At 44.6% G+C, this 107,663-nt stretch overlaps 3 protein-coding genes across 3 annotated transcripts; all 3 read right to left on the bottom strand.

The window, feature by feature from the left end:
* Positions 1-3,611: 3,611 nt before the first annotated feature.
* Positions 3,612-36,622, bottom strand: bcor (BCL6 corepressor). The gene is given in 15 exon segments (XM_034128544.1): positions 3,612-4,751; positions 4,850-5,003; positions 5,149-5,226; positions 7,377-7,522; positions 8,389-8,555; positions 14,175-14,459; positions 15,649-15,962; positions 17,364-17,648; positions 18,635-18,707; positions 18,709-18,971; positions 20,049-20,208; positions 20,713-20,769; positions 22,256-25,345; positions 25,506-25,587; positions 35,867-36,622. Coding segments are annotated over 14 exon segments (5,406 nt in total). The 5' UTR covers positions 25,509-25,587; positions 35,867-36,622; the 3' UTR covers positions 3,612-4,420.
* An 8,354-nt stretch (positions 36,623-44,976) lies between these two features.
* si:dkey-100n23.5 (cyclic AMP receptor-like protein A) lies at positions 44,977-95,223 on the bottom strand. The gene is made up of 13 exons (XM_034128575.1): positions 95,070-95,223; positions 91,511-91,563; positions 90,384-90,438; positions 89,095-89,151; positions 88,939-88,999; positions 86,027-86,114; positions 82,650-82,739; positions 82,128-82,166; positions 76,747-76,825; positions 73,881-73,928; positions 68,260-68,342; positions 57,164-57,311; positions 44,977-46,681 (listed from the first exon to the last, which is right to left on the bottom strand). Exons 1-13 carry the CDS (start codon positions 95,148-95,150, stop codon positions 46,511-46,513), a joined length of 1,053 nt encoding a protein of 350 aa, XP_033984466.1. The 5' UTR covers positions 95,151-95,223; the 3' UTR covers positions 44,977-46,510.
* A 2,746-nt stretch (positions 95,224-97,969) lies between these two features.
* On the bottom strand, positions 97,970-99,558 carry mid1ip1b (MID1 interacting protein 1b). Its single transcript, XM_034128596.1, has one exon. The coding sequence runs from the start codon at positions 99,329-99,331 to the stop codon at positions 98,837-98,839; it is 495 nt and encodes a 164-aa protein (XP_033984487.1). The 5' UTR covers positions 99,332-99,558; the 3' UTR covers positions 97,970-98,836.
* Between the last annotated feature and the right edge of the window lie 8,105 nt (positions 99,559-107,663).

Genomic DNA, 107,663 nt, shown 5'->3' with positions numbered 1-107,663 from the left:
TATATCTTTTTTTTCAAGTTAGTTTTTATGATTGTATTATTGCATTTTATTTATTTCATTATCATTTTATTTTATTAATTTATTATTATTCTATTTATTTAATTATCATTTTATTTTTATTTTATTTTTTTATTGTTATTATTATTTTATTTTTTATTTTCCATTTTTTTCACGTCCCTCGGAGGTAGGGGGGGGGGTCGTCTACCTGAGGCTGGCCTCCAGTTGTACACTGTACTCTGTACTCTGTACTCGGGTTGACTGCCCTTTACCGCCCTCCCAACTCATGCGATCTTCACCATTCACCCACACACACCATCTTGCCTCAATTATTCCTGTATTTATGCATTCATTTATTTGTACTCGTGTCATGTTCTGTCCGCTATACCTGTGTGCTCGTTGTGTGCATAAAGGTACAAATTCCTTCCAAATCACATCACAGCAAGACCTATAGTCAGGTGTTCATGGTTATCTGTCTAGCAGTCTGACCCGAACCTCAAAAGTCTGGGTTGTTTTTTCAGCTAAAAGGCTCCACATGGCCTCTATACCATCTGCAGACAGACACACTTCAATTCTAGCTGGTAAACAATGGAGGATTTAGCAGCTAAAGGGCCTGATATTACCCTCAGGGGTTGATGGAGACCAAATGTTTTTTTGACGGCTGCCACCCAAAAGGCCAGAAAAAACAGTTTACTGCATGTGTAAGCTTGTGATTATGCTGAGCTCACCTTAACAATGTGTGTTCATTTGTACAGGATCTGGCCTGGCACATTGGTCCAGAGGTCTATGTACTGGTTTTTCATGCAGGTGCTTGAGGTTCAACACCCAGGGGAAGGACATGTGTGACGCCCATGCTGATCACAAACACTTTTTTAAGGTCCACTTGCTAACTTTCTGCTGCATTTTACTGACAATTAGTAGGAAAACAGAGTGGGTGGTAAGCATGCAGTGTAATCCTCACAGAGGCGACTTCTTCACCTAGAGGCTTATGTTCTGAAATTACATCCTGCTGTTCAGTAAAAAGGGATGTCAGTCAGGAGAGGAGCTCTTGAGTGTTTTGAGTGTGGGCCTCCTGCACCTCCTGCCTCAGGATATGACTCTGACTTCAGCGTTCATTCTGAGAGGGTAACTAGGGTCTGCCAGGCTCAACTCTTTGCAGCGTCTCAATTAGCTGTCTGACAGCCTCTTGTCACTCCATAACCTTTACCTGGATATGAGAAACCGGCAAATGTCTCGCTGCCTGGAGACAGCAGCTGAAGCTCAGACTTCACTCCAGTAAGCTGTTGGCCTCAGATAAAACAAGGCGTCTTGGTTTTCAACATTAAAACACATCTTAAGATCGCTTCAGAGCCTGATGATGATTTTAGTCTGCTTTCCCTTTCTTAGAGGATTCCTCCAGGGGTTTATTTTTGCCCCAAGGGGCTGGATTGGCCATGTACCCTCTCTAGAGCTCCATTGTTAGCTTGTGGATCAACTACCTCAGAATTCAGGGCCTTGCTCTTGGCTTCATGCCAGCGTTCTCTTTGCACCAATGCTGCAGAGATAGGGCAGTTCTTTTTGAGTATATCTGCTTTGTATAACTCCCTTTACTTTACCTCATTTGCGCCAGTGTACTTTACTCTACTTCAGCTTAGTTGAAACTTGGCCAGATCGTCATGCTGACACACTTAGCTGCTAATTTAGTGCGTTCCGCAGAGCCTCACAGACTGATGTGTTTCTCTCTGCTGCAGTCCTTTACAGTCACTGAAGCAAAGATCAAACGCTGATCCATACACTCTTAAACAAAGCGTATTCAGGATGTGATGCAGACCATCTCTGAATAAGCCCACTGAGGGGCCTTGGGTCCCCCCCTAAGCTCACGGTCCTCCCACTCTCTGTTCTTTGTGAATGTACCCAGTCACCCTCTTGATATCTGGGGAGCCTGGAGCCCCACATTTCAACCAGTACTCCAGTAAATGTAAAACTACCTGGCCTGAGGTTTATCCTGCTTTTTTTAATCTTGTGGTAATTGTTTTTATAAACTGTTCATATATGTTTGATCTCGTTAAGAATCATAAATGCATCCCTTTTCTTTAAGGCTCTCATCCCAAAAGACAAATTGTTCCTAACAAGAAAAAAAACTTCAAAAAGGTATCAGGAATATATATTTTCTCTAAAAAGAGTCTACATTATGAAAGTTGGACATTGTAATTTTATGAAAAGTTTTATTAGATTTAATTGTGATTTTGTCAGTGCGACTGAGGTTCATTTCTGTGCTTTTGGACAATGATGGAGGTCAATGGCAAAGGGAAATACAATACATCTTGGCTAACAAAAACAGTTCTTGAAATTAAAGGGCCCATGTCATGCTTTTCCGGTTATTACCTGTCCCCTTGTGTGTTATGAAGGTTTTTATGCATGTAAACGGTCTGCTCTCCGCAGACCCATTCTCACAGCGTTATAAACCTTTTTCTTACTCAATATCAAGCCACACTTATTGTTTTTACTTCGGCTGTGAGTCTTTGTGTGTGGTCAGGATGAGTTTGGCTTGTTCTCGCTGTATCGCCGACCCGGAAGCCTGTCCGCTCCTCGCAGCAGATCGCAGCAACGAGCCTCTCAACGTCCCGACCAATCAGAGCACACTGGGCTCACATTTAGGGGGGGGGGGGCAGGAGCTCCAACAAGCCGTTTAGGACAGAGAGTGAATACCGGTGAATACACATAGTGATACTTTACAGAGATGCTGTATGAGAAACCAATGTGAGTTTGGAAAATTGCACAGTATAAATCTATTTTAGTAGACCTCAACAATGGAATTATGATCAGTGGAAATGGCCATGACATGGGCCCTTTAAGAAAAAAACACTATCACTACTCGAATAATTTTTATATTATATTTTGACACACTCATGTGCAATATTCACTCCTGTAATTTACGCTTTATTTTTTTCAATTTGGAAACATTAACAGTTACTTCTATATTTTGATAATGGTCAGTTAAAAAAAAAGAAAAAAAAGAAAAAAAAAAAAAAGAGTACTGCTACTTAAGTTTTGTAAATTATTAATAACATGTGCATAGTTTTTTTTTTATATCGCATGTAATTATACTTTTTACTTTAATCTGCACTGTATTGCTGTTGTAATGCCGTCAATTTCCCTGTTGCAGTTAAAATAGAGGTAATCTAATTCTGATATAAAGTAGGTATTTTCAAATTTAAGTGATCATGCACATTTTTTGTAGAAATGCAATAAATAATTAAATACTTTTACTAATTCAATGTAAAAAAACACCTTCTAAAAGATGTATTTATCATTGAATACCCGTTATGTTTAATATAATAGATGTTGCACACTGGAGGGCGCTGCAAGCCACAGCTTTCCAGCAGAGAGGCAGTAAAGGGACATCGTGAGCGGTTCCGTTATGGCTGCAACAATAAATTGCATGACACCAACAATACACACATATTCCAAGAGATGGCAATGTAGGATTGTGTTGATCACACCTCGGTGACATCCAGGAGTAGAAAACGATAATTAGAGAAGATTCAATTTGACAGAGCAGCCAGTAACACTTTAGTTTTCATAGCCAGTTTTAATTCAACTGTGACTAAATAAAAAGAACGGAACACATGCTTCATCTTGCAGTTTGTATATTTATTTTAAAGCAACTTCTTTGTAAAATATAAATACAAATTATGAGATATTTTAATTACAAAGTTAAAACAAAAATGAACACACAAACAATTACTTTACTGCAGTAGCCTCCCTGTTATATACAAGCTCTGTGCCGAAGGGGTAAATATCAACATTATCTTAAAACTTTATTATACAAACAATTTTGTAGTTTCGCATGTTAAATTACAGACTAACAGGAAGCAATGTGAACATTTAAAAAAAGATACAACCAAATTGCTCCCGAGGCTCAAGCTAACGCTCAAGTCTGAGGAGAAAAAAAAGACAGGACATCATGTGCTTCCGATCAACACAAATACCACATTCAATAGCACAGTCTCAGTACTATCCTGTACAGCTACACACATGCACATGTGCTGCGTGCTCACACACTCCATCCAATCGCTGACAACACAATACACTGTTGTCATACAAAATCTTTCAGAGGAGTTGTGAGCAACATCGGAAAGAAAGAAAAATCTCTTGATATTATATATATATATATATATATTTATTTATTTATACATATATTAATTTATAAAAATAAGACCATTATTATGTCTGTAGAGTCACAAATGTGTTGATTCTCAGTTAACGGAGGGACGCGTTTCAGCAGCCAATCAGCAGCAGGTCAGTCCATCTGTACAGTGCTGGGCCGAAGCGCATGAACTAAAAGTCAGGCTAAGGCAAATCATCAAACCCTCTGGGGGGGGGGGTCTAAAGAGACTGCAGTCGTTTAGGATCAAGGTCCAGGGTGCAGTGGCTCAAGGGGTCAGGAGGAGCCCAACTTTCCATTAGCCTTGATTTTGTCCTTCAGTTTGTCCCCTGGGTGGTCCCAGCGGTCGTCCAGGCACTCCAGGGTGGAGCCGAGCAGCGCCGCCAGCTCCCCGCTGTCCTCCACCAGGTCTAACAGGTCCTTGCTGTCCGCGTGGAAGCCCTCCAGCTCCTCTGGGCAGGAGAACAGCTGCGACAGCGAGGCCTGCCGGTAAAACTCCGCCTCTGCCACCGTCACCACCTCCATGTGTGGGAAAGCCTGTCGGAAACCGCGACCAGACATCCGCAGTCTGCGAAGCACGTCCGACAGAAGCAGCCAGTTTCTGGGCCTGAAAAGAGGGAATCAAGCAATGTTTAGAAATCAAGGCCAACAGAGAGGTTTTTTTTCTTTTTAAAATGGGAGTCTGCTGTTGAGATCAAAGCTTACCCCTGAGAGAGGGACACCTGGATGTTGTAGCAAGGCAGCAGAGGGCGGTCAGAGAACTCAAACTCAAACACCTCCCTTTTATCATCCTCATCCTCGTCCTCTGGGCCCGGGGGGTCAGCCAGGATGTCATAGACACCGCCCTCTTCGCTCAACTCTGAAACACACACAAGAACCCACATGAATAATGTTTACTTAGCATCTACATAATCATAAAAAAACACTCAAAACTAGATGGCATTGAAGATGTTTAAAATGACTTGGTAAGCACTAAAACAAACAGCGTGCTGATCCGTACTCACCACACACAGCGCTGCCATAGAATTCCCAATAAAGCCCCGGGTCGTCATCTGAGCGGCCCTGAAGGTCAGCAAAATAATCTATGGAGAGAAGAAAGGAGCGGAGCCTGTTATTCAAGAGCTGGAGCCTCGGGGACAGGCAGAGAGGCAAAGACAATTGCCCTTTAAGACTACAGCAGAAAAATGGATAAAGAGCACGGTAAAGACGGAGAGGAGGAGGGATGTGTCAAGAGAGAAAAGAGAAATGAACAGAGCCAATGTTCGCGGTGGGGAGGGGGGGGGGGGGTGCTGATGGTCAGGGGCCAGCGGCTGTACCACGGGGGAGGAGAGCGACTGTCTCCGCCGGGTTAGAGCTGGCTCAGCTCAGCGCAGGGCTGCCAGGAATCAAACAAGAACCACACACAGTCGCTGAGTCCACACACACACACACACACACACACACAGGAAACAAACAAGCAGAGGGAGATGGATAAGCACACACAGCGAGAGCAAAGTGTGTATTCAGCACGCGCTCGCACACACACATTCACAGAGTGAGAGCTGGGCTTTGTGCCAGTGCTGAGGCGTGGGGCGTCTGGCGTGTGTTTGGAGGGATTAACGGCCTCCAGATGAGTGGGACCAGGTGGGGGGGGGGGGCAGCAATCGCTCGCTCTCACTAATTTTCTCCGGTGCGGCTCGATCTCCCTCTCTCCCCGCTCCGTCAATCTCGCAGTCATCGATCCGTCCAGCCATGCTCTTTTCAAAATGCAACACCATCTTTCCAAGCATCTACATATAAATCTCCCTTTTGCACTAAACCTGCGCCGACCGTGAACTAACACCTGTTCATTTTCACCCTGATCTACCGTCTTTTCTCCCGCGGCTTGTCTCTTTTAGTAAATCCCCTGCTGAGTCGGAGTCAGATAATCGGTTTTAACTAGCTGCATGTTCATGTAATATTAAGCACCTGGCTGCAGGAGGAAGCGTGTGCCTGTGTATGCTCTCATTTCCTCCTTCTGTACACAAACTCGCCGAGTCTCCACTTTCCTGCAAACATCCAGACGAGCCCTCTGACACTCACGCCCCGAACACAGACCACGTCACACTCATGCGTGGCAGCCTTGTGAAAAGACTCTCACACACACGCACACAAAGGCAGAGTCTCCAGCCAGTGCGAAGCCCATTTCCGCACGTACGCTGAGCAAACACAGTTGGCGTTGCTTAGTAACCAGATAGAGGAGCTCAGAGGCTGTATCACGCACCCCGGCGGGTTGAGACTCCCTGTCTAACAGGTGGTCGAGGGAGGGGGGAGAGGAGCAAGGGGGGAGGGCGCTGGAGGGGAAATGGGATGACAGAGACAGACATGTCTTGTAGCGACGGTTGGGAAGAGGGTTTACAGAAAGAGACTCAACAGGTTGCACAGAGGTCAGCGCTTTGAGAGAACAGCAAACAGTGGATGAGTCAAGATTGGGGCGTTTGGGAACTCTGTTGCAGACTGATCTTTTCCCAAATTAACCCTTCCTCCACCTCCATTTCCAATCTCCTGCTAACTGGAAACCCTCTTATACTTATTAATTCACTGCTTTTTTCCAGCATGAATGATTGATGTGGTCAAAGATAAATTAATATTCAAATTTCCTGGCTTTTGCATTCCACTTTGAATACAGGAGGTATGAAACTTTCAACGACTGCACTCGTTGCAAAACAGTTAACTGCGCTGCCATTATTGGATTTCAGGTAATAAAACCCGTCAAATCCAATCATATTACAAAAGCAAAAATGGGTCATGTCCTCTATTTGTAATTTACAGATTTTAGATGGAACTTCCAGACCATTAAGTATTAAAACGGCAGGCCTGTTTGCAAGCCCTTTTTTCTCAAACTCAACAAAACTAGCTTTATTGCTGCTTCTGATTACTTGGATGTTTATTATCCTAGTTCATGGATTAACATTATTCCTGATTTACAAAGACGTCAAATCCCCTAGTCCTCACTTTTTTTTTTATAGCCAGGAAATTCCATGTCTACTAACTGATCAGACAAGTCCAATCCAGGATCAAACTTTGAATGAAAATGACTGAAGGGGAGAAAAATACTTTCCACAGTAGTTCATTTTGCTTTCATGATTCACAGAGTTTTACTTTGAAGCTTTGAGGTAGGGGAGGATATGGATCACAGCTAGTAACATCAGTGTTTCTATATTCCTGACTAAACCCCGTCTATGAATATAACGTAGAGCCAGCAGGATCTTACCGCTGAGGAAGCGCTGCATGCCGTCACTGTGGGTCATCTTCAGCAGGCCGCGGCCGGAGTATGTGGCCAGGGTGGGGTCAGCGCCATAAGAAAGCAGGACTCGAACAACGTCCAGATGGTCATTCTCCACAGCGTCGTGAATCGGTCTTGACACACAAATGTACAGAGTTTAATATGGTGATGGAGTTTCAAAACAGCATTACAAATATAAACCCCTCTCAGTCATTTTGATACTGTGATAATTGATGGCTTCTTTGTCATTTTTGCAGCAATGTTTCTGGTAGAATTATTTACATGTACGTTTTCTTATTAACCATTTTGTCTGTTAAAATGCTGCTGGTCCTGCATGTCTCTAATATCGCTCAACAAGCATGAAGCAGCATTACGTTTTTGAACTCCAGAAAACTGCATGTTGCAAATCTTTTTTGCTGTTTGTCATTGCCTAAAATAAATTCAAATAATGCAAAGTTATTTTTGTGTTTTTTTAAACCCGTCTTATTCTATTCAAGCTTCACTTTCCATTTGCTTGGCTCTTTATTGAGTTATTGCTGAAATGTGCTTTATTAATAAACGTATCTGCCACTTGCATGTACACAAAGTATATGCAATTTATATATATAGGACACTTTTTTGATTTTAGAAATGGCAGCACCATTGTAACTCTAAAACCACTAACGTTGCAAATCTGGAAATGCTTTATTAAAAGCTGCTACACAATGCACCGTTAAGACTGTGCACAGTGTCCTAGAACAGACCCCCTACTGTACATTTTAATAACACAGCAACAGAATCACTATTCACTCCAATTTAAAACTGCAGCTAATCTCTCAAATCACTGCTCTTGCCAAGCAAATGTCAAATCAATCCCAGAAATGTTGCTATGAGCAAACTCAAATAACTTAATTGATGACTAAGTCTGACTCACCCTATTCGAACAAGCAGAAAGAAAACGGAAAGAAAAGTTTGTTTGTTTATGCCAGTGTGATTTTGTGTGCATATGAATGATGTTTACCTAGTGCCATCCTGTGCGCTGCAATTGATGTCCGCCCCGTAATCCAGCAGGTGTTGGACTATGCTGAGCCAGCCGCGGGCGCACGCCTCGTGCAGAGCGCAGTATCCGGCGTAGTCTCTGTGATTCACCTCACTTACTCGGTTTTCCAGGCAGTACAGCACCACCTCCTAAAGAGAGCCAACACAGAGGGAGAGGAGGGTTTAATGCGTGAGATTGGGAGTGCTTGGATTTATATGTGGCGACAACCCAAGCAACACAAGAGCCACACACGAGTCAGACGGAGCAGACGCAGACGCAAACAGTCCTTTCCTTTACAGTTCCTGTGGGAGAGAAATTAAGGAAAGGAGGAACTGAGTGCGTTCCTGTGCTGGACAAACACACACACTCACAAATGCTCCGTATTACTAGAGCTGGCGCCAAAACACATCGAGGAGACTAAGTGTGACTCAACTGTATTTAGCCTGCCAGACTCTGCTTGTGCATGTGCGAGTGTGTGTGTGCGTGTGTGTGTGCGAGTGTGTGTGTGTGAGTGTGTGAGTGTGTATGGATGTGCGTGCCATGGTTGGGACAGGACGCCGCTGTTGCAGCCAGTTAGGATGGCTGGGCTGTGAACACAGCATAATGGAAGCGGAACAAAGAGATTTGATAGAGGCGCTCAAGAGCTGGAAGCGTTTCCTCTGGTCTCGGGCTGTGACAGTTGGGCATCCAGCACTAAGTAGTCAGACTGGTTTTTATTGGACGTGAGCGGTGTCTGCTGCTACCAAACAGAGACCAGACAGAGAGATATGGAGACGTCCAGCAGTGTGCGGAAATAGGGCCTGTCAAACAAGTGTGTGTTTCAACACTGTGGGAATGTGTTTTTATCTGTGTGGAAACGCAACTTAGTGTGCAACTGGCAGCAGTATTTGCAGACCTTTGGAAAAATAAACAGAAAATGCCTAATTTGAATATATTTAATAATGTATATGTGTGAATGCAAGACTCATACATCCTGACACACTCATACTCCGTCCTGCTAACAGTTCTGTGCCAAGGGGAGGAAAGCTGCTCATCTGAACCTGGGGAACGACTCCAAACTTCCATTTCTATGCTAATTCGAGCCTGCCTTCTAGTCCAAGTATTTATCTCTCTCTCTCTTACTCCCGCTCTCTCTCTTTCAGCACAGGGCGGATGGAGGGAGGAAGAGGGATGGAAAGACAGTCGGCGAAGAGAAAACAGGCTGACAGAGGGATAAGACGAGGGCTGGAGAGAGGACAGAAGAACGGGAGAAAAAGAGAAGCAACACACCAACAGATGACAGATTAATGAATCTGTGGATGAAATCTGCCGGGGCTGTCCTCTGGGCTGCAGCTGATAATAACAAGAGATGAAAGGGTGGTAGTGCAAAGTGGGCTGGGGGGGGGTAGTGATAGGAGCGAACGGAGGAGAGTCAATGAGAAGTGGAAAGTGGGGCCGAGAGAAAAGAAGTGAGCAAGTGTGAGCAAGAAAAAGTGCGAGAGAAAAAGATAAATGGGGGGGGGGAGTGGGACATCGCTCCAACTGGTTTTCACTCGCTGCCAACACTCTGTTTGCCTGCTGGAGAGAGATTCAGGAGCGCTGTGCTGAAGCTCCCCTCTGGGGGATTCCACTCGCTCTCGGTGTGTGTGTGTGTGTGTGTGTGTGTGTGTGTGTGTGTGTGTGTGTGTGTGTGTGTGTGCCGATCTGTACGAGGGAATGAGAGCAAGTGTTGGAGAGACTGACGGGTAGAGAGTGTCGATATGCAGCTTGCCTAAGTGTGTGTATGTGTGTTCGTACGTGTATTTCTGTGCCGCTGACGAGTATGTGTGTGTGCGTGTGGCTGTGGAGGCGTAGCGCTAAACCTCCGAAGCCGTGTTTAATATCGCTGGGAGAGAGCGAGGAGCTTAACACGAGAGCCCCGGCTTCCCGCCACACACACACACACACACACACAGAAACACACAGAAACACACACACTCCTCCGCAGTAAAATGAGACACCACTCCCCCCTCCTCTTTCCCTCCGTCCTCTAATCTCCCTCTCTAGAATGCTTCCCTGCGCTCGCCTGCAATCAATGCATCACTCAGACATTTAACCCCTTATAGCGCTGCCTTGTATGCGCCTATAATACAACAGATGTGTGTGTGTGCGTGTGAGTATTTAAATGCGCATGACATGTGCAGGTAATGCATGAATGGCTCTCCATGTGTGATAAAGAGCCAAACGTCTAAGCAGTGAGTTTGATGCCTGCCTTGACAAGTGCAGCGTGTTGATGTTCGTGTGTTTGTGAATGTGTTTGTGTAAGAGCCAGCCTGCTGTTGAATGACTGCTGGGGTGACAGTGGAAGCCCCATAATATAACCATCGCATATACGGTTAATTCATCTCACACTGACAAAAAAAAGACCGGTTTTCACTTGTAATATTCAGTCAAAATAAATTAATCCAGTCTCAAACAAAATAGCTATATTTAACTGTTCTGGTTATACCATAAAGCATAAGGCGTTGCTAAATTAATTGTAAATATCCTTGCCTATGAGTCTTTGAAAGCTTGGTGATGTAGTGACTTAGGGCTAATTGCCAAACTACTGTGGTTAGCGAAACAACTGCTAGCATGCTATACACTACTGCAGCTAGCACAATGTTAACAAATTAAATAATACCAGTCAGCAAAATAGCTAGCTGGCTAATCGCTTTCTAAAAAACAATCTAATTGTTAGCTAAAAACAGTTAAAAGCTAACTAGCTTGGTTACCAACTAGATAATATGTTTAAATGGGGAATTGAAGATGATTTATTTGCCCACTGTGTCTCGACCAGACCCCTCCGGATTAAAATTGTAGAGTTACATGTATGATATTCGATGGGTTGACACAGCGAGGGATAGTTTTCTGTTTCATGAAAGGTCAATATTCTCAAGACTGTTGTCGCAAATGTGCGAGTCAAAGTTCACTACAGTTACATTTGAAAAGTCAGTGTGGATTTATTTCAGAAGCAAATCCACTAAGTGCCATGAGTCTGGTCCTAGGGGTTGCCATCATAGATGTTGGTCTGACTAAGGCTCTTAAAATGCAATCTAGTTTTCCTCTTTGCCTGGATCATACATGGATTTAAGAGGGAAAATCAGAAGTGATTCATGTGAGGAGAATAAATGACAGATTGCACCTTTATCTGAGCTTTCAATGGGCAGAGCTGAGGGGCCCCGGCACGAGGGGGAGAGGGATGAAGACATCCGCAGAATCTCTCCTCATTACCATTTCAAATGCTCAGAGAGCGAGGCAGACGAGGGAGAGAGAGAGAATAAAAGGGGAGTGAGCGAGGGGAGGAAGAAAGAGAGAGTGGGCTTTCATGTGCAGAGGCACGGATCACAAAACTAAACGAACATGAAATATGCACGGTGTCGGCTGGGCATCGAGAACAGCACAGAGTAGTGCGTGTGTGTGTGTGTTAAATTACATGCATGTGTGCATGAGGTGATTCCACATGTGCAGGTCTGTACAAGAAAAAGGACGCCTGTTCATTTGCTTACAACCGCTGTTTCTCTGTACGAGTGTGTTTGAGTGTGTGTGTAGTGAGCATGTAGGCTGTGTGTGTGCGCAATTCTGAATTTGCATGTGCAGGTCTGTGTGTGTGTGTGGGCGTCAGCAGCGAGTGTGGAGAGTTGTCGCTGTGTGCAGCATATGGAGGGGAACACGTCAGGATGCCTGTGCATGTGCTTATTGGGACATAACGCATTTCTCCGTGCGTATTTGTGTGTGTGCTCGTAATCAGCATGAGCTGTGTGTGTGTGTGTGCCTCTGTCTCTCAGGCCCTCATATCTCTCTGCCTGTGTGTGATAAGCCCAGAGCTCGCGGCGCTAAAACACCAGCGCGAGACAAGCGCTCTGTGCGTCTACAGGCTTGTATGCAAGTGTGTGTGTGGGGCGGTATGCATAAATTGGTGTGTCTCTGCGCACGTCTGAGTGTGCGTGTGGGTATGTGTGTGTGTGAGTGAGCCCCAGGGGTCTGCCCCAGGCTTATCACACACAGGCAGTGAGAGACGAGCTTCCTGAGAGAGAGAGAGAAAGAGAGAGGGAAAGAAAGGAAGGGAGGGAGGGAGGGAGGGAGCGAGGAGGCGGGGGTGTTGTTTGCGCAGCGGTCAGCGCCTTGTTTGTGTAGTCTCAGGTTTTCTCCTCCCTCCTCCCTCTCTCTCTCTCCCTCTCCACACGCGGAGCGCAGGAAGGGAAAAATACGAAGGGGTTCGGAAAAAAAAGAGGAGAGGGAGGGAAAAAAAACGTTCGAGAGACGCATAAATCAGAGAGACGAGCCAGCTTCTCTCCAGCACGGCTGACTGAACCCTGCTGCTGCGCTGCACCCTGTGCGTGTGTGTGTGTGTGTGTGCGTGTGTGTGTGTAAGCAAGGGAGAAAAACAGCCGCCGCCACTGCTAACCACAGTCACCACGGCACATTAGAGGGCCATTAGAACGCGATTATACTCCCAGTGCTTACCTCTCATTCACACTCTTGCTCTCTCACTCTGACTCACACATAATCACAGACACACACACACACACATATACACACACACCTCATCATCATAAATGTGTACAACAAACACACAAAACCATAAAGCAACCGGTTAATGAGCAACAAAAGATACCCACACCTATTTACAGTTCTGTGAAGATACCTCTGCTGGTGATAAAACTGATCACGTGCGCACACACACACACCAACACACACACACACAGAGATAGCATCAGAGGTGAGTGACTGTCGGGTGGACACATCACAATCTGCAGCTCAAGTGGCATAAAAACCATTTGGATCAATAAATCAATTTGTCAAATCTGTCAACAACGAGGGAGACACGCTCAGGCTAATACACAGGAACACAAGGGACGATGCGAGCGAGACAGCGGGCCATCCAACTTTAATTAAAAGCTTTTCCGAGCAATTGGAGTTGTGAGATTCAGGAGAATATTATACACCGGTCTCATTCATTCTTGTATGTGTGGAGAACGAGCGGATCTGGTTTCGGAGCGAACGATCGGAAGCTACACAAAGAAAGAAGAAAAAAACTCCCGATGCTGGAGAGAGGCAGCGAGCATCAGTCTCCGTATAATGATCCCACCGATCCCTCATGCTGTCTGCGCACGCACGCACGCACGCACGCACGCACGCACGCACATGCTCGTGTGTGTGTGTGTGCCTGCGTGTGTGTCACACTTCGCCTCACGGAAAATTAATGAGATGTGAGAGCGGAGCGAGGCAAGAGGAGGGGAGGGTGTGTGTGTGTGTGTGTGTGTGTGTGTGTGTGTGTGTGTGTGTGTGTGTGTCACGGGGAGGAGGAGGAAGAGGGGTGCCAACGACAATCTGAGTCACAAAGAGAGGAAGAGAAAGAGTGCCGAGAGGAAAAAGGGGGGGGGGGGGGGGGGGGGGGGAGAGCAGAAACCTGAGAGAAAGAGAGCGTAGCGGGCAAGAAGAGCAACAACAAAAAAGATGGAGTATGCAGAGAACAAAGCGTGAGTAAGGGGGAAATAGGAGGAAATGATGCAAAAAGCATGAGTTAGCTAGAGAGAGGAAGAATAGGACAGATGCAAGAGAGGAAAAAACTATTTTGAAAAGAAGAGCCAAGTTATGTCTGCCAGAGTCACAGACGGGAACAAAGTAGAGGGAGAAAATGAGCTCAATTTAAGAAGAGAGAGAGGGGGGGGGGGGGGGAAGATTTGCAAGTGACGATGAAGTGTAAGAGTGTAAAATGTGAAGAGCGAAAGAGATGAGGGAGGATGACTATGAGGAAAGCCTATTACCTCGTAGCCGAGCCGCGCAGCTCTCTGGAGCAGAGTCTCTCCGGCGTTCTTGTTCACGATTAGCCGCCGAGCCTCTGGCGGGATGGGACGCACCGCGGGGGGCTCAGCAGGGGGGGTCCGGTGCACTCCCACCAGCTCGGGGGCAGCGCCGCACGCTCTGCCGTTCACCTGGGGCTGCAGGCAGGGCGGACAGAGCGTGGCGGGGGAGCAGGGCTTGACTGGAGAGCAGGGATAATGATTAGGAGAGGCAGCTCCCTTCCTCGGAGCGCCGCGCTGATCACTCAGCTGGGGAGAGAGAGAGAGAGGGAGAGAGAGAGGGGCAGAGAGAGTTAGAGCCACATAGCAGACTGCACACACTCACACATGGACGCTCAAGAGCACATGTTTGAAGTTACACACACATTCACACAGTCGAGATGCGTGTATATTAATTCAAACTCACATAAGTGTATTGATTTTTATAATGAAGCAAATAAAACGTTTTTTATTAAAGTATGACTTGGGTTTACATCCAGAAATAATTATATTTTGTTAAATTAAGCTCAATTTATATTCTCAGCAAAAAGCCAATTCCTCTCTAGTCTTAACATGCTTTCTTTTTATTTTTTAAATTATAAATACTACCAACATATAGCTTAAAATAAAGACACATTTTTCTATTTGGATGATTACTGTATTGAAGACGGTACGCATCATTGAATAACCCACACACATACGGCTTTCACACCAACTGTTCACACCCCAAACGCAGCACTTTTCTTTAACCGCTAAACCAACAGAGCCCTCGCAGCGCAACACAGGAGAGAAGGAGCTGCCTGCCTGTGTGTATGCGAGAGTGTGTGTGTGTGTGTGAGTGAAGTGCGTGCCCTCTCAGTGGAATTCCATGTCGAAGCAGCTGTCAGGCTGAGGAGGAGCAGGGGCGGAGAGCAGCGCGGGCGGAAAACAACTAGCCTTCTTTTTTTTTTTCCCTCTTTTGAACTCCGGCACTTCATACGCTCGACCATGGCTGCCACATTCCTCAGTGTGTGTGTGTGTGTGTGTGTGTATGTATGAGAGGGAGAGTGTGTGTGTGTGTGTGTATAGGCAGCCTTGTGCTCGGCGCTGAGTGCGATGTCTAATTGCTCAGGGGTTTTGTTGTTATGTCAGGAATGCTCTCCAACACACAGACACTCACAGCCTTGGCACGCACTCGCACACAGAACAGCGTCGATGACACACGTTCCACAATTAAGGCCAGAGACAAACATGCATTCATGCAGGCGCTCTGCAGGGAGTCGATAAGGGCACAAGGAGGTCAAAGCTCCAGCAGCCCTCTAAACATTGTAAACATACTTCCTTCCTCTCTCTCTCTCCCTCCCTGCCTCTCTCCCAGCTGCATAATCAGAGGCGCCGACAGGCATACTGAAACAGACTCCGCTGCTGCTGCTAACATCCAGACGGCCGTATCGTGGCCAGACACCCTATCAGCGCTCACCTTGTCATCCTCAGCTGCTCCCAGATCAGCCGCGCAGCGCTGGCCTGGGCTGTTAGGTGTGGCCTCTTTCCGTTTCTCCCGCTCCCGCTCCCTCTGACTGGTGTGTTTGGTTTTGCACGGCCGCTTGCCCTTGGGTTTGTCCGTGTCACTATGGCGACGGGGCTTGATGGGAGGGGGGCCTCCCACGGACGGATCTGGGGCCGGAGAGGGGGGGCCCCTCCTCGGCTCCTTGAGGCCACGGTCACCTGAGAAGGGGCCCTGCGGGTGAGCCCTGTCCTTCAGTTGGCTGGGGGGAAGGGGAGAAGCAGCTACTCCTGGAGGAGAGGGGGGGGGAGAGAGAGAGAGAGAGAGAGAGTGAGCGGCTGATAGTGCGAGATCTCAGTGAAAGGGGGAGGATGGGAAGGTATTGCAAGGCCATCTCTCACCCTCTGTTGGTTTATTAATGAGCGCACAGAGCTGTCTGGGAGCGCAGCATGCCTGCTCGCTCAGGAAGGAAAATAATTTAAAAAATAACACACACTCACACACAAACACCCTCATAGTAACTTGTGCACACTCATTCACTGCAGCAAGGACACTGCTATGAGTAATCTCCTTAAACAAATGTGGCACTGTCTGGTTTCAGCCTCTTATATTACATGTTTACACGGGGAGAAAAACCTGCCCTTGAAACCACAATGTCAAAATGCTGCTAAATAGCCAAATGGAAATACATTTCCTCCTAACGATTATTCCAAAGCATTTCAAACTACTCAAGGAATGTGTTCTAGGTCTGATTTGTGTTGCAACCAAACCTTGAGAATAAACAGTCCATTATATCAGTCCTAGTTTGAGAAACAATGAAGTTAAATTATATATTTGGCTATTGCCTAAACACACAGCCACTGTCGATGTAACCACTGATGCTAAATTGGCCATATATTTCAAATACGAGATCCTTAACAGCGATTAACATGTCTTATCCGATTAGTGAGTTCCTGAAAAAAAAAAATGTAAGAAAAGACAGACCACAGCCCTGACCGACACAAAGTCGACTAACCGCATTCATTGTAAAACATGGCTGTTGCCAGGGTGATATTATCTAGAAAAAGGTGAATTTCACTGTGTGGTTTTGGCAGGAAACATAAAACCAAAATATCCCCTGCTTTATTCACTTCCTTTAATCTCTCTCCTGCTCTTTTATTCTCTCTCTTCGTCTGTGCCTCCCTGTCAGTTTGGGCGCTCGAAAAAGGGAAAGTCCCCGCCCCTCCCCCCCCACCCCACCCCACACACACCCCACACACACCCTCCCTTTCCCTGTGACTTGTCATGAGGGGGGAAAAGAAAGAGAAAAACCATTGATCACACATTAGTCACACCACACCTGCCCACGCATATCTCTACCAGCCACTTCCCTCATTCTCACTTTCATGGTTCTCTCAGAGCCCGCTGACGACCAGCTGAATAAAAAGCCCCAAACCACAGGGGGTTGGGTATTTTTCTCTTTTTTTAGTCCCCAGGACCAGTTTTTCTGATTCCTCAGCTTTTTTTCTGGCAGGAGGAAGTATTCTCTACCTCATTTCCTTTGCCCCCTCCCAGAAGGCTCACGGGAAATCCCCCCCCAAAGTCAGCCCGCTCAACAAGAAAGTGAAATGTGAGCCAAAGATAGATTTCCGTTACCCTAGCTGAACTCGGAGATACAGCAGCGGTTTGCACGGCTGGCGGTTCATTCTTACCATTAAGTAGCTTCTCGCAGCCCCACTTCCTGTTGATCTCGGCTCTGTGCGCCGCGGCTCGGTCCTCCGGCTCCCCGGGCCGAGCTTTGCGTTCCCGTATGCTCTGGGCCGGGGCGATCAATCGTTGCTGGGGCCACAGCCGCTCCTGTTTGATCAGGCAGCCGTCGGGGGAAGCTGCGCCGGCGGCTGGCTTGCTGAGTCGCAGCCCCTTCAGCTCGATGCAGACCTTGAGCTTCCGGACCTCGTCGTCATCATCTTCATCAGGACTGGCCTGCTCGCGCTCATCTGAAGATAAACAAAACACAGAATTTGCTTTCTTCTCTCATATGGAACTATATTGCCTAAAGGTGTCACTGTAAAATGTTGGTATTTTTCAAGTCTTATTATCTAGTTAAAGATTAGATAGAAGACTATTCTCATCCCTCACAACGGTTTTCACTGTTTCGGAAGACGCTACTCTCACCTTGTGCACACAAAACTATTCAATGTACACACCTACTGACCTGCAGACAACCGTGCACACAGAATAGAGACCATTAATCACTAGTTTCTTATGGCTTGTAAAAACCCACATTAGCCTTACATTAAACACAAATGCAGGAAGGCATGGAGAACAGACAGATTGCGGAGAAAAATGGAGGAAGAGAAGGCAAGAATCGGGCGGAGAAACAAAGCAATAAAGACTGAAGAAGCAGAGGGAGGGTTCTCCCCCTTGAAATTCACAGGGGAAGGGTATTTGACTTGTCTGCCAGTGCCGGGGAGAGCAAGCGCAATACGGCATGCCAGGAAGGAAAAAAAGGAAAAGGAAACCCAAACAGATGAGGAGAAAAAAGAAAAGGAGATGAGATGAGATGAGAAGAAAAGAGCAGCTTTGAAGAGGGTGGGTAAGCGCAGCGGAGGAACGGGAGAGCTGAAAGAAGAGAGAGAGAATGGCTGTCCCTCTTCCTCGCTTCTCCCTCGCACTCCGCTCAAAGGCAGGATTAAACACTTTTCTGAGCTGGCTGCCACACAGAGCGAAAGATGGGACAGAGAGGGGTACCGGGGGGAGGAGAGCGGGGGTTGGGAGGGAGCGGGTTTAAGGTGGAATTGATTGGGAAGAAGCAAAAGAAAGAAAGATTTCCTTCAAAAGAACAAGGGATGAGACCCAGCTCAGCAGAACACGGGATGAAGGGGAAAGAACGAGCGGAATTCGAAAGACACGCGGAAAGCAGATGGAAAGAAAGGAGGGAGATGAACATGTGTTTGACGTTGCATGTTGAAGAAAGTCTCACCTGTAGAAATCCTGGCTCTTTTCTCGGGGTGGAAGACCCTTTCTGCTTCCTCCCACTCCGAGTCCTCCCGTTCGGGCCTTGAGGCAGAGCTGGCGTTTCCTGCTGGCTCCGAAGCCGGGGCTATGCTTCTCCTCAGGGAACCCTTTTGCCGGTGTCAGAATGGGGGGCAAACAGTGACCTCCTTCGAGCTCCCTCTTCAACTTCCTGACTCCATCGTTTAGCCCTTCTTGCCCGGCACCCTCTCGGGCCCTATGCCCTGGGGACAAAGGCTCGATCTGGCCCCCACACCTCTGGAGGACTGGAACTCTGTTGTTAGCGTACGCCGGCGACAGGACACCTGAGCAGAGCGAAAGGGACAGACGGATGGAAATATGGGGCAGGGAGGAAGTAGGGGGGAGGGGGGTGTGGGGTGTGGGCAGAGGCAGACATAAGCAAGAGAAGATGAAAGGGGGACATGGGGAGGGAATGCAGACAGACAGACCACAAAGCAGACAGACAGAAAGAGAGCAGGGGGGAGACAGGGTGGGGGGGGGGGGTTGACAGAGGGAGAGTGCCAGTTAAACACCATCCAGCTTTTATTCCACTTCTAAAAGACAGGCAGTAAAACTTTGATGGGGTAAAGACTTTTTAATCTGATGTGAGCCGAGCCAATGGGCTGACTGGAGCGGCAGGAAAACATCCTGTGCACTCGCTGCACACGACGACTCCTATCCCCCCCCCCCCCCCCCTCTTTCTCTGTCCTCCCCCACGGCATGACCGCACCACACCCTTCGCACACTGAGCGTGACTCTTCCCCCCGTCTCCTCGACTCCCTCTCCCTCTCTGTCTCTCTCCATGCCATAATTAGGCTCGCACGTCAGCCGCGGCCTCGCTCCAACACACAGCTGGGCTCCCGGCCAACCTAACTAACCCCCCCCCCACCCTCCTCCCTCTCTCTTTCCGTTGCGCTCTCCCATCCGCTTTCACCCGCTAGCTTCCCCCCCCCCCCCCCCTCTGCTTTCACTCTCTCTCTCACTCACGCAATCTCTGCCCCTCCTTCTCCCCTTGCCCTCCCTCTCGATCGTCTCTCCGCGCAGATAAGCACAAAAGACTTCTTGAAAATAAAACTCCCCCCTCAGTGTCTCTCTCGCTGGCTCCTTCGCTTGCGCTGCTGCTAGCTTGAGTGCACAAATGTGTGTGTGTGTGTGAGAGTGATTTGAGTCTGTGTGTGTGTGTGTGGAAGAGCGTGTCTTTTTTTAGAGTGACCCGGTCTTGCCTCAGCATTTGCTGCAAGTGCACGCGAGTGTGTACGCGCACCTATTGTTTGTGTGTTCCTCTCCGAGTGTTCATTTGCAGAGTGGATGCATGCGTGCGTGTGTGTGTGTGTGTGTGTGTGCATTACGAGTGTGTTTGTGTGTGGTGCTGGGTTACTCACCCTCCCTCTCTTCCCTCCTGGTGGTGTGTTGGCAGTGTTCCAGCACTCGCTCTCTGCGCTGGCCGTCTGCCAGCTCCCGTCCTGCTGCCGAGGCAGACACACACACACCGCCGCCCTCCTTCTCCTTCAGCTCCAGCTCCGAGAACCGCATCATTGCCCGCTGTGCGCACACACACACACAAATGCAGAGAAAACCCATGAAAACCACTCATCTTCTGCCCACGCCGCACACAGACCTCTCTAAGCCTCAATCTGGCCTCAACAGCTACAGAAGCAAATATTGCGTCAGAAATCACATTGTCTTAAATTCAAAGAAAATGCCAAAGAAATTAAACCCACACACACACACACACACACATACACGAACGCACACAGGACACAAAAAAAAAGGTAGACAGATAAATCACAAGCATGGCATCAAGACACAGATTAGACTACTGCAGCCACTGTGAGTCCATGCACTCTGGGCATTAAATCCTGGCATCTCCCTTCCTGAAACATAAACATGGCTAGGAAACATATACATCTAAGCCCTGAGGCAGAGAGAGGAGATGAAAAAGAGGAAAGAAGAGAGTGGGGAAAAAAGAGGTGTGCAGCGATACAGAGTACAAAAGGAGACAGAGCCCATCAGAGGCAGATGTGATAAGAAATGTAAAGAACTGACCTCCCAGTTAGCTGCAGGTTGACTTATATTACTCCCCTCTCGTGATAAGACTTCCATCTAAGCAATTAGAATGGGGGGGCTCAATATATCTGTCCATCATTTCATCTTGTTTTATGAATTTATGTCATGTTTCTCCACAAGTTTCTTTACACACAATAGGCAGCCACAATCCCACAAAATAACACAATCAAATCAAAGTGACTCAACAGGTCAATTAACACTGCATCAAAAGTATCAAATCATTTCTGAACTGCATGAATGACACATTTGCAAAAAAGAGAATCAAAACAATATGATCATTTTTTTAAGCATGATTGATACTGGTAATTCAGTTTTAGCTGTCTCATTGAGTTGTTTTTCAAACAAGACTCCCACATCTCATTTCTTCTTTTTTTTTTTACATGTCCAGAAATAGAGCGTTTGATATTTTTGTGTTGCAGCTGTGCATTGACAAGCATGACACAGACAAAACCACAGTTTTCTAGGGCGCATTCACAACATAGACAGACATGTGCAACCTATTAAGATATCCGCCTCTGAGGCCAGTGGATAATATAGCATAGGGTTTGTTTGTGTTTCTATGCTGAACATTGAGCACATAAGAAACCAGAGATAACCGTCTAAAATATATAGCTGTCTGAAGAGCAGGGGATGAAGGCATGGGACTTTGCTGTAATTGTGCGTTTATAGTCATTTGATGCGTGTTAGGAGAGGGGGTCTTTTAGCCAATCAGGTGAGGAGAATTATGACCTTGGACAGCAACCAGGCAGGGCAACATGGGCCATCAGGGGAAGGGTTAAGGGAGGGGGGAGATCGACTAGCGGGTGGGGGCATGCAGAAAGCCTAAGAGGAACCCCAGACAGGGCAGCTGCTGGATTTGACGCCTACTGCAAGCCCTCCACTGCCCCTAACCTAAGGGTTAAGCATAGCCAAAGGCGGTGTGAACTGTGAGGCTGCCACAGTCATGCTCTGAAACTACAGTATATAGCTCTTATAGCACAGTCAGCACTAACACATGCTTTAGCCCCAAGGCAGTCACACAAGGACAAGCACGTACGTACGGACACACAAAACACGCACGCACAGAAATAACCTTTACAATGAATGCTCGCTAATCAACATACAGAGAAGGCAGCCCTGGTTAACCTTTGAACTGCCCTCCCTGATGGAGGACCTCCACTGGCCTTGCACCAGCTCACTAAGACAATGATAAACTATAAGGGGAGAGTCCAGCCTATGGCCAGGACAGTAGCACGACAGCATTTATATGATTCTGTCCTGTGTTGTAAATGCAGAGTATGCCAATTTCATGCAGGGGTTGTTCTACAGGCAGTTCTAAATATTGCAGCAAGGGAATTCAAAATGGCCCTTTTGGGTTTATTCCTTGGTGGATGTTCGAATTAAAAGCATGTTTGAATGTCTGCATATAAGAAACAATTGGTCATAACGACCTCTTTTCAGCCCACCAACAACTTGAGCCAAATATATCCTGTACTTTATATACGACACACACATACACACACAGAAGAGTTAACGGCCTTACCTGCAGGGCTCTCTGTTCGCGGCTCAGCTTGCTGGAGTCAGCATACAGCTCAGTGGTGACACATTTAATGCGGTCGCCAACGAAGCCTGTGGAGTTAGCGATCCTCTTGGCCAGACTTGATCTACGAGAGCCTCTAGGTGAAGACAGACCATCCTCTTCATCGTCCTCATCCCCTTCTCCGTGAGACTCCCCGAGGTCAACAATACTGTCTTCCTTTTCAGTCTCCCCTTCATACACTCTCTCTTCCTTCACCACATCTATGAAGTGTTGAGACGAGTGACGAGCCCGGATGTCTCTGTCCCCTTTGTGTTTACCAGAGCTGCGCTCCCCAGATGTGCGGGCACAGCGCAAGGTGCTCTGGTCTTGGTCTTCAACATCTGGGCTTGGGCTCCGTTCCTCTGAGCTCTCCTCTCCTCGGGTGAACTGCCCTGGAGAATTTGGCAACATGCTAGATATTCCCCCAGGACAGCCCGTCTCCTGGAAAACGTTTGGTTTCCCAAAGGGCGTTTCTGGGTGTCTATCGGAGTGATTGGGCTTCAGGGTTGGGCTTTGTCCCGAGTGGATTGGATAAGGATGGGAAAGGTGGGGTTGGTGTTTTAGCTCATAGTCAGTCTTTGTCAGATTTTGGTTACTATGACAACATTCATTTTGGTTAACCTTGCTGCTGGTCTCAGCGGAGGGCTGTTTGTGGACTGTTGGGGTAGACTCAATATCTGTGTCTGAATGTACAAGGTCGATGCAGACAATCTTTTCTCTGAATGTTGAAGAGGATGTTTTGCTATGATTGCGACTCGGTCCTTCCTTATCAGACTTTATTTGGCTTCCTTCACTCATCTCTTTCCCAATGTTGTGATCTCTGTGGACCCTGCCTTCTTCGACAGCTCCCCGGGATTTTTCCTGTCCCCGGTGCTTCAAAGTTGCCTCTCCTCTTTCTGCCAGCTTTTCTGAGGGAGTGTGCATCAGGGGATGGGCCATCTCCTGTGTGTTATACGTGAGGTATTCCCCTCCTGGACCAGCTGGGAGGTTGTGGTAGGGTAAAGGGTGTTTTGCTAAGTGGGGTGGGTAAAGGCTGTTGCTGCCCAGCAATACTGGGTGAGGGTAGACTGGTCCTTTCCCTGGAATCGGCAGGGAGTGTAGTGCCATGCCATCAGGGATGGGGTAGTGCAGGTATCGGTTGGCATAAGCCAAACTGTGGTTCAGGTAAGCGTCACTTTGAGGAAGGTAAAGGTGGCCAGGAGGGTGACCATTCTCTAAACAGGGCCTCTTGTAGGAAGACAGCTCTGGAGTCGTTCCTTCTCTCTTCTGTGAGGGCTTTTCAATCCCCTCTCTGTGGTGGCCCGGATGTTCTGAATGGCTAGGGCTGTGATTGACCCACTCACCATTGGGTTTGGGAGATATAGCCCTGGAGCTGACATGAGAGGAGTGTTGAGTGGAGGGAACATTATGGTTTGGCTCTCCTATCCTTGGACAGGATGAGCTACGTTGCTGAGGGAGTACCCTCTCCAGACCCTTTTGTTTGATGACAGAGGGTGAGGAGCCTTTGGCTTGTGAAAGGCCCAGGTCTCCGTTAGGCCTTGGAGAGGGGGGCAGGCCGGGTGTGTGCTGAGTACGGGAAGGGGAAGGGCTAGGTACAACCCAGGAGGAGTGTAAAGTGCTGATCATTTCTGGCCTCTCAGGGACCTTTGAAGAAGTGCTGCTGACCACAGAGTGGGGGTGGGAGGAAGGAGAGAGAGACAGGTTTTCTTTTAGAAGCTCCCGATTAGGAGGCAATCCATATCGTGCGCTTGATGGTATAGCGTCCATTTTAACTGGGAAACCATTGGGAGCCAACCCAAACTCAAGCATTCTTCCAGACAAATCCAAGGGCTTCTCTGGCAAGTCTTTGGTTGCTTTGTGTTGGTGAGCTGGCTTCTCACAATTGGCTTTTGAAGGGGACCTGCTATGTCTCCTCTCAACCCCTGCACTTCTTTGTTCCCCGTCTCTTGGCCTAGATTTGTGGGGGCTAGGTCGGGCAGGAGAAGGCTGCTCTGCTGCCATGCTGCTTACAGAGAATGGGTGAGGAATGGACTGTGTGGATGAGGATGATACTGATGCAGCTGATGAGGTGGCTGGGTGTCCTATCCTAGAGACTGCTCTTTGTAAATCCAGTGAATTGTCAATGAGTGTGGGAGGAGGGGGGGGTTGGGGTTGGCGGGAAGACGCATGAGGAGAAGAATCAGTAGGCAGACTATTATTATTCCCACCATTGGAGCCACTAGTGCTACTGGTATTATTGTTGTTGCTAGTAGTCTTCCTAGAGGGAGGTCTACTTGGTCTGCTGCTCCTGCTTGGGGAGCGGTCTCTGTCCATAGCAGCCTGATGGTGCTGAGAATGAGGGGAAGGTTGGTGAAGCTGCTGTGCAAACTGAGGCGCAACACCGAGCCCCTTGTCCTGGCAGTGTACCAGTGAAGTGGGGGCCACTGTGACTGTAGGAATCCTCATAGGAGGCGCCACCATGGGAGAAGAGATGGGGGACTGAGGATAGTGAGGCATATAGTAGAGCCTCTCAGCGGCAGAGGGGTTTACATTACCAGACGCGTAGGCCAGGTGCTGGGGAAGATAGGGGTTGGGTTGGCTCATCAAGGAGGCTTTGTACATATTTAGAGCCGCGTACTTGGATGTGTCCATGAAGGGATACATGCTCGCTTCAGGGTAGGGGTTGAACCACGGCAGGCGGAGGTAGCCGCCACCAGCACCTGCCAAGCCCAGCTCAGAGACCTTTTCTCCATGCCCTAATCTGCGGTCCAAGCCTAAACCTTCAGTTCCGGGAATCATCATAGGCTTGTGGAGTCCTGGAGGAGTGCCTTTGTAAAGACCCAGGTATCCATTACTGGGCTTACGACTGTCCAGAGGGCCATCAGAATTGTAGATGAGCTCTTGGAGACCATCTCTGTTATAAGTGAGGGGGTGTGAGGGCCCCTCACGGCTCTTCTCCGCCGGTAGTGCTCTGATGCCTGGGTACACAACCCCTCCATGGAGACGAAGACCATCGTGCATCAGGGTGCCTCGGTCCAGCCCCATTGCTGCCAGGGGCGTTAACCTTGCATCCACCTGCAGCAAAAAGGGACGCCAGAGAAATTAATTTGACCATCATCAGAGAAATCAGATCAGTAGTGTGCATGCACATAGTGAAACACACCCAATTTCCATGTAATGATGACTAATGTGACAAATGAGTGTAAACGGTACTAAGACGAGCACGGGGACTTGCCATGTTTTGTGTGATGTGGTTCTCTTGTCTTAGTTCCAGGTTGGTTTGTGTCTCAGCAATGACATCACGGACAGATGTTGCCCTGTGGAGATGAACAAACAGTAAGCAGTCAGTGTCTTGGCTCTGCCACACAAACATAGATACAGACAAGCTCTGTTGTAATCCCGCTACATAAAAAAAATATCATAAGAAAAGTTATTAAGAAATCGAGCTTTGCACACTTCCGGGTCAACAAAGACAATGTATAAAGATAGGAAAGATAGGAAAGATAACAGCATTGGAAGCTAATGTCAGCCTTCCTTTCACTCTCAGGCACACAGCTACACTAAGGTAGTCAGTAGAGATGAAAGCACTGTGTGGGCTCGCCTCCCCTCCCATCCGTCAACACCCCTCAGCCACCCCCCAACCCTCCTCTCCCCCTCCCGTGACCCCCATCCTGCCCACCCTGTGGGCTAGACGAGCATTGTGGGGCTGCATCTATTCAGTCACGTTCCCCGCACACTGGTTTTTCTGTGCCCTCTTTGACCTGCTCTCTCGGCTGCCTTAGCCAGTGGAGCGAGGGAAGATTATACATCAGAGACCACTTCGGTGGGAGACCATTTACCGCCCGCCAACACAGAGCCACAGATCAACAAACACTCGCACCAACCAAATTCAGGCAAAAGTATAATATGCAGGAGAGAAATAGACGATCATGTAAATTATACAACAAACCATATATTTGATGTGAGAATGAATAAAATAAAACATGTACAAAGAAAAAGAGCATACCGACAACTGAAGTGAAAATGGTGTTTCTTTTTTCCCCTTTTTATAGACACAAGAGAAATGACTATAAGCAAAAATATTAAGATCCTTTTTGTGTGAAATGTCCTTTAATCTGAAAATGTTTTGTTTACATCTAAATTCCGTGGAAAGCACTGGAGCATAACTGAGATGTTATTTTATGTTAAGGAGATATTGAATAACTCGCAAGAAAATTGTAATCATTTTAAAGTTTTAAGAGATGCCAAATGTAATAATTGGTCTTTAAGATTAGATATGTGTTTTTATCTGCCGTGTACTGATTGGGAATGGATTTAAAAAATGTATTAAAGATATGCCAGGTCTAAAGTCAACTCAGAATGGTGGCCCCTCAAAGTACAAAAAACTCCACCTATTTGATATTTTTTAAACATTGCTGTACAATTAACAAACGAGCGATAAAACCAAACTCTTAGGAGTCATCCGACATTTCATATCTAACCTGGTCTGCCAATCTTCAAACAAGTCAAAAATACAACAAGGTAGAAAGATTATTCCAACTTGGCAGTTTTATTTATAAAGGAAATATTTAAGTTTGAATATTAGAGTTGACTAGTTAGGTTAGATATTTTTGCAAGGCAGTGAGGTAATGAGGTGGGAGAGAAGTGCCTTAAATAGTCAAAGTAAAGCCTCGCCGTGTTCGGCAGAGCAGAGAGCAGCAGAGAAACTCGGCTGCTCGATCACACAGAAACGCCTCTGAGCCTGGCTGCCGCGCCGCTGGCACGCCACTTTTATTGCCATGACCTGGGGCCCATTAATCAGCCTGTTGCGGGCCCCTCGGCACGGCTCCTCCCTGCCCCAGCGCTACCATCCCCCAACAGCTCTCCTTACCCCGGCTCCCCGAGGCCAGTCCTGCTTCAACAACATCCGCAGCTGACAGAACTGAAACGGTGTGCGTGCGTGGGTAAATGTGCTACAGTGGAGCTGCAAATGTGTTACAGCCACGTGCAGACTTTGTGTTTCTGCAAATTGCAGACACCGTTGAGAAATCACATCAGTCCCGTTTCCTTTATTTCCTGGAGCGACACATGCACCTCTCGGTCTGCCTTACACGTCCACACACACACGGCTCCTCTTGCACTGCTCCACAAGAACAACATGATAGCCTAATGAAAGAAATAAGCCTCTTACTCAAATGACATGCTGCCTTCATGGAGATTTCCATTTAACCTAGATGAAACTTCCACTGCAAATATAATGGACATATCAGTCCCGAGCATAAACACCTTTATCTGTATATCTTTTTCCAGAAGCAAATAAAGCTGAGAGACAACAGAGAGAGGAAATGATCTGTTCTTGTTCAGGTCATTACTGCAAAAATACAGTCTGGTGTCTTAAGGCCTGTTATTTCCCCACAACGTGCACACACTGTGCTGATGACCGACTAGTTTGCACAGACACGGCACCTGTCATTTCCATGAAATTAATAGTAGCCTAGCCCAGAAAAGATAAGAGGCTGCGCCGGGCCTCAAGGTCAGGATCAAGCACTTGACGACACACTGCATGCACCGCCGGGAATACAGCTCAGCCTTAGTATGCAAGGACCCCTGTAGGCTCTGCACTGCACATTCAAAATGTAAAAAAAATGTGCCTGAAAAAAATTCCCTATAACAGCAGCATGATAGTGCTTTTGTTAAATACTGTGTCTAGCCTACTTTGGAGAAGAATAGGTGCACTATAATTGTGTAACAGTAGGCAGGGAAAGGCACCTGAATTCCCAAGATGGCCCTTTTTCTTTAATAGTTAGAAAAACATTAATTGAAAATGATGGGTATAATGTTGATGTGTAGATTGGATTGAATGTTATATGGACCTAATGTACTCGGTCAATTTCATTTTGTGATGCAAATATCAAAATGTGTTTTCAATGCCTGTGATTTTCTTTCATGATTTTGCATGCATTTGTAATTTAGGTCTACATTTAGGCTTAATTACACTTATGTTGCAAAAATTGCCTACGATTGTACATCTCTTGATCGCGAAATGATATTAAAGTATGATAACCGCTTAAGAAATGTAGGCTACTTTAGACTAGACAAAGCTGATCAATAAGCCTGCAAACAAACTACTACAGGAAACTAGACCAAATATTAAACATTTCGACAGATTGTGTTGGTCCCAATTATTAAAAATCACAGATGACAGGGACTGTGAGAGATGAGGTTAAATACACACACTATGCCTCCCTCCTCTCTGGGGGAGGGCTAGCTGCAGCACCATCACCATGTATAATTTGCAGGTTCAGATGTGTGTCGTGTGAATGGTGCTTCAACTGAGTCTCGTGAAACTTAACCAAATGCATCGTTTTTTTTACACATTGCATTGAATATAGTGTAATTGGTCAAGTCATATTCTTACCTGAAAATGATTTTTGGGAGGTGAAGATGCAACCTTCACAACTAACCATGAAGACTTAAAAAAAGGCCATAAACCTATATTTCACATCTCACGTTTATAGTTTCAGTGGGCTATAGTAACATCAAATGAGCTTGTTGCTTGTGTTTTCTTATCTGACATTAGTGGCCCATAAACCGGATGCTTTAAATATTCTCGGGGATAAACACTTCCAAAATGTCACGTTAGGAAGGACGGGGGAAAAGAGAGGGAGGGAGAGAGAGAGAGAGATAGGAAAGGAGGATAAGGCAGTGCGTGTTGACGCTCATCCCCGCTGCTAAGAATAGTTTGCGCAACAAACAACTCCCGACGGCCGTCCAATCCATCACACTGGTCGGCGGCAGCAGCAGCAGCAGGCAGGGGAAGGGGGGGGAAGTGGTCGGGGCTGCATTTATAAACCAGACCGCTGGAGCGGAGCCCCGACTCGCGCCATTAAACAGAAAACCACCGGGTGTTTTTAGCGGAACCTCATATAGCTCTGCATTTTAGGGAGGAAGAGCAAACAAGGGCAGAGGGACTGACTGATAAAGGGAGAAAACTAACTCGCGTATCCCTCTTTTCCCTCGTTTCCCGTTCCTAACGACAATTACTTGAACTCTCCGTGACCCTCGGTACACGCACCGGCACCGCTCAGCATTTCCTCCGGGGCAGGGGCCTCTATTGCCCGGGAAGCACTGGTTGCGTGCGCACCGGTAATACGCGTGTGTGTGCATGAGAGAGAGGGAGGGAGGGAGGGAGGGAGGGAGGGAGGGTTGGTGGAGTTGGGAAGGTGGTTGTTTATAACAGCTTCCACTCGCTTTACAAGTTGACAAATGGCCAAGTAGAAATGCAGATCTACATTAAAAGAACCGCAGGGCCATCAATCATGCATAAATAAATACCTGCAGGGTTTATGATCAGGTTTGCGAAAGTCTGTTCGGTAACGGGAAACCGGGAATGTGGGTCTCGCTAACGTGAGTGAAGGCTCCCTCTCGCTCTTTGTCCCTGGAGCTTTGCCAGACTCTCTGAAGCGCAGAGCTCCGTACAGCTCTGAAAAAATGCAGTGTGACGCAGGATAATCTCCGCAGCGACGGGGGTGGGGTGGGCATAAACAGGGATTAAAAGAGGCGTGCACACACCGTACACACGACCGCGAAGTTGTTTGTGTGTGTGTGCCCAAAACGAAAGGAATTCTGCTCACACTGCCGGTGAACGAAATAGAAATCAGCGGGGAAAAAATATGAGAAAAACAGAGTGTGGGTCAAAACTACAGCCTGACTACCAAGCACACAGCCTCAGGGCCTCGCACACCCAGCATCATAAAGACAGACAGCGCGTGGAAGAGCATGCGTGCCCAATTTTAATTGTTATTGATTATCAGGCTGACGTGTGCCAAATGGTCCAATTGATTATCTCAATTTAGACTAGGAGTCCATATGTGGAACCTACTGCTTCTCAGTGTAGTTTCTGATAAAAGTATGGCATATATTCATTGTACTACGTTTTTTTAGTTTATTTTGTATATTTATATTTGGGGTAAATACTTGTCTTTATTCTTTTTAATGTTTAATTATTTTATGTTTCCAATCGTTTTTGTTTGACCTTCTACTTAGGCTATTTCCTTATGTTGTTTATGTTTATGTTGGCACCACCATACACCAAAGCAAATTATATGTGTAAAAGTTCCTGACAATAAGCTCGATTGTGATACAACAGAAGTGTACAGACTGAAGGGCTCAGAGGAGATAAACGCTATGGAGAGACAGAGCTGCTGGGGGAGCGCAGAGGGAGCAGCAGCGTCTCCTCAGCTGTCACATTATTAGCGGCCGAGCTGTAAACAAGGGGCCCCTCCGTCCTGCGGGCCGCTGCACAGCCGCATGCAAGTCGGTGCACGGTTCAATCCCCCCTCCTTCTGCAACACGGCCGTCAACAACGGCGACATTGTGAGGCCCCTCGTGCTGTCACTAGGGCCCGGGTGGCGGCTGCTGAACTGGCTCTATTCATCCCGGGCCAAATGGGGACTAAATGGCCCTTTATGCCACCAAAGGACCCGATTGTAATAGAGATGCGCATGCATGAGTCGGCCCGCATTTACCGGAGGTTTCTTGACTTTCCTTTGAAATGCTGGCGTTGCTTTCATGTGTTTGATGTTAGGCTACTAATGAAAGAACATTACGCTAAAGGGCTGATCCCCCTACATATAACGCCCCCCCCCCTTCATATATAGGATGAATAGTCTGTTTAAAAGAGAAAGCTTAATTATTGGTGGTGTGTAAAGACAGGCTTAATTAGGGTAAATGACTGTCAGTTTAACAGGTGCCGATTCATTGAGGTAAACCGAGCTTCCACACCTCTGACAGGGCCTACATATCTAGCTTTTAAAAAGGTCACGCTTTGGGTGAGCAAATGACACCTAGAAATATTTCACATATTTTGTTGTCTTTACTATAATGATAACTGTAGGTGTTTACTTGGTTTAGAGCCGAGTTATGATCCTAAACTCGAGGTCAAAAGCTTTTATAACCAACATGAAGTCAGTCATGTGCCACGCAGACGGCAGATAAAACATTCCTGCTCTGAAGACAGCTGCTGTAGAAAACTCCTATCGCCATCACCCTGCTGCGCTGCCAAGCGTCTGTGGGATATCGTCAGATAGATAGATGCCCAAGGCACCGACATCTAAAAACAAACGAGGAGGCATGATCAAGACCGAGCCTGCAGAGACTCAGAGCAGGGAGGCGAGGTGCCATCATTACTCCGCTGCCAAATCAATCTTTCGATAGGCCAGAGCGAGGTCAGGAGAGTAAACACAACCTTAGTGAGATTTAGATTTTTAGGAACAGACACTGTATTCGTGTATTAAATCATCCAACATTTGTCAACAGAAGTCCACAGTTTGCCTTTGGAGACATGATTAACAAACATAATATAGGCAAGATGATTAAAATCTAAATCTAAAAACTAGTTTAAATTACCATCTGTGCGCAATCGTGTGCAGAAATGTCAGTTTCAATATGTGAGGCATGTGTTAAAGTAACATACTAATGTAAGATGTGGTTCTCGGGGCCGTAATGACCGCCTCTATGCTGGTGAAACAGTACTGGGGGGGGGGGGCGACACATCTCTGCGGGGAAGTGATCCGTGTGCTCCAGACCTCGTCGAAACAAAAAGCTTTGTGCAGCGCTGAGAGAGAGAGAGAGAGAGAGAGAGAGAGAGAGAGAGAGAGAGAGAGAGAGAGAGAGAGAGAGAGAGAGAGAGAGGAGAGAGAGAGAGCGCGAAGAGAGAGAGATCAGAGCGAGACGAGAGAGAGAGAGAGATATAGAGAGACTAGTATAGAATAGCTTAGCGATGATAGATCATAGAGAGCGAGGAGGGAGGGAGGTAGCAGCTCTCCCTTTTCAATCAAATCGCGAGGTCCCGGGAGGCCAGCACGGAGCATAGCTTCAATCAAACCGTGACGTCTCCTCCGGGAGCTTCGCAGCGCCTGGAAAACCGATCTCTCCTCGGCGCTCTGCCGTGCCTCCGCTTTTGTTCACACGCACCTCGCTCCAGCAGCGCCGAGGCTGTTGTTTTATATCCAGGCGAGAGAAAAAAACAAGCGCGACAACAATAAGGCAGACCTCGTGTCTCGTGGCTGGATCTTAAACTGAACATTTACTTTTGACGGTGTTTACGCATTTCCCTGCCTGTCGTCCAACACATTAGTGGTTTGATTTGCAAAACTGGTCCTGCGTGATTTCCTCTATATCTGCAGGTAATATCCCCCGTGTGGTGCTTATTGATTCCAGATAAAGAAAGCGGCCATACAGAAGGTTAATGGGCTTAAAATGGAGGTGCGGTTGTCCGTATACACAGCAGCAGACCCCCCTCCCTCCCTGGACACCCCACGGTGACACATCCACTGTCACATCACTCAGCATGACAATATGGCCCAGCAGGCACGAGGCTGGTGATACGTTCAGGTGCACCTTCCCCCCCCCAGCACGCACAGATCCTTAGAAGCTCTTAACAGTCGAGAGTATACTAAACATGCTTTAAAATCGGACTTCCCGGATGTTAAGGACATATTGATATGGTTTATACGAGTGTGGAGAGAAGATGTTGACAAAAGTCAAAGTTAATCATTGAAGGCAATATTTGCATATTTCCATTGGTGTAAAGTAGCTATACTAAAGTACAATTTTGAGAGACCTGTACTTAACATGCGTATTCCAATGTGTTGCTACTTTGTACTTCTATTCCACTACAATTCAGAGGTGAACAGTGTACTTTCACATACATATTTCAAAGTAGCTGCACCTTTACCATCTTTGATAAACATATAATGCATTAACAATTAAAATGAAAACATATAATATATATTATTCCGAAATGGGCCACTTTGCATAATGAGTACTTTTACTTGAGTTACATGTTGAATGCATATATTTTACTTATAGAGTATTCCTACACTCTAGTAGGCCTACTTCACTTAAGTACAATATCTGAGTACTTCTCCCACCTCTGCATATTTCTATGAAAGTAAATTATAATCAAATAAACGCCAAAACTAAATCCTATTTTGTTTGCTGCGCCAACCTTGACCCCCACTTTAGACAGCTAATGGCCCTGAGCAATCAAACCCTGTTTTTGTAAGAAGTGTGAAGTCCTCTCGCGTGAAAAGAGAGGAAAAATAAATCAGTATGTCAATCTACGCAGCCCTCCCCCTCCGTGTTTTAACACCTGGAAAACAGATCAGTCCCACACTGACTTCACAGTGCACAGTGGAAAAATGATGCGCAAATCAGTCCGACGTGGTACGCTATAAATAAACTCGGCCCACACGAAATGTGAAGTATTTGTTTGCTTCCACGACACGCACCACTAGGGGAACAGCCTCTATTACCAAAAGATCAGACTTAGCAGTTTAAAGAGCAGAGTCAGGAACAAGGTTATCTTGGCTGTAAAGTGTGTGAGTTATTGTGAGGTCGAGGGCCAGTATCAAGGTAACTTGAAGGCAAACAATAATGGCATAGTTGCAGTAGACCAAATGAGACTTATAAGGTCAATAAAGACGAGAAGATTCAAAGATTGGCACAAACATCTAAATATAATATCCTGACAAAATGTCATAATATATTGACAAGTCCATTTGTCATTATTTCCACACAAAAAAAAAGAAGTGGGGCAATGCTTTATCAAAACATAACTCGTCCTTTGGAAAATTTGGTAAATAATTAGCCTTATGGTTTTACGCATCATTGTTCGTAATCCTCAAATTGGGAACAATGATCTGCACTTGGTTTGTTTTTATTCTTTAAATAGTACAAGATCAAATCCAACTTTAAATCGATGTATGACACGCTCATTTACCCCCACCAAACCAATAGAGACCGAGGTTACATTTAAATACAATTAACCCTTTATTCTGCATCAAATCCCCCTGAAGTAGCCTCCACCCCCCACCAGTTAATCCCCCTGCTCTTTTCCAACACGAGGTTCTGCTCTCGCAACCTGCGCGAGCATCAGCAGCGTGCCTTATGAGCAATTCTCTCCACTGTACGCGAATTGGCTGCCGGGAGCGAAGTGGTCTTTTTAGTAGCTGCTTCCCTCACTAAGCTCGTCAATGAGCTGGAGCCAGCCAATATGAGGCTCATCGATCGTCCTAAGAGAGCGTCCCCTAATTAGTGCTGCGTGGCTCCGGGACTGGCAGCAGAGGCGAGGAGGAAAACTCCCGCAATAGGAGCCGTTATCTTCTGACAAAGTCATGTTAAGACACAATGCCTTATGGTTAAACCCTGCTTTGCTGGTCGCGAAAAGCTGGCTTCGCAGAGGAGCTTCGGAGAATCGTAAGGAAAAGACGATTCATTTTGGAACACTTCCAGCCAGCAGCACTTATTTCAATTAAACGGCAACTTGATGTGGTTCATACTGATGGCTGCCACCCACACATTGGTTCACGAGAGGGGGGGGCTGTAGTAGAATAATAAATAAAACAAATGATAATGGCAGAGTATAATTTTGTTGAACTGCAAAGCGGTTTTTATATGCGTAAAAGTTCACAAAGTAATGAAGAAATGATCGTGACAGTTATAAGTGGCACTTTTCGTTTTAACTATTTGGATATAATTAAAGGGGTGACACTTTCCCCCTGTATAGGGAGCAGGGAGTAGCCTATCGTAGCTGCAGGGGGAGGGAGGGTCCTAACTGGAGCTATACACGGACCCTTCGTGCGCAATGGATATTCCCCCGCAATGCAAAGAGCAGTCACACAGCCAGGCTGCGTGCGAGCGAGAGGGGGAGAAAACACACTGCAGCGCAAAGTCATATCGGAGAACACCTGCAAGACATGAAGGGTGTGTGTGTGTGTGGCAAGATGCCAGAGCGGTTTCCATCAACTAGACAGGAAGGTGAGCGGTGCAGTCCCGTCTCTCCCCCCCCCACACACGCTACCTTTGGGACTGATGAGACGACTGATCAACGTCCACTCTGTCCAAACAAGCCCCCCCCCCCCCAAACCACGAACACACAGTCAGCTGCCACACCAACAAACACACACCGCGGGGATGCCCTCCAATTGAACTGAACCGTGTATAAACGGAGCAGCACCGCTCGCTTCCCTTTGGCAGGGCGAGGCTGGATTCCGTAACCTTGTTTAGCGCAGAAGCTCCGTGTGCGCGCACGAACACGCGGTCACACACACTCCCACCTTCTCCCCCCACAGGCTCTATCACACTTCGTCTCTAAACAGAGTGCGAAAAACCTGAATATTCACCCACTGAGGACGGCGCCACTTTCAAGTCCGCTAATCTCTGGGACGTCCTTCTCACCTCCCTCCGGTTGACAGGACAGTTGTAAAGAGGCCAAGCTCACGGTCGGGTCATTGTGTGTATGTGTGTATGTGTGTGCGTGTGTGTTATTTATCAACCACATGCCACTGCCCCGCCGAAACGCACAAAGACCACCCTATGCGCTATTCTTAGAAGTGGCCGATCCTCTCCCAGTCTCTGCGCACAACATCGCGTTTACATTCAACCCCACAAGAAGAATGTCTTTCATTTAAAAACACTCTATAAGAACACACTGGATATTTTTAAAGCGTCTGTGTAAGTATTCAACACAACTGTCTTCATTCAGGATTTGTCCACATCGCCAAAGCCACATGCGCAAGAAAATACATTACGATTTGTCATGGATTATCTCACCTGGGTAATTGGTGCTAGATCCAGCCGTCGTCCGTGCGACCCACTCACGCCTTTTTCCTGTTTTCCCAAGTTAACTGGGAGGACAGAGATCCGTGCGTGCGTAGACGAGCCCGGTTCACGATCGTGTCTGCCCGAGACACACAATCCCGGCCGGACAAAAAAAACAACTAAAAGTGTCTTACAGGTTATCCACTTGTCACGAAACAAAACAAGTCTAACATATAAAGCTCTTCTATTGTCTACAGGCAACTCTCATCCATTGCCCGATATTTTAAACGGACTTTTCTGCTGCTGCAAATGTCACTTGGGTTGCCATAAAGCAACAAAACGATCCTGCGCGGAGGAAAAACAACCGTCAGGACGCAGAGAAATCCACAAAAGGAAAATCCGTTAAGGTCCTTTAAAGTCGGGAGAGCCAATGCCCCCCTCAGGACACAGGTGGCGAGGTCGGCGGACTCGCGGAGAAATTAATTCAGCTCAGCCGTACCTCGCAGCAGCGCCATGTTGGGTTTCAGCGGAGCACGCCGTCTTCGGAAAAAAGCCCCTTTCTCCCGCTACCCGTCACTCCATGTCCTCCGCGATTCCGGAATCCGTATCTCGGAGGGTTCGCTGAAGGTTACTCTGTGTGGCTTCTCGTCCCGCGTTTTGCTCGAGGAGCGTAGAGAGCACCCCGGTTCGCGGAGACTTCGCACGGAGCTGTACGGGGAGTGCCGCACAGAATGGATGAACGAGACCGAGCGACTCGCTCCACTCCCACTCGCGCAGACTCTACCCAGAAGGCCAGTCGGGAGACCGCAATTACCATAAGCCTCCAGCGCACGGCACTGGCTGCGCGCGCACGCACACACTGAGACACATAAAACACACACACACACACACACAAGCTGAGACACACAGAAAAACACACACGCACACACAGGCTCCGCTGAAACTCCAAAACAGGAATAGGCGAGGTTTTACCGGCACAAATAAGGCAGAAAATGAAGTAGAACTGATGATGTTATCATGAAAGCAATAAAAGCCAAGAGCAAATATTTAAATGTTTTTTTACAAATAAGGAAAATAGAGACTACACCATTGGAAAAGTGCACAAATGCTAAAAAATATGATGTACAAAAGACATACTCATGTATTGTTACCATAACAAATACCATAACATGGTTTGTTATAAATTGAGAAGATGGCCACAACTAACCAACTGGGTGTTGGTCTTATTGGCTTCACAAACTGTTGTTTTTGTACCATAGCTCCCTTCTTTCACCCACATGTATAGCATTGTTCATATTTTGTCCTAAAAATGTAGACTGTGGGACACAAATTTAATGTCACTTTTGTTTTTTTCCAAGCCAACAGATAAGGTAAATCTGCAAAGCACGAGGCAAAGGGGAGAGAGAGGGGGGGGAGAGAGAGAGAGAGGGAGGGAGAGAGAGAGGGAGGGAGAGAGGGAGGGAGAGAGAGAGAGAGGGAGGGAGGGAGGGGGGGATAGAGGGAGAGGCAGCTCAAGGCTGGGGCACATCTGTTAAGGCTCCCATGTCAAGTGAAGGAGGAGGAGGGAGGCTATGAATATCAAGCCTGAGGTGTGTGTGCATCATGTGCCTGCATTTGTGTGTGTGTGTGTGTAGGAGAGAAAAGCAGCAGACAGACAGACAGAAGCAGAGTAGGAGTAGGAAAGAGAGGGGGATTGGAAATGGAAGGTCTGGCTGCGTTCGCCACAGCTGTTGAAAGTAGAAATTAAAGCAGACAGTCATACACAAACAAACACAAAGCTCACAAAGCACTCGCATGTGGATGCAGTCAAAAGCAAAGCTCATCTTGAAGGGCAAATTATCCAAAAAGTTTGGAGACAGGCATGAAAGAAGTGAGCGGAGAGAAGAGGATCCTTGAGATGAGAAGAAAGGGAAAGAGGGTGGGTGTATTGATGCACAGAGATAAAACTCCACTTTCTCTGGCTGAGGCATGCATCTTAGTTACTGTAAAAAGGCACATTGAAGAACTTTAATCCAACTTAAATAAAATCAGGCCCCATCATTATCCCCACTCTCTCTACCTCTTATAACTGGGAGTTGCCCACTATGACCACAGCCACTGAACAGTGAGGCGACCAAGGCTTCGTCCACACTTTTGAATTTGAAAAGATGTCAATCTACACCAGGGTTCAGGTACATTTACACTGGGATGTTTAATAAGCAGGAAACTGCCTAAATCTCTTCTTCCTTGTCATTTGCTTAGAAAAATACACAATTGTGAGTTACCAACAACAAGCAGTGGAAGAAACACTTAATGGTTACCCTGTGTGTCAGCTGCTTATATCACTTATAAGTTCTCCAACCCTTAGGATGAACTGTTTCAAAAAAGCTTAACTCACTAATTGACCGTAGTTTTTTAGTTTTGACAGATAATAAAAAGTGAGTTGATTGCATCTCACAGATTCTTCTTCCTACAGTAAGGCCAGGTGCAGACAGACTGCTTTAAACATCTTAATTGGTCAAACCCATCTAGCTGCCAGTGATGGCTTGTTGTCCAAAACAAACAAACCAACAAAGAAGTAAGCCCACCTGGCAAAAAAAGATAAGCCTGGCCTAACTTCTGACTGCAAAGCAATTGTCATCTGGCTAGGTGCTGCTGCAATTGGCCAATCAAAAATGTGTGTGAGTGTTAACTCCTGTGCTGTTGCACCATGAGACGTCAATTAATCAGTATTTTATTCTTGATCACAAAGCCGTCTGACAAAATAATCATGAATGCCGGTTGATGACAGCAGCTGTGTTCTGTAATTGGCTGGTTTCATTTTTCAAATTGACAATCTTAATTGTACTGCCACGCAGTCCTGCACCAGTCTCAGGTCATTGTTCTTTCCGTTCACAATAAAACACAGGATCAGCATTTTTCAGATTCATCTACGCTGGAGACGTTTTTTTTAAGCGGAAATTAAAAATTAAAGGCACAAAAAAATTGAATTTTTGTATTAAGCTGACTAGAATGGACAGTCTATGCTTCACTTCACTTGTCAAGGGGCTGACATTATAGGACACTGTAACACATGCCATTTAATGGACTTTCTATTCAGGTTCCAGGATGGTGACAAAATATACCACCAACACAGTCTAGATATAACATTTCCTATTCACTTAGTGTTGCTTTGTTTATGTCCACTCCATTTATATTGGGTATAAATTAATCTTAAAGAGAAAGAGGAGATTACTTTATAATAATATGAGTGATGAAATTTAGAGCGGAATTTTGTGGCTCAGAAAATCAAGTATACAGATTTAGAGGTCCAACAGCTCAGAAAGCCGAGACTCTGAATATTCAATCTTTAGAAGCCGACCACAAGATGGGAAGTAAACAACGGACATGAAGGCAACCATTTTTCATTTTTTATGTGGTCACACAGTGGCAGCTGCGGAGAGCTGCACTTATTCAAAACAGCATATCTGCACTCTCTGTTTGGTTCCCCTTACATGTCCTTTTGTCAATAGGAATATGGCAGCCTGTATTTCCCCTGGAAGGACACCACCATCTTTAGTCTTGGTAATATGAGGTGTCATGCTCTACACATTTAGCCACACTGCACCATATGTCCCGTTCACTTCTCCTGCCCAGATTCTTGCAGGTAGAATCCAACCTGGCAACCCCCCACTACCAACTGTTTGTATCGTTAGTGTAAATACGCGGCCATGACAAGATTTGAGGTGCCCTTTCAGATCTGTCAGCTTGTTTTGAGATGCAACCTGATTGTCTCCAAACAGTTTGAGAGAAGCTGCTCCATTGTATGACAAAATGTATTGAATACTACCAAGAAAAGTCAGGCGGAATATTTTTGCTAAAAATTCCTATAAATCTCTGCTCTTGAGAAGCTAAAAGCAGACTTTTGTTGACGTCACACACAACTAATAACGACTTTGAAAGGTCAGATGGGTGTTGGAAAAAAGGGGCGTAATAACAGCACTAGACAACGGGTCTTCCTCTCTCTCCTCCTCTGACTCAGAGGCAAACGGCTCTCTCCATCACTCACTGGAAAACTGGATTACAGATGAATATTGCTCCGAGGAACCGCAGGGCAAACCAAGTCTCTGACGCTTAAACACAAAAACACACAGTTGTATTTACAGAAAAAAAACACCTATGCTGGGAGTCACAAAAACAGGTCTGGAAAGCGAAGGCAGGCCTTTTTTTATGGCTGCACTTTACGACTGTGTGTGAACTTTGTGGTTTGAACAGGGAGCCCGAGAACAGCATGTGCCTTTGAAAACACTCATGTTGGGTAATGGCGACGAAAAATGTGCTTTAAATCTGTGATCCCGTCCTCCAACTGTCATTCTATGTCATGTGTAGGTGCGTGTGTCTTGTATATAAACCAAAACAGCGTAAACACACACCCATGCCTGCACGCGGGTGTAGAGGGAGCCACGCTCTGGGAGGTCAGAGGGATCCAGCCATCTGCTGCTGCAATCAGACACTGAAGCAGTGGCCTGACAAACACAAACACACACACACAAACACACAGTATTCATGGCAAGTTCATAAGCACAAACATACACACTTTGAGCATGCATTACCCAAATATACACATGCTGTGCCCAAAACAGACACACACACATTTTGAAAGGGCTGCCTGCCAACACACAAGCAAGCACACACACAAACTCACACACCCACGCACACACCACTCACACACACACACTCTGTCGGCAGGCTCAGATTGCAGGAAGCTCTTTGCACGCAGCTCAGTCCACAGCAGCCGGTACTAATCAGCACAATCCACCTGCAGATCGTTATGGATCGCTTACTGCAACTCACACAGGCACAAACACACACACACTCACACATGCACACACAAACTTGCTTGAACACTTTACTAGCACGCACAGGCTTGACACATGCAATCAATACTTGAACTGAACACTTTTAAACACTCACAATGCTGAATATGCATGTTCACGATAGTCAGAAAAGCAAACAGTGCTCCAATATAATGTCTATGGAAACTCATTGTGTATTCACGATAGTCAATGGTGACTTGAAAGTGAATTGTTTAAAATTAATTTTCTAATCTCAAATTCATCAAAAACAAATGTAAGTACTTGAATACCCCCTATTTATCATATTGTGTATTCTATGTAATATCTTTTCTACTGTATGTGTATATATATTTGCTTTATTGAAAATTATTTTTACACTTTATTCCACCTTTTAAATATTGTAATGATTGAACAGATTGCTGCTGCAACAAAACAATTTCCCAATTTGGGATAAATAAAATATCTATCTTCCTTTCTATCTATCTATGCAACTGAAATATCAACACAGCATCTTTTTCTCCCTCCCGCGAACACGAAATCACACACGCACGGGCACGCACAAGCATGCACCCCCACCGGTGTTGTCGGGCTAACCGGTTCCCCACAGGCGCGCCACGCTGCGTTAGCGCGGCCTCACCGGGGATAATTACAGCCTGGCGCGGCAGGGCGAGCGTGGCTCGGAGCCAGAGAGAGAGCGAGAGGGAGAGAGAGGTAGAGAGATAGTGAAAGAGAGAGAGAGAGGGAGGGATTACTGGAGCAGTGAGAGACCTATAGATTAAACCCTAATCAATAGGCTGCTAAATTCATCGATGCAATCAATCAGTGCAGCCCGTGACATAAAATAACCAACACGATCAATCACACTTCTTATTTTGACCTGGGGGGATTCCCATAAGTGCCTATCCTCACCCCCCCCCCCCCACCCCTCCAATACGCGTGGACAAAAACATTGTGCGTCTTTTTTTTTTTTTTTTTTTATAGAATAAAGATTAAAACCTTCAAACGAGCCTTATCTGAGAGGAAGGAGAAGCTGTGGCGGCTCTCAGCGCAGCACAAGAAAGATCTCACCCCCCTCCTCATTTTCTCCCCTCCCCTCCCCTCGTCTGTCGGCCTCTGTCGAGTTCCGCTCATAACCTCGCCACCCACCCTCCCACTTCCCGCCTCTCCCTGCTTTCCGCTGCTGGCTGGGAACACACACACACACACACACACACACACACACACACACACACCACACACACACCACACAACACACACACACACACACACACACATCACACACACACACACACACACACACACACACACACCACACACACACACACACACACACACACACACACACACACACACACACACACACACACACACACACACACACACACACACACACACACACACACACACACACACACACACACACACACACACACACACACACACCTCTTTATAGCTCTCTCGCTCTGACACGCACCCACAAGCATGCACAGCCTTGCGCGCACACACACACTGATGACACACACACACAGGCAGGCAGCGTCAATAAAAAGCCCAGCGCTGTGAGAGGCCGCCGGCACTCAACTCCCCCCCCCCCCCCCCCCCCCTCTCCCACACCCCCCCTCCTGCCACTGCGATTAGCGGAGGCTGGCTGGCTGGGGAGAGGCGCCCCTCTGTTATCTGGGGCGGTGGCAGCCTGTGTGTGTGTTGAGAGAGAGAAAAGAGAGCGAGCAAGAGAGAGAAGAGGGAGAGATTAATTTAACTCTTTCGGGGCCGGATCGCAGCGCTGGAAGCTCTGCTCGCTCCGCTCAGAAAGCAGCAGCAGCACAGCGAGGCTGATATAAGACAAGACGCAGGAGAGAATAGGCACATTCAACACACGATCCTCGAGAAATACAGACGTAGCAGGGTTATAATTAGGCACCAAGGTCAAGCCCTCGGTAATATTTCAGGGGATTCTGGGGGATAAGTGATCAATTACGAACAATGTTTTAAGGCTAAATCTGATATTTTCTAAGGTAGACAATATGTTAGGGATTTGCATTCTCCACAAGAGCTATAGTAAATATGTATATAATAGAGTTGAAAAGATGAATCAATTAGTCGATCAACAGCAAATGAATTGCCAGCGATTATAATGTTAACTTGATTTGCTTGAAAAATACTCAAATATAATTTTTCAAGCAAAAAAGGCTAAACATTTGCTGTTGTAAACTGTTCAATTGTGAAGATTTGCTGTTGTATCGTACACAGTAAACAGAATTTCTTTGGGTTTTGGCCTCTTGGATGACAATTTGAATAATCAGCTGGGTAATTGTTAATTGCAGTCATCATCATACCATTATACAGGGAGGTACAAATATACAGAACATACAAAAATAGTTAAATTCATAAATATGAAGCGTAACTTTTTTTGTTTGAATAAATGCATTGTTTTTGGTTGGTGACAAAATCTGGGGGAATTTGCTGCAAATCTTGGCTACGGTCCTGCAAATACGGCTGCACTTACTAAAAAGGCAATAATCTGCACAGGAGCCAATAATTAGTTAAAAGGGGAGCCTTGTTACATTTTTCTACAATAATGTATTTAAATGATCAAATGTCCAGATTTTGTCAAGCTAGGACATTACTATAACTCACCTGAGTATATTCAACTGATTTTATTTCTCATGCATTCAGGTTCATGTTGGTCTTTAGACAGCATCAACATCAATTAGATAACTTCACCACAGGCCTTTAGAGATCTCTGAACCACAACAGTATCACAACTGTAATATGTACAATGTTGAGCTTTGTTGTGTTCAGCTCTGCCTGAGAAAGAGAGATCACAGATTTAAGGTCAGTGTCAAACGGAGAGCGAGAAATCCTGAGCAGCAGCTTCTTTTCATAAGCTGTCTTTGATTTACGGCCATTGTGAAATAGAAGAAGCTACCCGTTAATTTGGTATTTCCTTGCACACTGGTAACAGGGATGGACTACGATTTTATAGAAAAGGACTGAGCTGTAATAAAACTGCAATGTCTCATTAGGAAAAAATGGTTGGAAAAGAAGTTGGATAAAAACCTTGTTGGTTTAAGTCTTTCATGGGATTTGTTGACAATAGGTTAAGACTGTTGAGGCGGCAACACATGGGCTGAACCTTGAATCTTTGCAAAAAAAACAAGATTTAGTTTTGAACATAAAATCCACTCCAAGATTTGCATCAAATGCCACTCCTTGATGTCTCCATATCAGCAAAAAAAGGGGTAATTAGACACATTCTTGCAGCCCTGGTAAAGCTCCAGTTCAATACCAACAGCCTGGAGCAAAACTAGCTAATTAAAACATTCAATGCAAAAGGCTGCACAAGAACTTCCAGTCAATTATTTATAATTTTAAGACATCATTCATGCAGGCTGTAATCTCCCCATTAACCTTCTCCAGCCTTATATTTACAGTGAGCGGCGGGAGAGCCGAGTTTAGGGAGGGGGGGGGGGGGGTTATACCCTGCACCACATCCCCGCCTGTAAATACTGCTGGGGCTCTATAATAAACAGCAGCCGGGTGGAGGCTGCTGCAGAGGAGAGACAAACAGCAGCGGGCCTGCGAGGTGACAGAGCCCCGGCTTGTTTTCAGCGTCTGGGCTGCTGCTGCTGTCGCCTCTCTCCCTCTCTCTCTCTCCCTCCCTCCCTCTCCCTCTCTTCCCCTCTCTGTGCGTCACAGCTAGGTCATGGCCGGACTCCAACAATGGCTCCGGTTTCTCGAGCCACATGCACGCGCGCAAACACACACACACACACACACACACACACGCAGGCACCAGGAGCACACAAACACAGATCTGACAAATGATAGGGTGGCGAGGCGAGGCGAGCTAATAGTAGGCAGTGTGCGCCTGCCGACATGCCCGTGGGCCGCGGGTGTTAAATTGTATCCAATTACGGCGCATGCGACGATACGAGTGGTGGGGGGGGATAATAATTCTTCTTGCGTGACAGGCAGATTCGCTTATTTCCCTGGCTCTTTATATGGAGGGGGTTCGGGGCTTGAGTCTGCGGGAGAGCTAGGTGCGTGGAGGAAAAAAAAAAAAGTCTAGTTTTCTTGAGGACATGACGCACATATTTCATTAATCAAAATCCAGTTAACCAGATTTGGAGACACGGCAGGTGCCAGCAGGATCGGACCAATAATTAATATCCATTATTTAGGCAGCCCAGGTCTAAAAGACGTCTGCACATTCAACACTTCATGGGAGGCAGGGTAGTGGCATGAGGGAATGAGGGATTACATCAATGTGAAAATGAAATAAACACGCCCAGTCTCAGCTTTGTTATGAAATGTCTCTCCTGCTCATTTATTTGATGGAGTGCACAGTCAAGTAAAACCAGCAACAGTGCCTAAAATGGGGTTTGGGCAGTGTGTGTGTGTGTGTGTGTGTGTGTGTGTGTGTGTGTGTGTGTGTGTGTGTGTGTATATAACACAGTGGTGGGGCTCTGTAAACTGCAATCTAAAGTTGCGCTCTTGTGTCATTGACGCCGAGCAGAAAAGTTCAAAAACCCAAGGGTAAAAAGGGTCAAGTGTGGGTTCATTAGTTCAACCTGTCAGAGAGGCAGCTGACAGCCGGCAGCTCGCACAGACAGTGATGAAACCACCACGATGTGTGGAAATACCAAATGGGCTGAGGTTGAATATAAAGCGACTCCATTATCCCGCCAATCACACCTCAGCACCTCTGACAAGGGCCAGGAGGTGATGAACCATCAAAGGCTGTTGCTATGGCATGTGTGCATGTGTGTGTGTGCCCTCGATTTGGACCTGTTTTGACAGGGACTTTCGAGAGAGCACGTGTGTCTGTATGTGTGTGTGTGTTTGTGTTGACTGATTAACAATACATGTTTTGTAGTTGTCCATAAGGCTATGTATTTAAACTGTCATGTGAGAGCAGCAGGTTTGGACACATTCCAGTCCAAGGCACGTACAAAAATAGAGTGTACACTTAAATATATATGGTACAGTGATAAATACAGTATAACAAACACATGTAGAATTTCATTCAAATACAAAACAACCGTTCAAAGTAATACTTGTGCGTAAGTTGCTAGAACAATAAAGTCATATGCAAGGAGAAAAACATAAGAACTGTCGTGAGACTTACTTGCCCTACCAAGTCATCTTCACTGTTTTTTAACCCCCCTCTTGTTTTTTTCACTGTACCCCACCCTGCCCCTATCACGGAGACAATTGTTCAGATCCAGAACCGTAGATGATTCCCTTCTGACACACAGGGTGCTTTTTAAAAAGGCCTGCTTTCACTTCATCCCCTGCAGAGAAGTGAAAAGGTAATTGCTCTGAATGCTAAACTAACACCTTATTATGATTGCCTTTCAGTCGTTCCTTTCCCCCCCCCCCTTTCACTTTTGCGGTGTGCCAAAACACTGCAGAATGCAGGAGTGAAGAAGGCAGTGCAGAGAGGGGAAATTGTTTTAAAACCTTTGGGATGCAGCAGATGCCTTTGACATTAGGAGGATCTTTAGAGCCGATCCTGTCTTGCTCCTCTCCCATAGTAGTATAGCAGGGAGCTGCAGCTCTGCTCGCTATGTGTGTGTGTGTGTGTGTGTGTCTTTAGGATATTAAATAGTAAAGGATGGGGATTAATAATGGAACCTGACAGCTCATCTCCGCCTCCTATCTGCCTTACTGTCCCCCCAATCTTCCCTTTCATTCCCTCTCTACCTCTTGTTCCTCTCTCTCTCAGTTTCTAATCCGCTGCGTCTCTCTCTGGCTGTGACCCTCGTTCGTGCTCCTATCCTCCGGCTCTTCCCTCTATCTCTCTCTCCCCCTCTCTCTTATTCTCTCCGGCTCTCTCTCAGGGCCCTCGGTCTTTCAGGGTCATGTCGGGGGAGTAGAAGAGCACGTTGGTGTCATTGTCGTCGTCGTCATCGCTGAGGTCGACCAGGTCAGCCTGTGTGTAGCGCACCGCCCCGGGGTGGTACTCTCCAATCAGAGTCCTGTCACACAGCCGGGACTGCAGAGCCAGCTACAAACAGACACACAAGCAGAGGTTGAAATTAACACACAATGATTGTACTGGTTTGCATTCACCCGAGCAGGCTACATTAGATTTTTTTCCTCTTTGTTCTGGTCATCCATTCACAATAAGATGCTTTTATGCACACTTAAAAAAAAAGGTCTTCGGCATTTATAAATGAAACAACACTGGCTGTTCACAGAACTTCACACATAGGGACTAAGAGGCACTAGAGGCAATGCAGGCTGTTGTAATTTCGAACAACATAACATGGTGCTGTCATTTAAGATGAAAAAATGTCAGTGCCAACCTGGAAAAGTGAAATAAAGTTCAAGTTGACTCAAGTTGACTCTGACATAAGGGTGCCACAATGCCTTTTTCTTCAACACATTTATTTTATACTTATGGTATTCTAGACACAAAATACCATATCTCAAATGAAATGGAGGAAAAGCGTATTGTCACGGTCAATAGCACTCAATATGAATCACTTTCTAACTACGGGGACTTGAATAAGAAAGAACTTGAACCACTTTGTTGGTTGACAAATGACAAAATAACTGTGAATACAATGAATGGTATGTCATTTACATGCTCGATGCTTGCAAGTTAAAAGGCACAAATAAAAAAAGGTTACTTTTCTGTTGATACTTTCTAATAGAAAATCCCTGATCATCTTCACTTGGGTCAAGAGGAGCTAGAGATTATTCATCGGCAAGCTGAAACCAGGATAGAACATTTACTACCACGCAACTGTTCATTTTTCCTCTGCTTCCAACACCAGGTTTCTGTGAGCGCATCCTCTCTTTCTCTCAAGCACACTGAACGCACTAAGCTTTTCCCTAAGGATGCTTCTCTTATATTTCGAGTCATCATTCTCAACTCAACTTCTGGTGAGTAGACAGATAAAGGAATAGTAGAGCAAAATCTTTGAATGGAGCAGACATATTGACGTTACTAACTCCCTTTTTCAGGCACTGGCCCATTAAGGCCTAGGCTCCACGGGAACGAAAACGGGTTGTATCCGCATATTTCTCTTGCGTATAGCCCTTTAAGCCGCACGACGCCGTAACGGAACGGTAGAAACGGACCCTGCAAACGACAACGGGTCCAAAGGTGAATAGATCTGGGAACGGAGCGCTCTGGGGGGTCCAACGGGGCCGTGTGGTAGCCTATACGGTCATCATTTTCTGATAATGACGACGCAATAGCCCCGCCTCTCCCCGCCTCTGCTGCTCACCCCCGCAAAAGTACACTGCACACTGAATTCAGATTATTTATCTTTATCTCGATATGGACATAACCGCGAGTGAAGTCTAATCTGACAGGACGGAGACACGCAGCTCCTCCCGCTGTGATGCAGCGGGAGGAAAACACACACTTCAAGTCAGATCATCACCCTTAGCTATTTAATTACCTCTCAACTAAACTAGTTATAAATATGTTTATTTTTTACTGTCGAGTCGTCATTACTGGATCAGCTGCTGCATGAGACAGACACTGACGCTGTGAGAAGAGAGGAAAAAGAGACAGGCTCCGTGTATTTTATTATTATATATCATTATATCGTCGTATTCATTGTTTTTTAAAGCTCAATAAATAACAATGAAGACCTTTGACCGGCACTTTTATAATTTTGTCCGGAAGATTGAAACTTTAACACACGTTGACCGGCGAAAAACTCTGCCCGGTTCCCTCGGCCCCCACCAGGAGAATAAACAGAAGTGCAGCCATGACAACCATTCTCTTCGTGCTTTTGTGGAGGAAGTTGCTGCTTTTGTGGAGGAAGTTACAGCGCCACGTACAGGCTCGGCATATGTACTGCAGCTTTTCCAGCGGTTGGATCTAAACGGAGCTGTCTCGTGTGGCAAGACACTATCCGGTGTATATTGCGTGTGGGCGGAAGCGTTAATCCTATGCGTTTTGCCGTATGCGTTCCCGTGGAGCCTGGGCCTAAGTCATTAACACGATTTTTTTTATCAAGTTCACATTGTAATGTCACTAATATAATGTTCATCGTCTCAAATCTTTCTGGTGTCTGATTTGGGGGGGCTGTGTAATTTCTGCAACTTTCTGAAAACACAGTCAAGGCGTGATTGGCCCGGCTGTGAAAGGAGCCAGGGTTTGAACTTCAACCTGTATCGCTATTTTCAATTATTTACACAACTACTTGTTGTGCTACACCATGACTGACTTTCAAGAGTGACTTTCTGCAAACGTACGTTCTGTTAACCCCTATATTTTTGACAAAATTGCCATAAAACATCTTTGGGCGTCCAGCTTTTAGCATAGCCTTGTTTCGGGGGTTTAAAAAAAATATATATAAAATCTATTTTTTATAGCATACCTTGTGAGAGGCAATAGAGAGTTTGCTTCTTTGAGTTGATGTGAGTGTATAAAGGGCGTTAGGGCCAGAAGGAGCATACTGACGCCTTAAGTGTGAAACAATGATCCAAGCCTTGAAGAGGATTGACTTTGTCTGGTCACTCATTTAAATTGTTAAACTAGTCAAGCATGCAATAAAAGACGTAATCAACCTTTAGTTATGTTGATTTTGTCGGATCACTTTGTAACGGCTGTCCTGCATGGTTAACAGATAACATTTATGACCTGCATTCAAATCACTATTTCATGTTCATTCAGTTGTGTGACAACAGAAACAGGGAATAATGAGACATTTAAATTCCACTGTTTTAAAACACAGTATAGGTGATTACATAGATCAGAAGATAAAGGCTCCTATTTTGCAGAGTAACCAGGCTGAGTCGCCTACTCTTAATACATGGCTGGCATGACGCATGGTTTTAATGTTTAATGGCAGACATTCTGACAAACAAAGAAGAGGTTTTTACACATAAACAGCATTTTCAAAATAAGCTTGCTTTGTGTGTACCTAACTCTAAGATTGCAGTGAGACATATGGGGATTCGGAGCAGCGTTTTCATGCATACACACAGAAGAGGAAGAAGTGAATGGTGAGCTCATTGCAGAGCCACAGGCAGTTCAAGCTGTGCGGCTAGAATGCAGATCAATATCATGGAAGGAAAGATTGAAGCGGGGCGAGAGGAAGAGTACACAGGTGGGAGGGAGATGCTGCACAAAAGTGAGCGGCAGAAATAATGTAAGAGAGATAAATACCAGATATGTTGTAACAGGCAACAGAAGAGGCATGGGAAGAGACACACATACAGAGAGATAAAGATAGCGATATGAAGAGAGAGATGGAGGAGGAGAGGAGACGAAGACTGCGAGGAAGAGATGAAAAGAAACAACGGCGGGCTAGATATAGCAAGGGATACGAGGCGGAGAGAAAGTTTACATGTGCAAGAGGAACAAGGTCACTGACAGAAATCTGGTGACATAGGTGATTAGTAGACAAGCTTATGAAGACAGCAGTAACCTAGTTATTGTAACTTTAGTTTGAGCACTTACTCAGAGCGGGAAATGCTCTTTAGCGCAGGAATGGTTGGGAAATGTTTGGTTTTATTAAGAGTTTTACAATAGGATTCTCAATTGAAAGCATTAGAAAAAAGGGTTACTATTCTTCAGATTCTTTCTCCAAACATTTCAGTCATAGTTGTAGCGCTTGCTCAGTAGGTAGCTCAGTTGTCAAGTCATCAGAAAGTTGGCGTTTTGATCCCCCTGCAGTCAAAGTGTACCATTTAACCTTTATTTGGGCAGGGTAGACCTGTATATGGAGACCTATGCTATGACAGTGGTACAAATGAATGTGTGAATGTTTATCACTCCTGATAAGCAGCTGGCACCTTGCACGGCAGCCTCTGCCTCCAGTGTATGTGTGACAGTGTTTTGACACTCGGAGCTCCCCATAGACAAACAATTGAAACCCCCACCCCCATTTCCTCCACCCTCACTCAGATCATAGACTGTATATACACTGTGAGCTTCAACTTTAGCCTGGTTTGTTGGCCTGTATTTGAATTCATCTAGAACAACTTTCTATTGTTTTTGTTTGAAATGTATGCACAGATTACTATCACTAGACTTATTTTAAGAGAATAACATTTTTTAAGGATTCTCAGGCCTGTTCAGAACTGGTATTAACAGTGATTTTCCACAAGTCTTTGTACGTTTCTGCATGAACGTGTGATTTATATTACAGTAACAACTGACACACACAATAAACCAGTAACAACAACTATTTTCCATTCAAATATGTAGCCTATTTTGTATATGCAAACGATAATGTTGTACACGTATCTTTGCATACAAAGCGGGGAAATGCGCTCACAAGCGGTCACTGAAGACGCGTGTGAGACACATTCTAATGGCAGGTGTCGTTTATTTGCATTGAACATCGGGTAATGACATACTCGGAAAGTCACAATGATATAGAGAAGACTTATAATGCTAATTTTCAGGTTCATATTTGTTTTAAAAAAATATCTTTATTTTTCTCATACTGCCTGTGCTGCAGAACCTCTTTTCACCATCTGTCTGAAACCAAAGCCAAGTCTGCTCTCATTGGTTAGCTGGCTGGCTCTGTTATGATTGGCCAACCGATTAGAGATGTCCTGCCCCTATAATGTACAATGTGTAGGAGCCCTAGCCCTAGAAGCGCAAGTGTTACATACTGATGTCGTTATGTTACAAAGTAAACAAAGGTGACAAATGAAGGTGTTTCAGGCAGTGGGGGGGGGGGGGGGGGGAGTGTTTGGGAGAGAAACTCAACTTTGAGATTTTGGCCTTTGCAGACAATTTACATGCACAAAAACCTATATAAAGCTCCTTATACACCGAGCCGATTTTCCGCGTCGATAGATGTTGTTAGATGTCTGGCCTTCGATGAGCGTCGTGTCGCCCTACTCAGATTGGTGTGTACTGCACCGTCGTGTATTTTCGGCCGTGCCGACACCTTCGGCCGCCGATTCGACATGTTGAATCGGGAGGCCGTCGGCCAAAGAAATCACTCTGATTGGCTGTTCAGCTAGCGAATCAGTGCATGAGAAGCGAAACGGAAGTGAGGGACCCAAAACAAACTATTAAGAAGGCAAATCTGAGATTTAATTTAACTCCAGCTCTCGACACAGGTTCGGGAAAGCCCCATGAGCTTCTCGCTGCAGAGTGAAAATGGAACGCACACGCTATCTGTTGTTTGTTTATATCACGCAGTCTGTTCTTCTTCTCTCGGTGTATCATGCAGTCTGTCTTCCGGTTGTTGCCTCTTTTGAATGACGAATACACACTACCGCCGCCTGCTGGTAAGGAGAGTTATTGCCACTCACACATGCGCAGTTCGTACGTGCAACTTGGCTGTCGGCTGAAGTCTTTGCGGTGTGTTCCAGTGCGACACATGGCCAAGACGCAGGAGACGTAAGGCGACGTGAGACGACGTTCCGTCGGGACGTGTTCTTTGGTGTCAGTTTGGTGTGTAAGAGGCTTAACACACTACAGAAAATGGAAACTCCCAACAATGATGATAGGGCCTCTTTAACAAGACAAACTCTAAATACTAGCTTCCTTTGCACCTGTCCCTTTTAATTTTTCAATTACACAAACATGAAGTTTATAGTGAGATTGTAGTTTGTAAGCTCACTACAGTTAGTCTCTGAGTGATGGCATACATCGCATCACTTCACACCTTCATATTGCAGAACTTGTTATTTAGCTATTAAATCCAAAATGCTTCTAAGTTCTTGCCAGCATTCAAGATGGCCTTAGGACACAGTTTTGCATTTGAAATACGCCTATGAAACGCTGAGAAGCACATAGGGTTATTAACAAAGTCGGAAACCAGAATCAAAGTTTGGGAATAACCTGCAAGGGACAAAGGAACAAGGAAAGTATATTTAGTGTCCTACACTGTCGCCACATCAGGAGGGGATCTCTTAATGGTGAGTATGAAGAGGAGGGACCCGTTCGTTGTGCACAAGGCATGCGAGCAGTGTATAAAGACCTGAGCCAATCCCTTTAAAACGCATGTAAATGCACCGCAGGCAAACAGCACGAGAGACAGGGTGAGGAGGAGTGGGGGGTGAGTCTGGTACGAAAGCGCAGATTTGTAGCGTTGAGTGAGGAATGCTTTGACGCTGTAACAATCCCCCCCAGCCCCCCCCACCACCTCCCCCCTTCTCTCCCTCACCACTCCTCTCCTCCGCCAATCTCGCACCTGATGTGTGGGGGCTGCTGGGAGTCGCATGCCAAGATGAATAACAACCGGCTGTTAGTCACGATAGAGCACGAACACACACGCCGCCGCCTGTCTCTCTCCCTCTCCTCCTCCCGCTCCCTCTCTCTCCGTCGTCTTCTTTCTCACCTTCCCTCTGTCTTTCTCCCTCTGACACACACAAACAGCATTTTCTCTGTGATTTACGAACACATTGAGATTCCATTTCACTCCTCTGTCTCTCTGTGTGTCTCTGCCGACTCACCACAGTGCAACATTGACATTTGGGTTGAAGGTCATACCACACATTCCAGTCTTCCACATTGTGCTCATGACCCGTTATCAACGTGGTTGGTGACACTGAGTAGATTGTAGTGTTTGTGCGTGCGTGTGTGTGTGTGTGTGTTTATGTGTGTGTATATGTGTGTATGTGTGTATATGTGTGTATGTGTGTGTATGTGTGTGTGTGTATATGTGTGTATGTGTGTGCGCGCGCGTGTGTGTGTGTGTGTGTATGTGTATGTGTATGTGTGTGTATGTGTGTGTGAACTGAGACCACAGTGTTTTTTTTCTTTCTGGTTCGATACCAGCTTTGGCTCATATCCGCAGATACTGCCAATGTTTGTAGATTGAGACAAATCTGTGGGGAATGCTATTGATTGTGGTGTTTATTGAAATGCAACTGTTAGACAATGCAGTTCAATTGTCAAAAAAAACTAAAACATTTATTCTTCATAAGATTCCCCTAAAAGCTCCATTTGTAACATATATAAAGAAAGAAAGTCGTAGTTATTTGTTATTTCAATATTTAAATAAGGGGATTTTGTTATCAGACCCAGCATTATTTATCGTGTAGATCAGTGCTTCTCAAACTTTTTTCAGTAATGTACCCCCTTTGAAACATTTTCTCAGCGAAGCACCCCCTGACCGACCCCGGACATTTTTGATAGAAAAAGCCTATATAAATAATTACAATATAGTAATGTTCTAAGGATATTTTCATCTTTATACATGAAAAAGAAGAATATAACGAAAACAAATTAAAACAGATTTGTCCAAGGAGTTTTTCAATTGAAGTAATATTTAACAAACCAATGAACAAAACGATATATTATGAAAAACTATAAACTACAATACACAAATTTGACATGTTTATATGAGGACCCCCTTAGTGGTTCTAGGAATATTTTATATAACTTATTGTACTAAGATTATTTTTGTAATCATGCATGGTATTTTTTTAATTAACCTTTTTATTTATTTTTATCTCACGTACCCCCTGCAGTACCCCAACGTACCCCTAGGGGTTCGCGTACCCCCATTTGAGAATCACTGGTGTAGATGATTCATAAACACTTGTGACAGATGGTACCGTTCAATTTGGAAAGTTAAATAGTCTAATTATAAACTCTGGAGCGAGGAACTGATAAAACCAGATTACACACAGAACACTAAGAATTATTAAAACTTTATTTTTTACATAATGTTTATGAAATTAAGATGCATTCGAAATATTTTAAAGGCTACAATTAACAGTGATTTTATTCATTAATAACCTGATTTGCAATTAATATCTCAATCTCTAAACTGTCAAAAAGAAATAGTGCTTGACCAACAGCACAAAACCAAAACATTTAGTTTCCGATCACATAAAACTAGCTTCAGAACCTAAAGGCACGGACACACCAAGCCGATTTTGGCCGTCGGTGGGCGTCAGGCCGACGATGAGCGTCGACACGCCCTACTCAGATTGGTGTGTCCTGCACCGTAGTGTCTTTTCAGCCGTGCCGACGCCTTTTTCGGCCGAAAACCCGCCGTCGGCCAAAGGCAGTCGGCAAAATAAATCACTCTGATTGGCTGTTCAGCTAGCGAATCAGTGCATGAGAAGCGAAACCGAAGTGAGGGACCCAAACAAACTATTAAGAAGGCAAATCTGAGATTTCATTTAACTCCAGCTCTCGACACAGGTTCGGGAAAGCCCCATGAGCTTCTCGCTGTAGAGTGAAAATGGAACACACGCTATTTGTTGTTTGTTTATATCACGCAATCTGTTCGTCTTCTCTCGGTTATCACACAGTCTGTCTTCCGGTTGTTGCCTCTTTTGAATGACGAATACGCACTACCGCCGCCTGCTGGTAAGGAGAGTTATTGCCACTCACGCATGCACAGTTCGTACGTGCTTCTTGGCTGTCGGCTGAAGTCTTTGCGGTGTGTTCCAGTGCGACACATGGCCAAAACGCAGAGACGCGAGGCGACGCAACAGTCGGGGTCCGTCTGTGTAAGTTATTTGGTGTCAGCTTGGTGTGTCCGGGCCTTAAGGGTCGCCGGTTCAAGTCCCCAAAGAACCAAATACAGCGTGTGGACTGGTGCCTGGAGAGGGGCCAGTCTGCCTCCTGGTGAGGTGCCAGATCCCCACACTGATCCCCTGGAGCTGAATATATAATAGCTGCCCACTGCTCCTAATACTAAGATGTGTAAAATGCAGAGACTTAATTCCCCTGTGTTTGCTGTGTCCCATTAACAAGTTGATTACATTCTAGGCTTGTCAATAAGCACTTGAATTGCTGCTGACAATGGATAGCAAATGTAAGCAGGGTATCACACTAAACTAGGATGGAAATAAGGTAAACATCAACATATTATAATTGTCATTGTGAGCATATTGACATTCTGACATTGATATTTAAAGAGGCCATATTATGCTTTTTGGGGTTTTCCCTTTCCTGTAGAGTGTTATAGGTTTTTGTACGTCTCCATTGGACTATTGCCTTGGAACATAGTGACATCACTACATAACACTCGCGCTTCTATTGGCTAGCGCTCAAACATTGTAGGTGATATGATAAGGGGAGGAACTTTTTAGACACATCTCTAAGCGGTTGGCCAATCGCAACAGAGCCAGCTAGCTAACCAATCAGAGCAGACTGGGCTCTTGTTTCCGACAGAGGGTGAAAAGAGGCAGCATGAGAAAAATAAAGACCTTTTTTTAACATTAACCTGTTAAGCACCAAGCCTGTTTTTCATGTTTCAGGCTCGAAAATGACATGCCCAAAACAAATGACTACAACTTAACTTCTAAAAGGGTTATATGAATAATTTCTTTTATCAAAGCAAGGTTACATCTGTGAGTTGGATGTAGAAGTGTCAGAATCAATATAGATGTTTTTTATTTTAAAGAAAATTCAGATTTTACATAGTAAAAAACTGTAAATTATAGTGTCCGTCCAAATATTCTTTTTTACTTATAGTGAAAACTACCCTTGGATGATGGGTTAGTAGACTAAAAGCTTTAGGAATCCAAAGTACAACATATAATAAGTACCCTGTATGAAGATTGACGCAAAACAAGTGATATTTGACCTTTTTAGAGAGGTTTAGCCAAAACCACCCCACCTCTAAGGTGATTTGGGTGAAAATGTTTTTTTTTCCATATCTCTGGCCCCCCTTGGTCGATTTGGATGGTTGACACCTCTTTCTGACCGTTAGAGCCAATAGAATCGAAGGGGGAGGCCCCCACACACACTTCCCGCATGCAGGTTTGCACCAGAGTGAAGCGATCTCTCGCTCTGACATTTGGAAACGAAAAAGCAGTTTTATTGCTTATGGATTATCAGAAATCATTTCAAAGAGGACACAGACACATTGGATTAACCTATGGATTAACTGCAGCATCGTTTTTTTATCGTTTTAATGCCATTGAAGACCAGTTTTGACCAAGGTAAGCCATGTTAGCGTTTCTAGCTACCTAGCTCCACATGTTCTGATGTACGCTTTCGTTTATAGCGTCGCAAATGTTTATCACAGAGTGTTGAGGTTTTTTACACAGATTCTGTGTCTCCAGGAGATGCTAATGCATGTGCATCTAGGATAAGTAATAAGGGAGTTATGAGTGAGTTTAGCTGCAGTGATAGGTTACATTCTTTCGCTCGTGGCTAATTCAGAGGCTGAGTGTTAGCATTGTGGGGGTTTTTTGGAGAAAAAAAAATTAAAAAGATCAGTTAGCTGAGTTTCTTCCCGTTACATGGATATAAAACATTCATAGTTTATTAAATATTAAGATTCCTTAGACGTTGTTTCCTGCAAATGACGCGTTTATCCGCCCGGTACCGGGGGGGGGGGCGGTGCGTAACAGGTTAAAGCATGTAAACACGTCACAGTAGAGGAACAAAATACAGATATGAACCTGAAAATGAGCATGAATACAGCATCACAGAGCCACCTGGCTAAACACTCTTCTGTTCTTAAGGGAAAATGACTTGGGGATGTATTCAGACATGATCAATTTGTTAAATTCCTGACAAATGTATGGAGTGATGTGCATGTCCTAACAGGGCTATAGATGTATGTGTGTGCAGCTGCTGTACCTGCATGCCAGTAGGACTCAGTAGGCTCCACCAATCCCTGTCCAGGCCGAAGACAAAGGCGTTGGCCAAGCCGTGGAGTGGTGCTGACAGGACGTGCAACAGGGTGAGCGAGAAGGATGGATCCTTTGGGTAGAAGGCATTATGGAGTCTGTAGGAGGAGAGAGCGAAACAGAGGGAGTATTGAGTTCATCCATTTCAAAGTTGTAAATAAAGAGACAACCTGCGAGAGAGCTTCAGCGGTGAGGTTGAAGTAATCGAAAGAGAAGTCAGAAGGAGTAGAGAGGCAGCAACAGGAGAAAGAAGGGTAAAGACAGAGAGCGAGAGGTTGATAGACAGAGCCACAGCAAAGGGGAGAGAGGACAATTGAGTGACAGACTGAGGGACAGGGTGAGAAGAAGAGGTAATGAGAGCAGGCGGCAGAGGCAGAGAAAGAGAGGGGGAGAGAAAGAAAAAAGGGTAGGGCGAAAGAGCGAGTGAGCTTTATATCAGCGTTTAAGAGCCCATTAGGCAGCGTGAGACGGCTGGGCTGACACATTCTTGGCTGCCGCCTCGACAGCACACAGCACTTTACAAGGACAGGGAGAAGAGTAGCGCTCAACTCCTTTCTTTTTCTCTCATCTCAGTTTCCTGCTTCTCCTGACCACAAATTCACCATCCCATTTTCTCCTTTTTTTTCATTCCACACACGTTTTCTACAAACGGCCCTTCCCCCCCCCCTTCTACGCTGTCTCTCCCATTTATTTGCATTCGGTTCCATCTGTCTGGATATCTCATTTTCATCTTGACTCATGAGGGCGATCCTCGAATCTTTTCTTTTCAATTCCCCTCGCTGTGCCCATCTCCCCGGGAGCCTGGGGCATCACTGGAAGGAGAACCTGATATTGTGTGGTGTGGCTGCAAACTAATGGCTGCCTCCGAGAACGATGCTGCTTAGCCATTAACCCTGGATTAACCCTGTATTAGCACTGCTCGTTGGGTTAGCCCGCCGCTAATGTCTTTTATTGATCTATTAGCGAGAGAATCAAACCGCACACAGCTCATAGCGTTTTCCCCCTGTGGTCCTGGGTGGGGTGTGTAGACTGAACTAAGTGGCCGTGGTGGTTGACCTCGGGGTCCTGAAAGTCTTCCCTGAGCACCTTGTGCCCCGAAGGGAAGGGAGATACAAAACCAACCATTTGAGGAAGAGAACCACTGTTGTGGTTACAAGGAGTTACGTGAGACACCACAGTCACTCATCTCCTTGTGACTGACAGTCAGAGGAGGAAACACATCTTCAGTCTAAAATGAGAATGGTTTTGTTTTACTCTTAACACCAAAACTGTTATATTTCAAACTATTCTTCCAATTAAAAATGTTACAACAGTGTTGCCAATAGTGTGACAGCATTGAAACAAACACATTGATACCAGTCAAGATACAACACATCTGGCAGAGCTATGACTTTAAAGTTAAAAGAATGAACAATACAATTTTGATGGAAACTATTCCAACATTGTGACAGTCTATTCCATCAACCAAACACAATATTTCTAACAATAATGTCAGCAACAAAACAACATTAGTATGCAATAATAATGTAAGATTTTTTCTGTTCCATGTTTGACGGTTAGCTAAATTGTCCATATTTTTTTCAAAGCATAAATCAAGCATTTAAAATATGCACAATAAATTCACTCAATACGTACACTACGGCATTCAAGGTGCAGACGCTAGGAATAATAGAGTATTACTTTGATGATTGTTTCAAGGCAGTTTCCAGTTGTGTCGCCATGACTATATTAAGAAAACCGCTAACACCAACCCCCAAGGAAGATTGCTGGTCCTGAGGCCCTTTTTTAACAACTTCCGTTTCAGTCGTGTGATACACAAAAGTACATTTTCCAATTGAATCACAATGGGAAAGAGACATCTGTAAATCAGCAAAAAAAGCAAATGCGATATTTTCCCTTCTCCAATCATGTGAATAAGCCGAGACGAGAAGCTAGGAGGCGGGTTTAGGTGAAACACTGGGGCAAGTACTTCATAGGCTAATAAATGCAGAGGATCAAAGGATGATACAGGTAATGATATCACTTAGTAATTGAGCCATTCAGCTTCATTCAACTCCTGAGCAACTTTCATATGGAATGAAAAGCAGCCGGCCTCCTACTCTGCGTCCAGTTCTATTTATACATCCATGGCCTACACTGAGCATTGGTGCCAAAAGTGAGTCGAGTCGAACCATGCACTAGAAATAAGGCATGAGGAAGCACATCATTAGGATCCATTTGACAGCCTTTAAAAACCCAGTGAGAACTGCAGGTGAACAGCGCAGAAGATGATTATGGAGATTCTTCCTCAAATCTGGTTATAATCCTCTCTTATCCTCTTTTACAGCACAAGGTTTCAAGGTTTATTGGCCACTAATCTTTCTCCATTTACCCTCCAACTAGCTCTTGAAAAGTTGTGACAGGGGAAGAAAGTTGGGTTGGCTGAAAGTTGCAGGCCAATCCATAATGAGAACCTACCTGCTTTAAGTCATTTGGGGTAATGGTGTCAACTAAATGCCTAAATGTGGCATAAAATAAAACAAACAGTGCAGCTTGTGGAGACCAAAGTGGCGTGTCCTGGCACTTGTCGGAGTAAGGACCATTTCGGAGCGACGCTGCCTATTTTCTGGGTTAGCCTACTGCTGTATCTCCGAGGACCAGACCAGCTGCTGCTCACATTCATTTCACTTCCCATTAAAGGTGAAATAAATCAGGAGTCCCCACACAACCTCCTTAGAGACACAGGAAACACACACACACACACACACAAACATGCACACGGAGGAAGTCGGACACATGTGGACATGCAAAAACACACACATGCACATCATGGTCTGTGCGTAGGTGGGTACACACAGTATAACGTAGGTCATGTGCATTGAGGATGTCAGGTGGAGAGGAAATGCTGTGGATGTGCGTTTGTGTGTGTGTGCGTCTGCCATTGTGTGTGTGTGTGTCTGTGCGTGTGTGTTTCTCTGACAGCGCAGCGGTGAGAGTGAGTGGGTCTGTGTGAAGGGGGGCTATTTCTGGCGTCTCATTTTTTTTTCCTGCTGCCGCAAAGAAATGCGATCGGCGTCCGGGAAACGAGAGCTGGCAGCAAGCAATCATCTGCCTGCCACACACACACACACACACACACACACACAGCACCTCGCAGCGCCGAGCAACACGCGCCATGGCAACGGAACAGCCGCAATTAGAGCCGAAGAGCCTTTCCCCTCCATCGAGGGAGAGCGAAATGAAAGGAGGAAAGAAAGAGCAGGCGAGAGAGAGAGAGAGAGAGAGAGAGACAGGAAGAGGGGAGGGGAGGGAGGCAGGGGGGAGACGAGTGTCAAAGAAACGGCACCGCACAGGAAGGAGAGAGGGAGAGGAAAGGAGAACACGATAAAGAGGTGAGAATGTGCAAGAGGGAGGCTGCGAAGGGAAACGAGGGCCGAGAGCAATGGAGGAGGAGGAGGAGGAGGAGGAGGAGGAGGAGGAAGGGCTAAAGGAGTGAGACTGAAAGGAAAATACTAAAAAGCAGAGGAGGTAAAGAGCTAGGTAGAGGAGGGGGAAGAGATATCCAAAAAGACAGATTGCAAGACATGAGCGAGACAAACAAAAGAGATTACGTGCGAGAGAAACCACGATAAGACGAGGGGGAGAAAAAGAGGCGAGGAGGTTAGATAGAGAGAGACGGGTGGAGGCGTGTGGAGAAGGAGGAGGGGGGGGGGGGGGGGGGGGGGGGGGGGGTGGGCTGCTTCTCCTGTGTGAGCCGGGCTAATGAAAGATGAATGAGGGAGGCAGTGGTGGGAAGGAGAGTGTGGCTGCGGGCGATGCCTGGCTGAGCTGCTGAGCTGCTGGGTGTGTGTGTGTGTGTGTGTGTGTGTGTGTGTGTGTGTGTGTGTGTGTGTGTGTGTGTGTGTGTGTGTGTGTGTGCGGCGCAGTCGAGTGAGTCTCACAATTGGCTGACTGGTGTTGGACAACAGGGATGATATTGTGTGTACTGTATGACTCGGGAGCAAGCGGTCAACAACAATAAACACACTCGCACGCTCACACCCACGCACACAGCAGCAGCAGGCGCATGTAGCTTTCAGTGGAAGCCTGTTGCCACCTGTACGCATGAAGTCAATCATTAGTAACCGCACGGCGTCTCCGAGCCTTGCTCACTTATTCAGACCTTCCATCTATCATGCTGTCAGTCACTCTTTGAACCCGTCTCTCTCCCTCACCCTCCAGATTCGCTGCAAAATCCCTCATCTGCTGCCTCTCCCTATCTCTTCCAATATCCCACCCTGCCAGTCTATACCACTTTCCAGGCATCAATTTCTCTCCATCAGAGTTCACCTTTTTTGTCTGCATCTAATTGTTGTGGCGAACATCCTCGGAGCTGTGGGAAAGGCGTACTGTAACGGCTTGGATGAGAACTCCCTCCAGAGAGTGGAGGGCGGCCAGACAGAGAAGTCATCCTGACCCCGACTGCACTTCTTCTTCTTCTTCTCTTCGACGGACTGACTGCTTTTTTTTCGTTCTTCCTCCAGACGAATCACATGCTTCGCAGTGCCAAAACAAGTCCCTAGTGCAGCTGCTGACAGCAGATCTGAACTTTTATCTGACTAAAAGGGATAATTCTGCCAAAACGAGCTTAATCCTTCGACACGGGGGCAAGGTCAGAATGTGATCCAATGTGATTTTCATGAAACACTCTTAAAGTTTGACTACATCCAGATATGACAATAAAGGCATGAATACATAATCAAACTGAACATTTGATTTCAACCTTCATTTCTGAGGATAATACAATTTGTGTGCACTATTTAGGGATTTATAGATGATACTTCAAGGTTCAAGGTTCTTTATTGTCAAACTAACAATAAAGAACCTTGAACATTGAAAATCTTAGGTCACAGGCTTCTCCAACAATGCAACATAATAATATAGATAGTAAAAGTAATTATTATGTTGCATTGTTGGAGAAGCCTGTGACCTATTCAACGACATCATTTCTACATAAACTATGACCACCTGTGGTGATACTTACTGTAGAGTGTACTACCTGCAGAGTGCTTTAAACTCAAGAGACCATTTTAATGCACTATTTAATTAAATGTAGGTCCAATTAATGACAAAATAACCAACATTTCCCAGAAACAAACACAAGTATAACAATTAACTAGAAATTGCCACAGCTCCAAGACGTCTAATTATGCTGCATGATGCTTTGCGCCATGATGGCTTCTATCAAATTTGCAGTAAGAATCAAAATCCCTACAAGAATGATCGGATTAATGCAGTTTTAACTCGCAAACATTTTAAGATATAAAAACGACATGTTCTACTCAATGATTGACATTTAATCAGGAGAAAACCTGAGGTGTGGATACACAGGTTCCAAAGGTTGTGTGGGTTTACAACTTGTTACTTGAGAATGTGTGTCGGCCTTGAGGACAGGCCTTTTATTGTCCAGTGGCAACATGTGATCAGCCACTCAAATGTGCATAAAGCTTTGATGCTTGGGAACTCTGCAGCAAATGGTGTGCTCTATAGATATGGACAGCATAGGGTCAACACGGGGATTTTCCATGACGGTCACAGGCATGACTCCCATTATACACCAACCCACAGATGCACACATACTGTGCGACAACAAATATTTCCGGAATCGGTCAGAAACAAGCAAACGGACCACATACAAAAACACACAAAAACATGTGAGCCTGCACACCTGCACGGTTGCGCTCACATACACTGACAGACAAAGAAACACACAGACCTTGGGGACAGAAGCGGCTAACGTTCAGAAAAAAAACCCAAACAAAGAGACATCCTGTTTCCTGGAACACAACACCACTCAACCCTCAGTGCTCCGAGCAGCCAGCAGAACACGCACACAAATACATACACACGCAGAAAATCAGTTCGTTGTCCATCACTGCGTATGTTTTTCCTTGATCCTGATTAATGTACCGGCGTGTGTCTGTGTGTCCCGCGATGCCACTGGGCTGTGATTTTGAGTGTGGGTGCACGTGATTTTATGCTTGCGAGTGGCTGTGGCCAGAAGTGTGTGTGTGCTTGTGACACAGAGAGGGAGGGAGGGAGGGAGGGAGAGCAGATGATAGAGTAGGCTTTAGCGATTCCCTGGAGTGTGAGGCAGCGTTTACGGCACTCTCAGAGCAGCCAGAGTGATGAATATTTAAAGACGTGCCTGAAAGAGCAGAGGGGGGGGGGGGGGGAGCAGGGTGTGTGTGTGTCCGTGTTTATGTGCGTGCATGCGTTAGTGTTTGCATGCGCTTGTGAATGTGTGCACATGCCTAAGTGTGTGTGAGGGACGTTATCTCGTATCTCCTATAGCATTTGTGTGTGCTACCATCTATGAATGTATGTGCCTGTCTGTAGTTGGTATGCCTATGTAAGCTATATGTAGGAGTATAGTCAATTTATATAGAGCCATTCTCTTTATATGTGTTATAATGTGTAAGTTTGTCTACGAGTATTTTGTGTCTGCATATTGATTTACACTCATGCAAATGTATATTTTTCTGTCTACAAAAAAAGTCTACTCGGTTATTAAATCTACAGTGTCTATGTGTGTGTCCAGACTATACGCAAGTGCCTGCCCTGTGTGTGTGTGTGTGTGTTTGCACTTCACACAGCCCTGTAGGCCAGCTCTCTGTCTCGCTAAATGGGGATGAATAGCAGAGCGTCGCCGCTGCTCAACAGGAGACGAATGGCTACGGGGCTTTCTGTCTCCAGTTACACACCGATCACTGCCTGAGACGCTCACACACACACACACACACACACACAGGGGCACAAACAGGAATGGTCATCTATCCACCTAAATGTTATCTGGGCTGCACACCCACATGTAGCTGAGCTATCATGTGGGCAATCATGGTGTTCAAAGAGCATGACATCTGACACCACAAACGTCTTCTGACTTTGAGGATTTTTGTGTTGTATTTCAATAGCAGTAAAACGAATGTCAAATATAATTTGACCATCCAAACTGATAATTAGAACTTTCATCCTATGTGCTTTCTTAATGGGATTGTAGTGTATGAAATTATATTTAAATGTAGCAAATCCAGTCATGAAAACCCAGAGAATCACTCTCGTACCAAATACTTGCAAGCTATATCAAACTGAAAACGTATTTTTAATAAATCACAGCCAATTGAATTTGAGGAGATGGATAAATAACAAAGGTTTGCAGAGATAAGAGTTGGAAACTTGCATACTGCCTTTCAGCATCTGAGGAGCTCAGTGGTTCAAGTAAACAAAACACCAGGAAAGATATTAGGGTATACAGTACAAACCACACACCAGCCTACACACACCGAGGCACAAACACGCATCCCCACGCGATGAATGCAAGATATTCCGAGAGGCGAGGAATGGAAGGAAGGGAGTGAGAGAAAGAAAAGAGAAAGCAGGAGTGAGAGAAAGAGAAAGAGTGCATCCTGGGATGCAGAATGCCAAATACAGTGAGATAAGAGTTAATGTATCCCCCCCAGCCCCCTCTTCATCCCTCTCGTTTGGCTCTCTCTTTCTTCCTCCCTCCATCCATCCCTCCCTCCTCCTCCTCCGCCTCCTCCTCCCCGTTTGCTTTGAGGGATGAATAATAACTGCTGCTCTGAGATTTCCTCCCTCGTTTTTCAAAGCGCAGAACGGAGATGGGGAAGGTCTGCCTGGCCCGGGCTGCGCGTGCGGGCTGGAGCACACACACACACTAAAGCAGGGACGCACACACAGATACGCGCACACACACACACACACACACACGCACATCGTCTTGTTCTCGCTGCTCGCCTGGAGCAGAGAAATCAGATCTCCTCCAGAGAAAGACGGGGGGGGGGGGGGTATGGGCGCTGTAGGGAGCCCATACAAAAAAATCCCCTGCAAGCACGTATAGGGCTGTGCACATCACAAAACCCACACGCAGCATCGAGGGAAACCAAGAATAACTAGGAGGATGCGAGCTGCCTCCTGGAGCGACAGGGTGAACTCAAGGTTGGAGACAAATCACCGGTTCAAGCCCCGCCGCCAGGGCCAATCCATCCACGCTGAAGCACCCCTCTGCCGGGCACGTAACGCTGATTGCTTAAAGGCATCTATAGTTCTCCCGCCGTGTGCCGTGCTTTGGAGCTCAGGGCTTGGAGAGAAAGCCTTGAAGATGAGAGGAAAAGCAGACACTAAATGGGGATGCCAGTTTATTTGCGCTTGGTGTCAAAAGGGGAACGTGGGGTGGCGAGGGGGGGGGTGTTTAAGCACAGAGCGCAGAGTTCTCGTAAAAAAAGACAAGCAGGCTGTCCAGGAGGAGCACTTGCACGTCAAGCTGCGACGCGCCGCGGAAATCAGCAGCTAGGTTTCAGAGGAGAGGGCTTATTTATGCAAACAGGCGTACAAGCGCGCACAGTAGGAATCTAGACAAGCCTTGTAAACAAACACACACCCACACCATAAAGCACACAGGGGAGGCGATGTGAGAAGCAGACTGTGAAAACTCTAGTCGTGCCCGAGCAGTGCTTCCACACACACACACACACACACGCACACACACGCACGCACACACACACACACGCACACAAACGAGCTGCGAGAGAGAGATTGAAGTGGCGAATAGGGACGGAAAAGAAGGACAAAGAGAGAAGAGGAGAAGGAGGAGGGATAAGTGCGAAGGTGCGAGTGTCTGGTGCTACTTTTGTGTTGCCAAACGAGGACACGTCAATGAGTGAGAGAGAGAGAGAGAGAGAGAGAGAGTGTGTATGGTAAAAGGGTCTATAATGACTCGAACCATGCGTGTGTGTGTGCGAGCGCGGGCGAGGAAAAAAGTAGAACCGCTTTCCCATTTCAATTCGCAACAGCTGGTGTCGAATTAACACATTTACCAGTGTGCATTTGGAACAGATTAAAATTGTGTGTGGCGTGTGACTGTCTCTACGTGTGTGTGTGTGTGTGTGTGTGTGTGTGTGTGTGTGTGTGCGTGTGTGTGTGTGTGTAAGCAGATGAGGGCCAAAACAAGAGTGTGTTTGTGTGTGGGAGTGTCTGTGTATTAACGCAATGGATCAGGGCAGGAGGGACAGAGAGAGGGAGAGAAAGAAAGAGAGAGCAGCAGGGAGGGATGTAGAGAAGGGGGGAGAGAAAGAGCGAGAGAGCGAGAGAGAGCTCTACCCAACGGCTTTAGCTGCTGCCCTGGGCCGTCTCTCTAAGCCCTGTTTAGGAGGCTTTGGAGCTCAGATAGAAATAATCCCCCACTCAGACACACACACACACACACACGATAGGCATGCACACACATAATAAAAATAAAAATGCACACACGCGTACATACACAAACACGCGGGAATGCTCACAAACAGACACGCAAGTCGAGGCGAAAAAACAAGTGCGCACATAGGCCTACGAGGCAACAAGCAGCGACAGCACATTCGCCTTGACACGAAACCAACCACCCGCCTACACACACGAGCAGAAACACACACACACACACACACACACACACACCGAGGCTGCTGCTTCCGCACGGCAGAGCACAGCGACATCAGCACGGCACCGTGACAAACACTTTACACACTCCAGCACTCAGCAGAGGGGAGGGATAGAAGGAGAGATTGGAGAAAGAGGGGAGGAGGACGAGGCGGAGGAGGATATGAGCCAGGGAGGGAGGTGAGTGAGCAGGGGAAGAGGGAGGGGAGGCTAACAAATTAATAGGAGCCGGAGATATACACAGCCAGCGCTGCAAACGGGGGAGGTGGAGAGGGAGGAGGAGGAGGGGGTGGAGGACGACGACGACGACGTGAGAGCAATTCATTCCCGTTTTCTCCTCGTTCGCTCTCTGGAGGAAGGCTGCGCGAGCGAGCGTATTTGCTCAAGAGAAGGGGAGGGCGGGGGAGGAAGAGAGGGGGCTTTGTTTGGCAGAAGAGAGGAAAAGTGGAGTAGGAGATTCTCACGTTTTTTAATTATTATTATTTGGTTTATTATTATAGAATTAAATGAATTGACTATGTGCATTATCCTGCACAGAAATCATTAACTCACCTTTTTCTATTGTTCTGTGTATTACTTTGTTTTTTTTTATTTAATTAATTCTCTAAAATGTTTATTTGTTTTCCTTTTAAAGAAAACATTTTATTCTTGGTTCAAAATGTTTATGAACTTACCGGTACATTCCAAATGTATAATTATGTTAATTGTACAAAGCTTTGGCAATACTGCATGTCATTATAGTCATGCTAATAAAGCTTTGAATTGAATGGATTGTGGTGACATAAAAACACAGAAGGAAAAGGTGTCGGAAAAAAAGAGGGGAAATAATTAAGACGTGAGGAAGAGGAAGAGAAAGTGACAGGGAGGGAGGGGGGAGAGGAAAGGGGGGGGGGGGGGGGGGGGGGGGGAGTTGTTTTGGGGTTTGCACAGGATGCAGTTTGTCATCTTCATCAGCCGACAGTTGGGGGGGGGGAGAGAGGGAGGAGGGATGGTGAGGTGAAGGAGGAGGAGGAGAGGGGTGAGGTGAGGGGGGGATGGGCGGTGTTTAAGCGGAGCCTTTGAGAGACGTTGACCCTGTAATTGACCTGTGTCTCCGCCTACATCGCCGGGGCGACAAGCAGAGCCGCTGCAGCTAATCACTTAGTAACCCTGACCTGTCAATCACACCGGTCTCCGCGTGGAGGAAGGGAGGGAGCGGCAGCAAATGAAAGAAAGAGGGGGAGAGAAAGAGAGAGAGGGGGGGGGAGGAAGGGAGTAATAACAGCACCGAGGTTATCATTTACTGGACTGCTCGCTTCCCTCAGCCGATGAAGCCCTGGTTTTAAAAAAAGCCAATAAAATGCTCTGTGCCTCGAACACACACAATCTCCTCGTGCTGCTAGAGAGAGAGAGGCTTTCTGAGAGTTCAGATAAGAGGGAGCAAGAGAGGGGAGGCGGGTGAGGTAGGGAGGGGTGACGGGTTGAGGAGAGATAAGATAGCTGCATAGTGAAGCCAACATGCCAATAAAACAACGGAGCGCTGAGTTTATGTGCTGTATAGGTGTTGTGTGTGTGTGTGTGTGTGTGTGTGTGTGTGTGTGTGTGTGTGTGTGTTACCTGTTGATGAGGGGGAAGATGGACACCACCAGGTAAACGGAGGGATACCACTTCAACGGTTTGATCTCCTCGGCCAAGGAAACCTGGAGGAGAGAAAAGTGACTGCTGAGAAACGTAATACTCACATTAACACCCTTGTCTCTCAACACACACACACACACACACACACACACACACACACACACACACACACACACACACACACACACACACACACACACACACACACACACACACACACACACACACACACACACACACACACACACACACACACACACACACACACACACACACACACACACACACACACACACACACACACACACACACACACACACACACACACACACACACACACACACACACACACACACACACCACACACACACACACACACACACACACACACACACTTCTTTACTTAACTTGAAGATCTTTGCACTTATGCAAACAACAAAGGCCAATTTAAACCCTAATAAAATATTAACCTGCTGATAATACGCAATATCCACACAGTTATGAGGAGAAACGGGGATTCCAATTAAACTGGAAGCCAATACTTATGCCGTAATGTGAAGGGGGGGGGGGGGGGGATGGATTCAATATCTGGTGGCCGGGCGGGCAGGAAGACGGAGAGATGCGGCAGCAGCAGCAGCAGCTCTAAGCCGAGGAGGGGGAGTGCTTTTACAAGCCGTTATCTAATTCCCCGGGGAGGAGGACTCTTGCGCCCGGAAGAGGCTGAGAAGCGCGGCCCCTGGATCGATTTTCCGTGCTGTGCTGTTTTTCCACCCCTCCTCCTCCTCCTCCTCCTCCTCCTCCTCCCCCCCTAGGCTAGAGCGCAGTAGCAGCGCAAAGCCTCCCTCCCTCCTCTCTCTCTCTCTCTCTCTCGCTCTAACACACACACATAAAGTGGAGGCCAGGAGGCAGGCCCACGAGCTCTGGTCTCTACCCCCACATGCTGGAAATTAATTACTCACCAGAAAGACCCCGAGGCGCGCAAGCTCTAACGCAGGCATTTTAAACAATTCAAATGAAAATCACGAGAGCCCCCCGGAGGTATTTCTTCTTTTGTGTGTGTGTATGTGTGCTCGCACGTTGAATATGTTGACAATAAGAGCCACATTTTCACCGTGTAACGTATACTGGCTGTATGTGATCAGCTGAACAGAACTCGGTCGTGTTTCCACATCACAGCCGGTTACAGCATAAACCCAAAGGCAAGCATTAGGCTTAGCCCTATTAATGTCTATCATGATGGGGAGCTCTGACATCACCGGACATGTCAAGCTCTGCCTATTGTCATCTCAAGTGTGTGTGTTTGCCTGGTGTGTGTGTGTGTGGGATGATTGTGTCATTGGAAGAGAGGAAAAGGGCAAGCCGCGAGCCTGAAGGATGCTAAGTGGAAAAGAAGATTTGTGGGTGTGTGAGCCACTGCAGAAATGGTGTTTTAGAGAATGCATGGAACCAGTATCTCAGATGAAAATTCGGTGAGGTGTAGAGGCAGGCATTTGAGGAATTTCAATGCACAAGAGACAGGATGTGGGAAAGGAGGAGGAGGAGGAGCGCGGCTAAAGAGCCTGGTGTTTTTAATCACAGTCCTCCCGTGTCAGAGGCCCCGGCGCTGCTCGGGAAGCAGAGGGGAATGGAACCGTAATTATGTGCGGCGGGCACTGCGGTCCCAACGTTAATGACGCAAGCTAGATTACAGACGGTTATCGGGAGCAACCCATCCCCTTTACCACCCACTGTACTACTCACCCTCACTCGCGGAGGAAAAATACTCTGAGAATAACAGCATCAGGTTTCATCGTCAAATTCAAGGACTTTTCAAACTACGTATTTTTTGAGTGGAAATGACAGACCAGTGATCATCATAAGGGGTTTACTCATGGTTAATTTGTATTTATATAGCCACATTTTTTAAATGACCAATTTGACCAAAAAGAGGCTTTAAAATTATACCCATACAGAGGATGTAATGAATTTAAGTCGTTTAGGAAAGAGATTTAGAGTGTATTGGTAAATTGTATTTTGAGAAATAAGTAATTATATGCGTTCATATAATTGTTTTGACAACTGCTGTATCGAGCTTTAAAAATGTTTTCTTTTTTTTTGTATTGTCTTTGCCTTTTTGCCTTTATTGATTGCTGGAGATAGGCAGAACATCAGGGAAGAGAGGGGAGAACATGCAGCAAATAAATAAAAGGGGTAGTGGTCTGCATGAATGACTCATTCTAAACATGCGTTTGCTCTGCCTGGTGTGCTGCAGGTACCCCCCCTCTATCTCCATTTTTAAACTTAATGAAAAAAGCATCCTCCTGTTCTTGCCTTCATTAAATGTTTTCTATGTCTAATACAAGTTGAGCAGTTTTCTTTTTCTCCAATATCCATTTTTAAGCCAACGTGGACAAGAAATCCTTTAGAAAATATAAAAAAGGAGATTTAAACACCTACAATATTATGACAGCTAAGCAAACTCAGGGATGAGGTTTGGTAAAATTGAAAGCTCCAAAACAACTATAAAATGGCACAATTGGCGAGATTGTTCTGGCTGGAACTAAAATGCCATATTTTAATTATTTTCCATAATCCTTTCTTAAAATACCTTGACTACACAATTTGTTTTTCTAAAAATCCAGAAACAAAGATTTTCAGGGACAGTTCAAACCCAAAAGCATCCTGTCAAGCAACCAGAAGTACTGCTGAGGACTCGAAACAACACATACTTGACAGCTGGGAAGTGGATCCCTACAAAAGGAGTTGTATGTGTTTTGTCAAAGCCACATGTCGTTTTGGAGAACCCTTAGGAGACAAACCCAACTGTCCTTGCAGCTTACTCAGAGTAAAGAAGTACTTCAGGATGTTGGTGACATGTAAAAAGTGAAACCTGGCACATTAATGGCACACGCATGCAGAGGCAACACTCACCAAGAATCAAGGCTGCGAACGCACACACACACACACACATGTAAACAGACACACAAGTAGACACCTCGCATTGTGACTCAAGGCAAAGCTTGTGTGGATCAGTAAACAAACACCCTGGGAAGATAACGAACAAGCAGCTCGCTGTTTACTCAGCCAGCTTTGTTGCTACCCGACGGGACTGAGCTGCTGTGTGAGCAGTTGTGCAAATGTCTTTAAAGGTGTGTGTGCGGCCTGACTTAAACACCCTCTCCTGAATATCCCCCTCGCTGACCTGTGCTGCTGCAAGACCTCGTGGTGTGTGTTTGTGTTCTCATGCATGACCGCAAACAAATTGCTCGGGACACACAGAGATGTGTCACAATCATGTGACTGACGGACCTGATAACTGCCAACACTAGTTATGGACGTCATTACTCCGGCCAGACACACAGACACACAGACACACAGACAGACAGACAGACAGACAGACACGCACACGCACACGCACACGCACACACCACACACGCACACGCACACGCACACGCACACGCACACGCACACAGGGGGGGATGGTGCTGGGCTGAGTCAGAGAGAGATAAAAACAGGATCAAGAATGGCGTACGCAGAAAACCACATGTGTGACCACACAAAACATGAGAAGCGTAGATATGTGTGTGTGTGTGTGTGTGTGTGTGTGTGTGTCCGGCGTCCGTGTGTACAGTAACAGAGAACATGTGAGGCGCAGAAGGAGGGAGATGTGGCGAAGTGAATTGAAATAACCAGAGCCAGCGGTCTTCAGAAACCCAGCAGGAATCGCTTTCTCTAGTTTACACCTGCTGCTACACACACACACTCACACTCACACACTCACACACACACACTCACACATGAGCCAGGGCTCGCTGGCTTGGCAAGCACAATCGGGGAGGCTGTTGTTGTTGTTTTAAAGCATCGCAGCGCGTGCATAAACTCTCATAAATATTCATGCCCATGAACCTGGCCTGCTGCTTTATTCATGCTGGGTATGAGTACAAGAGTGAGAGAGATGGAGGGAGGGAGGAAGAGAGGGAGAGGAAAATGAAAGAGAGGGGGGAAAGAAAGAGAGCACAAAGCAAAAAGGCAGGGAGGAAAACAGAGGAAAACAAGGTGAGCTACTGGGAAAGAGATATACGAGGAAACGGAGAGTGTGATAGAAACCACTGCTGACTTATTTACACTCTGTGCAACACATAGCAATTAGCCCACATGAGCAGAGTGTGTGTGTGAATGTTGCTGACACACATTCATGCACACACACGTCACTTGTGAGGGTTACGCCAGTTCAGTGTGCAGTAATTACATCTGCCACTTAGGGGCAGCATCTACATAACCTTAACCCTAACCTGCCCCCCCCCACCCCACCTCCCAAACACACACCTCTCCCTGCGGGGTGGAGGTGTAACACTAGAGCAAGGGAAGGTGGGGTGAGGTAACCTAAAGCAAGACTGCACCTTTTCAACTCTTCCTCAGTAAGGCTGTGACTCTGCTCACCTCTGTGGAGGGTGCTCGGTGGATTGCAGCGCTTTACATTTTAATTATTGGTCGTCTCCATATTCATGCACCAATGCGTGGGCAGGTAAGGGTGAGGTGTCTTTCTGGAGGACACTTGAACAAGATGTCTGTATAATAGCCAGATAAAGACTTAAAGGGGAAATACATTCCAGAACCAGAAAGAATTTGATTATTTATTCAAACATGTTTTCCAGCAATTTAGTACTGCGCTTCCATAAAGTGTACGGACCTATGAGAGACACATTTCAAACAGCAGAGGCCTAGAGATCTTGACATTTAGTCCTAAGTACGGGTCAAACCCTCTGTAACCTACATTTACCAAATGCGACCCATAACATATTTTTGTTAGACCCTCTCTGACCCGTGTTGACAAACTGAGTCTCCCTGACCTTTAGCTGCCAGCACTCTTTGTCACAATGGCGTCTGACAATTTCTAGAACTTTCTGGAAGTTTAACATTCACACCCAACTCACACCATGATAAGCCAGCTGTGTGGAGGTGAGAAAGTTCTCTCTCAGGCGTCCTTTTTTAATCCTTTCACAACTTTCTATGTGAACAATCATGATGAACAATGTCTTCCAGGTGAGTCTGTGCAATATTACCCCCAATTTTTTAATTGACAAAGCGTCTCATTCTCTTAAATCTTTTTGAAAAACCTTCCTGTGTAGATGTTCGGCTAATGTATAAAAACGCTCTGATTTGAGCTGTGGTCTTTATGTGAACTAAACAATCAGCGTCATCATTTACATTTAATATTAATTAATTGCAACTATCTGTCTACCTTTCTCCATTCCCCGATTATTTTTTTCCTCATGTCCTGTTACTCAATCTGACTTTTTTAGGTATTAATATATTTGGCAGGTAACTTTTCTAGTTCCCTTGTGTTTCAGTAAGGTCAGGAGCAAAACAGACGGGCACCTCAGCTCCAAAATTTAAACACGTACGCATACTCACGCACCCACATTTAAATAAACATGCACACACACACACAGTGGGAAGCGTAGGTGTCACAAGGTCAGATTGCTCCCCGCTGTTTGACACCTAACAGCGTGCGAGCATAAAAACTAATCCCGCGCACACACTAATCCTCACGATTGTGTGTATGCGTGTGCATGCCTTGAGTGTGTGTTGATACATCCGACAATGGGACAAAGCTTTACCTTTCGTCTCTCTCTCTCCGGGTTGAAGGTTCCCAACCATGACTGCATCTGTGCATAAAAGACACAAAATGGGAAGAAAAGGTGAGGGCAGTTACTTTGAACAACAACAACAAGCAGAATAGCAATATGATCATTTAAATATGTTGTTTTTTCCTAGAGAGTTTCCTGAGGTCTAGAGGTGAACAAATATGACATTGGCTATCACTCCAATGCTGAATCCCTCCACCTTATTACACATCCCTGCAAAAATGGCCTAATTCACAGCAGAGTGCAGAGCTTAGATGCAGAGGGGAGCACTTAGACAGCTCCCAGCATCTCACAAGAAGAGGGTACTGATCAGCTTCAGCGCACACAATATGACATGAGGAAGAAGATGAAAAGGCAAAAGGGTGCGGAGAAAAGAGGGACCTTTTTTGAAGAAGTGTTAAAGAAAAAGGAAAAAGTGGAGCAAACATGGCAGATCTGAGATCTCCGGAGAGAACGTGGGAACACTTTTCGCTCTTCCTCTGTCTCCTCTCTCAGGGGAATGCAGGGAAAATGTCAACAGCCACGCACAGGAAAATAGACACACACTCACACGCACGCACGCACACACCCGGGCGTGCACAAGACTAGGACTGGTAATGGTGGGATAGGGGCGGGGGGGGGGCCGTAGGAAACCAGAGGGTTTATGTAACCCAAGACTTCATAGACAAATCTCTGGAGGCCCAGAGCTTCACACACAAAAAGAGGCAGCTTTGCACTAACAGCTCCTCTGTTCTGCAATTTATTAACTCAATGTTGCCATGGTTTCACCGCACTGACGTGATTGTCATTGTAAATCTATGCGTGACCGTGGTGTGCTTGTGCAGTGCAAGAAAAAAAACAGCCATTTGGTCATTAAATTAGTTCCAGAGCACCACCTCCCATCCAAATGAACAACCACCGCTAAGAGGAATATAAATCAGGCTTCGGCCAGGTCTCCAGTGTGAGTACCTGCCGTTGGTTGCAATCTCTTTTAAGGATGTGCCACCTAAAGTTGAGCAATTCAGACAGAAAGTATTGATGCGTGAGGCTTAGGCAGGAAGGATGTACAAATCACATTCATAAAACAAACACAGCACCACACACTCAGACCTCTCTGTCGCGCCTGATAATGACTCATTAGTTTTCAAATCCTCTAGTTAGTATGAGCTCACACTGTCCCTCAGAATGTGTCCGTGTTCCTCTAAATAATCCTGTTGTAAACAGCTTGGATTTGGTAAACTAATGAGGTACGGAGTAGTTTTCCTACCCCTATCCTCCCCCTCTCCCCCGCCTGTCTCTGGAAAGCGGAGAAACTGCTCCGTCCAGCTCACATCGCGCCTCTCTTCACTCTGCCTCCTCGGCTTCATCCCTTTTCCCGATGCGGCGCCACCTACCCTGCTTCCAAAGCTTTTGAAACTCTTTCAAGTGAGACAGCCTGCAGCTGAAAAGAGATAAGGCTTGAGCTCTTCATAAATATGATAGAGAAAGCAAAACGGCAGACTGAAGAGGGGGAAGAGGCACGGAAGGAAAATTATTGGGAACGGGAAACTGAGGGAGGATAGAGACAGAGACAGATGGAGCTGGAAAGGAAAAGAGAGGCAGAGGAAACAAGAAAGGTGGGAAACAGAGATACAGAGAGACAGGAGGATGAGGGAGAGAAGGCTGAATACTGTGAGCTGAATGAGTTATGAGATGTAGGTGGCAACGCGGCTACATTCAATTCATCCTCTTTATCACATTCATGATAAAGAGCTGCGTAGTCTCTTTCCCCTTCCCCTCAGCTACCTGAAGTCATGTGTCTGCAGCGCGGCTAATCTGTCACACCCACTCATCGCTGTCTCTCCAGACCAAATAAACAATACTTACATGCACGATTTTAATTTATTGTGAGACTGTGGTGAGTTTTACCTGATTATCCATTACTTTTTTTGGTATATCAAAAACCCACAGACATATTGTTGGAGCACGAGTCAGCCAGCACCTTTCCGCTGGCAGTACGGCCACACTGTGGTGTGTGTTGTCAGATGAGGGGAATGAAAGATATGCAATATTTTAGGAATGCTCCCTCTTGGCTTTCTACTGTGCCCTTACAATTGAAAATAACACAGAGCTATGAAGAGGAGAGGAGGTAAAGCAATAATTAAATTCATTATCGACACAAATGTACTTTTATGAGAAGTTGGAATAAGTGAAAGGTGGATATTTGGTTAAAAAATGTAAGCCAGCTATAGAGTTTCAATTTGACTTTGATGCACCCCTTTGAGATGAATTAAATAGAGTACATTTGAGTAAATAAGGAGCAATAACTATGATTCAGAGTCTCAGCCAGGACTGTGTCCACCACCATTTTAACATGCAGAAGGTAGCTCGCAATGCAAACATTTGCAACAATGAGAGCTCACAGAGTAAACCAAAACAAAGAACAAAGAAGTTCATATTACAACACACACAGAGAAAGAGTGACTTCATTGTCTAACCAAGTAGACATTACTCCACAATATATTTACATTGCATATACAGTGTAGATGTTTTCTATTATAGTAATCTTCTGAGTGTGAAATAATAGAGCTTCCAAATGATTATTGACTATCAGAGTTGCACTGTTTCTTCTTCCATGCATGGACAAATTGTCCACTAAAGCCCACTCCCAACCATAACATTATATATCAAACACAGAAAATGTTTTCAAGGGATTTTTCTTGACTCTTGTGAAAACACACAAACATCAAACCTGTCCGAGCAATCAGAAATGTCAGCATGTGCTAATGTCACATTTCTAAAAGGTCACAATGCACTTGGATTCAGTTCAACTGCCAGTGTTTTTGGACGGCTACTGACTGCACGCATGTTGAGCACTCACCCTCGCATTGGCCACGCAGATTATCCTGGCGTAGCAGCAGATCATCAGGAAGATGAGGCTGAACAACGGCACGTACCATCTGCAAACGAACAAACACGAGCAGGTCGTAAATGAGCAATACATACAGTGAACCCTAACCCATACAGTGTTATTACAAGAACGTTTGATTTACTGTGGCTTCCTTATAGTCTTGGATCAGGAGGAGTAAGAGAAGGTTTTTGATAACTGTTTTAGAATAAAGAAAATGTCAAATGACGAAAAAAAACTGGATTTAATTTGTTTCTTAGCCACGAGTAGAGTGTCATATACCCTAATGGAATTTACACTGTGATAGGATGTAATAACATACTAGGTGTCCAATGTTTAAATATTAGCGCTGTCTAAACCGATTATAGATACAAAAACATTTAATAAGATTTCCTCTGCGGCAATGCAATCTGAGAAGGGCGTTATTGTTAGATATGATTTGGTTTGGACCTGGACCAAAGCAAATTCAGATGTTTATGCAAAACCCTTAGCTTTTATATTATCTTGTATCTTGATTTTAAACATGAATCATTCCTCATTTCATGCACTCATGCCACAAGCACCCATTAAGGAATGTTTATATAAAGGTTAGACTGTTCAGACGGTGTAATCTTTGCAACATTTTCCTAAATAGCTGATTAATAGATGACACATAGTTTGTGCATATACAGCAAAGAGTAGAACAGGCCTGACTCAGCACACGGATCGTGCTGCTCATAGTTTCAGTGAGCAGATAGAGAGGCACACAAAGAACAAAAGATAATGCCAGTCAAGTCACAACACCGGAAATGCGTGACATTCCTACGGGATGAAGGGTTGACAATCGAGAGAGGCGCGGCGGGGAATAACATGTCAGGTATTTCTAAGCGAATGAAAGCGAGCGAGACGAGCGAGGAAAACAGTGGAGATGGATTTGTTGGAATGGCAGCCTTGTGTTATGCAACCTCTTGGGAGGTGATGTAAGCTCGGAGGAGTTTCAACCTCTCCCTGTTATCATGAAACGGGCCTTTGTCTCCCTTTGATAGACAGGTTCCTGGCCACGACGTCTCTGTTCAGCCTCAGTAACTCTGAGCAGTCGGGACCAAAGACCTCCAGAGCACCTGGCACTGGCAGGGATGCGCCGGCCAAATGCACCTACGTGATAATCATATTATATTATGCAGAGGGAGGACATCAAGAGTTACCACGGGCTTGAACATGACCCGGAGGAAAACAACTGAAATTCAAAGCAGAGAGAGTGAATCTGCGTCTGACCCATAAATACAGGCACACATGCTTCCAAAAGGAAAATGGATTGGGAATAAATGTCCAACACTCTGCTGAAAAGTCCTTGACACGTGTGCTATAAACGGCAACTTTAAGCAGGATAAAAAAAAATGCAAATAGTGGGTCCTTGGCCTAATTTAACTTCGTCCACACTTGTTTTTCAAGCCTGGGGGTCCAGAAAATCCTGTGTGGAATTAAACTTTTTATTGGCAGGGGATTCTGAGATGGTAGGCGTTTGTTTCACAGCAGAAAACACGGAGAGGGAAAAGGCTGCTTTACACATCGTGTTTCTTTATGTCTTGTAGGGAACATCTATATACAAAGAACACCCTCTTTGAACATGTGTGTATGTGCGCGTCCACGCAGGTTCAATAATGGCACGGGACAATGATGAAAGCGTTTCAGGGGAGACCTGCGCGAGCGTCACCTCAGTGTGATTTAATAACCCAGCTCTCCGGAATAAACAGGGTCCAATTACGCCAGCGCACGTCCCGTTAATGATGGAGAGACGAGGTGGGGGGTGGGGGGGGGGGGGGGGGGTAGGGCGGGCTGGTGGAGAGGAGAAAGGAGGGGGTGGCCTTTTTAACGATAGTGTGGGGGGGCTGCGAGGAAGAGAGAATGACGGGCGGCAGCTACAAAGTGCTCTAATTAGCATGATAATGATCTGCCATTAGAGTCCGCTGTGCTCTACAGCTGAGCACTACCCAGAGAGAGAGAGAGAGCGAGAGGGGGAGAAAGAGAAAGAGCGGAGGGGAGAGAAGACTCTGAGTGGGCAGGGGAGGATAAAAGTGAAGACAAGAATAGAGGTGAGGATGGAAAAGGTGGATGTATGACAGCAGATTGTGGGTCAGGACCAGGAAGAACAAAAATAAGAAAGAAGCATCGGGTGATTAAAAGACGGGGAGAGGGATAAGTTCGCAGTGAGAATGAAAAGGAAAAGCAGGCTGCAGCCAGGAGAACGACTATAGGGAAAGACGGAAAGAGGGATTTCAAGAGTGAGCAAAGGATGGAAGCCTGAAACTGTCAGGAAGAAAGATCGTCACAAACAGATTCAATTTCTCTGCCTCGGCCTGGCCCTCCCTCCAGCAGCACTCTGAAGGGAAGAATGAGGCCTGGATGAAAGCAGCTTTAATTGAAGTGCTAGTCGGAGAAGAGAGAACTATAGGGACCCGACTGTGCGGGTTAGTGCTCAACTTTGACAAACAAGATCCTACTGCTGAGAGAAAGATCACGATCTACCTGTTCAACCACTCAGACAGGGAGGACACAAGCCGAGGGAGAGACAGGGAGGAGGAGGCACAACGGCCAGGAAGAGCAGGTATAGGGCGTCGCCACATGCACTAATGGAAAAGTTAAAAGGAAAATAGATTATAGCCATGCTAGTGACTCCGTGAGGGTGTAGTCTGGAGTTAAATGTTAGTTTTAAAAGGCTCACAATTGCAGTTTTACAGAGTTTACGAATTGCTTTGGTATGCAGTCCAAAAACAGGATACAAGGCAGTATAAACAGCACAGCAGAAAGCTAAACAGTAAAGGCAAGACAAAAAAGGTTGTTTATCAGGTATAATGTTTCACCCGAGTAGTGTTTTTGCATGCTTTTATTAGCTGTTGAGCACTTAACGCTAAGTACAGCTGCGACTGACAAAAATATCAATTGTTTTGTCGATATTTTGTTATAAATATAGAAAAAGTTAAGAATTTAACCTGGTGATTGCACTGATTGAAAAGGTCAAGGATCACCGAAGTTATTACAATCTATTCTGAGAGGAATATAAATGTGTGACCCAAATTTCATGGCAATCCATCTATTCCTGTCACCTCTCTACTTTGAATTATCTAGTAAAAAGCTTGAAATTCCCCAAAACATTTTTAAGATATAGCCAATGGTAACCATGAATCTAATCTAAAAGTACAGAAAGTAGTGTCAGTCTATTTTATAATGTTTCATTCTTCCTCTAGGCAAAATTAATATATGTAATACATGTCATGGCAATCCATCGAATTGTTGCAAAGATATGCAACTAAAACATTTTTTTGACGTGTTCAGTACTACATGAGTTTTACCTTTACCCATGGATGCAAAATAAGAACGGATTATATGATTATATGAATACTTTCGTGACGTTTCGCTCTCTCAAAAGTTGGGCCATTTTGTCTTCATGCGCCAATGAGCAACTCTCATAGGAATGAACGAGGCCCCGCCTCCCACGCTGTATCCAGTTCTTATTATACATCCATTGACGCTTTCACACCGGAGTACTTTTCCCAGGAATAGTTCCGATAATTCCTGGGATTTTGCGTTCACACCAAAAAGATCTGGAACTAGAACTTTTTTTTGCGAACCTTTTCACCCCTTTTTAGGAGAGAGAAAAAGGTTCCAATTTCTGATTGGCTGGGCGAATTGCAAACCACGCCCCGTAAAACTCTGAAAGGTTTTTGTGAAGCCGCCATTTTATTTGCTCGCATTAGCATTATTAGCATTAGCATTAGCCCAGCACACCAACGGAGAGAGACTAACTTATGGCAACACAAAATAAAACATGGGAGCGGTGGAGTGAAGTTGGCGCTTCTGGCGATTTACTCGGAAGACGCTACCCATCAGCTTCTACTGAAGCCAGTCCCCAACTCCGGGGAACTCCGGGACTTCGGGTGGCAGTATACGCCGTGAAGTTGTTTGCGGCCTGCCAGTAAACCCAAAGCAGAAGAAGAAGAAGTGACGTCAGCGGCTTCATTTGCCTAATCCTCCCTCAGGGACTTATTCCGGTGTGAACGCGATCTACTAGGACAGTTCCCAGGGACTAAAGAGTTCTGGGGGGACGAAGTACCGCAAAGTACTTGGCGTGAAAGCGGCTATTGTGGTGAGCGTTATTTGGTCAGTTTTTCGTTGCTGTGTCTGACTGCGGCCCATAATACACACCGATGGGGACCTCTGAGAGCAGTGACTCAGCTACGCTCGAGTGCTTCCAATTGCTGACTCAACCCCTGAAATTCTGCACCTCCGTCACTAAAACGCTGTCCTCTGCTTTTCATTCTCCTTCCTCTTTCATCCCCTCTAACAGCGTCCTCCTCCTCCGAGCCTCCCCCGCCTGCTCTGTCCTGTCTGCGCTGCTTCGCTGAACTCTGATGAAGACACACTACGGGGCGTGGGCAGAGACGAGGGCAATCTATTTCTCTCACTCTCACTCTCCTTCCCGTGCTGCCATGCCGCCCCTCTTCCCTTCCCCTGCTGAGTAATACCCTGTGTCTCTAACTGTACCCCGTATGTCTCCCTCCCACCCTTTCCACTTTTCACCTTTAATACTCAAACCTCTCCTGTGCTTTACCCAGCGAGCTGTCAGCAGGGTGTGTGTGTGAGTGAAAGTGTTTTTCCTTGACGGGCTCTGCCTTGGCCTCTAATCTCTCATCTGGTTTGATGTAATTAGAGCTAATGAAGATTCCCTGATCCTCTGAGCGACTCGTCCCCCCGGGCCACGACAGCGTGGAAAACTAGAAAGAGCCGGGAAGCAGAGGAGCGCTGATAAAAGAGACACAGGCTCGTTTAGCGCAGCTGATAGCTATGTGTTGTTCGGCATGTGTGTGTGTTTGTCTGTGCAAGTCTGTCTGTGTGTGTGCATGCTTATTTGTTTAGAAAGATTGATTCCCTGCTGATGCTGCGAGCAGCAGCGCGATTACCTTGGCTCATAGCGAAGTGTTGTTGTGTGCGTGTGTGTGTGCGTTAGTGTGTGTATGTGGCTAAGCGTCTGTGCTGGGGGATTGGCAGAGTCTTTGCAGACTTAGGGCCAGTTGCAGAAAGCAGTAGACAGGCATAATCCTTCATAGCCGTCCTAAACACTTAAATACACAGTGTAGCAACTCCCCTAAATCTGACAAGGCAGAGGCAGGCACATCCACATGTGCGCACACACACACACACACACACACAAACACACACACATCTTGGCCTTACACCAAGTGGGAAAAAACCCTGCAGGCTCCCCTGACATGCAACCCTTCACATTTCCCCGCAGAGACAGCCCTCCCGCCGCCCCCTCTTCCCCATCACCCCCAGTGGGGGAAGCTTTGATGCCGGCGCTGAAAGGGTCTACTTACATCCCAAATCTCCAGGCTACGTGATCGTCTGTGATCCAGCTGGGGGAAGAGAGAGAGAGAGAGAGAGAGAGAGAGAGAGTGGTGAGGGGGTTACAAAGGAAAGGGAGAGCGTGAGCGGAAGACAGACTTGTGTGACTGCGGAGGGGGAAACTGTGCAGCTGTAGCTATTAATAAGCCGCGAGTGGAAAGAGAGAGCCGAGCCCGGAGATTAAGACTGTCCCAATTCTCATTCCGCTGGCCTGGCCTCTTCCCCTATCCCTCACCCCTTTGACTTCCCTCTAAACAAATGATGCCTTTCCTATTCACAAAAAGAAGCTGGGAGTGTTTTACTGTTCAAAGATATTCTGATAATTGCCAATTTTGATCACATAAAATCTTATGAGAGAAGAAGCCTGTCTGGAGCTGGACTGAGGCCAGTAATGTGGCCCTCTTTGAAAGGAAATATATTTAACAGCAAATCTGCTGTGGCAGGCTGAAGAAACGTAAAAACTAAGCTGCAGCTGGACGCTGGGCTGTACTCACCACCAGGCTCCCGCGGGGCCGTAGTATCCCTTCAGCAGCGGCAAAGAGGCCATGACTAGAGGCACCCCCCACGCCATCAGATGGTACAACCTGATAAAAGACAGACATTTATTTCGTTATAGGCGCAGAGAACAGGGAGCTTCGCAGAGAGAAAAAAAAAAAAACGACTAAATCAATTATTTTCTTCAGTTCATCCCTTTGTTGCCACCGACATCAGGGTCATTTTTCAGGTGCAGACAAATGCCTATACAGCCAGAGTGCCAATTACTCATGGTAATTTAAACCATAATTACTCTCAGTGTTGCGGAAAAGATGATTCGCAGAGATATGTCTGCATAAAAACCACAAGCAGGATGTGGAGTCTCACTCAAGAGGGGCTAGTGACAAAAATATATGTAGTCAAAGCTGGATAGACTTCATCGCCCATGTATAAAGAAAATGGTTAATAAGAGAGAGGCTCTGACTGGATGTCAATTAAAAAACGATAGGATCTCTAAGAAGTTTGAAAAATCTCAATCACTGAACTCTGTGTGTGTCAGTGTCAGACAGATGAGGTGTGCGCTCCAGTGTCTTGGGCGTAGGTGTGGGCGTCGATATTTTATAGAGCGTATAGCGTCGCCCGGTCAATAGAGGGAAGTCCTCGATGACTTGTTCCAAGTGTGGTCAATCGAGCGGTGGCGACACGGCTGACACACTCTCAATCCCTCTCGGCTTGTGCGGCACAGACACACACACACACACTCTCACTCTGATTACACTGGGTGACACTGTATCTCCCCTCTCTGCCCTCAGCTGATGGACAGCAGTGTGAGAGTGTGTGGGAGGTGGTGGAGAAAGGGAGACGTCTGGAGGTTTAAAAAGGGCAGAATAGTGGGTGGGAAAGACACATATGAAATGTAAAGCTCCAAAGAGAGAGGGAGAGAGTTTGGATCCTACACAAGAGGGGGTGTGAGAGAAAAGAAAACAAGGGAGCACGAAAAAAGGGGAAATGGTGGGAAAAGCGAAAGAGACACAGACAAAGAGAGAGAAAGTGTGTGTGGTGGTGGGAGGAGAGATATAAATGGTAAAATCAGTCCTGCCAGTCGGTGGTGTGATGATTGGTGCAAGGGGGGGGGGCTTGTCAGGAAATCAATGTCGAGAGCCGGCAGCCCCGCAGACACACACAGGCGCACTGCAGCTCACACACCACACACTCGCAGCGCTTTGAGAGGGAGATGACGAGGTCCGGAGCTGCGCTCAACATGGGCTTAATGAGGCACAGCAGGGCCGCTCTGTGCTCTGCTCTGCTCTTCACACACACACCTTCTCACACACACACACCTTCACACACACACACACACGCCTTCTCACACACCTTCACACACACACACACACACACACCTTCACACACACACACACACACACACACACACACACACACACACAACACACACACACACACACACACACACACACACACACACACACACACCACACACACACACACACACACACACACACACACACACACACACACACACACACACACACACACACACACACACACACACACACACACACACACACACACACACATCTCTCTCTCAGGGCTCAATCTCATTCCTCACAGCCTCACACCACTTCTTCTTTGCCTGAATCTGTCCTTCAAACACACACGCACAAACACACTACCCATCCTCTCTTGCATCCACTTCAATCACGCTTAGATCATCAAGCCTCCGTTCCCCATCTCCTCTGGCCATTTCTTCATTCATAAACCATCACACTGCGCCATCAGTGTGTGTGTGTGTGTGTGTGTGTGTGTGTGTGTGTGTGTGTGTGTGTGTGTGTGTGTGTGTGTGTGTGTGAGAGATAGAGAGGGTGGGAGGTTGGCGGTAGGGGGGGGGGGCTGAGGGGTAATTTTGCATGCCTGCAAAGCCACATCCTCCCAAAACACACACAGCTTATCAATGTGCAGTCAATACGCGACAACCCTCCAGACACCCCGTCCTCACTTCGTTCTGACCTATTAAGCGCAGAGGTTGTTTCTTTTCGTTGTGTGTCCACCCCAACGCAAAAATAGAGACACATCCTCCTCACACCTTGTCCCTCTGGACCCGAGAGAGGTATGCAGCTGACGAGGCTCTGAAGCGAGACCATTTTGGCCCCCCCTAGCCGGCCCCTTTCCCTGCATCCATAAAACCGTCTACTTCTGAGTTATAACACCATTATATCGTCTGGCTTATTGCTAATCAATGCAGGGAAACTCCCATGGGAAGGGGGGGGGGGGGGTGGCACGTCTTTTTACCAGCCCAACTCCTCACACACAGATGGGTAGGAGGGGTGTACGCACACACACATCTACAATCGACTCCCAGAAGTGAGTTGCCGCTAACTTGCTAAAGCTTTACCCCCCCGCCACAGAGCGCATGCATTTTTCTTTTTCAGAATGTGTCACAAGATCCTTGCTAGGCATGGAAAATGAGAAAATATCTCACACACACACACACACACACCCACACAAGCATATTCACACTTGCGCTGCAGAGAGCGCTCATGGGAGTTTGAGCGACAGAAACATAGAGCCACAAAGCGTGAAGATGGGTGCACACACTCACAAACACACACACACACACACACACTTAACGGCTGACACTCACTCCCTTTTCAATTAGAGCGTCGGCTGGAACAGAAAAGAAGAGGACAGAGGGAGGGAGGGAGGTAGGGAGGGGGCTGTCAATGCTCTGTGGGGAGACACATGCTCTGGCAGACCAAACACATGCACATTAACACACATACACAAACATAAACACACACGCAGAGGGAAATGGCCACAGCAAAACAAGAGGGGAATATTATATTTAACGGAAGACACGGTGGTGGACATGGAAACAGAAATTGTATACACGACGGACAAAGACGTTAAATTATTTGTTGACTGATCAATTAGCCGATATAAAAATAAAAATAAATCAGCAACTATTTTGGGAAGTAATTCAAAAACCCATCATTCTGGTTTGAGCTCTTTTTTTTCTCAGGTATTGAATATAGTAAATCAAATATATTTGTTTTTCTATATTTTTCAGTTTTTCTATTTAAGGAGAAAACATTTTTGGGTGTGACCAAAAGTATATAACAAATTTGTGTAGTGACTTTAATAATATTTAATAAAAAAAAAATGAATATCTATTCAGTAAAGAAATAATTATAATAAAAATGGTCATTGTTCAGAATTCTGAGATTAAAGTAAGAACTATTCTTCTTTTTTGTTTTACTTTTTGTCACATCCCAAAATGGACTTCTTCCAAAGATGTTGGATTCTAAAAAAAGACAGAAAATTGAAACAAGAAAAAAAACAATCCACAAAGCAATAAAGGAAACAATTGTCCTCGACTCACTTCTCATATCTGTTGGTGCTGATTTCTTGGACCAGGTTGAGGTACAGGTTCACTGTGATGAGGCAAACCCAGGCCAAGGCACTCCAGTCTGCACACACACACACACACACACACACACACACACACACACACACACACACACACACACACACACACACACACACACACACACACACACACACACACACACACACACACACACACACACACACACACACACACACACACACACACACACACACACACACAACACACACACACACACACACACACACACACACACACACACACACACACACACACACACACACACACACACACACACACACACACACACACACACACACACACACACACACACACACACACACACACACACACACACACACACACACACACACACACACACACACACACACACACACACACACACACACACACACACACACACACACACACAGAAAACAACAAGGTCAAATTACAACACAGCTCCCCTCATCACACAGCATGCACCTGCAAGTGTGTGTCCAAACACACTTGTCTGTATGAGAGCGTGTGTGTGTGTGGGGTGCATGTGTTCCACTTTTTGATAAATGAAGGCCCATTCTGCAGTAATATGAGGGAAACCTGTGGCTAAGGGTGATGGATGAGAGGGGGGAACTCAGAGAGAGATAATGATGAACTGTGGAAAAGCAGAGCGAGATAAGCAGGGGTTGGGGGTGAGAGAGGAAGAAATGAGAAGGAGAGCGAGGTGAGGAAGGGGTGGAACTGAGTGGACTAAAGCAAGTGTAGTGAAACTGAAAAGGAAAAGAAATAAGGAAAGGGAATGGAGTTAGCAAAGTGGAAAGAAATTAATTAATTTTACAGAGACAAGGAAGAGAGTAGGAAGCTCACTTCAGTATTTTGCCCTTGTTTTCAGCCCTTTTCTGTGTGCATGTGGTGTGTGTGTGTGTGTGTGTGTGTGTGTGTGTGTGTGTGTGTGTGTGTGTGTGTGTGTGTGTGTGTGTGTGTGTGTGTTGACAGGACAGGCAGGGCTGGTCGTCACAATGATGGATTCTCTCAGCCGCATACTCAGCTTACTCAGTTTCGCACAACAAACCCCCACACAAATATACAAAACTCGCTCTCTCTGTACACTCAAGCACTGTTTAGGAATAGTGCGCAGTGACTAAGAAAGAAGGAGGCTGGCTGTCCATGTCATTGTCGAAATAAATCACTGTCACAGCGTGTCTTACATAACCTGACAACAGCCGAAGCGGTTTGCTTTAAAACTCGACAACGTACAGCTCCGATCCACCACCTGCCCCGGCTACCGTCTTCCTCCATTTCAAACACATTTCATAACCTTTTATTAGTCCGAGTTAAAAGCAAAGCTGCGCTATGCGGCTCCCACTAGACTCGGGGCTTCGCAACAGAACAAAGTGCCCGCTCAGCCGGTGTTTATGTGTGGCCGTTTGTCCTAAGCGTGAGGATCCTCGTGATAAAGCGAGGTGACAAGCAGCAACCCTGCAGCACTAACTCACTGCCCATTACCCTGTATCTGTCTGTGTGTGAGGGTGATGTGTGTCTGCCTGTGAGACCAATAAAACAGGCCTGGAGGAGAGTTGCATTAGCAGCCAGTCCTAACTGACAACCCTTATGCTAATTGGGGCTAAAGGAACTGTAATTGCAACAAATGCATCCAAGATTTTCAAGGTAAACACAATCCTGCCCTCATGAGTCCAAGAAATCCTACCAGTATCAACCACATTGAGAAGTTGCAGATGTGTCTGACAAACCCAAATGATGTGCTCATTGGAGGAAAATTAATGATGAAATACTAAGGCGTCTGGTTTGAGGGCGTGTACTGAATAGCTGCAATTGACTCCCACATGTTACACCATCGTTCCGGGTGTGGTATTCTTGGCATGGGTGTGTGAATATTCCTCCACCCTTGACAACTGGTGTATCTCAAAATGGCATGTAAACATTCACCGTCTCTTTCCTGAGAACATAGGAACAGCATGCACAATTTGAGTTGCCAAATTGTTGTCAAACAAGACAAGAGGATAGGCTGTTTCAGATAAAGGGCAGCAATAACCATTTGTTTACATTATTGATTCATCTGCAGGGGTTTTTCTACATTAGTCGTTGGGTCAATAAAGTGTCAGAAAATTGAGTAAAATGTATTTCCCATTATTCTCGAAGTCCAAGGTGATCTATATATATATCTTGTTTTTTCAGCCAAAGATATACAGTTTTATATGATATAAAAAGGAGACAAGCTGGAAATTGCCATACTTCAGAGTCGGAAACACATTCATTAAAAATGAATTAAATGTTAATCAATTATTAAAATAGTCGGGATTATTTTTCTCTCGACCGACTGACAACTAATCGTTACTGCTCTAATAAAATGTCAATTAAAAATATAACCATTCAATGAGAAGTAATTACCATAAACTCAATGTAAGACACATTAGATACAATAATGAAAAAGGCATAAAGAAGAAGCACTGAAGTCCGGTTATTTGGAGACACCAATATGCTTTTTTTGTTTTGTATTTTATATACATCTGCAAGGCTTTAGTACTCTCTTTGACTGATAGGAGTGACTTTGCAATTACTTATTTAAAACGTTTATCGCTTTCAAAAGCTCACTTTCTAGCCTGTATATCCTCGAGTAACAACTCCCTGCGTTGCATTTCAAATAAGCTCTGGGTGAAAGATGCAGCTATAAGACGGAGCATCAGTGTCAAAGCACATTTTGTTCTCAAGCTAAAAAAAAAAGAATGAGGAAATGACAAAGTAATATTATTTCACACTGTGATTTACGAGCTCTTCAACAGATGTCTTTGTTGCATTTTTTCTGGCATACTCAACCTCTATTGTTAAAAGTGTGCCTGCGACTAAATAACTAAGTTTCGTCTTACCAAAGTAAGTTAGCCAGCAGGCCTGGAAGTCACAAAGCGATCCCTCTGGATGTGAATCACCCTAGGTAAGAAGGAAGAACAGCACAGAGACATATTTTCAGCTAAAAGAAAACTCTGCTTTGTGGGTGTTTAGTGAAGCAAGCTCAAGTAACTCACCATGACATATGCTACGCTATCGAAGAAGGCAGCTACAGTCAGGCTGAGGATCATCTTCTGTACAGGGAAAATGAGAGGAAGACTTGAAGCGGGATTCTCTAACAAAACATCCCAACTTAATATGGCAGCACATTTACATTCACGTAGAGAGAAATTACACATCAAATAAGCACTGATGCGTCTGACAGCTTGGCGTCTCTGGCGACAACGCTGCGAAAATATCACAGGATGGAGGAAAAAGACTGCTTAACTTCTTCTATATAAACTAAAGTCATTGTATTTGATTTGATATCATCCGATAATCTGTGCCCTAAGAAGATAGCTCTTTTAAGAGGTGGTTAGAAAAATGCACATACATACACCCAGCCCTAGTTTGTGTCCAGCAATGACTCTGCCAATAAGATAAGATAAGATAATAAGTACTTTATTGATCCCAATTTGGGAAATGTTTGCGTTGCAGCAGCATAAAAAGACATGGCATTGTACAATAAAAACTAAAAGACAAGAAATAAACATTCCAAAATGTAAACATCTCAATAGAAATAAAATAGCATTAAAAAGTTGAAGAATATACATGTTGAATTACAAATGTACAGTAACAAAATATAAAGCAGGATATTATATATACATAAGTATGTGAGGAATGGAATATGAAATAATAAATTGAATATAAATGTAAAATGTACAGTGTGATTTGAAGTCCAATGCTACAGAGGAAGAGGAGTGAGAGACAGAAAAAGCCCTAAAGAAAGAGCATTAAAGTTTATGACTGACAGGTAACCTTTGTGAGGGGATGGAGGTGAGGGCAGTGTGTGTTGTTAGGGGAGCTGGAAGAGGTGACGCTACTCTGAGCGACCTAGTGCGGAGGTATCAGAGCCTCATGCTAAACTGTCGTTTACTTCAGATTAGGAGGATAACGTGAAGTGCTGCAAAACCTGAGAGACCAGCCGGACTGCCTTTAAAAACATCAAGCAGGCTGCAAACTCAAACACTGATCTGCTTTAGACTTTTGAATTGTGGATAAAAGAAAACATGTGGAGGGAAAAGCACATTTACACTAATATTATTCAGTCTGTCGTGTGACCTAAAGGGGAAAGAAAGCCGTCATTATCACAGAACAACCATGAGTCAATTAACTGCGCAATTAATTAATCTGTGCATTTTAATTGGGTTCAATTATGCCAAGATTTGCCATGGCTAATTGAACATATTTCCGGTGGCAATGAAGCAAATAGAAAATGAGGGAAAAAGAGAGTGTCAAAGCATACTCTAGTGTAGTGGAAATGTACCTGAGCCAAAGAGTGATATCTGCGAAGTAGCCAGATCACAAGGAGCATGAAAATACTGTGGAGATAAGAAAGTAGAGAGATTATTGCTAACTGAAAGCAAACAGGGCAAACCATTTGGTGTTGTAACAATGATATACCAGCTTACTGAACTCATATAGGCCTACATCATAAAAACTTAAACTCTAAATCCCTGCAGATTCTGCAGCAAACGTTAATCTGGTGATTTTATTTAGCTTAGTGTACGATTACTGGCCGTTAAAGACATTTTAGACTGAAACAAATGAGAGCTGCAGAAAACCTGCCAAAGACCTGCTCAGCAGCATTTGAAGGAATGATTTCCCCGGCCAAAAAGCTAAATGCTGAAGCCAAAATGTTAAGATGCAGTTCATCAAAATGCCACTAAAAGCCACCTGCAAAATACAACTGTCTATTGAAATAAATGGGAAATAACTCTGATTTCTGTGAAATTATAAATGTCCTTTTGACCATAGGAGAAACGTGTCCCAACATAGTAATTTCCCTTGTTTGTTTAAAAAAGTATTCGATATAAGTCATTTGTAATTCCATAGTGCCCTGGGATTTGAAAAAGTTTAAATAGAAATCTTTCAGTCTCATTTAAAAAACTATATTTTAAAAGCAAATATTGCATGCAGTTATGCACACCACTTTACAATAGACTTTAATAACTTTTACTTCCTTGGCCATACATGTTTGACAGAGGGTGTAGCCAGTACAACAACACTGCAAATTACACAGAGTGAATCAAAACAACTTGGACAAAGCCTCAACAAAAGCTGGTTATTACAAGCTTTACAAAGATGAGATTTATTACAGGGTGACAGAAGTGGTTACTGTTTGCACAAGTTAAAAAAAAAACCTGCAGTTTATTTTTTGTAAACAAAGTAATGTTCACAATTAGTGTGTCTGACAAAGTGTTTATCCTGCACTAATAAAACCTTTGCAAAGCTAGTTTGACATAATTTAAATCCACAGGGACCAAATCATTATTAAAAAAAAACTGCCAACATATCAGATGTAAAAAAAATATACATGAAAAGGTCAACTATCTGGTGCAAAATCAAAGTTAAGTCTTTTTTGAGGAGTAAATAAATTGAAGAAATATTTACCATCCTACTAAGGAGAAGGTTCCTGTGGCTCGTTTTACTGTTAAAATCACCACCTGTAAATGAGAAACAATTCATTATAGCTCAACTTCATTAATAAGAAAGAATCAGTTTATCAAAGTGTATCGTAAATGTATTCATTATTTTCTCTGTGTAATATTTTTCAAAGCACTGTGCAAACTTCCTGAGGAGTGCAAGATAAACACAGAGCCACCATGATTATAATCATAGGCTCAGAAATTACTGGGTTGACAAGACTGCTATTTGTTCAAGCATGTCTGTTGTGTTTGTTTGCAAGCATGTGGGTAATTAAAGTAAGTACAACAAAATGGAGTTTGCATCTACTTCAGGCAACAGTTGTAACAGAATTGTGAATATTTGCACTCTACTTCTGACACCTTTAAGACATGTAAAGGTGTTTATGACCTCCACAAGCATGATGCTTTTGGAAGCCTTTGAGTGCTGTTAAATGACAGCTGAGAAAAATGACAGCCTAGAACCTGATACTCTACATAGTTTGTGCAAAGCAACATCCAAGCTGAAACTGATCTGAGAGCAACAAGAGAGGGAAGAGGAAGAAGAGCGGAGGAATGAAAAGAATGAGAAATGTGCGAGTCAGTTCAAGAAGCTTCAGGGAAAATGAAAGGGACCCGTTGTAGTTTTACAGTAAGACATGTCAACAACACTGAGTTGTGCAACACTTCTGCTGTGGCCCTCAGCACACAATGTCCTACACGTGTCCTCTGAGCAGCGACAACAGACCACTAACTTCGATCAGTCTAAAACCTGCAATTTAATGTGTTGCAATGTAAAGAAAACCGAGATATCTATACAAATGACATGACTGATTTATTTAATTCATAGAAGTGACTGTCAAGTTGTATTTAAAATTTTCTTTGCAGTAGATTTCTGATTACACTAGTATAGGAGGATTTGTTTTTCTGATGCTTTCTACAGTGTTATTACTGTTTTAATTATATTTAAATGATGGCTTTCAAGTAGTGATAGAGTGATAAAAAGCCTACAACAATGAACTAAGTTACACATTATTTTATAGAAAATTAAATGAAAGATCTTGCTTTATGTAAACTTGTGGAATTTCCTTCTGGTAATAGTCGCGCAAGCATCTCTGTCATTGGTTGTTGCACTTGGATTTCATTAGACAATTATCAATATATTGCAAAATATTTTTTCCCCACTTTTTTCATAGGCTGTGTATTAATCAGCTATCTGGTTTAGGCTAAGTAGTAGAACTAACATAGTAATTTTAAACACAACAGGTAAACAAACTACCTGCTACTGCTATCACAGAATCCATTGAGACACACTCAATCATTGACATTGAGCCCACTTCAAAGTCGCAAGATAAAATCCCAGAACAAAAGTATATATTATTTATCTTGGACAGTCTATATTTATGAACATAACATACTACCCTCTCGGAGCAAAACAAAACTGAATCATTACCTACATATGTGACAATCTGTTGTTCAACTGACAAAGAACAAGGGATGATACGGAGAACAAAACAACTCGACTGCATGAATACTGATGAAATTATGAGGAATGTATGGATAGTTTTAGTTTGAACAGTGACACGAAACTCAAACTGGTACAGCCAGCTTGGTCAATGTGGGCCATCTGTATCTGGGTTATTCAGACAGCTTAAGGGACCCTATGATCAATGTCTTTCAATTACAAGATACTGCTTGATGGGAAAATAGATAACTGGGCTAAAGGCAAGACAGCATTACTGCAGCATTCTTAGTTAAGTGTGGATCACAACCTGGAGCCTTAAGCTGCTTGCATGCAAAGTTACTGTACACCTACACCTTTTCACAAGCTCACTACACGCAATACTACTTCAGTCTGGATTCAGTCGGTTATCTCCTGACAAAGTTATTCTGAATACAAGAACTATTGACTGGTTTATTATCATCTACATAAATCTGCAGGTTGTGGACTCAATACCACAACCACCTGTACAATTGTATGCAATATCATTTGAATCTATGTTTGTGAAGGTTGTGATGCAGTTTTTGTGCTTGAGACTTTACTTTGAGGTATTATTAAGTCTATGGTAGGTGATCTTGATTTGGATTACACTATGTTGATTAAGCATTTATGCAGCATATGAATAGGCCTATTTCTTATGTTCAACTTGCATACATTTCAAATCACTAACCTAAATGTAGCTGAGCTAAATGATACAGTGTTCCCTATGAGTCTTCAAAAATAAACGTGTAACTTTTAGCTGTTCACTAAATGTAGTGGAGGGAAAAGTACAGCATTTCCCAGATGTGGAAGAAGTACTCAGATCTTGTACTTAATACAAATTAAACGTACCAGAGTGTAGGAATACTCTGTTACAAGTAAAAGTCCTGCATTTAAAATGTAACTCAAGTAAAAGTACTAAAGTATTAGCATCAAAATATACTTAAAATACCAAAAATAAAAGAACGCATTAATATGCAAATTGGCACATTCCAGAATACTATATTATATGTTTTGATTATAATTATTCATGCATTATTATTCAGTGTTATCAAAGCTGGTAAAGGTGCAGCTAGTTTGAATTACTTTGTATACTTCACGGTAGCTTGTGAATTTACTCCAGGTGTGATTAAAGTTCTATTTAAGTGAGGTTTATACTTCACATTATCAATCCAAATCTTCAAACTACCTAAAGATATTAAATAAATGTACTGGAGTAAAAGTACACAATTTACCTCTGAATTGTAGTGGGGTGGAAGTATACAAAGTAGCAAACCATTGAAATACTCAATACAAGTCCCTCAAACGTGTACTTAAGTACAGTACTTGAGTAAATGTACTTAGTTACTTTACAACACTGTAAACATGTATTGGAGTGAAGGTATAAAATAGCGTAGAGTAAAACAGAAATACTCCCTTAAAGTACGAGCCCTTCAGAGTTGTTATTCAGGAAAGACATTCTTAGGCACTCTCTGTCTCTGATTTTGTTGTTAGTGTTGCTATTTTTATCACATTCAGCTGGCAAAACAGGTTCACATGTTATCATTATAAGATAAGACGATGCTTATCATTTTTTTTTCTAAACATAACAAACATACTCTTTCCGCCTGCATGTCTCGTTTCTAGAACAATGTGGGTAAACAAGCTTTCATAACGTATGAGAAACATCATCTTAAAATACATAAAGCTGGTAATGCTCAGCTAGGTTAGCTTAAGGTAGCTTGTTAGCTTATCAGACACAATTGAGTTATATTAGCTCTTCAGGAGCAAGTGGGGATTAGCTCGTTTAAATTAGATGCACTTTAATGGTAATAATCAACCAGTTAATGAAGTTAGCTAGCATGCTAGATGACTGAAAGCTTAGTTACACGGTTACTGTTGAACACTAGGAACCATGCAGGTGTCAGGCATCCATGCATCAATTTATTAATCGATTAATAAATAAATACATCAGTTGGAGTTAATAATTACCAACCCATAGTGAGTTAAAAGTAACCGTTATGTTGCTAACGAGCTAATTAGCAACAAAAAAAGCGAACATTGATTTACAGTTACGTTAGCTACTTACGCATCGATAGTCTTCTGAATCTGTATTAAAAAACACGCAGCGTGAATCGTTACTCGTAGACTTTGAGTTTTGACTGTCCATTTTTAGTCACAATGGTTTATTTTTTTATTAATTCGCTTCAATTTGTTGATGTGTTGCTGTCGCCTTTTCTTGCACTTCCTGTTTCTACGGTGCGCGCAAAGGGACAAAAAGGGGAGAGCCAGCGTTTTATCTATCTCGTCAGAGGGACAATCGAGAGTTTGACTTTAACATTAAAACTCTGCCTTTATTCGATGTACTTCTTAATTCATTTTGTTTATCTTCACTTTATCAGAAATAACCAACCCTTTATGTTTGGAGAAATCCCCTCCCATGCTTGTAGGGTTTTTTAGGTGGTTTCAACACATCAGTCAGCAGTGAAACTAAATACATCATGTCATTTCACTACTTTTACTTTTACTTAACAACATTACTAACAAGGATATGTACTTTTTTCAAGTCAGACACATGGGACGGTTATTATTTGCATTTTTTGTAATATGAAGCAGGAGGCAAACCCACTAATTACTTAATCAATTGTCTTACATTCAAATTGATGTTCAATTAGCACATTTTTAATCTACTTAGAGTAAAATAGACAATAAAGCATTTTTTTTAATACAAAACACAAGTAGAGCCTATACAATATGATGCATCATTAAACTACCCAACAGTAATAAGGTGCTCAAACTTAAAAGCTTCACACAGCTTTAACAGTAGATGCTTTTCGGTCATTGCACCCGTCATACTTTTGACTACTTAATACTTTCCTGCTTCAATGCTTGATACTACCCTTATTTATTGCTAATCATTTCCTATATTTACCTACTCGTACTCAAGTCTATTTTATGCATGCATGATCTTAACTTGTCATACTTTTCTACTTTTTAAGTATATATTGTTTTTTCCCCGACTGATATCAGCAAACTTTCCTGTCAAACCCTGCTGTTTGTGCACTGCTAATATCCCTTTGTGTTTACAAATTAATTTGGATCTCATTATCAGAAACACTATCAAAAGGCCCCAGGAAGAAGTTTTGTGTCCTCCTGCTCACAAGTGTTTTGAGATATTGACTGTAAAAGTACTGCTATTCAGTGATAGCCTCTGGCATTCACCTTAAGGTTATTGATAATGTTACCTCCGTGGATGCTTTTGAAACCAGCAACTTAATTCAGTGAAAAACAGAAAGGCATGTTAACTTTGTCCCGATTCTTCAGAATGCCGATAGGAGTGGCAGCATTTCCTGTAAACGCTTTGAACCAGTGAAAATAAAAAAATGTCTGGCTGTTTCTCTTTTAAGATGTTTGAGTAGTTGCTCCCTTGAAGTCTTTGGTTTAATGTCAACTATTCTCCATGCCGTTTTGTGTCCACTATTGCTTGCTTGTTGAGGACTATTAAAGTGACTTTCTGTTTCCTCTGGTTTTGTCTTTCCACTGAATAAAGCCAATTGAACATTATCTTTAGGACATTTTTGCATTTGCTCTCATTGTTTTGTTTGGGTTTTATGCAAAGTGTGCGGGTGTGAAAGAATGAAAGTGAAAAGTGGGTGTGTTGCACTATTGACCTAATGTGACACTGAAACCCAAGCTGCACCCATTTTACTCTTGGCCTTTGAGGCTGTTCCTATAACAACAATGAGGGAGATGTGTTGTTTATTATTTCAAACTGGCAGGTTCTAACTTAAAACAAGATCTGTGTATGCAGGCACACGAGCACACATATCTTTCTTCAAAAATATAAATATAAGGGTAAAAACCAAATTGACTGATTTCAGTACATACTTTTAATTGTACCCACTGCCTGCAGACCCTACTGTGCTGTACAGTTGACGTTTATTCTATTTTGTTCTACAATACATCTGATGCACCGTATTCTGGAAATATTCCCTTTTGACACAAACAAATTGAAATAACTACTTTTAGATGCATTCAAATTGGCCCTTTTATAGGTTATAATATGGAACAAAGCAGCATTCCCCCCTCTCGCTCTTCACTGAGAGTTCAGATGTTTCAAGGTATTGTCACTTGAAGCTTTATGACTGACAACATTCTTCAACCAACAGGTAACTGTGAATCCACCTCTGAGGGGACACTGTGTTACAAAGAGGTCAAATGATGTTGTTCCTATGTCTTTTCTTAACATAAATTAAAGAATTTAACAGAATTTTCAAGTAAGACAGCAGTTGAAACTTATTCTTTGCAGTGTGTGCATGCTATTTGAATGGAAATCTGTGCCAAAATAACTCTGTGTTTAATTAAACCTGTTTTCCTAACTGAGAGAACATAACTGAAGACACTCCCAAGAAGAGATGCAGACAATACTGCGTCTGTCTTTATTATTCAATGTTTAAATAATGTTCCAAGTAAGTTTGTACTGCATATTGTAGTCCTTTCAAATTTATAAAATAAAACCTCCTTGGTCCTGAAGAAAAACATATTGCATAGACCCTCACACACATAACAATAGAGACTACAACATCACTGTTGTGCAATAAAACTTGTGTGCAATGCAAACTGGAATTATTTTACGGATGTTACTTGTAAATATAAATATATATGTTTTAATTTTAAATATTATGTGCATACCCTTTCTTATAGTGTTTTATTCTTAGTCTCTATCTTCACTTTTGCCGTAAAAATGTACATTCCCCTCTGTGGGAAGAATAAAGGTATTCTGATTTCAATGTTTTTATTATGTTTTGTTTAAGATGTATGAAACATGCTTTTTTTATAAAGCACAAAGCTAGTGTGTCAGGTAACCCATATACTACTGGATCATTTGTTATTGGTCTATTTGTTTTTTGGATTAGCCAAATTCAGTTTTTGTGATGTAATTTTTGCTCATGACAGAATGTTTAAGAAAAACAATACGAAACAAGTGAAGTAAGTTCATATCAAAGTTTATTTTCAGAAACAAATAAGTACAAAAATGGCGCAGAAGGTGCATACAAAAGCACTTGCTTATTTTGACAGATGGACATGGTCCAATAATAATAATAATAATAATAATAATAATAATAATAATAATAGCAAATACATGACAATAACAACAATACATCTTGTGGAAACCCTCATTATGCTCCATGCAGAGGCATTATCACTTGATGCTGGTTCAATGGCCATGTAGGGCATTAGGAGATCACAGGCAACAGCTACAGTGAGCATCTGCCTCCTTCCATGCAGGCATCATTTAAAGTCACAGACACATCAGATTTGAAGGAGAACTAATCATACAGAGACACATACATCTGAACACACTGACATCCTCAGCAGCACAAACAGGAAGCTGGATCTTTCGTCAGTATCCCCCCATAGAGGGGCGGTTCAGACAACAGGTCCTGTAGTTCATGCAGTCCACCTCTCCTCCAACTTTGAAATAACATTTGGCTCTCAAACTATACAGAGTGAGGTAATAAAAAAATACATTACATTAAATAAAAAGGTTTTAAATATGTTTCATATATGCATCACAGGTGCTGAATGCAATATGTGTTCAAAAACGTTGGAGTGCAAAACATATTCGTTTGGTGTTAAGTACACAAATGCTTTCATCAGGTTCAACACATCTACAGTCAATAATACCACCAAGTAGAAAGGGAAATAAGCTGTCTTTCTTTCTCTACCATTCAAATGATTGTCCATACATTTCATCAGTAGTGACAGCAGCAGCAAAGAGACCCAATTGAGAAAAGTCAGTTCAGCCAGTCCAATAGAAATAATTCTGTTTTTTCAGTTTCTGTGGTTCCGAGCTTAGTGGCACATACCGATCTCCTTCTGGTATCGCTTGGTGAGAGAGTCAGCCTGCACGGTGAGCTTGGACAGGACCCCTTGCAGCCCGGTCAGGTGGAACTGGAACTGCTTCTGCAGATCCTCGTCTTCCTCCTCTTCCTCCTCGGATGAAAAGGATGATAGTGATGATGCGGAAGAGATGGACGCGGAGGAGTTCTTGCGGCTGATCACCATGCTCTCCTTGTGCCTCTCATCGGCCTCTGCACGCCTCACCCCCACCTGGATGTCCCTGCGGATGGACTTGAGCAGCTCGTAGTAGCTGTACATGTCCCCCTCGTCCTCATCCGATTTAATGGAGTTCGTCATCTCCCTGTCCTCCTCCAGCTCCAGCGGGACGTCCATGAGCATGCTGGGCAACATGACCGTCTGGTCCATGTTGTTCACGGCGCCGATGAATCTGTTCATGGCGTTGAACAGGGAGTTCTTCTGCGACGGGGATTCTTGCTGCATCATCATGGTGGCGAGTTTCTTTCTTGTGGAAGATCCGAGTTACTTGTTTGTTTCTCCTCTGTGGCTTTATTTCCGGGCTGATCGGCTTAGAGTAGCGTCTGCTTGGCTGTAATTCTTCTGCGGGGATTGGCTGTCGTGTAAATCAGGCGAGTTTTTTCCCTTGTGTTCAGTGTTTGAGCTCTTTTCGTAGTTTCTGTTTTGTGAAGAGAAAGGTGTGCGTTTTTATAGGAAAGGTTTCCGGCTTTAGAGGCGGTCCCACAACCTGTTTGTCAAGTTTGTCTGCAGTTGAAACCAGAGCTAAATGACCTGAAGTAGCACACAACAGAGAGGTTTGTCATTTCTGTCAGAAAGGGGAGTGGCTTTAAATTGACAGTTAGGGGGGGGGTGAAACCAACTCAGCAACATGCACAGCTACAGACACGACAAAGCTGTACTCTTTATCGCGCGTAATTACGCACAACAGTTGTCAATTCAACCCAGTGTTATCACAAACTTAACTTGTAAAAAATGTGCTGTTCTGTGAGAATATGTGCTTGGATTTCCGGTGAAACAAATGACATCACCAAATCGCACATTCTGTTCCGATGACAGGCAGGGTGAGGCCTGACCGAGCAGGACCGGTGATATACATATTCATTAAGCCAGCCATCAGCCCACTGCTCAGCCAAACACACAGCCAATCAGGGGGCCGTGGAGGCGGGACAAGTCCATTTTGGACTAATGACGAGGCCACTGTTGACTCGCTCACGTTTTGGAAGAAAGAAGCAACAAGTGTTTGAGAATTTCAGATTTTCACTGATTATATGTTTCATTCGTAGACTTACACTTACTGAGTCACCCATAATCGGAAGAAGTATTCTAAATGTTTACAAGTTGTTTATCAGCCAAATATACTTCCATCAAAAATAAAACCAAGCCCATCCTTGACAGTTTGAAGATATAACATACCCTGATGTAAACGTTAAATAACTGGTGTTATAAAATATGACTTCATTGCATTGTAAGTGCATTATTGTTAAGCAGCATTGCTATTAGTGTAGCTGATTCAGATGGAGGTAGTTTTAAACACAGGTAGTTTAGTCCAGTGGTTCCCAACCTTAGGAAGGATCACCAAGGAGTCATGAGATTATAAATATGAAAAAAAAGAAAAGAAAAGTCTGAAAACTGCACTAAAGGAGCCTAGTAGTCCAGTAGATTAGTAAACCTATTCTCCACCAATTGTCACATTTTAAGTGACTTTTCCACATATATAAGAGAAGCTATGGTCAACATAGAGAGAATAAAGGATGCCCCTCTCCCAAAAAGTATATTTCTCCTTGTCGCACATTTCCACTTATGACATAATTAAAGTGTTAAATTGGGGATTGAAAATGTCATAAAAGTGCAAGTTCACTCTTAACTGAGTACCAAATCCACATTAGGATTCCCTGCAGGAATATATCAGTCCTGGTTATTTCCCTTCAGGGTAACTTGAGTAAGCCATTTACAGAACTGACAAGCTTTACAGATTACACCTAAACCCAAACTGTTGCACCAGCCAATTTCCAGCAGTGATGGTGGACAGCTGATTTCCCCGCTACTCTTCGTGATAGAACTGCTGGTAAACAGGGGGGGGACTCCCACCCCTGCAACAGAAATAGCCCACTCTAAGCACTGGATACTGTACATGCACTGTGGGAGTGCTCAGTTTGAAACCTGAGCTTTTGAAAACACTTTTGGTGAGACTGAAACTATGGAAACATGTTTTTCACTTTGTGGCCATCAACAGAAAGATAAATCCACCTGTCTGCTCAATCAAAACATGCCTCACCGATTCACAGAATTTAAAATAGATTTGCAAGACTTTAAGGGATAGGCTCACAGTAATGCTATAAGGGAAAGGAGGGGAGGATAACCTGATTTATACTTCATGGGAGATGTCTATCGGCAAAGATTGTTCTAGATGAATCACTCTGTAAAGATTGCTGCTCAGCAAGAAGGGAGAGAATTCCAAACATGAATGGCTTGAACCTGCTTGTTGAGTTTCTGCCTCTCCAGCTCTGTCCCATCCTACTTCCGTCTCTTTTGCTTTATTCTACTTCTGCTGAAACCACAACTCCCTGTCCTGAAGCCTGTAGTGGAGTCTTCTTTAACCTATACAATGTGCAAATGAAATGAATTACCAGTCAAATCCATGCCCTGCAAATACAAATGCAGTAAAACTTAAAATATGTATAGAAATAGATAAACATGTAAACAGCAGTGTTGTTGGTTGAGGTGACGCTTGTTTTGAGTATTTTATAAAGATGAGGGCAGAGTCTCTTTTATTGATATGTTTAGATATTTTGCATCCTTATCTAAAGTATATGGAATCAGCTTTAAAATAAATGTAGTCAGTCAAGTGAAAATACAATGTTTTACTCCAAAATGTAGTGGAGTTTAAAGTAGATTGAAATACACAAGAAAAGTACCCCAGAATTGTGGTTACAGTAGGGAAAGAGGGACTCAAATCCTTTATTAAAAGTATCAACCATAGAAATAAGTTGTTGTTTTGTAAGTCTTGAGTAAGTTTCATGTCTTTGCACTTAAGTCCCAAATACCATGCCTTAACGATGAGTTTCGAGTCCTGAACAAGACACAGTGACATTTTCAACCACATATTCTGCATACAATTCCTTCAATGTGGACCATTTCACAGTTCTTCTACAAGCAAAGTTATCTTTGGTATCAATTGCCTAAATGGCGCTCAGTACAGTTACTTTAGTTCTTCATGGTTCTCTCCTGCAAGGGATTAGTTAAAACACTGGATTTGGGGAGTTAAGTGGTGTCTTGCTGGGAATTAATGGCATTAACGTTTAATACTTTTAAATCTTTGGACTTGGGGGGAGGTAGCCTATCAACTAATTTCAAGCTAAAACGATTAAGTCCAAATGAAGCCACATGTCGTTGGTTTTAATGCACAAGTAAATTATTTTCTGACTTTGTTAAATTGAGCATAAAGCCACGTGTCTCAACTCTGACTGGAGTTCAAGTCATTTGACTCGAACCTGGTAAAAAAACTCCATTACAAGTAAAAGTGTATTAAAAAGTTACTGAAAGGGAAACATGGAAGTACTGCAAACATACCAAAATGGAAGTAATTCAAATGTAGCAGAAGGATGCCTTTCAGTGTGACATTATTATATACAGCATCACTGGGTTATTATAAGCCTTCTGATGCTTAATCTTAATGTTGCATATAAAGTAAAGGTGGATCAGATTTTTCTATTTGTATACTCTTTGATTAGTTTAATCCTTAAGAAATTCATAATATATTGTAAAATATTTATTGTATCTTAAATCTTACTCTGCAAAGTAACTAAAGCTGTCACATAAATGCAGTAAAAAGTACAAAATGTGTACTCTAAAATATCGAGGAGTAGAAGTATAAAACAGCACAGAAGGGGGAAAAAAAGTTCCTTGGTGTTGTATTTAAAGTGGACCTATCATGCTATATTTAAATGATATATTGTAGGGCCATACCTATATAAGGTATATTTATACATTTCTGTTTTCAAAATACCAAACAGATCATGCATTTTAGCCATGCCTCATTTTGCTCTATGTGCTGTTTGCTGTCTACGGGTCTGATTCTGCTGACCACGCCCCCCTGCAGGAGAGGTGAGCCGTGCTCTGATCAGCTGCTGGGCTGTCAGAAGAGGGGGAGAAAAAGAGATCTCCGTCCTCCGTGTTTTATTATATAGAGTCGTTATTCATTTGTTTTAAAGCTCAATAAATAACAAAGAAGACCTTTGACCGGCACTTTTCTAATTTTGTCCGGAAGATTTCAACTTTAACGGACATCTTGACCGGCGAAACAAACTGAAACTGAAACTCTGCTGCACGGTCCCCTCGTTCCTTGGAAGAGGCGGAGAGGTGGGTGTTTGTCATCTGCTGGTGGACTAACCGGAGAGAATTACAGTGCTTGCCTCGACGGGGAGGGATTGCATTGCAGCCGGAGCAAACGCTTGCCTCGGGGAGGGAGAAAAAAAGCCACAGCGGAGAATAAACAGAAGGGTAACCATGGTAACTATGGGCGGGAAGTCTTCTTTGCTGCTTTTGTGGCAGACTACAGCGCCACTTACAGGCCTGGCATATGTACTACAGCGTCTCCAGCGCTTTCGAACGGCAATGGCCGTGGCTGTCTCCTCCTGATTGGTGGAGTTGGCCCAATAGCCGTAGCGCCACCGTCCTGACGTCAGGACAGTGTTCAAATCTGGATCAGTTTTTATCAGATCCGTTGCAGCCCCTTTTTTTTAGAGATTTGGGTATGGAGGAAAATAGAGAGGGTTGTGTTTTCTGACACTTGGTAAGTTCCCTGGAACACCGGGGACACATCTTCATGTATAAAAGACGTACAAAAGTGCATTTTGCATAATAGGTCCCCTTTAAAGGTAGGGTATGTAAGTTTGAGAAACCGGCTCGAGATCGCTAGAATTTGAAAATACACGACCGGAAAAAATCTGCCACTTCCTTACAGAGCCCCTCCTCCAACACACATAAACGCGCACATGACCAATGAGGGCACGAGATAAGTTTGTGCACAGATGGAAGGCTGACAGGCAGGTAGGCCATCCAGTTATTTTAGCCGGGCCGGCTAAAATGATTGGTCGTGCTTTTTACAGTACTACGGCTTCCACAGAGGACATTTTTTTATGGATTTTTTGTCAAAGCACTTAAGATATTCATTGCTATCGGGATGTTAAGAGCATTCCATGGAATATAACAAAAAGTGTATCTCGAGCCGGTTTCTCAAACTTACATACCCTACCTTTAAATACAGCAGTTCAGTAAATGTAGTCATGTCATTTACCACACATCACCTTAATCCCAGATCTGCCTTGGAAGTAAAGCTACAAAACCCCAACTGACTAATCTTATCCCCCCTCTGTAGATAAACTGATCCCAGATCAAGTTAGAGGGAAAACAGCAGGTCAGCAGAGCAAGAGTGCACGGCTGCTGAGTGGAGATCAGATAAGAACAGGAGCTGTTTTTTGCTCTCTCAACAGGCCTGTCAATCACGGCCCCTCCTCACTGCCTGCCTCTATTCTCCCGTGAAAAGGCCTTTTCACTTGTCAGAAAGCGCACTATGCCTGAATGCAACAATGAAACCCGGATCAGTTCGGAAGGGTTTCTCGATTGTGTGTCATGTCAGACGCTGAGCATCCACCGATTACGGCGGGTGTCATCATCATCCCTGGCTTCAAAGACTGGGAGGAGGAGGTGGAGGCATGAGGGGGTGCAGGGCTGTACAAAAAAGGCAGCTTGAGTGGGAACTCTAGTACTTGTCATCACAACTGCATGTTACTGAAAAGTGTGAGGCATGGTTTCTTAAGTTCAGCAGGGAAGCTGGAGGCAACGCAGCAACAGCAATTACCCAACAACAGCAATGCCTCACATCACAAACAGTCGTGTGGAGCGGGACGGGCCTACTGCTTTATAAGGAAGTAAATGACGTTATCACTGTGAATTAGAAGAGAGAAGTATGTGCTTGAAAAGAGGAAATGAAATTCATAATAAGATCATATTAAAGCAGTAATGTAATCATAGGTTTAATACGATTTTTTGTCTGTTCAAATAGGCATTTGAAATCATATTTCCATCTGAACCCAATGAGCCAGAGACAACGTTTTCTAAGGAGATACTTGAAAACGTGACAAAAGGAATTTATATTATATATTTATTTTATAATATAGGTTAGACATTTTAAAGCAGTGATTTTAAAATAGGGTATGTGGCTTGCTGCCAGGAGGTCCTGCAAAGTTCCTGTATTATTTATATTATCATATCAAATATTCAACACGTTTTTTTTTTTACATTTTCAAATCTTAAATTGTTCATAGATCACCTTATCTAGCAAATTGTATAGTATTTGTAATACCATGATCAGAATTCATAATGAGCCTATGCACCAAGAATGAAACACTTGTGTGTGTGTGTGTGTCAGCCACTTTCTCTCTTGATTTGACGGATATAATGTTTGCGTACGTGTTCCTTACAAAAACTGTGTTGTTTTATGGGTATTCTGTTAAAATTGTGCACATATTTTTGAAACATTTCTTATATCTTTCATATAGCCAACATTTCTCATATGTTGTTCTTAAACATAACTAATATAATAGAAGTGTAAATAATAGCCAATTTTCCAATGGACATAGAATAGATGATGGGGTCATTCGTATTCTCTCTATGTTGTAAGGGGTCCTTGGCTGAAAAACAATTGGGAACCTCTGTTTGTGCAGTATGAAGCAATGTCACCTGTTTCAGTAGGCTATGTTGTTATTGGGAATTTGTTTCAAGATTACACGCTGAGAGTCAGAAAGGAAGTAAACATCTTACATGTCTATGGTTAAAAACGCAGTGATTGCACCCAGCCTTTCCTCATCATTAGACTGGCTGCACTTGAACGTGTCGGTGCGCTCTTCAGTGCGTGCGTGTGTCTGTGTGAGTAATAGCGCTTCCCCGGTGGATGCCTCCCTCCAGCCTATAACCCATTAAGTGTATTCGGCAGGCGGAGGCACATAGGGGGGGGGGGAGGTGTTGTGCACGGAAGCCAGCGGCACGCACGCTCCATTAGCGGACCCACTGTCACGCCGCTCTGCCGGTAATTTGCGTAACGAGATCGGAGCGAGCCCAGTTAGCGCGATCTATGCCCGAGTAACAGCCTCTCATAAGCCGCCTGCACACCGCTGTTTCCCGGCCTTGTTTCCCATGAAGCCCGCAGCAGCGCAGGAGAACCAGCGGACGGACGGAGACAGACTGTGTGTGTGTGTGTGTGTGTGTGTGTGTGTGTGTGTGTGTGTGTGTGTGTGTGTGTGTGTGTGTGTGTGTGTGTGTGTGTCGTGTGTGTCGTGTGTGTGTGTGTGTGTGTGTGTGTGTGTGTGTGTGTGTGTGTGTGTGTGTGTGTGTGTGTGACGTGTGTGCGTGGTGTGTGTGTGGTGCTTCCTCTCACCACACATGCTGTTTTCCTCCCTCTCGATGTTCCTGGTTCCTCCCCTCTCCAGTCCAAACAGCTCCGTTTTCCGCTAATACCCAAGCGCCACCACATGGACACAGATGGTACTCAGTGATGTCATAAAGTAAACCAGCCTCAGGAAGTTTAGAAGAATAATCACTTAATGTTAAAAATAATTAAAATGTTCCTCCTCTTAGGCATAGACCTTAATACAACAAGATATGTCTTTAAAATGGTTCATATTTTAATTAATAATTTAGATTAGATTTACTTTATTGATCCCACATTTTGAAATTGTTTTTTAGTAGCATGTCAACAAGGCATTGGACTTGAATAAAATAAACATATCAACAGAAGAAATATACAATTGAACTAGTCGTCTATCTACATAATCCACATTATCAAATTTAACAAAAACATTTATACAGAAAAATAATAAAAACAGTTACGTTATGGCATGAAATACATCGTATTGATTTGTCTTTCTTTTATGGTGTATAAAACTTGCTCCTATCTTTTCAAACAGGCATCATTAGAGCAGAGGACATTGCTGCGTCTTCACTTCTCGTTGCCAGGAACTGGCAGTCTGATTTGTTGTCTGTATCTCAGTTTATCAAGTTGTCAATCTGTCTCTCTCAGCTCACAGTAACCCAGATAATCTGTCACCACATCTATTGCATGTCAATCCCTCCTAGAAGAGGGATCCCCAGAGCTTCAGTCCTGCTCTTACCGGTTCTTACCTATAACAGTAAAAATGTCTTATCCCCGACCAAGGGTGTCGTACGCTGTGCAGATTATCTTTAGTTGCCCTAGAATGTGTAAGAGCTGCTCAATGCTATTTAGTTCTTTTATAAATCCTAAATACATTTGAAGTTTGCCTGATTTCTCCAAGCATCCATTGTTTGTTGTGTGTTTTCTCACAATTGTGTGAGGGTATAAAGAGTTTTATTCATTTACAAAAAGTCTGGATAAGAACACTGGGTTAATTGTGCTTTTGTTGACAATTTGGCAAAAGTATATATCATCTGCAAACTGGTACTTTTATTTTTTCCCCATGCCTTTTCTATTCATCTTGCTACAACTGTTTTTATTACTGCTTTAAAAAAAAAATGGTTTTAATGTAAAAACACTGAGAGAAGCAGTGCAACATTTAATTGTAGAATGACAATAAAGACAATATACAACACAATGTCTAAATGAATCTAAAATATGTGTTATTATTACAGTTGTTTGTAGTTAAGGAAGGGCAAATGAGCTATACCAACAACCCAAGGTCAACCAGAGGCCAGGGGGGTATACTACGAATCTAGTTCAACATATCCTGGATATGTTTTGAGTTATCCGGCTGACTAAATCCAAAAAAAA

This window comes from Trematomus bernacchii, unplaced genomic scaffold (genome assembly GCF_902827165.1).
Source record: "Trematomus bernacchii unplaced genomic scaffold, fTreBer1.1, whole genome shotgun sequence".
NCBI lineage: Eukaryota > Metazoa > Chordata > Actinopteri > Perciformes > Nototheniidae > Trematomus > Trematomus bernacchii.
Note: the sequence above shows the minus strand (reverse complement) of the source record. Positions and strands in the feature narration are given on the sequence as shown.

Coding starts and splice junctions, on each gene's coding strand:
- si:dkey-100n23.5 (XM_034128575.1), bottom strand. CDS start 95,150: ATGGACAGTCAAAACTCAAAGTCTACGAGTAACGATTCACGCTGCGTG. Junction 89,000..89,094: donor ATAGCGTAGCATATGTCATG/GTGAGTTACTTG, acceptor CTTCTTACCTAG/GGTGATTCACATCCAGAGGG. Junction 73,929..76,746: donor TCTGCGTGGCCAATGCGAGG/GTGAGTGCTCAA, acceptor TTTTATGCACAG/ATGCAGTCATGGTTGGGAAC.
- mid1ip1b (XM_034128596.1), bottom strand. CDS start 99,331: ATGATGATGCAGCAAGAATCCCCGTCGCAGAAGAACTCCCTGTTCAAC.